Source organism: Numenius arquata, chromosome 1, assembly GCF_964106895.1.
Source record: "Numenius arquata chromosome 1, bNumArq3.hap1.1, whole genome shotgun sequence".
Classification (NCBI taxonomy): Eukaryota; Metazoa; Chordata; class Aves; order Charadriiformes; family Scolopacidae; genus Numenius; species Numenius arquata.
Window position 1 is genome coordinate 33,169,543 of NC_133576.1, and position 144,179 is coordinate 33,313,721.

The window sequence follows — 144,179 nt, forward strand, 5'->3', positions numbered from 1 at the left end:
TGACACGCAGAGGGACTACTCTGGGGCTTAAAATTAAGCAGGTGTGTAAGCGTTTGTGGAACTAGGGCTTTTTTATATTTATTGACCGACAGGTTCACTGCCCTACAGGGAGTACTTCATAAGAGTACTTGCTTGCAGTGACTTTTTTTCTTTTTGGAAAGACCACTTTTAGGTCTAGCCCTTGTTACAGCTCCACAGATTTACGCAGTGGGAAGACCTGGGAGTAGTGCCCCAAAGGGGGGACTTTGGGCAGGGTTGTATGGTCAGCCATGGTCTGAGTGAGGTCTTGCAGGCTCCAGTGAGTGACTCCTTGTGCTGTCAAAATGTGTATTGCAGGTAGTGCGTGACAGCCGCAGCTCACCCTGTGAAATGCACTCTGTCTGTGCTAGGAGAGGAGCTCTGTTACAGCTTTGAAGAGACCAACCAGAAGAGAAGTATGAGAATGGGATAGAGGAGATGATGCTGATAATCGCATGGTTTATAGGAGTCCTTTTGTGAGCGGAACTTTAGGGCTGCAACATTTGCCCCAGCTACAGCTTTGCAGAGCAGCTACAAGTTGGTGTTTCTGAAGACTGCTGGCTGGCCTGCCTGCTGGGTCTGGGGGCATCCCTTCTCCACCATAACCCCTTGTACAAAGCTCTTTTTTCTGGCTTTATGCTGATACAAGGAAGGAGGGAAACACGTCATCCTGGATTTTACACAGGATTTGCTTGTGTGATCTGTAGAAAAATCCCAGATTTCTTCTTAGGATTTCCTTTGTCTTTGGAGGGTGTTTCTTGTCCCTTCTATGGAATCAAAATTTGTCCTCTTTTAATTAACTCCAAAAAGGACACTTTGATACTATGCTCTAAGTGACATGCATTAAAAAAAAATACTGAAATTTATTGAATTTGGATGTACAGCTCCTCTTATTAATATTATACTGTTTGTCCACTGACTGCCATTGATGAAATTTATTAATCCATTCTGTTTATAAACTTCTTTCAGGTAAATAAGACTTTGTGTAAAACAGCTGTCGAAATGGATGAAGACTTTAACAATTCTTATTTATGGAAGAAGATGTATTTGTCATTGGTAAAAGTCTATAAAAATCAGAGGCCTGTGAGAAACTGTATGCTAAATAGACTTCTCTTGTGATCTGCTGTTTGATTTTTTGGCATGAGTATTTGTGTTAAATTGTACATTCACCTTGTAAAGTTCATTCTTTCCTAACTACATTATACTGCTATTATAAGTGCTCTTGTTAAAATGACACCTTTTTATTATAGGATGGTCTGCTAATATAGCTACAGTAAAAACTCGTCAACCTTTCCATTATAAATATAAATCCCTATTTTCAGGGACTTTAAACTCTGCTATAAATACTCGTTCCAAGCTAACATTTGGCATATAAAGCCTCATCCAAACACCAAAGCTATTTATTATAGAATTACTTTAGCTGTTTGAAGATAGTTTACAGCAGAAAAAGTGGAAATAGTTACATGTTGGTTTTGAGCTGATGAATTCCTGGAGTTTGAGAAACTGGGCAGGGAGAAAGGTGCTGGGGTGAGATGGCCAGGTTGTGCTTCTTGCTGATGCTGAGTTGCTCCTCTGCACTGTCTGGTTCTGCTCAGGCCAGTCTGAATTAAAGGGGCTTTTTTCCTTTGGATGTTTTTGGTTTTGGGGGCATTTTCAGCCATTGGCACAGGGTTTCTGGTGCAGTCTTCCCAAGGCACTTTTAATGTCATACTTGAAATATTACTCTTGACACCCTGACAAATTTTCCTATGAAATGGAAAGTTCTTAAGTCCCTTCTGCTCCCATAAGCTTCTCAAAAATTTGAGTCCTAGAAAGTAAGTGCGTGAGATCCTTACTGGTGAAGTTTAAAACAGGATAATCTTGGCAACAGACTAGTAAAACTGCCTACCTTACCGTGTCCTTTGGCTACATCCAGTGCTGAAATTTAACACCTCTCTGCAGATTAATACAGTTCTCTCAAATTCTGTTCAGTGGACACTGCTGCTAAGAAGCATCTGGCATGGCATCTGAAAGAAGTACTTTCAGACGTATTTCAGGTTGCTGTTTCACTATCATTTTAAACTGCCTTGGGTAGCATCTCTTGCTGAAGGGAGTTAGTTGACCCACTTGTCCTTCCTGTCCGGGGAGTTTCTGCAGTTTCTGTGTTTGTGTAGTCAGTCAGCCAGACCCAGAAGCTACTTTCACTGGAAAAAAAACCAAAAACAAAATACACATGGGTGTGGGTTGGTTTTGGCCCAGACAAGCTCCCTTCCCACCTTATCAAGTGGCCTGTGGGGGTGGTGGTCATGTTCAGCAGGGCACCATGAAGGTCAAACGGGCCCTCTCCCACCAGCAGACCTGTCTTGGCTTGGCTCAAATGCAATGATGAAACTGCAGTTAGTGATACCCAGTGACTGCTTGAAGACTTTCCAGAGAGTGACTGTCATCCTTTGCAGAGTGCTTGAAAGGATTTTCCAAAGTTTTTGTTCCCTTGGGTTGCCCACAGGGATAAACCCAGGGTCCCAGGTGTTCATAGGAAAAAGGGCTTCCAGGTGGCCCGATCGTCAGGCTGACACAGCAAATTGCAGCTTCTTTAGTTAAGGAGCAACAAAGACTTAATGATAGTGAGGCTGCCTGCATTTGACAGTACTGCACACAGCCTTGCTCGGCCAAAAATCTGTATATGCACAGATGTTCCCTCTCTGGAGGAGAGGGAAAGAGCAGGTGTTCTTGACCACTCATAGCTTGGAAATGCATGAGCTCAGAGCAGACCAACAGCAGAAAAAACCTTTAGGTTGCAAACCAAGTCAAAAGTGGGTGGGTTCTTAGACTTTGTTGCTGGGCCTGAATGTTGCAAACATTTTCTGCAAGTACTTGCTAGCGCTGGAAAGAGTGTGGAGGGGATTTCTGTGGCTGGTAAAGTCAATCTGCTCTAGCAGGAAATACTTTATTAGGCTCAAAGCTTTATTCTGAAAGCCCCAGGGATTATAAAGTGAAAAATAAAATAGAACAAGAAAAGCCCCTCTGCCTTCTCACAATTAGCTGTGAAATTTCTTGGAGGCCTCTCTTTGCCTGTGCCTGCTGAGATAGTCTCAGACATCACCTCAAGGTCTGCCCACGCCTCCAGTCTGCTGGCACTCTTCACTTGTCCAGGAGAGTGGAAGGAAGCGCTGATATTAGGGGGAGACTCTTGCTGACTGGTATGAGTCTTTATACCCTTTTAAATATACTACTTTGTTCTCTTCAGCCGCTTCTTGAAATCCCAGTATTACTTTTTCTCCCTGAAAGCTGTGTTCCCAGTCCTCTGCCTCCTGCACGCTCAGTCCCCGTGTCCATGTAGCTCCACTATTCTTCCTCTCTTGTGTTTTCCTAACGTCTTTTTTCTAACATCCGAGTTTACCAGGGCTTCCTCAGTAGAAACTGCAAAGTCCTTCTTGAGGCTGCTTCCAAGGGGGGAAAAAAAATGTCATGGTGGTTAATTCAGAATGGAATGATGTAAAAGTTGCAGGGCCTTGAATACACAGGTGTGGTGACAATTGGTGAAGTAAAGGTTATAATAAATAGATCTGGGACATTTGAAAGATTTGAGGGTTGCTTTATTTCTCACTCCCCCTTTTTTTTCCTTTCAGTTTTTGATAAAAGCTGGATATGGAAAAATAGAAGACATAAAGAAGATTTACTTTTATTTTGGAAAACGGAAACTGTAAAGCAACTGTAAAGCAATTGTTAACAAAAAACCTTTTTATGCCACCGTTGTAATTTTATTCAAAATTATGTTTTGTTTGATACTTTAGACAAGAAGGACAAAATACCTTCATGAAGGGTAAGCCAGTTCTGCATTTCAAACTTGCTGGTCTATGTACCTTTAAGATCAGTCAAGCCCGCATGGAGTTGTGTTACTTATGAGTCAGGCTTATTATGTTATTATTTGAGTTTATCCTCAAGTAAGTGAGACAGGCATTTATTCATGGACCACCCTGTTTAAGCCATTTCTTGTCTTAAAGAAACCAAACCGAAGTATTCCCACAAGTATTGAATGCACTCCGCTGCTTTGACTTCAGAAAAAGACCACCTCTGTTAAGCAGTGATTTATTTTTTTGTTGGTCTCTTGGGTGACCACTGATGGCAGATTTTCCTGTGTTTCCTATGGTAGAAGCAATATGTTCTGAAATATTTTGGTTATGTTTAAAGTATATGTATGAAAATGTGATACATGGTAAAGTTATGTATGGCAAAAAATAATATTGATATGCATATTGGATATATCAAGAGGAAATGTGGAAGATATTTTCATAAGCATATGTTCTACTTTATTTAGGAGAGGAATATTGGAGGGGATGGGAACACTTATGAAAATGTATAGAAGCCTTTCAAAGTGTGTTGAAGCAATTTTTCTGATAAATGTTTGGAAAATATCCAAAAATGTTATGGTACATAAAGGAAGCAATATGTAACTTTTTTTTTCTTAATATGTTTAATTTATCTTCATTTACTTTAGAATATATGAAAACCATATTTCATGTAAATTAAACTTATTTCCTGCTGTCTATGCACACTATTGAAATTTGGTTGATTTTGTAATGATCTTTGTTAAGTGTGTAAATACATTTCTCCACATTTAGAAATATATGTTAAATGTGTAATACATATTCTAGAGAAGAAAAGACAAGTTTCATACAGATTTTTACTAGTCTGTCTTGTGTTCAGGACAACACTTGCAGGGTAAATTCTGCTTTAAATATGCCTGCGGAAGGTACACATGTTTACGCATATACCTGCATTCCTCTATACAGGTCATAGTTATGAGCAGTATTTTCACAAATGATAATGATACTTTTTGTTTTTATAAGATCCTCAGAGAAAATTTGCTGATGAGAGAAAAATCTTCTTACTAAGCAAGGTGTTTGACACAAGAAAATAAATTTTGCTATCTCTTCAAATGTATTACTTAAAATTTCAGTTTCTTTTTTACAAACATCTAAAAGTGGACCTTCTCGATTGACAGATCAATGACAAATTTTATATGCAGTGCTAAGGACAGAAAGCTCTTCTGAGAATGATTTTTTTGACATCTCTCGCATTCAGAGAGTTTAATGATGGCAATAGAAAAGTACTTGCTCTGCTTCCTTATATTTCTAGGAATGTTCTCCCTGCTGCCATTTTGCTTTGCACTGCATATGAAATTAAATGTTAAAATGACATGGAGTTTCCCTCTGTTAAACTTGAGATTTTAATTTTTTTATAAGAGACACATATATATATATTTGTGTGTATATATGTATAAATATATATATATCTATAAAAGGACCTATAGAAAATTGCAGTGGCAACTTCCCAGAGCCTGAGGGATACATCTCATTCAATACTCACTTACACAAATGAATTCATGCCTTTCGTTAGACTCTCTTAGGTTATGACATTTAGAAGACTAAAATACACTAGCAAATGAAACAGTTAAGTTTAGGTCTATTTTCTTCTTTTCTTTTTCTTTTTCTTTTTCTTTCCCCCTCTCTCAATTTTCTCTTTCTTTGTATCTCCCATGTTTCTCCTTCGAAACTATGGCACTCTTTCTTGCTTTCTATATCTAGAATGTGCAACTGTCAAGAAGTGTTTACAGGAAAGAAACTCTAGAATTTTAGGGGTTTGGCCTTTGCACAATAACCTGATATTAGCATATAAATTCATTATTTGGAGGACTTTAAATTCAAGCAAAAATCCTTACTTCAGTTTTCAGTACTTCAAAAGATACATGTTACAGTTTCCTGGGTCGTTTTCCAGGAAGCTCCCTGTGAATTACTAAACCGCAGTTTTAGGACCCTTGATTACCTAATCTGATGGAAGTTCCTACTGAGGTTTGTTTCATCCCAAAATTGTAAACCTTCCCTGCAACTTGACATTGCTGCTGAGAATGGAGAAATGCCAGAGGTGCTCAGGAGAGGTACCTGCAAAGCCAAAATTTGCCTAGAAAGGCCAGTCTACTCTTGCCATCTACTGCCAGTGGAGTGAGAGTAAGAGTCTCCTCTGGGGATGACGCAGAAATTCTAAGATTAGCATCCTCACTTAGCTAGGATATGCCTGTCTATATTGACTACAGAAGGAAGCTTGGCAGGTTAGCACCTTGCAAGTCTTTGTGAATCCCTCCTTGTCATACTTGGAGACAAGGACTTCAATGGTTCTGAAAAACAGGTTAAAAATCAGATCATTTTCAAATGCTAAGTGTCTTATTTAACTAGTGTCTTGGGCCTTATTTTTATGCCTCCATTCCTCAAGTGATACATAAAGCTATCAAAAAAAAAGGTTTTTTTTTCCTATTTCGTCAGATGCTATTGATATATATGATATATATGAAATATATATCATATACCATATACCATATATTTCAGCTTAGTGTTTGAAGCTAAGAAACAGCTGAAGAAAATTTAATCATGATGAGTCTTATCCAATTGCAAAAATAGAAGATTTCTCTAAAGTAACAAAATATAGATCAATATTCTTGAGTGCAGGTATATCAAGTGATGATATTTCTAAAAAGGTGAGTTTTGATTATTACCATAATCAGATTCCTACAATAGTAGCAGATACACAGTACCCTTAAAAATCTGGATTTGAAGATATATTTCTTCTAAATTTTATTTGAAGGTATCTTCCACTGATTTTCATAGAATCATAGAATGGTTAGAGTTGGAATGGACCTTGAAGATCATCGAGTTCCAACCTCCCTGCCATGGGCAGGGACACCTCCACTAGAGCAGGTTGCTCGAAGTGCAAAATTTTGCTTTCATAGCTACATTTTTGATATGAAATAATTATTAAATTCTCCATTTAGCCATCTACATGATGTCATAGTGACACACTCAGCAATGTTTCAGCTTTCTTATCTAGTTGACAAGTAAGTATAGCCTTGGACCTTATTTCAGATGTGCTAAAAAAAAGAGAGTTAAATGTCCAGCGCTGGATCTCTGAGCCATTTTCCAGTGCTTCAGTTCCTGACGACTGTGTGTCACCACTTTTTCATGCAAAAGAAGAAGGTGCTCTTTAACTACAAAGGCCGCTACAACTTCCAGTTGCACCATAGACTCAGCCTGGCATAAGCATCTGACCTACTGTATTTATTAACAATGACATATCTCACAGTGAGAGGCTCATCTGAGATCTCAAAGTAATTTCTAAGTCTTCCTTCAGCATGGAGGCACTTACTGTCCTCACTGCAGTCCTTCAGGTCCTAGAAATGCCTCTGCTCCTCAGTTTCAATAACACACATCAACATTTTCATACGGTCGCCCATACTATGCATTATGCTGCCCTTTGCCATAAGCCCGAGGCATTTTCTAGCCTTGCATTCTGGCTTTTCCATAGTGCCTGAGGCATTATAAAGATCTTGATAACTCTTTTTTTTTTTTTTCTTTTTTTTTTTTTTTTTTTTTTTGCCAGAAGGGAATTCACATATACTCGTATTTGAATTGTAATTCCCTAGTGGAGAAGTGAACCCAGAGGCAGATGGGTAGAAGAGACAGAGGAAAAAATCTACAGGTAAGGGTAGAAGACAGCAAAGGGGTTGTCATACAGCTGGATGATGAAGTGACAGAGACACATTACATTTCCTATTGAGAAAATACTGCCCTTTAGAAAGTTTTGTATGTGTTTTAGAACATTTGTAACCTTACAGAATAGTCATACTATCGGAAATGCCATTTATTGTTTGCCACCTTCTCAAACTAACCATTATTCTAGTGACATTATTTGGCAGACAGATCTTGACTGATCTGCTTTGTAGTGGATCAGTGAGCCAAACCCCTCTTTTTAAGCTGCCTTACCACTGTCCAATATCTTGATTCTTTGTGTTCTTATTAAAAATGACAGCGATACTGCTATGCATTCATTATGTCAAATAAAATAATGGGAAATTATTATAGAATTTTTAATCTCTTGAGGAATTTGTATGTTTTATGAAGTCTTTTAGCACGTATGGCTCTGGAAACCTATGAGCAGGAATCACTTATGCTTTTGAAGAGCCAAACTGAAGGTTGTATATTTTTTTATAACAGGAGTAAGGATACTTAAACTGTAGATGTTGGCACAAAGTAAGTGTTCGAAAGGTTCTACTTTATAAGAGGATCAGCACTATTTAATAGCTTTATAAAAGCAGCTAACTTAGTATTCTTGTATCAGATTTTAATTTTTGTCATTACAGAATGGGGGTATTTTAGGATGGAGTAGATTTGCCAGAAATTAGTGAAGTTAGCCTATGTTTCTTAAGATATTTCCATCATATTAGTAGTTCCATGCTTTAGTACCACTTTAAAATAAAAATATAAATGTAATGTTGATTAATAGAATAAGGTGCACAAAGTATGACATGAAACAGTGAAAGTGGTTTATAAATGCTTATGAGACAGCTCGGTAACAAAAAGGGCTGATTAAAAGTTAATTAAGAGGAGTTGTTTCTCTGACACAGGAATAATCTTTTTTTCCAAACCAAAGGAATTATAAATGCAGTAAATTACTAGACTGCTTGTTAGAATGCTTGTGTTAGCAACAGAGAATTGACCTTACCTTTTGTAGCTTTTTTATTCAAATGTGAAACATTTCCTGTAATACAGTAAGCAGTTTAAAGTGGAAGTTTAAAAGAGCATACCAAGTTAAAAAAATTACATTTAATTGATTTCTTTTTGTTGCTGTTCCTCTCTAACAGTAATCAGAGAATAAATCAAAGTTACAACTGCTTGACTCTAAAAAGATCGTGAAACACTTGTTTTGAGTGGTCTGAAGTCTCACTTTCACTCCTGTTAGGTTTTAATCCATCTCTCCTCGTCAGTGGAAAGGAGTTAATTGTCAGTTAGTGTGATGGCATGATGCTACCATTTTATGGACCTTTTTATAGACGCAGGATTTGTACATGAAAAAGCTGTCTGTTACTTTTATGCAATATGACTTTGACTCCCTGTAATTGGTTCTGATGTAACTGGCTCTAGCTTTATTCTTGTTATAGGAGATACTAACTTCTACTGACTGCCTTTGCAAATTCTCATCTAATTAAAATCGTCAGGCATGTCCTTCATGGTGACCTGAATTTGTAACTTCATCAGATGTGACCATGCCAGGGTAACTATGACATACTATTGCAGTTACTTGGAGGTGTGTGAGCTGAGACCATTGGTACAAATGGTGTCTGTTTATAGGGACAGGAATGTGTTGGAGACTTAGACCTTCAGAAACCTATTTTAAAAGCTATAGGTGTAGACCAATCCTGCAGTATTGCAGAATGCTTCTTTAGGCTGAGGAGCAATGAGAGAGAGAGGAAGAGTTAAGAAATGGGAAATGAGGTTGCTTGAAGGTTTAATTTAGATGATCTGTAAAGTGACAGGAAGGTGATGAGCGAAGAGAGGAAATAGCCATATGTCACCTGTAATCTATGAGGTTTCTCTCTCTGACTCTATTCCTTAGCTGCTACAAATCAGAGTAGCACATTTTCAGTTGATAAAGTTGCAGCAATGGGATTTGGTTCTGGACCTTTTGGCAAAATGGCTTTGATGGGTTTCGTTCATCAGGAAACTTCAAATTCAGAACCAAGAAGAGACGGCTGCAGAAGAACATATGACTGATCAAATCACTCCTGGGTTTGGGTGCAAGCCCATCCAAGGCCCTGCTGTGGATTATCACTGTGGAGAATCTTTCCAGCCTCAAGTGAGTGTCCTGGTCAGCCAAACCACCTCTTTGAGTTCTTTTTGTGTTTTGGGGCTTTCTTTCCATGAAAGTGATTTAATTTTATTTCAATATATAATATGAAAAAGAGAAAGAATATTTTGAAGTTTCATAAAACACTGTTACCTTCTGACCAGCATTAGCATCAAAACAACCACTTCCTCTTGTTTCCTTGCTGGATGCTGTATGTTGTGACTGTGTCATCTTCTATGTTTCTTTTCACTTTGTACCCCATATTTGATTGTTCTGGCAATCTTTTTCACTCTATTTCTGTAACTCATCATGTGTCTTTAGTAAGAGAATGTAAGAACAGATTGATTCACCATGATCCTCTTTGACATTGCACTATCATTTTTTTTCAAGTGTCTAAAATGGACCAGGGAATTCCTTTATTCCTAAATTATTTATATGAACACAAATAGAATACAGCAGCAGTATAATCTTTCATTAATAAACCTCTTAGATACTGGCCCTGTTGCAGATTAATTCTGCTAGAGAGAAAACGTCTGTGACAGCCTAGGAATGGCAAGTACCAGAGGTACTGTTCTGGGAGATGAAGCATTCATCATGACTGATGTTTTCTAACGCCACATGTGAGTGAGGACAGGACCTTTGGAAACATCATCTACTAGAATTTTTTGTTTAAAATGTTTTCTGATAAAACTACTTTAAAACCACTTTAGCATTTTATAAATGGTAAAGAACTAAAAAATGCAGCTCAACCCTCTCTCTTTTGTTCCTTAACATTTACCATTTTGAAATGCACCATACTTTTTCATTTGTCACCTTGAAGAGGAATAGGCAATGGTGTTTGCCTCACTCTCAGACATCCACATTGCATCAGTGTATATGATCATAGAATCATAGGAGTGCACAGGTTGGAAGAGACCTTGAAAGATCCTCTACTCCACCATTTCGTGGGAAAGGGAACCTAGATGAGATTATCTAGCACCCTGTACAGTTGGACCTTGAAAACCTCCGGTGATAAGGACTCTGTCACATCCCTGGAGAGGTTGTTCCAGTGAGTGATTGTTGTTACTGTAAAAAAATTTCTTTCTTATTCAAGATAAAACCTCTACCTGTTGCTTCTTTTCTTCTCCATATGGTGCCTTGTGAAGAGAGAGCCTCCATCTTCTTTGTAGTCACTTAAACATGATCTTAAAACATGATTCTTCTTTGGAATGAAATCAGATTTCTGTAGGTACTAATTAAGTCAGTTAATCTATTATATTGTCTCCTACTAAGATATTAACTAAAGGCAAGGCTATAATTCAGATTTGATATGATTCTGCAATGATTTTTTTTCCTAGTTACAAATAAATCATCAGAAATTATATTATATTTTCAATTCAGTCTGAGCAAGAAATCTAGCAACCTCTAATTTACAGGAAAATTGCTTCCTACTATTTTGTACCTTATAAGTTCTTTGGCCCAGATCTGATGATTATATACTCCTCAATGTCATCTTTTTTTTTTTTTTTGAGGTCTTTTAGAGAGTAGAGTAAATATGTTTGTATTTCAACCTCTCCTTTCCCCTGTTCAGTTCAAAATATCTGTTATTTCTTCAAATCTGGACCCTTCAAACCCCAATGCTAAAATGTTGCATATAAAGTAATTTGTGGTTTTAAACTTTGGTTTCCACTCTCCCATATAAATGCAAATATAATGTTTTCCATTAGAATAACTCTGCCTTGTGCTTTTTTAATAGAGGCATTGGAGACCAAAAAGTATAGTAGAATCCATTTTGATAATATTGCGTCTTCTCTCTGGGCTCCAATCTAAATATTTCCATCTGTCAGATTTCTTATTTAATATTCCGAATAATGGCAGTTGGAGGAAAAAAAGGGAACAGTCATCTTTATTTCACTTTCTTTTGCCAGGCTTTGGTGGTCTTACGGTTTCTTCTTGGATTGCAGAAATGTGTGTGTGAAGATTTATAGTCTTTTCCTCTGCCAATATGTCTCCTAGAAATCCAAGGTGTCATTTGCAAATGTTCATAACCAAATATATTTTCTAATATTAAAAAATAAAAAAAAAAAATCCAGCTTTTCAATCTCAAATCTGAACTAAAGTGGAAGGAAATATATAAAAACAAGCTTGGCAATATGAAAGTAAAAACTATAGAAGATGTCTTTCTCTTTGTGGAAATGCGTGAAACGACACTTTCACTGTCTTGATATGAGCCCCAAATGCTGCTACCAGCTCTGACATTGTCTAAATGAATATGGAGCACCCAACACCTCCCAGGTTAGCCAGTAAACTGATAAATTCCTGTGGCATCTGCTGGGAAAGGGAGGGAAATTGTGATCAAGTAGTTCTGGGAAATTGAAAGGTCAAAATATCACATGAAAAAGCAATTTTCCGTTTTTAAAACTCCACTTTCTAGTGAACCTTGCTAAAGCAGCAGTTGGTGAGGATCCACCTTGTTGAACTGTTTAATAGTTTTATGTCATTCAGCCCTCTATTGCTATGAGTTAAAGATTTGATGTGTAAGTTTATAGTTGAGTAGTCTGCATCAGCTTTTTTTTGCAAAGCACATCTGGAAAAGAACAAAATATTTCTGTTCCTTTATTGTTTAATTCTAATTTTAATATCCTAAAATGTTTTCTATATTTTTAAATTATTTTGTCTCTCTGCTTTGTCAGATGTTCAAAGTGCCAAGGAAATACAATATCTAATACACAATGGAATATCAAATATCTACATATCAAAGCCTGCCCCCTCATCCAGGGTTTGCTTAGTAGTAAACGTTAAGAAAATACAGAGAAATCTCCCAGCGTGTCCTATATGAGAGTCCAAAATCCATGAACTTTGTAATGGAAAGTAAATAAATGACTGTCCTTCACTGCCAAGCTGTTAATCCATAATGTGGAGTTGGCCCCTGTTGTTGTCAACAGTGATATATAAATCATAGCAGCCAAACAAGACACAGGCTGACCCTTTACCCATTCCTTAAGCCCAGTGCAAACATTTATAATGCCTAAAACCATTTTCCCCCACTTTCTATCCCCCTCTTCACATCTCTCTCACTTGCTGGTTTCTACTGGGATAGGAAGAGTAGAAAAGTGTGTGGGAGCCTGTTTGAAGTGTTATACAAGGAATTTCAGCCCAATTTCCTAAACCAAAGAGGTCTCAGTAACTCCACACTACCCACTGTTGGTCCTTCATAACACCATGGCTCCTGCTGTTCAGGACTTCTGGAACAGAGGAAGAGGAGTATGGAGAAAGCAGCTTTGCAAACAAGAGATCACATACCCAGGAATGACACAGAACAAAAGCTATACTGGAGAGGGAAAGATAGGGGTAGAGGTGCCCTTTCAGAAAAACCCAGTGAGACCAAAATGAGAAGACCAAGGAAGGAAACTGAAAGAGTTAAGGAGAAAGAAGACTGAGGGAAATACACTAAGGCTGAGTCTTTAGTAAGACACCTGAAAGTCAAAGGAAAGAATGCTGCTGTTTTAGCTATCACTGAAAGCAGTTCCTTAATGTTACCTAAGTTTCATTTAAGTCAATGAGTAAAATATCCAGTGACTTTCATATTAGTTGGACGGGGCCCTAAGTGAAAAGGGGCATGAAATTAACTGAATTTTGTCACTTGTAAAGTTCCTGCTGAGCTCATTTCAGGATCAAAGCCTAGAAGCATAATTGTGTTGCTTGTTAAAATAATGGAACAAATATTGAGAGAAAAATAACTAAATCCAGGGCAGTAGAGCCAAGAGCAAAAAACAGCATGGATTTATAAAGAACAGATCTTGCCTTACAAACCAGGCTGCCTTTTTCTAATAGAATTACAAAGGGTCAGATTCTGCTATGTTTGTGAGGGCTGCCTTGCGCTAAAGGAACCACCAACGTCTACTCCTGGTAGCAGTTACCTATGTGAGTAGTGGTCCTAAATGATGAGCTACAATCAGCAGATGAAGGGAGAGCAGTAGATTAATACTGTGCCCCATGACATTTTACTGATCGAGGGTAAATTTCCAGATCAGTTTTGTGATGCAGGAACAAAGATGTCTGTTGGAAATTTTCAGTTTGGTTTGTGCGTAGTACTGTCAAGTGAATTAATATCCTGGGTGAAGTGGTATATTTAAAAAAAAGCAGTTACAAATGGCAAAGTACAGTTCTCTGCAAGGGGCTTAGAGCACCATGTCACTGTGACTTTATTCAATCATAATTGCAAAAGGAAGAAAAACACTTAAGGGCAATTCTCATACTGAACTATAAGACATTGGCAATTTGATAATTATGTTGTGAAAGTGAGAAACCTGAAAAGGTGTTAACAGGTACGTGGGGAAGTGGTATGTGAATGGGATTTAAGAATGCAAGAACCAAAAGAGTTGGCCTGTACTTACAAGGTGAAAAGGTTGGGGGAAATACTGATGCAAATACTCAAGAGCCACATGAAAATCCCTAATTTCACAAACTAGGCTGGTCAATAGACCACCTAACAATGAAAGTTCCAGTATCCACTCAACATGGAGAAACGTAGAAAGCTATAAAGATATGCATCAAATTGGAGGGAATTCAGAGAATGATAATGTAATCAGATCCAGGCAGAAATGTACCAGGTTTTGTGCAGTAGATAAGGGAGAGATTATCTACAGTAATATAGTTGTATCCATACCTGTCTACAAATGCTTGATGAAAGAGCAATGTAATAATCTATCAGATATATGGCATGAAATTGAGAGGGGAAAATGTAAGACACTCTGGAAGAAGTTTGACGCTGAAATGCAGTAGTTCGTTGGGTGGAACAGGTCATCTTATGCATGACAGCTGACTTGGTCTGGTATAAAGGCTGTGCATGTGACACCTCCTCTACAGGTAGCAGAGATCCCACAGCAGCGTCAGAAATCTAGTAATCCCTGATTTAGCCAGGAGGTCCTTGTATTTCTTAGTCCTTCTTTATCACTGTCTGGTGCAGCAGAAGGTTTAAGGACAGAGTTAGGCATGAAATATTCTGGTGTTAACTGTTAGCTATTGCTAGAAATTATGGGATTTTTTTTTCTCCCTGAGATCTTTTTCAGAGTTTTTAAGGATTAATAAATCCTTATTTACTCAGGTAGTCCCAGTAGGGAATCAACAAAAATATTTGCGTAATTTTTCCCATGTCAGTTCATTATTGACTCCAGAGTTTGTATTTTCTCCTTGCTCTTCAGCTGGTCTAAATTACCATCATACTTTTGAAATCAACTGTACTTAAACACCTGCCACTTCCAAGTGTCCATTATTTACCAGGGTTTTTTTGTTGCCAGTGCCAAGAAAGAAAAAGGGATCATTTGCTAGTCCCTTTGACAGCATGGAGTGGGAAAATGACAAAACCCTATGTACTATCTTATATGATCTCTAAAACTCAAGTATGGAGGGGAGGTCAGTTATTTCTAGTGTGACAAATAAGCTTCCACATGGAGTTCTTTGATAAGGCAGAACACATACTGCACAGAAAGTGAAAGAGCATGAGCCTCCATCCCCTTCATACAGCTATTGTGTCTGGCCTGCAGTACTTGGAATCAAGTGGAAAGCCAGGCTGGAGTGGAAAAAAATATCATCTACCCATGTCCTTTTTAAAGTGATGCTTTGTAGTAAATTGCTTTCTGTTTAATTTGGCTTATGCTAGCAATGCTGCACTTGGTGAGGCAGCGTGACTCCAATCATCTTCAGCGTGAGCAGGATCAGCCTATGTGTTTCATTGTTGTCGTGGAGTGGCTGGAGTGCTAGTCCTTTATGGCTAGCCCTTATGCATGCATCTAATTACCCTCACAGCCAATGGAAACTTTACCTTGGAAAAGACTGTAGCATTGCTTCTGAATGGCTTGCTTGGAACACAAATAAAAATAAAATGAAAAATAATTTTGACTGAATTTTGTTTCTGCATCTACAAAACCGGGAAGTAGCTATTATTGTTACACTTTCATAAACTGCAGCATTTTTATCTTCCTAACTACACTGAATTTTAGAAATATTACGAATCTGTAGGGTGTAAGATTGTATTTAACCAAACAATTCTTTGTGTATACAGTGTATTGTCTTGTGTTAGGATTTGGTGACTAGGATATAACCAAAATGATTGTTCAATTATTTCTTAAATTAGATCATTCAGTAGTGAGATAAACAAGCTGCCTGGCAGTATGGGTTTTGGTTGATGAGGAAGTAAGTGAATACAAGAAGAAAGCTTTGATCTTCAAGCATGTCTCTTTCCAGAGCCACAATGAAGGATTGCTGTTATATTCTAGACTAATCAGTCACACTGATTTTGTGCACAAATGTTAATGAACATACCAAAGAACCCAAACTATTCTCAGCACTGAGCAACAAAAACTCATTCTGAATTTAACTATCTAGAAAAAAAAGAATGTTGATTTGTTTCTATATAATTTGCAACCATAGCTTTGCAACAAGAGGAATGTTAAATTGTTGGAAAGCTTTCTGGAATATTAAATACTGCTATCTATACACAGCAGATATCAGAGCGTTGTCATCCCAGTTCTTCCTCAGTGAATAAAAATCTTCTCTCAGCAGCACTTTTTATTCTATCTTGTATTAGCCTTTCACACCTAACTGAATTTCATGTATCAGCTTTACAGAGCACAAAGTACTGGTCTCTGAAGGCAGTGGAAAAGCTCCCAAAAATTTCAGTCAAGTCTCAAGTAGCCTTGCAGAGTAAATGTTAGAAAATCTTTCCAGGAGTTATGTCAGCTATATATAGATCCATTGTCCATCCTCCAGCACATACATAGTGCTGGAAGAACCTCAGGGATGGTGATGGTAAGTTACAACACTGAAGACTTATGGTTACCTGTCCCTAGGTGTTTCAGATCTGCTTTGACCACTTTCTGCTTTTGCTGAGTGCATCAAGCCAGGCTCTGCATGTTGCAGGAGATGCATACAAGGTAACTGGAATACTAAATATATACTCATCTGTAAAAATAAACCAGGTGTCTCTCTTTACTGACACTTACTGGTGACCAGCATACTTATGCGGTGTTACCAGGAGGACTCACCCTGCACCTTACTCTATTGTTGCCCTGGTGGGCCAAGCCAGCAAGAATGTTCCTCCAGGAAAGATGAAGGTGAGTATATCTGGATATTTATACATATCCAAGGATCAAACTCATGGGAGTGTAGGAAAACATCCTCTACCTTACCTCAGCCCGTAAGGAAAGCAGAAAGGTGCAGCAGGAACAGGAATGTCCTCTGGGCACCAGAGTTACAATATTGTTCACAATGCATTGCCTCTGCATTGCCAGATGGCTGTACCCCCAATGATGAAGCCAAAAATAATGACCACCGCTTTTTGGATCATAGCAAGTTGTCTCAGGCAACACTTTTCAAACTCTGCAATAATGAGGTCACCTGGTCCACAGACAAAGGCCTATTTGTATTGATTTTCACTGAAGAAGAGATCCTGATGGGCTAATTCATCTATGTGCACATAGAACTGGCACAAGTATCACTCTAAGTATGAATGAAGTCTTGCAGTAAGGAGTTTAAAATTTTTGCCTGAGCCATTAATTTTTAAGTCTAATTTCAGCCCAAGCCAGTTTGAAATAGCTGCAGCATGAACTCCCCAGAATACCTTTTTATACTGGAAGTATCACCTTTACCTTAATTAAGTCATTCCTTATGGTACCAATGTAACACTTTCGACACCTTTGTCTGTGGTATCGGAGATATAATGCAACTTTTCTGTAAAATTTTACTTTTAATGCTGTGTTTCTGAATAAGAAGGTAGGTGCCATTAAGAGCATCTTTTGTGAGAATTTGAGGGAGATTTTTATAAGGAGGGAGACTATTGCCAAGATCCTTAAGCTGAGAATCTGTTCTAGCTGAGCACTGCAAAATACTAAGCAGATACTGGAAGGCAGAAGAAAGTCTTCCTCATGCTCAGAAATTGGATAATGAATCATTTTACTTGGAGAGATAGGCAAAGTCCATAGAGACTAGAGGAGCACCACACCTCTCAGCAATGGATGTGTCCTACCTGTTGAGCTTTCAGATCTTCTTCTAAAGGAAAGCTTTGCTAAGTGCTTTGGCTTTCACAAAACTGTGGAAAACTCTTCCACTATTGATTCTTGGACCAGTAGTTGCAATTGCTGTAATCACTGTGCCCAGGAAAGGGCTCTGAATTCCTCCTTAATGCCTATTTGCTATTTCCATAAAGTTCCTTAACCCGCCTTGGAGAGTAACCTCCAGATTCAAGATCACTGTTTCAGTTGGTTCTCATGACTGGGGGATGAAGCACAACTCCCCTCTTTCATTGAAAGGAGATGTAACAGAAAGTCATGGGCTTTCATTCTCAAGCAGGCGCAATTTCCCGCTCAGCACAGAGGCAGAAATGACTGGGAGAGGTTTCTTTCACAAGAGTTTGGAGGTGTCTGTGGGAATGCAGAAAAGCTATCAGAAAGCAAAACTGCATCAGGGACTAAGCTTCTGGAATTCAGTTCTGGCTGAAAAAGGCTTGAAACTGACAGTAGACATTGCCTTTTCTTATGTTTCCCTGGACTTAATAAGTGCTTTTTGAGGAAAGTGCACTGAATCAGAAAAACTTCTGACTCCACTACCACTTTTCCTCCTAACATTAGGCAGCCTCGATTTTTTTGCTGACTTTTCAGTTTAAAAAGTATCAATGTCTTTTATAGTTTAAATAGAAAATTGTTTCCCTATAGGATCTCTCCTAATTGAGCACCTGTATACAAACAAAAGGGACCTGGATTTTGTTTTAGCCTTGTAAATAAGAAGCCTGGGATGTGATCCAGCCATTCAGTGAGGGAGGCAAATAATTGACAGTCTGGTCACAGCTGGCAGCCACACCAGTAGGGTTCCAAAATACGAGGGGAGGAGGGAGAGCAAGTATAAAATAGACACTGTTTACAGGATAGGTTCTCACTAAAATAACAGCTAGTTCTTCAGCTGTAGATCTCAGAACTCTATGGCTAAAAGAAATAACTCTCTGCTGATGTACTGAATATACTGCTAACTAATTCCTGCATAATGCTTCCCTTCCAGCCAGAGCCATCTGAAAGTCAACCTTTTCTCTGTTGCAAAGGTTGCCAATTTTTACCTTCACCTAGAGGTTTGAAGATGGCAGTATCTGATCCTTACCTGAGTAAATCTTGACTTACAGTGACGGCTATTTTGATCGAATAATTTATCAATACACTCTTAAGTCTGCACAGAAGTTTAAAATTTAGAAACCTAGTGTCAAAGTGAATGTTAAAATGATAATGCCCAAGAAGTGCACAGGATCTTATAAAAGTGTGAATTGTATTTCTCTAACAGGTGTTCTGATGAGCCTCATCTTTCTCTCCTTCCATTTTCTTGAATTTGTGCACATCCTCGAGACACCCACTGTGCTGTCTGGCTAGTCAGAATGCTTCCTGAGTGGCATTAATAATGTCTGCTTTGGCACTGAATAACCTTGAAAGGTTTATGAGAGGAGTACGAAAGCATTTAGAAGCTTTTATCAGGTATAGTTGCAGGTTTTATTTTAAAGTAAATGCTTAATGTAGTTTCAGTTTCAAAGAATCTTACCAGGTGCTGGTTTTATTCAATATGCAATAGTAAAGTCTTGCAATGTCTAAACCTCTTTCAGATGTTCATAAATGGTCTTACAGAGCCTTATTGTGATTTTTAAACAAATGCATCCATTCAAAAGACAAATGTATGAGATCTGATGGTATTCAGTGGAATCAGAGAATCATAGAATGTTTCGGGTTGGAAGACCTTAGGATCATCTAGTTCCCCCTGCCTTGGGAATGTTTCAGTCTGGCTTTGTTTCGTACATAAAAAGTTTGTGTGTCTGGCCTTTTTCCCAATTTATTTTTCCTTCATCTGCTTAAGCCTAGATTATAATGTCCCTCACGTCAGTACACACCACAAACCTTTACACTGGTATGCATCTACAAGTCTCACAATTACAAGGGGAGTTAGTCTGTTGAAAATTGGTTCCAGGGATAGTAAGCAAACACCAAGCATCATTTCAGGAACAGTATCTTCCTTTGGATTTCTTCTGCTTATTTTCGTACTGAAATGAACACATTTTGCTTTTTTTAAAATTTTGCCTTGTTTTTGGTTAAAAGTCTCACCACGTTTTGGATGTATGTGGCATGGTAAGGCAAAAGATGGGGTTTCTTACTGGTCTGAAGAGTTATTAACAGTGACAGAGCTCTGTCACATTCACAAGCTAATGCAAAAAAATAAGAGAGAGCTGTGCTTTCTTCTAATCTTTCTCTCTAGCCTAATAACTTAATACATTAACTGTAAGCTGTACAGTAATTGCCACAGGTTTTGATATTTAAATATCTCATTCCTTTTCACATGAAGTTTTAGGAAGAAGTCTGAAAGTGTACAGAAGTTGTTGGATTTCAGCTTAAATGAAAGATTTAGCCTAAAATAAAGATTCATCCACAATGAAAAAAAAAATGGTTTAGTCCTTGCAAATATTGCAGAGACTAGTTACAGTAACAAAAACATAAAATAGAAAAATAGTGGGTGATGGAAAGGCCAGAATAGGGCTGTCGAATTTTAAATTTTAACATATGGACTGCTCACTCCCTGCTCTGGTTGCTAGTCATTCCCAGATGGTGTCTTTAGTGAGTGATGGTGAGGGGAAAGGAGCAGGTGGCAATGGCAATTTTTTTTTATTTTTTTACATATATCAAATTAAAATTCTGTGTTCTATATTAAAAAGAAGGAAGAGAGAAAAAAAATATGGGAAGTACAGGTATAATACAGTACAAGATAATGCATAACTTGGAATTTGAGATTGAAATTAAGGAAATCCTATTGTTACGGGCTGATGAATCAGAATCAGAGTTTGGAACCAGATCTAAAATCCCTCATAAGTGGTGGATAATAGCTTTCATGTAGGGCCTTGTTCAGCCCATAGTACAGCATGCCCCAGCAACTGCAGGAAGAAGCTGCTCACCAGAATTGAGTTATTTTCTCGTTTGGTGCACAGTGCATCAGAGCTCTCAAACACATGCTTAAGGATAGTTTTGCATACAAGTTTAAATGTGTTTGTTTGGATGGAAACCTTATGCCAAAGAGATGATGCTTGCGGTTTTTGAGTTTATGATGTCATGGATGATACTGATCTCTTTAAGCCTAAGGATATTTTTTGCAAGAGGTTTCTTTTTATGAGAAACTTCCTTTCACTTCTCTTTGTTAACTCTTTCATGTGCACCATGTCCTAGTTTACAAAGTGATTACATCTCCAGGTGCTGATTCCAGCCTTTTACTTACAGTGAGTCCAATTGCTCCTTCACATCTGGCAGCAGGGGCTCCTGCTCCACAGTACGTGTCTCCATTGTTCCTCATGTTTGTGTCCAGGTGTGTTTCTAGTTTGCAAGGTTTTCCAGAATATAAGTAACATTTCTTTATGTGATAGAATAAGCCTAAAGCTTGTTTTTATTTCCTTATCATTTTCAGTAATGATCTAGCATTTTCTCAGTCTTTCTAACCTAGCTGGTTGAGAATCGGATCTTATAATTAAAGGCAGCAAATTACCTGTGTGTCTCTGTTACAGACTTAGCTTCTTGATATGTAAACCCTAGTAAATGTATGAACCTTACCCTAGTATACTTACCTTAGTAAAAGTATGTACCTCTTTTGTTATTGTCAGAAATCCTGGATGCTATGTCTGCCTTTAATCTCCCACCTAAATCAGAGCTGAGGAGAACAGTAAGATGTTAAGGAGATCATAAAGGAAAGAGTTAAATTTCTACTAAACAATCATAACACTTAAAATGTTCTTTATTTGCTGGTCTGGACAAGACTCAATGGCACAATTAAAAAACGCTGAAATGAACCTCAGAGCTTTGTAAAATCCAGCGTTGCATAATATATCTGATGATCATTCTAAATCACTGCCATGCAGTGGGTAAAAGCTCTATCTTTTTTGAATCCAAGGCAACTTAAAGGGAGTATTGATTTTCCCTTTACTGAGAAATGAGAATCACATATTAGGAACGAAAGCTGCAGACACAATATAATGACCTTTCTCCTTGGCTTCTCTTTTCTAACACAAACAGAATCATTTTCGTTGCTAGAGTGGATATTAAACAGTAAATCTTGTAGCAATGTATTTGCAAGTGTCTGTGCTTGTTTTATCCAATTAGCATACTTATCACAAGAGCAAAAAAAATTAGTAGATATGGCTTTTAATTTCAGGAGATATCAGCTCCATCCACAAAAACATTGAAAAGTCTCCAGCTGGAGGTCTATTCCATCTGTCACAGTACTGGAGGGAGGAGGGGTACATTCTCCCTGCAATTTTAATGCTGATGCATGATTTAGAGTAAATGGGTAATTTCACTGAGGGCAGAGGACCTTGGCTGACCTCTGTTTTATTCTATGCATGTTTTTGTAGCACAGCCCCACATATACTTATCTATTAAATGGTGTTTCAGGTCACAGACATGTCAGTATTCTATTTACTGCTTTAATTACATAGAATTTAAAACAAACTTATCAATACCTGACACCTTACCTTAGGGGGAAATATCCTAACTGTGAAGCAGCATGAGAGCTATACTAAACCTACCTCAAACAAAAGCTTAAGTTTCCAACAAAGCCATTAAGGGTAGATTTTGTTTTTACACCTGCTGTGTTTCCATCTAATCACCTTTCGTGAGAGTGTTTGAAACAATGGGCTGAAGCTGCACATGCTTCCAGCTTTTTGATGTTTAGTTCCTTTCCCCCGATTTAAACTAACTGCAATTTCCCCCTGGTTTTCACTTCTTTTCAGTTAAAGTTGCTCCTGAGTCAGCAATGTGTGCATGTGTGTCTGAAATTACATCCTTGACCTCCTTTCTCTGCTCCTGGGGAAAAATATGGTGGAATTCTCATGGTGGAATATTTAAAATGCAACTCAATGCAGCCATCCATTTAGTCCAGCTGTAAGTCAGAGTTGTGGCACAGCACCAAGAGAAGAAAAAAATAGATGCATGAAACCTGGAAGCATCACAACTCATTGTGCTCCTTGCTTCTGTCTTATTTATACATTTGTAAGCAAGCTCATGTTTTTGAAAGTCCAGGAGTTGCCTGGCAATGCACATGGCTGGTAAAAAACACAGTGGATGGTAATTTGAATTAATTTGAATAAGATGAATTTGAATTCCTTGTTGGCATCTTCAGTGCTTCAGACAGCATCCCTCTTTTGTAAGAGGGGTAAATACACAGGGAGAGGCAATGTCTGGTAACTTTGAACAATTAACTTTGTTAGAATTGAAAAAAAAGGAATTAATTGTAAGCAATTTTGTTACTCTTCAGTGTGCTGAAGAGCTTTTGAGTACAATCTAGGCTTCCTATATTACAAATCTGGTCATTGGCCAGATCACAGGAGCGGTCAGTTCTGAGCAACTTCTTCTTTTGGCTTATCAAATCTTGACCATGCAGGTTCCTGTTCAGGGCAAGAAGAGTTTTCCTTTACTGGGTACTCCTGGGATAGTCAAGCAATCCAAGTGAGCTGAGGACCACCTGGGAAGTGTCTTAGCATCAATGAAGTCTTGACGCTCTTTTACAGACATTGATGTTTTCAGCTGTTAGAAATGCTTTTTCTTAGTTTTCTTAGGTCTGTGCATAATGCTCTCAGACAAAGTAACTTACAAGAAGTCAGAGATGAGAAAACTGCAGCATTCCTGGACAGTCAGGATTTTATTTAAGGCACAAATACATCTTGGTTGCAGGTCATATAGCTTTGGTGTACCTCTCAGTGGAGAGGATGGATTCACTGGTGACTTACATATAACACTGATATGTCACGTGAGCTCCACTTCACCATCTTTTGGGGTATGCAGATTTCTTTGTTACTTTTCTAGCTTATTCCATGTCATAGGTTTTATGTGACGTGACCAAAGTTTATGTTTCTAAGGTTTGTAATTTGCACAAACTGTCACGCCTAATCTTTCTAAAGCATCAGGAAAGATGCTTTCATTTCTTCATGACTGGGTGTTTGGATCTAGTATAAGGAAAATCTAAAGAATACACACAATAACCAGTAAAACATTACTAAATAAGTATGTTTTACCTCTCTGCACATTTTCTTCTAGGGCTTAGGGTATAATAGACTGGAAGGTTCACGATCCTTGATTCACTTCTTGGTGATGTTACTTGCTTTCATATAATGAAACAGCTGCATGTTTGGAAACAACATAGCAGATTAGAAATGGAAATGTGGTCACCAAACTTTGTGGAGTGTTTCATCTGTTTTGTGAAACTAGGCTTGGTAACTCTTGCTCCAGAATTGCCTTACTCTTCTTCCCTTTCCCACACAGATGAGTTTTGGTAGTTTCACTACTGAGCCCACAGATACCTGAGGTTTTTTGAGAGGGAATGCTGAGAAAAGTTGTCCAGTAGCCTAAGACAGCCACTGAGAAGGGGGAGTCGAAGGTAGCAGTAAAAGCACGTTTCAGAGTCTAAGGCTGAGAAAGCCATGGAAAGAACACCCTTAGTATGCCTAATGGGATCCAGAGAAAATTATGATTATTCTCTCAATGGAGAGAAGAATTAGGAAGGTTACCTTTACGGACAACAGTTTTTGGGAAAATATTGGGATAAGCTCCCCATGTATGGACCCTAAAAGAAAAAGGAAAAGTGTGGGGAGAGGAAACATAAGTTTAGATCACAATGATTTTAGAAAAAAGCTCCCATGGGATAGAGGTAACATGTTGAACGTGGGAGGTTGTGGGAGGTTATGGGAGAACTTGCAACAGCATCTCTAGCTAGGGGGTTGGAGTGAGAGCCAAGCTGTAAGGGGTTGGCTGATTGGAGCCAGTAGAGAGAATGAAAAAGCCTTGGGGACAGATCAACAGGGAAGGAGCAGAGCTCCTGCTGCTTGATTACCTGGGCCTACAGCACAGACACTCGAGAGGGAATTCCCCTTTGGTTTCAAGGGGAATATAGCATTACCGTGTGATCCTGGAGGGACTGGCATCCCATTTGTGTTGGAGAGGCCAATCCACCTACTTGCAGTAGAAGCTAAGGCAGTGAACACACTGCTGAAGTTGGATAAATTCAGATTAATTTTAATTTCAAGTTCAGCCATGGCTTTGGGGGGATTTTGTTGAGTTTTTTTTGTCTGTCGCCATCTGATGATTATCAGTTCTAAGCCTTAAGAATCACATTAGTTACAAATGTAATTTGTCTCTAATGATCTATTTGCGTATTTCAGTGCCTTTTAATCCTGTTACCAGTAGATTGTATCGGTTAATACAGAATGGTAAATATAAATGAGCATGGAAACTACTGTTACAGTAATCAAGATGAAAATTACAAAGAGAGCCATCATGTTTCACAGCACAAGCAGAGTGGTTGAGGTCGGGAGAAACTTGCCCACTGTCCCTAAGTAATCCACAACTAGAGAGTATGTCATTTCGGGTTTGTATCTTCATCCTTGTGCATACTATGTAGAAGAGCAAAACTTGGTATTATTATTTGGTCTTCCTCAGCATAGTAGTGCCTGTGCTCCTTTGGTGCCTGATAATTTGAACAGCTAACATCAGAAATAGTCACTTTCTAAAGCTACTTTGCAGGACAAAAACCTGTGCCTTTAACCTCAGTTGTTCTTGTTCCATTAGGCCATCCATCACTTCTTAGACCTCCCAGGAGCTAGCTCAACACCGCATCCATCAGTTACATTTCCTGTTTTAGTGTTTTCTGTCAATACAACACAATAATATCGAGGTATATTATAGGCAGTTTTACATTGCAGAGCTAACTAATATAATTCAAGATAACGAGCTCCCATTAACTGTTTGGAAAACCAAGTCTGCCTGAAGCACAGGGTATATTAGAACATATAAGACATACAGCTTTTGTCTGACAAGGGACCAATAGGAGTGAGACATACATGTTTTAGAAAGTGCAGAGCCCTTGGAATGATATAAAAGGTAGTTTTCTGCTATTTTTGGATTAGCAATGAAACAGCCCATAGTCTGCCATTACTGGATGCTTTTGAAGATTGTAGTTACATTGCCATTAACAGCATAAAATGTGGGAGTGATGGATAATTTGTTGTGGTTAAAGCTGAGTGTGGTTATGCTTACAGTAATCAAGTGAATGTCATCCATTTTGAGAAAAAGCATAACACTTAGGGTTTTTTAATTAAGGTACGAAGATGAGTGTTTGTACTTGTCATACTTTTAATAGCAGAACATGAGGTACCAGTGGATAATTTGTTACTGTTGTTAAAATTGACAACATTTACCTTAAAGGAATATTGTACACAAGCCGCCTTAACTCATTTCATTGTGAATACTTCCTAAACTGCACTACATGGTGTGTTTGTTTTTCTTTCAATCCGAGCACCTGTGAGGCCACAGAGATGGGTGACACAGGGGATCCAACAGAAGTCATAGCAAGACAAAAATTCTCTGTGAACTTATAATGAAAGATCACATCTGCTTCCAGGGGTTGAATTGAGGTTGCACCGACAATCTTGTTTTTTCTGTTTTTTCTAACTTTGAAGTCTCTGGCATAGCAATTGCAATAGCAATCCCTCTATGTAATTTTAAATGTCATTTCTTACAGTTTTCAGACCTGAAAAAAGCTAACACAAAAATGTTTATTTTTGGACTGTACTGAGCTCCACACCTGTTATCAACAAGGCAGAGATTTTTAGATTCATCACTCACAGTGCTACTACTTGAACCATCAAACTGTGTTGTACACAGAATGTGTTTTGAGATTTAACAATCCAGCTCCAGGAGAATGTGGTCTGCGGATACTTCCTGCTCTCCTTATCCTCCCTTTTGCTGCAGTTTTCCCTCTTTTACAGTTCTTGTTTCTGTCCTGTTGCTCTTTCCCTTGTCTCTTCTGCCAGTCCTGTCCCTTCTCTCGTTTGCACTTGTTCCTCCATCCCTGGTGCCCATTGGCTGTCCATAGAACCATAGAAAGGTTTGGGTTGGAAGGGACTTTCAAAGATCATCCAGTGCAGTCCCCCTGCCATGAGCAGGGATATCTTGCACTAGATCAGGTTGCTCAAAGCCCTATCCCACCTGAGAGACTGAAGCTTGCCTAAGGGAGATGGAATCGTGGCAGAATATACAAACATCACCAAAGGTAATGCATTACCCTGCCTTAAACCTCTCATTCAGATCTGCCTGCTTTGACATATCTACAAAACACTTGGTGGCAGTTGGGTGCTGTGTCTGCAGTGAGTGTCATTCAAGCGTTGTTCAGAAACATTTCACTGTTTCCCGTCTCTCCTTCACTTCATTGTATCTTCTTATTGCCTCTCATCATTAAGTTAATGATGAACTCTCTTGGGCACAAAAAGTCTCTTTCTTTCTTGCATAGTGCCTTGCAGGAGCAGCACTGCAGCAACACAGATGTTGATAGTATTTTAAAATGAATGCCACCATCACAAACATGTAAACTTAAAAGCCCAAGGATAGGAACCTCCTGAATGGAGCTCTGGAGCAGGTTATTTCCTGTCATACTACACCTCATCGCTTTCTGAAACCCACCTTCCCTAAAGTATTCACCAAAATTATCTTGCAGTCTGGACCTTCAATACCTTCAAGGGGTCTGAGGGCAGGAAGTCAGCCTGAATCACTCTCATAGTTGTTTAAGCCTGTAAAAATGCATCTACTCCCTGTTGTCTTACATGTAGTCCTCAAGCACCCATAGAAACACTGAGGATAAAAAGCTGGGTTGCTCAGATGGTTTTGTTTTCTTTCTGATTGAAAAATGTAATTGATGAAAATAGCTTTTCAGACGCAGTGGGAGTATCTGTAGATAAGTCTCAGCCTTATTTAAATTTGGTTTTGTTTTTCACTGATAGCCACATTAATAATAAATAGATTTGAAAGTTCACTTTCTATTTTCATCAAAACAAATTAAGAAGGACTAGCTTACAAAATCATTATTTTAAGTACTGTAAAATAATTGCATTTTTTAACTTTCTACGGTCATTCTCCATTGTTCTGTCTATCTTCCTTTTTACTCTGTGTTGTACTCCCTGAGGGCCAATTATATTCTGGTAAAGTTGGATAACCAATATTGTGAATAGTACCTTTTTTACTCTTGGGATTTAGTGCTATTCCTGTATCGAGCAAGCACATATGCACACACACAGAATCAATCACTGTATTTCGTGTTTTATTTTCATTGCATTAATTAGATTCAAAGCATGCTGCCAATCAGATTCCTATAATTTTTTATGGCTGTAGGTTTTGAAATCACTACATGCATTGACTTAGATGACTTAAAATACATTTGATACTTGTCACAAAACAGCAAATGCAAAGAATTAGACTTTTATTTAGTGTTGTAATTTATAAAAATTTGAGTTCTTTTAGATCAGAGTTAAGTCACACAGCATTAACACCTAGAGAAAAGTTATATATGTATCTGAAGTTCTAGGTATCTGTTGTAGTTAGGTGTTATGCCACTTACAGTTTATGTAAAAGAGCACATCTTTCCCAGATTCTTCACTCCTGTATATGCTGTGATTTCACTAGTGGACAAAGGGTATGGAGCTGGAGGGGAAAGATGAGGTTCGTTTACAAAGCAGGATTTTATCAGTGTAATTAAAGCACCTTTTGGATTTTAAAAAGCAACTTAATTTTTCTGGGATTATGTTCCATCCCAAAACTTGCATCCACCTTGGACATGGCAGGTTTGCAACTTCGTTCAAGCTTAAGGCAATATACCACTCATTTCCTCTTTTCTTGAAAGCAGGGGACAGGTGGGGGGGTGGTGGTGGTGGTGAGGGAGTTGCTTCTTTTTTGGTAACAGGTGGCTAAAGTCAATAACATTTAGATAGGCCCTCACTTGTCCAGACAATAAGTGGGTTGTGAAGATAATGAAGAAATTGTATCCAGCCATTCTGCACAAATGTGTAAGCATCAAGTTTTTTTGAATTACAGTTTTCCAGCTTCTTAAGTTTGCTTTATTTGTGAAACAAACTATTCTGGGAACAGAAATACCTTTTTTTTTTTAAAGTGTGTCTTCACATATCCTTTCTTCCCCATCATTCAGAACACTGAATCCAACAGAAAAGGAGAAAAGAACATTATCTAGGAAAAAAGCCCATAGGCCCAAATCTGTAAAACTATCCCATTCCCCCACACTTTTGCCTCTGTGCTCCAGCTTTTCTTGGGGTTGTGCTGTAGGGAGGCACCTCCGCCAGCAGCGATCCTGTGATCCGCCTGCTCGGCCGCCGAGAACAAATCCAGGCCAGCGCAGGCAGTGAACCAGTGACAGCTGCCAGTTCAGTGCAGTTTCTCTCCCTTTTTTTAATTGCTGTGACATGTTCAGAAGCACTGTGTGCCAAAGCATGTATTGCATAGAGCAATTCTTCCCAGTTCCATATGCCTTGGCGCATCTCCATCAAGAACTGAACACCTCTTGCACCGCAGCTGGATGGTTCGCATGTGGACAGGTTTGAAGAGCATTTGAAACTGGAATTACTCATGGAAAGTTCAGTGCTTCCAATCCATGCAGAAAGGACTTTCTCCTTTCTCTGATGACCTAGATGTCAGTAGTTTGTGTGGTATCAGAGCATCTTATACCACAGCATTAAGAATACAAATTTGCATTTTTTTCAAAGTATTATTCAGGTCTAAAGTGTCACCCGTGCGTATGTCAGTATAAGGTTAGATTAAAACATATAAAAACCTGGAGGAAGATTACTACTTTTACTTCATCAGTCTGTTTTCATTCTCAGTTTTTTAAGAAATGAAAAAAGGGATTAAGATTTGTGGCCAAGCATGTGGGATCCAAGGCTTTAAAAGTCTTGATTCTGTTCTGTGTGATGATGAGCAAAATTCTAATTCCTGGTGCCTAAGTAGTCATTTCTACACTCTTTGCCACCACGTGTGCCCACAAACCTTTAAATCTGTTTATGGGAATGCTAAATTTAATAGAAATATAAAAATTTTCACAGTCATCACTTGCTAAAAATTAAAAGAAAAGAAAAAAAGACTACTCCCATATAAACCGAGCAAAACACAGTTATGAACCTGTGAGGACAGAAGAGTGAACCTGCTATAGCCAGCAGGTTTGCAAACAGACGCCTCTTTTACGTGCTCTGCTATAATTTCTGCTATGTGTTTATTCTTTGCAAATTGTCTATTGAAGGAGTGAGTCTACTGGCAAGAATATCTTCAGAAATGGCTATTTCTAAGAAAATGCTGCAAAGTATTTTCAGGTAGCAAATTTTAGACTTGGAGTTTTGAGCTGAATTCTAGAGGTTGTTTTCATCCAGCCAGGAAGCAGATACTCACTGCTACTTCAGAGACATTTTCCATTATTTTGAGGATGTAATAGTCAAAGCACGCTCGCAGATTTGATGGTCTGAGAATTGTCCTTGCCTAGAAACACCCTGCTAGTGGTAAAGGAGCTTCAGTGACTTTGATCTCCCTCTTCTGTCTTCAACAAATAGCCCCCAACAAGAAAAATACTTCTGGATGTGTAGATCAGTCTCTACCTATTTAATCAAAAAAAGTCTCTGCTGCATTTTGAACTCATGTGAATACCTGGAATTATCTGCAGAAAATTTTAGATAATATATCAAAAAATCTGACATAGACCCAAGGAATGTGCTAGATTGTTCCAGCACTTTTTTACATAGCCCTTAAAATTAATTAACATTTCTAATCTTATGAATGAAATAGTTAAATATCGTTTTTAAAGCTTCTTTCCTGAGACCTTGTAAACCATGTTTCAGAGACTTTCCACATCCGAGTTATATAATCCCTGTAAATAGGGGATTTAAAAAGGAAAAGATGACAGACCTTTATCTATATGTAGAACCAATAGTGTCCATGGTAAGATAATGTTTTTCTCTTTCACTTTTCCCCCAATTTTAATCCCTAATTTCAGTCTGTTTGTTTGTTTCCAGCCACTATTTTTGTTAGTTCTTTCCATTTGCTCCAGTCTCAGTCTTAACATTTTCTATTGCCATGGCTCTGCAGGCATCAGATGGCCCCTCAAAGCTCCAAAGGCTTTGGAGATACCACATGCAGCATTACACTCAGACAGCACTGCAGTTTTTTCACCATATGTAGCAATAGAATATGCTTATATGGATTTACACAGAGGAGAGAGAGAAAATGCTTGTTGAATGTTCATAAGAGCACCAGCCCATGGAGAATGGAATGGCTGGGTGACAATGGGAGAAGCAGTTGCAGGAAACACACAGGAGCACACTGGGCTGAAGACCTATCCTCACCCACGCTCACCCCACCCCCCCCCCCCCAAAAAAAATGGAAAAGAAAAATAAGACAGTTGAGAGGGAAAAATATCGCTTCCGTTGCTTTTCAGCCTTTTGGAATTGTTCACTTGCTGTTGTTAAAGTCTCCTATAGCTTTTCTATCAGGTCTGAGGAGCGGTGTTAAGATATACAGAAGTAACTTTGCATGGTACAGGCTATTTGTATATATTCCCAGCTCCTGAGCAGCTTCATGCAGCCCAGCTGCAAGATGGCTGTGGCTTTTTGTCTCGCAGTCCTTTCCATCTTCACTAGCACAAGCAGCAGCACAAGATCAGATGTGCCAGCAGGCAGCCAGCTTAAGGCTGCGTGGCTGCAAATATCTTTCAATTACTGAGGGTAAGCTGCTTGTTGCCTGCCAAAAATTGTTACAATATATGACAAGAAAAGAACAAAGGTGTATTATAAAAAATAATCACAGAAATATGTAAAAACCTGTTTTCTAGTGGAGCATTTCAGGATGAATAGTACAATGCAATATTGCTTCGGTTTTAAATTTATTTTTTCCAGTCCTGAAGTTAGCAAACAACATTTACCGGTATGAAATGAAAACCCTGAGACTTAAGCTAGCACAATGTTAGTTGGGATTTAGATTTATGTTTTTCAAGCCTGTCCTGAGGTGGTCTGTGTCCAAGTTTTCTATTAAACAAATGGCAAAAGTTCACCGGGGTCTCAGTATTCTGAGAATTCATTTTGGTCCATCTTCGGCCCTACTTGATTTTATTTCTATTTTCAGATGAACACAATAAGTCTATACAGCTGATAGAGTCAGGCTACATTTATTATCGGTCTCAGTTATCAGTTCACAGCAGGGACAGCTCAGTGGTCGCTGGCTGAAACATAAGCCTCGTGTATGGGTTTTCTTTCTCCTTTTTTTCTCTCTAGCTCAAAGGAAAATCAAACTGTGCCTCTTTCTAACTCATTCCTCCCTAGGCCAGTTGCAGATTTTACTGTGCTTCTGCCTGCCAAAGGTGATGATGGAAGTTAAAGGTGGCTTCTCTCACAGTAGATGTTGGTCCCATGCCCGTTCAAAAACTTTGTAGGGTTTCTGCCAGGGTATGAGTAATCAGCCTCTATCTTGATTAAGTACTTGGTTAGGTTTAAAAGTGCTGCCTATCGAAATCCTCTTTTCTGAAATCATAGTGTACCAATGAGATATGGTACCCTTTTTATTCCCAGACCTGCGCTACTCTCAGATACTGAACAGCTGGTATATTTTCTCTCTGAAATGGGTGAAGTGTTTTCTTCATTTACAAAATTGTAAAAGCCTTTGACTGCTAGGATGAAATGGGATGTACAAGTAAAGCACACTGTAAAAGTAACAAAGAGAGAGCGCCTTTTATGTTGTCTTTAAACCCAAGGCTTCCTTGTGTGCTCTGAACCTGCAAGTGCTATTGATTGGGAGATCAAGGTGCTGAGTCCGCCTGTGATTAAGCACTTTGTATTTACTGGCATCCCACCGGCTAATCAATTCTCCCTACCCTCCACATTCATTCCTATTGCCCATTAGGGCTATTACACTTCACAGGCTCATGTCATCATTTAAATAATAGCCAGTCCAGTCTGTGGACTGTCCTAAATATGTGATGACTTTGGTAACCAGAAAGCACCACCTTAGCACAGAAGAAAAATCCAATAGCATTCCCTAATACTTCAATTGCTTAAAATTAGAAAGGTTAAAAGTTTAGGTCACAATTCCGTTCTTGAAGCGTTCTCATACATTATTGCCGAATACACATGTATACACACTGGATTCAGTCTTGGGTTTTGCCCTAAATACTGATTTTTCTTATTTATCAGTCTCTGTCCTCACTTCAAGAGAAAATAGAAGTGGCTACATTACAATGCAATTTCAAAATAGGGGATACTGAGGAAGTTGCAACTTGCAACGTACCAGTAGGATTTAATCCCGTATGAGACCTAGCATCTATGCTTTTCAAAGCAGAGCTCCCTGCTCCTAGAGTATCTGGCAGCTGGCCAATTCAGATACTCAGAAATATCTGAGAAAAGGGTAATCTCTGAGTGTACTTGTTCTTTGCTCATTTAGGGTTTGAACAGGAGGCCAGGCATGTATTGCTCATTTACGAGTGACAAGTGGTGGACAAGGAGATGGCTTCAAGAAAAGGCCATACAGAAGAAAGGCGTGTGGCTTATTCATTGGTAAACATGGGTAGCTGCCATAAGAGCAACCACAAACCTGCTTCCTCCTCTACCTCTGCTGGAGCCTGGGAAAAGTGGGTATCCTTCTGGTACCGTAGGTCAGGGCATGGAGGGCTACTTCAGTTACAGAGGCAGGGAGGAACAGCAATTCCCAGTAAGACAGCAAGCCTGTCTGTTCTAGGTTAATCGATTTTATTCTTGGCCTCAGGACAACAATTTTTGCTACTTTAGTGAAAAGCCTTGAACTGGGAACAGAGGTTTGGTTCTTTCTATATAGCAGTCTTTCACTGTTGAAGTCAGTCAGAGATGAGATATGCAGCTGAGCTCTAATCACCATTGAAGCTCAAGGCAGAAAAGGGTGGCAACTTGGCAGAAAAGCAACCACTAATTTGCCAATACTAGATCTGAAATTAAGAGCTACATAGCTAGATGATACCTTGTACTTAGTTGAATGGGCAGATCAGTGGGATGAGACGTGGTGAAGCTCTGTGATAGGTTTCTTGTAGTGTTTTTCACACAGATTCTTTTGAGGACAGTAAAAAATTGCGTAGTGCAGTTATTTGGTGGACTGAACCTTAATAACACAGGATATAAGACTGGATATTTATTTTTCCTGGGTTTGGTGTGTGGGACAGATACAAACTATTCTGATTTTACAGTGGAGTTGTAAATCAATCTTTGTTTCTGACACCACCTAGTAGGAGAGTTACAGCATAAGTTCAGAAGTGAGGGAGTGGGGCATTTCATGGCATCTGTTTTACCTAAGTATTTCACATACCTGTGTTGGCCACCAGTCTAGCATATGACTGATCATATGTGGGGTGCCTGTTAAGGTAGAAGCTACTGAATATATTTTTCAGTTTATGCATGGTTTATGCATAAAATACTACTAGTGCCCTTTGCAATGATGTGCAAAACAAGTACTTACCATTTGTTCTGCTCTGTCACACATGGTTTCTATAATCTGTTCAAAATGAATCTCTTCCTTTTTAGTGCATCCCTAATGTCTGAGTGCTTCCAAGTCAAAGTCCAAATATTCTTCAAACATAAGTCAAGTGTCATTCATATAAAGAGTTGCTTGTTGCCTTTTGGGATATTTAAGTACTAGCCTAAAAAAGATACATTTGTCTTTTTAACATATAGAAATAAATACGAGTAGCATAGCTTTTCTTTTTCTCTTTATGGAACTGAATTTATTAAGCACTTGACCATGACACGTGTATGTGTAGGCTGCAGGTGGACATTTAATTTTGAAGCAATGCCTAAGAAAACATGGTCAGACAGCTCCCCCTGCAAAAGGGTGTGGTGAACAAATTATTTCCTCCAAGGACTAAAAAAATGTATGCTCCTGAAATGGACCTCAGAACAGCCAGTAAAAATTGGATGAGCATTTCTCTGTCCAAAAAGTCTTTCTCATAGCCAAGTCATGCTCTCCATTGAACTATAGGTAGCAGATGGCTCTGGAAATAAACATATTGGGCAGAATGCCACAGGGCATTATTAAGATCTTCAGCCCACAAAAGAATTCGCATGAATTATTTTTCCCTACTCAGGCCATATAAACTACAGTGTATGGGACGAGACATGAGGAAAATGAGCTTAAAATTCTGAGGCCTTTAGATAAATAGAAGACATTGTCTTTAGGAAAATAGGTGGTGGAAAACAGGTTTTATGTCATCCAGTTGATTCAGAGTGTCATACTTCAAAAAAATATTGAAACAACTCTTTAAGATGCTTTATTGTATTTAAGTACATTGTCAAAAAGCAAAATGATTGAATAAAGTCTGATTTTTAAATTACTTTTTTTACTAAGTGCCTTATTGTATGGTGAGGAAGCCCTTATAAAGTATAATGTGACTATACTTTGGGTATGTTAATTTGATGCTGAGCTTCAACTTACCATCAGAATCCATCCAGAAAGTCTTAGAATCATCTCTGAGTTCAAGTCCATCAGGTCAGGCTTGATCTGGCTCACCAGCTTGACCAATTGTTTGCTGTATAGATCAACCTAGATAGCCTAACTGACTTAGACCATGTGGCCCTCCATTTTCAGTCTCCTTTTTAAAAGACTTTTATTTATTTCACTAAGATTTCATTTTATTGATTAAAAATTTTGTGATTTTGTCTTTGTAAAAGTCCTGCTGAAGCTCTGATGGAGGAGAGCTCTTGTATCACCCTCTTGTTAGCAGATAGTTGAAGAAAATGGTTCTGGTTTCTTCTAAATTGTGCAGGGAACAGATCCCACCTTCATGCCTTTCGTTGTCAAGGTCACATATTAGTTCCTGTTCACATCTACATGTAGTTAAGCTTATCTGGCAGCATTTTTACTTCTTTTATTTTCCCAATAACGTCGGAGAAATTGCTGTTGGTCTTACACTCTCTACTACAGCTTAGACAAAGATCTATTTTATGACTTCGCAATTCTATTCTTTTTCAATCAGAATTAATAATACTGTCCAGTATTATTAGCAAAAATAAGGAACCAAAAAAACCCCAAAACAAACAAACAAACAAAATCCCAAACAAAAAATGTAAACACTGTAAGAAGCAAGACATCAAATTTAGAAAGAAACCATGTGCTCATATGGTAGTGACTGCTTCTCTCAACTCTGGCTGTGACTCACTGTACTGTGGGAAACTCTGCACTTCTACTGAGTAGTATTTTCTCAGAACAAGTTCTTGCACTCAGTCCTATGCCAATAGATTGAAAGTAGTGTCTAAAGTAAAATCTCCAATAAGACATAATCTTATTATTTTATTTTTTATGATATTTAAAACCTGCAAGCTTTTAGCTAAAAACTTGAAGTTCTGCCTAACTTCAAAAAAATCTGTTCAGATCTCTTCAAACTATTTAGGGATTTTTTGAAGCCTCCATCTCAATCAAGGTATTTATGCTGTGGAGCATATGGTCTTACAACTAATGTCTGAAACGTTGGAACGACGAGACAGAGGAAAATTATGTGAAAATACAATTGAAATTCTTAAGTGTTTTTTGCCTGAAGCCAAGGATCAGAACAGGAATAGACAGTCATGTTGCAGAATAGAGAACTCCAGTGTCTGCAGCTTAGTATAGAAATATCAAAGGTTTTGCAATTAAAACCAGGCGTTTTTGTGAAGTTAGCACCATACGTGAGGAATTGTTGAGGGAAAAAAACAACTTCATCCTGAAGAAGAGCCTCCAAAAAGCAAGGAAAACTATACAAAGAAAGCTCTGAAACAATGATCATTAATGCAAAATAATCAGACTCAAGTTGAAGGAAAAAGGCAGAAAGCTGAGACAAAACATAGGGGGTCATAGCACTGCAAAAGTATTGCAAAAAGAAAAAGAAGGGAGGGACACACACAACAGTGAAAAATGCATATGTATGGGTTCCCCCTGTGAAAAACAGCTCCATTTTCTGTCTTAATACTGTAGCTAACTCAAGAGCATACTTCTCTAAGAGTTCATAAAAGTAGACACAGAAATGTCATTTGTTGCTGGGCAGTGGAGTAACTCAGACTATGGATTTATTTGATTGCATTTGCATTTTGAGAGAAGGCCCTGTCTAGCGTTCCACCTGATTAAAAAAGTATGTCAAAGAAGTAAACACCTAAAAATAAAGCTGATCCCCCTGCTGGAGTCCCCCAAGCACAGAATTTCATTGATTCTAGTGGAGATTCTGCAAAAAAAGAATGGAAAGCATGCAGAAAAGAGGGAGACAACTGGAAGGATCACCAGTTGCATAGGGAGGGCTCATTGCAATCAAGCTTTATCTGATGTACTAGATGCAACTACAAACACCTCAGCAAAATAGGTCTCCTGGTATAAATATTTATCTGTATAGGCATTGTGCCCTTTCCTTCAAAGCACAAAGTCTCTAACTCAGGGGTGTGCAATTCATATGCATTACCCTTCATTCATCACCCTGCCTAAAGGCACAGTCTGGGTGCAGGGGGTATTATGGCAATGCTGATATTAAATAAGGATAAAATTTCCTTCAAATACTTTATCTGCAATATCTTTTTCCTGGGAATAAGCAGAAAGTTCTGTGCAAGAAAAAATTTGACCAAGTCAGATTCAACAGTTGCTGCATTAAGAACACTAAATTAATATAGTGCTTGAGCAACATAGATCACTTTGTCAACCTCCTCCTGCCTAGGTCCTCTCCCACAGTCTTGCTGTCAGTCGCTGCAATCTGTACGGCCCTTCCCATAGTGTAAGACTTGGGATTTCTCCAGGTATGTTGATTTTAAGATCTCTGATCTTTTTAATTCAGATGTTTCAGAATTTTGTTTTACTCTGCAAACACTACAGAACTTGTCTGTATTGTAAGGCTGGCTCTTCTTAGCATTAAGAGAGTTCACTAGGATTGAGGGTGTAATTACAGCGAAGGAAAGGTATTTGGATTACTCTTGGTTATAAACTGGCTTGTGCACCAAAGCCTGGTGGGAATCTACAGCCTGACACTTGTGTAATACAGATTGGTAACTGGGAATATGGGTGCTTCTGTTATGGATTTTGTTCTGTTTGGTATGTGTCAGACAGTAGAATAATACATGTCAAACCCCATTTCATAAGCATAACTTTGTACTGGGAAAAAGTTTGGATCAGAAGTTTCTAATGCAGATATCCATTTTGGATATATTAAATTGAAAACCCTAAAATCCAAAGCCTCCAAAGGCAGATAGATGTGGTGACTATTAGGTTTAGAAGTGGAGTCAAGCTGAGAAGCCTGTGCATGGAAATGTAATTTGTATCCCCCTCAAAGGAGTGTAGAGCCTTCTGCCATGGCCACTTCAGGGGGCTGGGCTGATGAAGGCAGCTCCAGCCCTACTGGAAGTATCAAAGAAGATCTTTGCCAAGTAATCCTGTCCGTCCTTCCTTTCTGATCACCACTGACTGACTACTGCATGTTTACTCTGGTCCTCTGTCATTTTCTTCTTCCAAAGAGGCTGACGTGTTTTCTTTCTTCCACATCTTAATTTCTGGTAAATAATCTGAGTGGGACCCTAATTCAGGTTCACAGTTTTACCATCTAGAGAGGCCTGCTTTCTCCTCACTGACTCCATGGGTAATTGAGGAAGCCTAGCCACTGTAACTGAAGGTTAGCCAAAGTCCAATTTCACTGCAGAATTACCAGACACAGGTATCCCGTACCCTGAGTGAGGGGAAAAAATGTGAAACTGGCTAAAATATCCTAAGATTCTTGTAAAAGGTATTCACCATCTGCTGCCTGTTTCTGGTGAATCACCTCAGTGAACAGGTTTGGTTCAAAATTCAACCATAAATATTCAGGAAAAAAATAGCATCTTTTTCTTTTGCACTTGGAAAGAGCACTTCCTATTTTCTCTCTGAAGGTGTGGAGAGGTCTTGTTCTAGACTTTTCTGTAGAGGATTAGTATCTTCTTTACCCATAGTCCCTTTCTATGCTCTTTGGAACTCTCCTCTATTTTTATCAGTTGCTCACAGTCCTGTGTTCCAGCTCTTTCCCATATTTCCTTCCATCTCCTGCATGTTTTTGCTGTAGAGGAATACACAATGTGGGGAAAGCTTTATCAGTGTAGATCACTAGTATCTGTACCCATGCTGTTGTTTTTCCACTGTAAGAATACAGTTCTAAAATTGTGCAGGAGACCACTCTATTACATCTGAAATTTTTGAACTCATGTAAGCAGGTAATTTAGAATGAAAAACTGACAAATTAAAGTAACCAGAACTGACTTAATTGTAACTCGGGGAAGTAGTCCACCTGAACCCTCCAAATATCATAGAAATCCTTGAATATACCATTAAGTGGATTTCTGCTATTCCATTGTTTTCTCAGTTTCCTTGTTGCCACTATTTTCCTCTTGTCTCTTGTATATGTAATATTCTTTGTGGTTCAAAAGTTGCTTTTACAAATATTTGCAGGCTTTGATGTTTTGTACTTGACAGATTAATAACCTCAAACTGTTTAGTGGCCTCCTGTTTCTTTAAAAGGTCTCATCAGATGAAATTTAATACACAAGATATGTTATAGGCTTGAGAACACAGAAAAATAAGTACCATTGGAGGAACTGGTTTGCATTAATTATCTATGAATCCAGGAACCAGGTAGTTAAAATATTTTTTCTGTTTTCTTTATTTTCTCTTTTTTTTTTATCTTTTCTTACCCATAGAAACCAGGTTGACTGCGGAGAACTCTGTGCTTTCACTGGATATTGCAGGACAGACACTTTGCACACCTCTGTTTTGTCCTTGTGGACACCACCGTAAGACTCAGTTTGCGATGAAATTGGCCACCTGGGTATTCCTGAGGAGGTATTACCATTAGTACGATGCTCTGAGCTTCACTGTACCCATCTTCATTTGGGACCGTGTTCAGTGCTGAAGTTGGAAAAGTGCATGAATGCTGAGATATAGAGACCCTGGCAAGTGGTTGTCATCAAAAGGCATGCTGACCTCAGGGTGCTAGTCTAGGCACAAAATACAAGCTCACAGACAAGTTCTGGAGGTATCACAGTGAGGAGGGTATTATACCAGTTGGAGCACGTGGTACAGTGCAGACCTTTGGTGTGACATACCTGGGCTCGGGCCAACTGAGCTGGCTCTGAAGTCACAGCGTGCTGCATGGGCTATTCGCTCTCTACCGTGTAAGTTTACACTTTGAAAAGACGAGGCAGAAGTGAGAGGGAAGAAGTCCCCTGGCTAAGGACAGACAACAGAAGACATTTTGATTCGGGAAGATCTTCCAACTGCAGAGGCTTTTGGAGGAGCAAAGGCTGCAGCACACATCTCAAAACTTGTAGGCTGGGCATTTCCATGTGCTAATATGCAGAGACAAGTCCTTTTGCTCACTGGGGACAAACCAGAGAGCAGTCAGTGTGTCTTAGTGGCACCCTGCTGCAGTAGAAGGGGAACATAGCATACATTAACCTAGGCAGGATGGTTGTAGCTCTGCTTGCTCCTCAGCAATGTGACAGCAACAAAAGGGTTTTGTTGTATAATAGACAAGCAGAATGCAACTTCTGCAAAGTCAGGCAAATTCTTCTCATTTCTTGTGAGTAGGAGGCAATCTGTGCAGGGAAGATACCTTTGCTTATGCTGTTGTTTTCAAACACTCAAAAACAAAACACAAACAAGGTATTACTGCAAGTCCCAGCCCAAGCAATATATGTCAGCAATCATAGCACTTCAGAGAACTCCATTTTCTGTCACCTACCACCAGTTAATAGACTTTCCTTTGAAAAGCAAACAACACAGTGTTTTGTGAAAATAGGAGCAACACAGGCAGGTAAAATAAACTCTGAACTTCAGTGGGTGCTGCTTGAAGCCGCACCTGGTGCTTAGTGTCAGCTCTGGGACTAGTTCAGTCTGGAAGAAAAAAGGTTTAAAAAAGATGTGAAGACAGTCCTCAAATATGTCAAAAGGTCACTGCAAATAGGGAAAGAATAAATTGTTCTCCAGAACCACTGGGGAAAGGACAAAAAAATAATGGGTTAAAGTTGCAGCAGAGAGGCTAATAAGGTGACTGCTGGGGGGGCTGTTGAATCATCACGGCTGCGGGTGCCCATGAGCAGCATCAGCAGACATCCCCCAGCAGCAGTGGGGCAGAACAGCCCCTCCTCAGAGGGGAAATGCGGACCTCCCAAAGACCCCTGTCTACTCTTTGCTTCAATTTCACTTGGTAGGAGTGAAGCACAGAGCCTAAATTCAGTTGCAAAGTTCTTTTGAAATATGTACACATCTAAGAATCTTATTATTCATAGATGGTGGTGAATAGTGAGGAAAAATAATGCCATTTTCCTTGAGATGTCAGTTCTAAAACATTGTTAAATTGTGTAATGAGGCTTTATTTAGGACAGCACTTAAGCAGTATTTTCTTCTATGATCCTAATGGTATTAAAATGTTTTATTTCGATTTTAGTTCAAAATAGCACTCTGAAAACTCAGAGTCCCAAGACAGTTTCTCTGCTGTGATTGAATATGGCATTCAACTTAGTGCATAAAACCCATTTGCTATATTACGAGAGAAGTTTGAAAATATACTCCAGAATCTCTACCTCTATCCACCTCTTGCATACTCCAGTGGTTGACTTGTAATTTGTTTTTTACTATGGCAGTATACATCACAGAATCACAGAATCTTCATGGTTGGAAGGGATCATTGAGTCCAACCACAAAAAAAAAAAAAAAAAAAAACACAACACCACACACCACACCCACACACCCACAAACAGACACAACCTAACAATCTCGGCCACTAGAGCATGCCCTGAAGTGCCATGTCTACACGTTTCTTAAATACCTCCAGTGATGGCGACTCCACCACCTCCCTGGGCAGGCTGTTCCAGTGTCTGACCACTCTCTCAGTAAAGTAATTCTTCCTAATATCTAATCTAAACCTCCCCTGCCGCAACTTCAGACCATTTCCTTTGGTCCTGTCATTATTCACTTGGGAGAAGAGGCCAACACCCACCTCTCTACACCCTCCTTTCAGGTAGTTGTAGAGGGCAATGAGGTCTCCCCTCAGCCTCCTCTTCTCCAAACTAAACATGCCCGGTTCCCTCAGCCTCTCCTCATATGACTTGTTCTCCAGACCCCTCACCAGCTTGGTGGCTCTCCTCTGGACATGCTCCAGAAGCTCAGTGTCCTTCCTGTAGTGAGGGCCCCAGAACCGAACACAGTACTCGAGGTGAGGCCCCACCAGCGCCGAGTACAGAGGCACCATCACTTCCCTACTCCTGCTGGCCACGCTATTCCTGATGCAGGCCAGGGCAGTTCCATCATATGGAACTAACCTGTTGCTCCGAGCATGAGCTTTGATTCTCTATATTTCTCCCTTTCATTGTTTTGTAACACAGCTAAAGCTGTTAAATCAGGCTTATGGTATCAGTGTTGCTGATGGTGCTAGACATGAAGGAACAAAGGGCAAGGATACATCTGGATGGTAGGGTAGTTAGGGGCATCTCTAAGCTTAGGGTGGCTGCATCCCTGCTGGATCAGGGATAGCTCAAGCAGGAGCCTTGCTCAGACGTCTAGTTTCTCAGAGGAGTGGAGCCAGACAGTTTGCTCTGACAAAAGCCAGACTGCGAGGCACCGAGAGGGCCACATAGCTGGCTGAGGACATTAGCCATATTGTAAGCGTTAGTCCTGAGCTAGCATAACAATACAGATATAGTACATGCTTTTCACTATTTAGGAAGATTTCTGTGCCTGCTAAACATCTGTCACTATCCATTTTCTGACTTAGCATTAAATATTGCTGTAAAATAATTCAGTTTAAACAGTATTCTAAAAGATGAACTTTTAACAAAACACAGGAGGGGTTATATTAAAAGACATACCAAAGGCCTTTAAAAGGTAGGTAGAGGTTTAGGATAGCAAAAGCGTATTATTTTGTGCCAGGAGGTCAGCTATGTGGTTGCTAATTTGGAGCAAAAGATCAGTAAAGTATCCGATTTAGGAAACACAGATTTATGGCATTATGGATTGGCTTTGTGTCCTGAAAATGTTTTGTTAACTTGTAAAAGAAAGAGTCTCTTTAGGAAAATATCTGATTTGGGAAGCTATAGAAAAATATTCCACTGTTATGAGTTTATACACATGAATCAAGTTAAACGTATCCTTTAGTCTCTTTCTCAGTCAGGACTCACAGCCTTTTGATTTCTGTAAAGGAATATAAAGATGTAAAGGAAAAAAAAAAAGAATAGATACTCCAAAAAAGCATCTGTTATCATTTATACCAATTGATGATGTACTCCAATTAGGTTCATTAAGCCCTGACAAAGCTGAAGTCAAGGTAGCATTACACTGTGGTGAATTTGGCTTAATTGACCTAGACAAAAAGCTTCTGAGTATGTGATTCATAATTAGCATCTGACTGCATAACTGTCTTTCCTTTTCCTAAAGACTAATAAGTATTTTGATCCCATTTATGGCCTCTTATTTTGAAGACTGTGTCTATCACAGTTGTACAATAAGGCATAACACTTATTCATTTCATTTCATTTCATGCATTTGTGTATATTTATGGGAGATTTATTTATGGGTTTATTCCACATTACGTGGAATCTTCCATATATGTGCTTTGTCATGTTGTGCATGAAGTGCATCTTCATTATCCATTATAGGAGTGCAGCAAGAGAGTATCGAGACACAAGGACAGGAGAAGATAAGGAAGTGAGAGCAGAAATGGTTACATTTCAGGAGAGCTTGTGCAAAGTTATGAGATGCCAATGCACCATGTTTCATTAGAATAAGAAAACTTACACTGCAGGAAGATCAGTTTTTTTCTTAGGTCACAAACTGGAAGACTTAGTTCAGGAAACGTCTAAGCAGTATTAAGTTATGCCCCTTGTGTTGGTGGATTGTAACTTTATTTACAGATTGCATAGAAATCATGCTATTCAATATTTCAGTTCTTGTGGATTATTTTTTTCTTATTATTTAGTGGACTGCTAATTTCTCATTTATTATTCAATTTATTGCTTCACTTGGCTTGTCTAGACGTGCAAAATTGCATTCAGATTCCCCCAAACTGGGGATCGATAGCCCATAACTTGCCCTACATATGCCCAGTTTTCCCTGTATGTGGCCTCTTTGAGGGCTTTGAATCTTTGCCTAGGATCTGTGGATCTCCAAGAGCCTGACTGCTCTGAGCAGGCTGCAAAGATGTCACAACTCTGGATGTGTCCACAGCACTTGTGCAGACCACCAAAGAAGCACGTACAGGCAAAGTTCAGGATGTACTGGCCTTACAGAACATGTGCTGAAATGGTGGTCTGTGCATGCACTCAGAATCTCCTGGGCTCTAGAAGCTTTTGACTTAATTGAACATGTGCTATAGGCCTGACTTTTCTCAGAAACAGGTTATCTATATTTCATGTGTGCAATTGCTCTGAGGTATCCCAGATGCATTGATTTCCCTGCCTTTGCATTATCTGGACAGAAATCCTGGACAGAAATATGGGAATCCTGTCTTTAATATGAGCAGCACTAGGGAAACAGGAAATGAGTGTGACACTGTATTAGCATGCAGTATATTTACACTAAATTGGCTGTTGTAATCGTGGTTGAAGTCATTATTCTTGTACTGGCTGGGTACTCTATGCATGATAATGTTATTTTAATTCTGCAGGTTATATCAGCTTGCTTTTTTTCCCCACTTTCCAGCTGTGAGATGTGTTGCAGTGTGATTGTCAGGCCAGTCCCAGCTTTCTGTCCCTCCAAAGTAAGAAATTATTGAACGTATGTCCCCTTTTCACCTTCTAGGTGCCAGGCTGCTGGTGCTATGCAAGGTGAAAGAGAGCATAAATAGGAAATATCATTTGTACTTCCTTATTAATACTGTATCTCTGCTATCATTTCTCACCTCCTTTGTTACTGTAAGTGCTGTGCAGAATCTCATTAGTGGTCATGCTTTCTGGTTTCTGTTCTCTGTTTTAAATCTGTTTCTCATTTTCTGGCTGTTAGTTTTTGCTTGAGGGTTGTTTTAATTTATGGTATTGTCATTTTGACTCCTATTTGTGGTGCAAGATGACGGTCTATGTGCATTTCTTAGAGTTCTTGTAGCTTTTCACATTCATGTAATTCTTTCTTTCAAGGACTCCCAAGTTCATGTTATTTTGCATAATGTCATTGTTGTCTGGATAAAAATTATTGCACTTTTAAGCATCAGTAAAGATGATTATAATCTGATTTAAAGTATTTTGAGGCTTGCATTTTAGATGGAATTTTGCTGGCTTTTTCCATGCCAGCAAGTGAGCAATTAGACAACTGCACAGACGTTACTGAGGATCTTTCAAGAACATTTCATTGCAATACAGGGCAGTGCTCTTGTAGTAAGAGATCAGAACGCTTAGGTCCAGCTGGGACAAAGGAAGTCAATGGCTGAGGGTGCTCTTTTGCATGGCATCAAGAAATACAGTGTTTTCCATAAAGTAAGAGAAACTATTTTAAGAAATTAGCCCATACTTTCTTTTTGGCTCTTGGAATCATAACTGAGTAGCAGCCATCTTCTGTTTAAAAAGAACTATATTTGAGGGCTGCCTATCTGTAACATTAAAGAAATCACAAATTCCTTTTCCCAAGCACAGAAGTGTCTTGAAGTCATGAGGTCTTATGAAATGTTGGGATGGGGAAAAAGTATTCCTTGTTTGGCTTCCCTGCCTTTGGGACTTATATTCACATGATCATATTTTACTCCATAACCACATGGGATGAATGTATACTCCAGTTTAATGATGTGAATACACAGTTTTAAAAGCTCTGGATGTAAGAAAGGTTGCAATATTTTTAAGACTTCAATAATTAGGTGATGCTGGCATCTCTGGCATTTTTTTTTTTCTCTTCTTCATGGATTTAAAAAAATTTTGTTTCTGTCCTGGATTTAGAGAGTGCAGTTGATGAACTTAGTATTTTCTAGTACATGTCTGTTTCTCTTGACCGTTTTCTTAGACAGACAAAAAGCTTTCAGGATTTACATCCCAGATATACTTCCAAAGAAAAACATCTCAAATCAGCCACTTCAGGTGACAATTTTGATGGCAATACAGGTAAAATCCAAAACTTGCCTCATGAGTAACCTGAGGAGATGTAGATTAATACTAGAAGTACTCTTTTAAGGTTGATGTCTGGAATCATGCAAAAGTGTACACATTTAAGTAAGGTTAATATGACCCTCAGCTTTGAGGATGTTCATACGTGTTCAGATGAGGTAATGCTAGGTTTTCTGAGTGCTTCTGAACATCAGGCTCTTTTAACTTGGGCCTTAACTTTAAACACTCTTGCTGAGAAATATGACTTCTTTTTATCAGTCCAGGGCATAGATACTTTTTTGGGTGTTGCTTTGGGCTAGTGAGCATGAATAAGAGAATCTTGCATTGCTTTTGAAAGCAATAAAATCATCACTTTAGCTTTTATATACTTATTAAATATTTCCTCCATGTTGATGTTCTTTCCTACCTGTCCTAATTTTTTCTCAAGTCCAATATCTTCCATCTTAAAGAATTAATTCCTTGGTTATCCACTTTGTTCTGATCTTCTGTTCCTTTCACTTGAGCATAAAATCTCAACAATAAAATATTTTGCTCCTTTATCCTGCATGAGGCCAGCAGAGGGCAAGGGGGAGCACAGGAGGTATACACTAGTCCCTCCTTGTTTCAGGGCAGAAACTTGAACCTGACAGTCAGAAATTACCAGTGGGGAAGCAACAGGCCTATAGTTCAATTCTCTGTACAGTATTAGTAGTGTAAATGATGGAAAAATACATGTGTGATAGAGATGTGTTCCTATTCAGTGTGATCTTCTCCGTCCCAGAACACCTATTCTGGAGAAACCCCAGGGCAGGCTTAGGCTGTTGAGTCACAAGTGCAAATGAATTCTCCAGGGAGATGAATTGCGGAAGCGTAGCAGGCAGTTTTTCAGAGGCTAGTGGCTCGTCCAAAATTTGATGGAATTTTATGAAGGAGACAAAAACATACTATTCCTCCAATACCTTCTAAGCTCATGCTCCAAAACACGAGTTTGTCAGAGCCACCAAAGAAAAGGCTGCCAGAAATTTTAATATGAGCAAAATGAAATTGTGTAACCACTAATCTTCTCAGAAAAGGGAGCGAAGGGGTTGAGGGGTGTGTGTGTGTGTGTTGTGTGTGGTCTTGTGTTTGGTTGGTTTTTTTCCCTGGAGTTTGCTCCCCCTAACTTTTCCACAGAACAAACAAATAAATAAAAGTCTTAAGACTGAATGCCAACATGGGAAGCTGATTGCTTAAAGACAGTCATGAATGGGAAAACAGCTTATGTAATAAGCAGTATCTCTTTTCCTTGGCAATAGTGAAAGAAGCTGCTCTGTATATAGCTATGTTTTTATCTATTTTACTCCATCTGATGAAGATGCTGGGCGAAATCGTGGTCTCCCTGATATCAGTGGAAATTTGATATCGAAGCAGGGTTCCATTCTCTATTTAGATAGGTTGCTATTTCATATCTAAATGTTGGTTATAGAAACTGATGTCACTTATTAAAAACTCAGTGTCAAAGGTATCTAAGAAGAAAGGCACAGATGAACAGTGAACACTAACAACAAACATCAACTTGTTAGAATCAAAAATCTAAATATTTTACATCAAAAAAGCCTAGGCTGTGTTGACAGATCATGGTAGCTAGGCAGCTCCTCAAACAAAACAAGGCAAGTTGAATTGTGTTAACAATTTTACACCAAAGAAATTTGCAAAACATTGAGACCTCAGTCTTCTTTTTATTTCAGTGGCTGCTGACTTTGGGTATCTCACATACTCAGGCCAATGCCACCCAGTTAAGCAATCCTCTATTTGCATTAATCAATAGATTCATAAATAAGGATGAGACAGAGCAATATTTGAAATTATGAAACCCATGAGAATACAGGTACAAAGGCATGAACTTCTTTAATTAAAAAAAAGGGGGGGAGGAATGGGACTCCATTGCTGACTCTTCTGAATTACACAGCTAAGAAAATTTGCTGCATGAGGTGGCAAGCCATAGTGAAAGGTTCTAATCAGGAATCCTGGAAACCCTCAATGCTGGAGTCATCTGTGGAGTGACTTGGGCAGTCTGACAGCAGGAGCTCAGGCACAGAAAGGGCAGATTTGTTCCAGAAGTCATGAAAGAGTTCTTAGGGAATGACAGAGTGAGTGACCAAAGAAAATATTCAGTTCATATGTGCCCTTCAGAGGGTTGTTTCTCCTCCTGGCTGGAAATGTTTTATTGCAGGTATCTGGCAATTCTGCTGTAATGACAATGATAGAGCGCTAAAGTGAAAAAACATTAAAGGGATGACAGACTAAAAAAACTTGAGCAGGACTACAAGTTAAAAAGCAGTTAGAAGGGAAGAAATAATCCCAAGAAAGATGATTTTCAAAGTCCATTAAAAATTCTGATATTAAACTGTCAGCAACAGAATTCAGATTCATTTCTGCTGTGGGCACTCTCAAAGAGCAAAGTCTGACCTCTTCTTTTTTTTTTTTTTTTTTTGAACTACTGAGCATTTGCTTCTCCTGCTGACTTTAAATAGAAGCTTTGGGGACTCCATGCTGCTAAGAATGAGGCCTATGATCATTAGCTGAAGGACCTGATCATAAAAGGGATTCTTATCTGAGTCTTAGGGCCGCTTTGCATGGGGCTTTTCTTGGAAGAGAAAGAAAATAGATGAGAAAAAAGACAGTCCAGATACTAAATTTTTACTACTTAATCAGTCTCTGACCAGACCTGATGGTTTCCACGACCATCTTTCTGATCACTTCTTTCCATCTTTTCTCGTCTTCTCCACCTGAGAAACATTCTATATCTCACCCTTTTTGTTCTCTTCCTCACTTCCTTGTCTTTTTTACCACTGTATTTCCCATGTATTTCACTTACCATCTCTCTGATAAGTATTCTACTGTTTCCCTATGCCTTGCTGCGCCTCTGCCAAGGATAAAAGGGAGGGAAAAATTCCTAACAAAACTCCACATACCCTGGGAACTACAATTATGCTTGCTGCCATTGCATTGCTAAATGATCTAGACACAGGATTGGGGGAATCCAACCTTGCATCTATCATGTTAATGTTGATTTGAAGCATGCTGGAGAGGTGCATCTACTGCTAAATGTTTACGTGCTGCCTGTCACAAAGAGAGTCACACACTTGGTTGGTTGTTCATTAGCTGCTATCACAACAATCATAATTAATGCCGTGATGAATCAGTTGACCATAATTTTTTGGCTTGTGTAGCTTGCAAAGATGAGCGCATTCAAAATTCACAAAATGAATTATTAAATTGGTCCGTGATTACTTTGAATTTGTAATTTCTGTCTAAGACATGAAGATTTAAATAACCCATTTAGTCATCGTTGTTACATATTAATTCACTGTTTGGTTAGACTCTAGGCAGGCTACCATGTTAGGGTCATTTTAACTACTGTTTTCATTAACGATTATTATATCTGCTCCTGGAGTGCATGCAAATGAAGTTTAGTATGAATTTGTCAGAATTATCTTAACTTCATTCCATTTGTCAGGCATAGAGGGTTTGTGTCTAGTTCATTGTTTTGGGAAAGCTGTTCTGCACTTGTCTCTTTAATTTCATTTTGCATGCAGGGCTGGTGGTTTCTGCACTAGAGCCCATGCTTCCCATGGGGGTTTTGTCTGCTCGTGAAAATTGCCTCTGATGATAACACTGCACTTCAAGGCCTGCGTGTGTATTCCTTTGTGTCATTATGTACTACCCATGCATGTACCCTACATTACTATGTCCCTTTAAGAAAATAGTGTTATTTATTAGGACAATAAATAGTCTAAAATTCACCATGTAAGTTGAGGGGCAGAAAATGTTCTCTCTCCAGAGAATGCCAGTCTGCACAGAAAGCAGAGTTGATGTAGAAGTAAGCAAATCTCAATGGATTTTTTTTATTCCTTTTTACATAAATACATGATAAAGAGAAACATTAATTAGGCAACACAGTTGTTCCTTGTAGCTACATAAAGATACTAGAAATCATTAAACATGATCTTTTGTTTTATTGTAGCTGGTTTACTGATTAATAAGCTATAAAAAGGCTGGTGATAGCACAGTGACGCTTGGCCTGTGATGTTAGTGTGTGTGCTTCCTCCTCTTCCTCCTCATTGCGGGGTTCATGGAATAGAAGAAAAACATTGACTTTTACCCTGGTTATAGTGTTCCAGGAACTTTTCCTTCTCTTTCCCTCGCTCCATCTCCTGACGAAAAATGTTAACACTAAGGCAAAGAGGGCATTATAGTGGCAGAAATGTCAATGCATCTGACTTCTTAGTGACAGACCTCAAATGCTATATCTTTCTTTCAGGCTTTTACAATCAGCAACTTCACTGATGTTTCTCCTAGTTTGTTTATACAGATTTTAGTTAAAGCAGAATGACAAATTCCCCCATATGTTTGTCACTCAACATTGAGAAAGAGAAGTGAAAAACAATCCAGAAGCTTTTGATAGAATAAGACAACAGGGGATGTGAGTTTGAAGAAAGCCAGCAAAGCATCAGGGAAAGCAAGTAAGCATATCTCTGTTTTTCAGGGATTTCATTCATTTCCTGGTCTGCCTTGCAATGGAGGATTTCTGCTACCTGGGCAGGACCCATACAGAAAGGAAACAGGGGGTCTTCCCTCCATGCACACTCTCTTCAGGGATTCTGATCCCATCACAACTCTTCTGGTATACTCCAGAAACAAACCTGGATTTTTTTTCCCATAAGATGATTTAAAAATTCTACTGAACGGCTTGATTAATCTTGATGTAAATTATGTAGCAACTGACTTACAGCTGTTATTACTAAAGTTAAGAGACTCAAACCAGCTTCCTTATTTTGCTTTAAGATAGCCAAGTTTTAAAACAATAAATGTTTTAGGAGTTCATAGTAGACCAGGTCAAAAGAAGTGTTATGCTCTCAACAAAATTGAAGTGCTTCTATTGTAGTCTCCCATTAAGGTTGTATTTCCCTCCTGATATCACTTTCACAGAGTCATACATTAAGAAAGTATTCTCCAGGAGTAGGAACTCCATTTCCTTCTGAAGTGCAATACGTTTGAAAGCTACGTGATCCAATCCAAAATCATAGAATTGTCTAGGTCGGAAGGGACCTTTAAGATCATCGAGTCCAACCATCAACCTAACACTGACAAAACCACCACTAAACCAGGTCTACCCGTCTTTTAAATACCTCCAGAGATGGCGATTCCACCACTGCCCTGGACAGCCTGTTCCAATGCTTGAAAACCCTTTCTGTGAAGAATTTTATTTCCTAATATCCAATCTAAACCTCTGCTGGTGTATCTTGAGGTCATTTCCTTTCCTCCTATCACTTACATGTAAGCAACTCTATTTTGAAACAAATTATGTCAAAATTTCTTGTTGTTCAGTTTTAAGACTTGAAAAATCTTGTGAACAATACCATAAGTAGTCTCATAGAGACACAGTTTCAATCTCATAGAGTGTCAGACTGAAGCTTGATAGTTTTTTTGGTTTGGTTTCTTTATTATCAGTAGAAAGTGAGAATTGCTTCATCTTTAAAAAAATGAAGCAAATAGCAGGTGTACACTGTTGCCTCTTTCTTGACTGGAAAACATCAACAGTTCACACACACATTTTGGCTTGACTGTTTAAAGGAACAGTTTAAAAAATCTGAAGAACAGGAATTGAATCTACAGTGAAATTCAGTGATATTTAGTTATCTGCCTTTGACAAGTCTTCTTATAGTTCTACTATGTTAGAAGGACAGATTTTTATTTTTTTTTCCTAGAAGGAAAAACAACAACACAAATACAAACACTGTGTAAAAAGCTTTCCTAACAAAATTGCTGCCAGTTAATCTCTTTCCAACCATTCAATTTCCAACCTTCCTACAGGCTAAAACAAGGAAAAAAAAAGTCTTGAAACACAGACAAATGTTAGCAAATGGAGGCTGTTCCAGTGTAAAAATAAGATTAATTTCACCTAACTCTAGGCAAGTAGAAATACTTCTAATGGGTTAGTTTGGGTATGCTCTTGCTATAATGAATGAAGAAAAGCAGCTCCTGGACAATTCACCACACCACCTTGAGCTATGTCTGCATGGGCAAGCCATGCAAGAGCAGCTTGTCCTGAGGACACAGCACAAACACGATGCCATTTGGAGAAGAATGTATGGAGAAGATGTATGGAGAAGAGTTAGCTAGGGACTAGCCTGAGCCTGGCCAAGAACCAGTTGGCAGTTGAGTGCATTAGATGCACACCTGGAAAGCAATTTCCAGCTGTGTTTCATCAGGTTGCACTGTCTGTGGCTGCTCCATAAGGTCAACCAAGGGTGCAACAGGAGCAGCTTCTCAAGCGCGTTCCTGACATTGTGCTAACGTGGGGTAAATTCACCCCACAGGTACTTTTCTGTTTCCATTTTAAAACATTCCTAGGAAGGTATCTTAAACTTGATGTCTAGGTTGTAGTTAGTCAAAATTAGTTGTAAAATGAATCCTTGAAGTATGGAAGCCATTCTCTAACATCATTGATACTGAAGAACTTAATCTTCTCTGCAAGCATTTCTTGAATCTAAAGAACAGAAAATGCTTCAGAAATTGCCATTTCTCCCTCTTTCAATTTCAGAACAAAGAGAGGAAGAGAAATTACTTTGCCACTTCCAGTAAAATCAACATTCAAAAAATAAATAATTTTTTGCTTTTATTCATCAGATTCTGAGGGTACATGTAATCTGTGACCCAGATTTTTAAAAATTCTCCTGTAGATTACTGTATTTCATTAAGGACTCTTCACGGCAGGGATTACTGAACATTATTTTCCCCATAGTGGATACCTTCTATATAAGGAAGTTCCAGTGGGAATGTCTTCCCTTTTGTGCAAAATACTTCCCATCTGCAATAGTGCTGCTTCTCTGAACCTGTTACTGATTGTGTGACAGCCTTGTGGTATTTACAGGTGTTTGTGTAAGGAAGCTGCACGCTGAACATATGCTTCAACTCTTTTGTTAACACACTGTATGAGCAAAAGATCTATAAAGGAGAGTGATCTCCTTGCAATCATCTGCATTTCTGCAGAGCTGCAGGAAGGGATATCTGGGCAAGCAGCAGTCCTTAAGCCAGCTCCAAAAGCATGTCAGTGATACGTTATTTTAAATATGCTCCCGTACTGTAAGGCATAGAACTGTTTAGGCTCTTGCACTATGTGTGGTGGTGTATTCTCTTACACTTTCTGTCTCTGTTTCTTTAATTCTCATCACAGCTGTCAAGGGAGTTAGGGGATTTTTACAACTTTAAAAGTCTATGACTTTACATTTGGAAATGAGCATGTGAAGGACTGCCAAATGAATAGCAAAAGGACAAATCCAGCAGCAAAATCCTCTGCTCAAAATGTTGACTGAGCCCTGCAACAAGCTGCAAAGTTTGGTTCTGTCCGAGGGCACAGGGACCAGCAGCAGAGAGAAAGCACAGATCATCCGATTTTCACTGAGGACACAATTCCTGGAAGAAGCCTTAGAGAAGTTTTCATGTTCTCTGAGTTTAAAAATGGATTTATACAACACAATAACAAGACTCAGTGTTCAAAGTTCAGCTCTCACTGGGTATACCTGCAGTTTTTGGAACAGTAGAGGATTTAATTTTTCTTCTTTCTGTGCAATAAGTAGCAAGGTTATTTTGATTTTATAATTCTTATTGTGGCTTTTTTATTTTACTGTATTTCCTTATTGAATCTCAGACATAAAAATTAACTTTTCTAAAAATTATTGAGATGAATTTTCAGTCTTACAAACCAGAGATCTGAGACATTTATGCTAAAGGTTTCTCTTTGTCACCTTTCTTCTCTAGGAAATCCTTGTCTCCGTGGCAGAAAAGCTCTGTAATATGTTTTGTACAGAACAGAGATTTTACTTCAACTTCTTCATTCTTTTTAGTTTCTTCCTTTCTCCTTTTCTCTTTTTCCCAGTGCTACAAAATTTTTAAATGCCTAAGAAACCAGAAAAGCCTCTCAAGCCAAGAAGTACACTTAATGCAAAAAGCAAAACAAAACAGTGAAGGAAAATGCTCTATAAATGACCCTGCTCAATGCTGCTCAGTAGACGGGAAGTTTAGAGAGTGAAGACACATTTTAAGCATTTAGAGTAAATTTGACATCCTAATCCCTGAACTATAAAACATTTGTATTTGCTAAAATACAGTAGATACAGAGAAATGAAAAAAAGAAAAGAAAAAAAAAAAAAAAAAGCCTGCGGGACCAGCAAATCATTAATGCATTCTGCAGAATTGGGATATAAACCTTTTCTTTCACTTCATATCAGCCTACACAGCCTGAAGGTTCATTGTCTCCTCTTGCTTTCATATTCAGGTACATTTCATTTCACGTTAAAAGTGATGCATTCGATATTTACAGACTAAATCAAGATTTTAGCCCCAGTCTTTTTTCAGCTGTGTTTAACTTTCTTAAGCCTCGCTGTGCACACTGAAATCATGAATGCAAACTCTTAGGAAAGCTATTTTGACAGTTTTCTCTAATAAGCTCTAATCTGAAAACGTGGGTTTGTCATGGGAAAGAAGCTCTAGAAGAGTAAAACTGGGCTCGATTTGTACCTGTAACTGAAACCTAGCTGATTCAGTATTTCAATTGTGAGGATTACAGTTAAACCTACACCTTCTGACTTTCCATGTCAAGTTGCATTAAAGTCAATGCTGTGCCTGTTGTGCTTGCTCAATATAAATGCTTATAACTTTAAACATCACTATCATATTTGCTTCATATGTAAACCACTCGCTTTTTAATCTCAGACTGATATTGTTCCAAAATATTTTCAAATCAGTTCTGAGGAGCATCAAGGTTTTTCAGAACACATATTAAATGCAGCAAGGAACTGGTTGCTCTCCTTTAAGACAGGCATGCAGAGAGGTCTGTTTGAAAGAAACTGTTCAGAGACAGCTTGTGAGAAAAAAAAAAAAAAAAAAAACCAAAACACAAAACCTGCCTGAATGCCTTCGGCTTGATAAATGAAGAGGAAAGGGTTGTATCTAGGCTAGGATTGTGGGAGAAGGTGTGGCCTTTTTCTCTTTAGGAAAAGGGCAGATGTAAGAAATTCCCAAAGTAGTTTCCTGCAAGAAACGAGGAAAATCCTCCAAATCTGCTTCCTTTCTTGGCCTTCTCTTTATTTTACTTTTGCAGGTATGTCCCTAATGAAAGGTAAAATCTTTGAGACAAATCAGTTCTTTTTTACGTAAGCTGGGAGTTTGAATTAAATTCCAGATTTCAACAGAAAGATGTATTCACTGTTAAAGGTTAAATCCTTTCTCACAAATTTTTTTTTTTTTAATAAAGCCCTTTTTGTTGTACAGGCACCCACTGGAATTTTGTGTGTGTTTGTTTTTAGACAATGGATGTCCACAAATCAGCAATAACTTATTTTATATTTATTGAGCTATGAAAGCTTCTTTGCAGTGTAGTTGATGTTCTTTATATTTGGAATTTTCCACCGTTGCACAAATGCAGATTTACTTTCTGGGATATCTTTCTGTCATTAAGGTTTCTGCCAGTGGTCATGCAAATTTATCATATCTGTAGGTTTCCCAAAATCTTTGCTTTCTTGATGCTTGGAATGTCTCTGATGTCAAAACCACTGCAGCAACCGCAAGCGGTGTGTGCTTCTGAAGTCACCTTCTGTTTTGGTGCATTGGCTCTGACAGATTTGGACCTCTTAAGTATGTGAAATAGTCCATGCTACTGGAAGATGGGAAGTAAGGTAATAGCTTACGAGTTTTATGTGGGCACAAGAAAGTTTTTCTAGAACTGATATATACACAAATTTTTTTATGAGGAACAAAATTTTGTGGTCCCAGTGGTGTCAGAGAAGAGAATTTTAAAGCAAAGATGCTCCCAGCTCAATCCCCTTTGACTTAGTAATGTATCTGAACATCAATGTTGAACAATAGCATGAATTGCCTGGTAACATCCATGCCTGGGATTATTTTTAGATTGATGAGAGATGGTTTGAATTACAGAAACTGAATCTTAGAGTGGCCTTTAATAAGCAAAAATGTCAGTGGGTTTGCTAGCCAGGATTTTGGTTTGGACTGTTACAAAGAGAGGCCATTTCTGAGTCCTGTTATTAAATTCCTACTTTCCCAAACACTGAAGAAGATGCTTTTGGAGCCAAAACTCGCTCCCTGTCCTGGAGCAGTTGTTGCCATGGGCCTGGGTCTGCATGCAGGCTTTATTCCAGGGGGTCTCCGGGGAGTTTGGCAGCTCTCAGGAGCCCCTAAGCAAGTGGGAGTGGGTGATAAGTTCCTTTGCTCCAGCTGCTTCCCGGAGCTGAAAGACTTCACCTTCCCTTTCACAGGGAATGGGAAACTCCTGGGAGAGAGGCAGGGCTATGAAAATCTGCAGTTCTTTGTTCCTCGGTTTTCTGCGGTGCATCGAACGCTTTGCATGGCACACGGTGCCAGCAGGCCTGGCCAGGGTCAGTCTAATACCACCATTCAGGTGCAACAAGCCTTGAGGGTTGAGGCAAAGAAAGTGTGACCCACAGATCACTGATCAAAAATCAACTTTGAAGGCTTATCCTCAGTTTTCAAAACCGGAAGATACTTCAGAAATGATGACAAAACACGCTGCTGGAAAAAATTACATAAAACCTGAAACACAAAAGCTCATTTTAAAAAGCTTTTTGTATTTTCCAGAACAATTTGCATTGAAATAGCTCCTCCTTTTAAAAAAGTAAAAGTTATTTTTAACCTGTGTTTCTATCTGTTATTTTCATTCTCTTTTTATTCTGGTGTTCTCAGCAAATAAACATTCACTGTACTCTGTCCGGACCTTTTTTATTCAACTTTTCCTTATTACACTCTCAGATCAACCAATAGAACAGAAAATATAAACATCCTGTGAATGCTTCAGCACCAGGTTAATTCAAACTCCCTCATTGCAGGTTGGACTCACCCGGATGACAGTGCACTCAAATGGAGAAGGAGAGCTCACTCCTGTCTGCAGGCTCCACTGTCACTGGTAACAGAAGACAGAAACATCTTCAACCATTGCAGCTATTTGCTGATAGCTGTGTGTCTGTGGCCTCTTGAGTCATGGGGAAAGGATTAATGAGCATCAGGGAGATAGCTTATGGTGAGGAAAGGACCACACGTCTGTTACTGTGGGACTCTGGGAAGCTTAATTTCCCAACTGCTAGAAGAGTTACTGCAGAGCTGTTCATTTTTTAGCTAGTCCCCAGTGAAACCAAATTCCCCCTTCATCTGCCATACGGTGTTACAAGCCCAACCTGTACGATTCAGGGGTTTTCTCTGCATGAATTGTTAAGAGATTTCTCCCTTATGATTCAGATTTTATTTGGGCTTTTATAATTGCCAGTGATTTGAGCTCACTCCCCTGTAGCTCCTTCTGTAAAGAATAATCAATACAGTGAAATGTTTCATTTGTAACACATTACTTATTCTTGAGGTTTATTCTTGCTTACACTTTTGCGTGATGTGGATGATTACAAGACAGACATGGTAAAATCTTTAAACTTAATGAAGCACCAGCATTTTCATTTAAGCTGGTTACATAGTAAAAATAGAGATTTTAAAGGCATTAAAATCTCAGTTTGGTTTATAACATTAAAAATAAATATATCACATTCTCTTCCTTTGGTTCATGATCCTGTCTGTTGCGAAGAAACCCTTTCTCAGGTGGCTTTGAACCTTCTCAGCATTCTCATCTGTAGCTATAATACCTTGTCGAGCCATAGGATACTGGTACTGTGTTTCTGGAGTTTATGTTCCTTGCTGAAGGTGTTGAAACCATTGTGCAGATACATAGCTAATTCATTGATCTTTCAAAGTATTATGCTTTCTTCTTCAATATTTCGCATCTCATTTTTTTAAGTGTAGTATTTAAAGCGCTACGTAGTGAAAATCCGTGCACAAGTCAGAGGCAATCATGACGTACTTCAATGTGATCTGGACCCTCCCTTTTTGTGGCTTGGGTTTGTGCCATAAACAAATACGCCTCTTCATATCCCCAAGCGCGTGCCTTCCATCAAGCTGTCTGTAGACTTCAACCTGCCAGTCCATTTCTTTGCTGTGAACCAAAATGTTTGGTGGTTTTTTTTTTTTCTTTCTCTTTTCCATGCTTCAAATGCAGCATGTTTCAGGATAGCTGCAGTGACAAAAGGAACAACCAGACTGACAGACGGAATGGTTTATTTTAAATATTGTTTCATAGAATTTAAGTGCAGCACATTCAAACTGGTAGCTCTTGATTCAGTCTCAGAAAGAGACTATGCTCAATGCTGCATTCTTAACTGCATATGGAATACTATATAAATGTAACCTATAAACACATAAATACATACGTATTTACGTAAATGTATAGTGTTTATTTATTCAGAAAGCACGTCCATAGAGTGTATAATACCATCATTGCTTCAATCATCATTTTTTATCAATTGTAACATCTGATAAACATTGTAAAGTTCATCACATATTAAACTCGAAATACCTCTGAGAGAATATTTATGAATTGTCAAGCTAGAGTTTGTTTTTCAAATTAGTGAACTTCAGATCAGTTCCAAAAGAAACCAGTCATGGAGGAAAAGCTCTCCACTAAGAAAAATTAAATCAGCCAGGAACTGGATGATAATTTTAGAAGAAAAATAAATCTGACCATCACAGTATGAAGTTGCCTTATTAACTCTGTTTGTGCTCTTTTTCCTTTTTCTTTCTCCATTGTCCCAATAGGTGTCTTTTTGTCTAGTATTTTATACTTTAATAAGGATGTACATTTATATTGCCATATTTGTGATGGAAACATATGCTCATCTAGCCCTATTTGCATGTGAAGATTAATATTTGTATATTTTGTATTTGTTAATATTGGGTCATACCCTCAGCAGGTGGGAAATGACATGGCTCCATTGACTTCTGTAGAGCTGTGTCAGGTGATGATTTATTCCGTTGTTTCATCTCACCTGGGTTTTGAGTACTTCCAATCACATACCAATCTGTGAACATGTTTTTCAAAAGTACAAACAAAAGAATCAATATCTTTCTTAAAATAAAGATTTCTGAATACACCAAAGAAATCTCAGGACTGTAATCCCTAATATTCTCTGCTCCTGAAAACTTTAAATTATACAACTTTGCTGTGCAGCATGACAGTTCTTTGTTTGAAAGGCTAAGGCAGTCTTTAAAATGTGCTTAGCTTGCCATACTTCATTTTTGTTTTCAGAGAGCTAATGTTGATAAAGAAAAGAAAGAAAAGTGTAGAACAAAGTTAGTTTGGATTTCCTGTGACCTTACGGTGTTTGATGAAAGTGTCTATCATTTTAAAATTGAGTAACAGGCAAATATTTTGGAGCTGCTCTTACAGTTATATACAATACTAGGAAAAGGTCAAAATTTTATGAAATTTAGCCATGAAAGTCTTACTTCCTTCACTTATAAAAGGTTGTTCCATGGGTAATTCAGTATGTACAAACATTCAAATTGAAAAACAGCTGAGGTTTTAAAACTAAGACTTCCTCTTGAGTGAATAGCTAAAGAATATTGTTTACAGGATGGAAAAATTGCTTTACCTGAGCAGTAGGCTGAGGCATTGACTCAGCCACAAAAACATACCTGCAACCAATCTTTGCAAGAAGCTCTAGATATTCTGGCTCAGCGAATTACTTAAAGACTTCTGTCATGAAAGTTAAATCCAGATGAACAATGTCTCAAAGCTTTTCAGAGCAAGGGAAAGAAAGATGGAAGTGGAGCAGAATCTGACTCAGCATTTTGTATTTTCTCTACCAACCAAACATTTTGATAGAGTCAACAGTTCTTCTGTCACATTCTATACAGGAATTTATCTCTTTATCCATTAAAAGAAAAACATTTGGCAAATACTTTTCTTCTTTAGCAGGGTGGAAATGTTTTGCTGTACTTCCTCGCTATTGCTTCTTTTTGCTGAAGTATGTGTTAATATTACACTTTACTTGATTATCTATTCACTATTCCTCAATAGGATTTTCTAAGAGAGAAACATAGTTGAGGCAGGAACATACATGAGCAGAAGACCAGTTCCAACCCCCACCTCAGAGCAGGGCCAGCCAAAGAAGGTTGGCCAGGTATGCGTCCAGTCCAGTTGCGTCCAGTTGGATATCTCTAGGGCAACCTCTACCAGTGTTTGACCACCCTCATTGTAAAAGTGTTTTCTTACTTTTATATTTTCCTGTATTTCAGTTTATGCCCATTGCTTCTTCTCAGTGGAGCCCAGTGACAGAACAAGAGTCTTGCTCCATCTTCTTTACTCCCCCCATCAGGTATTTATATACATTGATAAGATTTCCCTGAGCTTTTTCCACTCCAGGCTGAAGACTCCATTTCCTCAACCTCCCTTTGTATGACAGATGGTCCAGTTCCTTAATCACTTTTGTGCTTTTGTGGTCCTTTAGCAGTCTTGCTCTAGTATGTCCCTGTTTCTTGTACTAGGGAGCCCAACACTAGACCCAACACTCCAGAAGTGTCTTTCCAGAGCTGAGTAGAGGAGAAGGATAACCTCCCTCAACCTGTTGGTAACACTTTCCCTAACGCAGGCCAGGAGGCTGTTGACTGCCTTTGCTTCCCACCAAGAACACAAGATCCTTTTTCAAAAATCTGCTCTTCAGCTGGGTAACCCTTAATGTGTACTGGTGCCTGGTGTTACTCCTCCCTAGGTGCAGGACTTTACACTTCTCTTGTTGAACTGTCACTTCTTCACGGTGAGGGTGACAGAGCCCTGGAACAGGCTGCCCAGGGAGGTTGTGGAATCCCCTTCTTTGGAGATTTTCAAGACCCGCCTGGATGCAGTCCTGAGTAGCATTCTCTAAGCAATCCTGCTTCAGCAGGGGAGTTGGACTAGATGATCTATATGGTCCCTTCCAACTCTAAAAAAAAAAAATCAGTGAAATTCAGTGAAGTTCAGTGAAAACTGCATGAAGTTCCTGTCAGCCTATTTCTCCAGTCCATCAAGGTCCCTCTGACAGGCTACACAACCCTGTGGTCTACCAACAACTCATCCCAGTTTTGTATCACCTGCAGACTGGCTGCAGATGCACTCTGTCCCATCAGATAGGTCTTTAATGAAGATGTTAAAAAGTATTGACCCCAGTATTGGCCCGTGGAGTACATTTCTAAGGACTGGCCTTCAACGAAACTTTTTGCCACTGATCATAGCCTCTTACGTCTGGCAGTTCAGCCAGTTTTCAATCCACCTCACTGTCCACTTATCTAGTCATACTTCATCACCCATACTTCGTTTACCTATAAGGATGTTGTGGAAGATAGGGTCAAAAGGTTTGCCAAAGTCAGGATAAACAACATTCACCACTCTACCCTCATCCATCAAGTCAGTAATTTCACAATAGAAGGTCAGTCAGGCATGATTTCTGCTTCTGACTGCTCCCAGTCACCTTCTTGACTTACATATATATTTAGAAATGGTTTCTGGGATTATTTGCCCTATCACCTTCCCAGTGACTGAGGTGAGGTTCTCTGGACGCTCCATCTGGCTCTTCTTGAAGATACAGGTAACATCTGTTTTTTTCTAGTCCTCAGGAACTTCCACTAGTTGCCACAACCTTTCATAGATGATTGACAGTGGCCTCAGTGACATGGGCCAGCTCCCTCAGCAGTCGTGGGTGCATCTCATCTGGTCACGGGGATTTGTGTACATCCAGGTTGTTTAAACATTTCCTAAACTGATCCTCCCCCAAGGGTAAGTCTTCCCTGCTCCAGACTTTCCCAGAGGTCTCAGGGCCCTGGGATTTCTGAAAGCAAATTTTAGCAGTAGAGACTGAGGTGAAGAAGGCATTGTCAGTATGTAACTCAGCCTAATTCATACCTATTATCATGTCCCCTACCCCATTCAGCAATGGGCCCACATTTTGCCTGGTGATCCTTTTGCTGCTGAAGTATCTGTGAGAGCCCTTCTTGTTGCCCTTTGGATCCCTTTCCAGATTCCAGTCCAGATGGGTTTTGGATTTCCTAAACTCATCCTGGCATGGTCATACAGTATATCCATATTCCTCATATGGAAACCTGACCTTGTTTCCACCTCTTGATGCTTCCTTTTTATGTTGGAGTTTTGTCAGAAGCTCCTTGTTAATCCATACAGGCCTCCTGCTACCTTTGCTTGGCTTTGTGCGTGTGGGGATGGACCATTCTTGAGCTCAGAGGCAATCCTTGAAACTCAACCAGTTTTGCTCCTTCGCTCCTCTTCTCTTCAGGACCATATCCCATGGCATACTTTGAAGCTGGTCCCTGAACAGACCAACAACTGCTCTCCTGAAGTCCAGGGTTGTAACCCTGATTTTTGCCCTACTTGCTCCTCTGAAGATCCTGAACTCTGGCATCTCATGGTCACTGCAGCCAAGGTTGCCTCCAACCTTCACATTCCAGACCTAGTTTGCAAGTATGAGGCCCAATAGAGCACCTCCACTCATGAGCTCCTCAACCACCTATGTCAGGAAGTGATCCTCAACACACTGCAGAAGGCTTCTGGATTGCTTGTGCTGTGCTGTGCTGCCCTTTCACTGTTTTGAAATTGTTTTAGATTATGTGCTTCAGTTAACTAGACTTATTAAAATAACTGAAAGGCTTAAAATATTAAAAAATAATTGAAGATTAAATCAATAATGAGAAACCACTAACCTTTGATCTCTTAAGTGAGAAAGTAGGATATAAATCTGACCCGTCTGTGTGCCAGAATATGTTTAAGTTTTTTTGAAAATAATTGTAATGGCATTTTTGGCTTCTAAAACCATGAGAGTGAATCCTTTTGGGCCAACATTATAATGCTTCTGGAATTTGTTTTTTATAAATTATGTCAGGGCAGGAGATGATTGTGAATGGGGAGGAAGTGGTTTCACAGAAGCAGTCGGGGAGCAATAAGAAATCTTGGCCAGTTGTTGAAGGCTAAACCACAGAAGCAGGTCATGGGTGGGCCAGCTCTCTGCTCTCCACGGTCGTCACAGGGAAGCAATGATCCCCATTTCAGGTAGTTCCCACCCATTCTCTCACTAAGTCCACAAAAGCCAGATTCCCAAGGAGTGTAACAGAAGACCTCGGGATTAGGACAAGACAAGCAGGGAAATAGTGGCCTCTTCAGTCTTGCCTTTTCCAAGACTGAGAGAGGTCACTGACCAGTCTGTACTAAACTTTCTGATATTCGATTTTACTTTTTTAGTGTTATTGAGACAGAACCATCTGTGGTAGCTCTGAACTAATTTTGATGGAGATTCTGCTTATAGCAGGACAGCTATTCTGGAAAAACACACAGTGACCTGCAAGAGAGACACAGTTTACTTTCTATTTATGTGAATTGAAAACCTTTGTGTGAAGTGCTACAATAATTCATTTGCAGATCTAAGAACTGATGTTAAAAGACCCTTGGTTTTAGTTTATGTAGCAGGTTTCTTTATAACACATTGACAAATAATTTTCCATTTAGTGTCAGAGTTGTATTTCAATTTGGGAAGATACTGTTGAGAATAGAAAGTAAGATTTTAAGTGGGTATATTTTTATATAAAAACGGTGGTAAACTAACAGTTTCAGTGCAGAACAAAAAAAGTGCTAGGGATTTTGTAAGGAGATAAGTCCATGAACAACTTTTTTGTTTTGTTTTGTTTTGCTAGAGATGTTACCAAAACCAACAACAGAATGTGTTGGAAAAACCTTGTAAAATCATTTAGTCGATTTCTCAAAACCCTGCCAGTGCAGGATTATTCCTCAGAGCACATTCTCCACAGTCTTGTCAAAGCTCGACTACTCAAGCAATGGGTTTCCATCACTTATCTTGGAAGATATTTCTACAGTCTAATAGAATTCATTATTAGGAAATTTTTCTAAATGTTTCTTCAGTCAGTTTTAACCCATTTATTTTACTGACATGCTACTGGGTCACCATAACCAGCCTGTCTTGCTAGTTTTCCAGTCTTCAGTTATTTGTAGATGACCAAAGCACCCTTTCTTTCCTTCTAGTCTTTGCTGGGCTTAAGTAGCGTGCCAGTGTTAAGGTACTTTCTTCTTTCACTATTATTTTCAGGATTGTTTCTGCAGTCATTTTCATTGCTTTGCTATGAATTACGTCCAGTTTGTGACTTTCTTTGATATCCTAGTTTTTTTCCTTCCTATTTCTATGCGTGTCTCATTTCCCCTAAAAGGGACTAGTATCAGATTTCAATTACAGCAACAAGTATTTCTGATTAGCTCAGTCAACTTTTCTCTATCCTGCTGAAGAGGGCTGTTAAGACATCTATAATATGTTCTGAAAGACTGAAACAGGTTGGCATTTCACTTACAAAATGTTCTATGCTCTTGGCAGAAATAAGGGTTATTATTAAAAATAAAATGTCATTTACTATTTTACATTTTGTGATTTCATATTTCAAGTGCTTTAACTATTTGCTGTTGTAGGAGACATTAAAACTATTAATAAAACCTTCTTGCTAGCTGGATGTAAAATGTTGTCTCCTCACTTCCTTATCTGCTGATGGTGTGCATCCAGTCGCACCAGGGGACCCTTCCATGCTTTTTGTCAGGCCCATATTAATTTCTTAATAATTTGTTTCTTTGTTTTATAATATGGTGCAATAGACATATTCTCAGTAGATGCATCCAAAGACGTTCTTTGAAGGGTGGCTCAGCTTTTCTCAGATAGCTGCCGTTCAAAAGGCCTTTTAGGGGTACTAAAAATGAACCCCAGTGGATTCAGAATTCAGCAGCCACTTTAGCCACTGTAGAGAAGCTGTATGAATTACAGTTTCAAACAGTTCTCTCATTCATCCCTTAGAAATTATATTTATGTGGCATCTCTTTGTCCTGTCACTCCTCTTTCAGCCACCATCTCGACATCTGCTGACTGGTTCCTCAGCACCTCTCATGTGGAAGGTATTTGGTTGCTTTGTAAGAAGCTGTGAAAACAAAATTAACCAGAAGATATCTCAAGTTTAAAATAAAAATACGTTTTGTTTTTGAGTCCTTAGGTGTCAAACATAATAACAATTTGAATTCCTGCAACTTTCAGATACAATGTACAATGGAGTGCATAATTCCCTGTGTAGTTAATTCATTATTGACTTTTAAAAATATAAATATAGGTTTTTTATTTTTGGTGGAGACAAAGATAGAATGACAGAGCCTTATTTTCTGCATATGCTATCGTGTTAATCAGGTAGATGCACTCTAATGCTTACAGACATTTTTGTTTTATTGTAAAGGGCTGCGCTGAAAACAGAGGAGTCAAACAAAGGAGAAACAGTGGCAAGCCACATCTCAACAAAATGCAAAGAAATAACACTTGAATGAACAGCATTTGGGTGGAGAATGTAATCAATACTGTTTCATCTAATACTTAAAAACATTGCCGTGTGGTGATTACCAGCAAAGCTCAAGAGTCATTGAGAAGGAAAACCCGCTCAGTTATCTAATTTATGAACTAGGCTTTGCAATCCATAGCGACAATGCTTTCCATATACTGCACCTTCCTTTTGTTTCTGACTGCTACCTGTCCTTTCATAAGTGTTAAAGCCCCGTTAACTTCATGTGTATTTCTTCCTTATGGACTCCTGCAAAGGGGAACAGCGTGGTTGTGAATAGGAGATGATCTGCTAATAGGGTTTGTGAAGATGTCTTGCTATTGAAATATGAGACTTAGTCTGAAAAACATTAAGAGGCTATTTTCTAGTCCTTTCTCTCACCATGACTATTTGCCATGTTCAATAAGTTTCTGTGTATATGCTTATTCTTAAATGTTTCAACCAAGGGAGCTTCTAACAGTTTCCTTGAAGGAGTTTGCTATAATGCAGTGACCTTCAGGTGCTCATTCTTAATTTTATTTCATTCTACTTTACAAGTTCCTTTTGAAGTCCTCGTTACTCCCTTTTCTCTTTTGTCTTTCTGTTATTATTTAAATGTACATTGTTGTTGTTTTTTAATCCTTGTCCTACCTTATTCTCATTTCCTAACTCTGTGTTGGTTCGTGATGTAGAGGAGCACACAATTGACTGTTTCAGTCTTGCTTCATTACAAGGCTTGAAGGGAAGGTAGAATAGCATTAGTCCCACCTACACTTAGACTGTACTTTTTCTACACTGAAGCGCAGATCTTACTTTCCATGCTTAGGAGTTTACACTATCGTGCTACCCCTCAGCACTAATTCTGATCCTTCATCTAGACCTTTTTACCTGCAGACAGTTCTGTGGACCTCAAGAGGGGTTTCTGGAGGCATGAGGAGTGGTTCCTAAGGATATAGCTGCAGACTCAGAACCCCGACTGTAAGGTTTTTTGGGCCATGTCTTTCATTTAACTCAAGTATTAAGCACACAAACAGTGCTTTACAAACAGAAATAAAATGTTGTGAATCCTTAATCAGAACTGCAAATCACAGCTTTTAAATGTGTTCATACGGAAATGCTAGGACCCTTTCCACAGTAATTTAAATCTCTTACATCCTCACTAGTTTTAACAGAAATAGGCAAGAGTAGGGTAAGAATAAAACAGGTTGGAATTTGTCTCCAGAGAAAAAAGTCCAACTCCGGCAGTTGGGGTTACACTATAAAACACTTGTTCTGTTAAGACTGACAGACTTACTGAAGAGTTACATTGTACAAATTACAAACAGGAAGAGATGCTAGAAATATAAGTAGTTTTTCACAAGTGTCAACTGACAAAGCCGCTGAAATGTGTCAAACTGAAGAATAGGTGAAAAAAAGAGCATCCATGGTTTGACAAAGTACTTGACTAATTGTCAAAGGTGGAAGCAATTTCAGTTACTGCTTATTATCACGATATGGATGATTTTCATAGATACTAAAAGCCCAGAGCAAATCCTGTTTTTATTAAACACTCTGCAAACTTTTAGAAAGACGCTGAAAGTATAAGCCTCGCCAATTGTGTATAATTGCCGGAAAGCAAAAAATATGTCCCTGGCCTATTTACAATCATGTCATGAGATCACCTAGGCTTGCAGTACATTCACTTTGATAATTTGGACTCAGTGAATCTTCCTAAGTCTACTGTTTACTCTACTGGAGTAATAATATTTCCACAGATTTCTTTAGTGTTTACCACTTCCATTAACCTCAATGACAGCAGGCATGCTGACTCTTTTCTTATGGATTTACATGGATTTGTATCACTTTTTACCTCCTGTAGGTAAGTAGAATTGGAGAATTATCATCTCCAATGTCATAACAGTATGTTATGCGACTATGATCTTTAATTTATTCTCTTATTTATCAGTTATTCTGAATTATCTTACCCCCTCCTCTCCCCAGATTCTGAAAAAGAACTCCCTTAAAAGCAGCAAGCTACTGGACTGTGTAGCTCCCAGAAACTTTAAAACAAGTGATTGAAGTATTATTAACTTGTGAAGATACGTGGGTGATGTGGAAGGAAATTATCCTGGGATCTATATCCTAGTGAACATGCTATTTTAAGGGAGTTATGAATGACAAGGTGTCACAGTATTTGCGCTATTCAAGGAGAAACAGTAGTGGTTTGACTTCAGTCTCATTGTCTCTAATTTCTTATGCAAGGAAGCATAGTTTTACCTGATGTTTTCAGTTCTTTTAAAATTATTTTTCTCATGTAATTCAACACCTCTCTTTTTTGTCCCACTGCTATATTTGAATTATTGTATCTGACACAGTTCCTTATATCCCAGCTCAGCCTTCAGTTACACAGCACAGAACCTGGTGAATTCAATGGGAGTTGCACTTGGATATTTGAGAGTGGGTTTGGGGCCTTTAGCCTTAACACAAATAAAAATGTTATAAATTATTTTAAAATTATATTAACAAAGACTAGCGTTTTCCCAGTGCAGTTTATTCAATTTGTTCTGTATCAATCATTATTTTTTTTCAGGAAATGTTTACATGTGAAGTTACATCTTGTATCTGATTACCTGAATTGTAAATAGGAAAGATAACTGGTTTGGAATTAGGTAGCAGAGACTAACAGTGCCTTTAGGAATTCAATCAAATTTATGCTTTTGTATGCGGAGACCAATTTAGCTTTAAAATTTGTGGTACATGTAATAAATCTAATTAAATTTTCAAAGACCCCATTGTTTAGCATGTGTATTATAAATATAGCATAAGCTATTTCTTCCTCTACCTATAAAAAAAAGTAAATTATTCATGCTACCTGTATTCAGTGACCGTTAAATGAACCTTCCCAAAGCAAAATGACCTGCTACAGCACAAATAATAGCAGTCCATTACTAGTCTGTGTGCACAACTGTCTAAATTAATCTTTCAAAGCTGTAATTACAGGTAATGTTACATTTAATTTGTCTTTAGTAGATGATTTGTTGGTAAATATGACATTTTGACCAGTCTGAGAAAAATCCTTAAATTAGAGCTTTCTCATATTAGAGAATCAACAGACTTATGTGATCTTTGTATGTTTTGGGCCTGATTCTCAGAGCAATTCTGTGGCCCTCACCTCTCATATGTAGCATCTGTTAAGCTACTGTCATTAGATTGTTCTTTTGTTTTTCATTATACACAATACATTTAATACATTCCCAGAGTTCAAATAATTTTCCCCTGCACACTACTTAACTCCTTAAAAGATATTTTAATCACTTAATTTCTTCAATTTTCTCAATAAGTTCTTGAAAAAAAAACTCAAATACAATCCCTCCCATGTTTACTTTCTCTACAGGACAAAAGGAAGTTTGGTTGTTTCATTTTTTTGTCTTTAATGTATGTGAAAAAACCTCAAATACTATGGACCTTTGATGACTGACTGGAAGCCTCGGATGGAGGGAAAATATTTCGCTACAAAACTTAGATCTGATTCTGTTTCAGCTCCTTTCAGAGAAAATGCAAATTATTTTGATGTGCTGACAAAAAACTACATTAGGTCACATAAAATTGGAACATCAGCTACTATAATTTCACGCTTTTACTCATGCAACCATCTCTCATATTCACGTTTCAACCATTCAACATGATGCGTACACCCTCAAGGCTACAAGATGTGAGCAGGCTGTGTTCATGTATCTGCCTCCTCGCTTTCCAGTACTAATGCATCACAATTTTTTAGCATATGTGCATGTCTCTTTCTCTCATCTCCTTCTTCACTATAGACCTTCATCCTTAACTTTAAACAGATGACTTTGTTTGACTTTGACTTCCCAATACAGAGCCTGGAAGCTAAACACATATAATCACCATATTATTTTGGGGGAAGTCTTTATACTATGTCAATGAAATGGGTGTAGTGATTCCTAACCAGATTGTAGAGATATTGTCAGTTTACTCTTTATACCTTTTGAGAGCTCTGGAGGAAACACGATTGCAGATTTTTGTATTTTATCACCTGTGGTATTTTGAGATCTGACTGGTAGCAGGCGGCATCCTCACTTCCAGCTGCTAAAGTACAAATAAAGACAACTTTTCCAAGTAGCTGCAGTTTCATTTCAAGTATACAGTGAATCACATTTGGAAAAAGTCACAGTTTGGAGAAGAATTGACCTGCAAGGTAATCCTCCTTATAAGTACAGAACAGTATAATAAAGCTCACATTATGCATGCTAAGTGCTAAGCATTATTATTCTGTAGCCTGCTTTGCTTCTGCTACAGCAACGAATCAGCTCTATAGTCTGCAACACCATCTTCAAACCATAGTGAGATAACTGACTGTTTTTCAGTTCAACACTAAAAAGCATCGCTGTTGACTTCTATGTCTTTTCAGTTATACCATCTTTCCTAGCACACTTGAATGTGCAAGTTTGTAAATTGTTATTTACCTATCTTACTCTCGGTAAAGTTCCAGGACTGCTTCCCAGTCTGGCAATTATGCATTTTATTATAATTTTATGATATCTAATTTTAAAGGACAATTTTTTTTTTTGAAACCTTAAGATATGAAAGCATTACATGCACTTAGAAGACCACTGATCTGTATCCTGTTGTTGAATTATTAGAGAATACTGGCTGAAGGACAGCTTAACCAGAAACCTACCTACCTGCTTGTACTCATGGTGTCAACCTCCTGTTGATATCCAGTTCAATATTATGTAGTGTTGGTTATTTTTTTCATCTGATTAGGAGACAAGTAGATTCACTTCCCTCCCCTTTCCTTTTGGCTAAAGCTTTTGTAGTCTGCGGGTTGCCTAAGTTGACACAGACCACATGGAAAAAGTACACAGCATTAAATTCCTTAAACAGTGGAGACTGACAAGCGTAACTGAAATGAATGAAATAGATGGATCCATCAGAAGTTATTAAGGGAGAATTATTCTGTCTTATTTGTCTTCCTTCCTCCCCTGAATATTAATATGCTTTTTTAAATGGCAGGAAAAGCAATGCAGAAAGCATAAGAATCAATCCACAAGTCAAAGCAAAACAGCCAAGGTATCTACAGGTTTCTGGGATCTGGCAAAAGATCCAAGAGTTTCTACAGGCTTCTGGGGTCTGAACGGGTGCCTGGAGGATTTTGTACTAATATGTTTGGAAAAGACTCAAGTCACATAGGTGGCCCAATGAGTGTGAGCCATATTGAGTGCATTATAAATCCTTGTGCTCAGTCTCAGTTTTTGGTTTCTTTTATCCTGTAGGCTTTCAAGGATCTAATAAATGCTGCAGATTGACTGCTGTTTGAGAATTCAGTATAGGTGTTTCGGTCTGCCATTAAAACAAACGAGCTGAATGAAGGCTGGGCAGATCTGGCCAATGTTAGTATACTTGCTAACTTTTTTTTTTTTTTGGACAGTTAAGTACAATCAAGGAACAGCTAATTTAGTAAAATTGTCAGTAGCAGCGTGACTGTCCTTATCACAAGCCATCTGTGTAGCCCATATATCATTTGGTCATAAAACACACAAAGGAGTGGCTTGTATTGTAGATGTTATCCCTACTGATGGGATGCCAAGATATGAAAAAAAAAATATATGTAGTAGGTCTCTGGGTCCTTGATACTAGATTTTAAAACCCACAGGCAATTCAAAGAGCCCTCTGAGAGCAGGGAATTTTTTTTTTCTTAGGATATCTATTACATTTTGGGTTTCTGTAGCTGTAGAGCTACCCAAGGAATTATAAAGTGTAGCCAAAGGACCTAGTAAGTCAAAATTATCATGGGAGTGCTGTCACAATTCGTTATTATCTGTTGTATAAAGTGCAGGTGGTGACTTATTCCACTGCTGGAAAGTCTTGCTTAAATCTCAAAATACAGACCTGTGTCTTTCAAGCCATCAGCATTTGACCCATTTGACCCATTTGACTCCCATTAAGAGAAGTCAGAGTGGCAAACCTGAGCTGCCTTCCCTGAGTATCCAAAATCAGCACTCTAAGGTCTGTTCAGGCATCCAGGTGGCTCTATTTGCAGACATGCTGAACACCAAGCAGCCTTTCATGGTCAGCTTTGGACCAGGTTGTAGTACAGAGCTTTGATTCAGAAATTGTCAGCTGAGCAGAAGTCAGCACAGGCCACTGATGGTTTTGTCTTCCAGCCCGGTGCTCCAGAAGGATCAATGGGTCATGCAGATGGCTGGCCAAAACTGCAGCTGCTGAAACACTGTAGATCCTTGATCTTGGACCAACAGAGCTGTTCTGGTGTTCCTTGAGGAGCTGAGCCTGTTGGGAGGTGAAACTCTGTAATACAAAGGAACTGGTAGTTACAAAAAAAAAAGATTACTACCAGAACACCTATTGATGAAAGACTGTAACAGGGATACTGGCAGTTTTTGGAAAGCGTTCCCAGTTGTGTTTTTAATAACATTGGCCTACAGAATGAGAATGTGTACTCTGCTGAGTTGTAATAACACTTAGGAATGTACTAGCCCACAAACTGAGCATCGTAAAACTGTTGTTTTCACATTTTCCTAATAAAATGCTATGGCATTGTAAATCTGTTTTTATTTTATTTGTAATGGCAGAAATGTGTTTATCATAAAATCAAATCCTCTTTCAAAATGTAGGCCATAGGACAGTGATATAATTCATCCTGTTCAAGATCATGGTTTGCATCACTCCAATCCGAACAAAAAAAATCAATATACTACTTAAAATCTTTTACTTTCAAAATGCATCATAAAATTCAATGCACGTTCAGGTCTGTGCTGACACTGCAGTTTGTGGCAAGGTGAATCAGAAACATATAAAGCAGTTAAATGACAACATGTGGAGTAAAGCACAACTATCTCGAATATTTGTGACAGGGGCCAGGTGTGAAATGGCAAACAGAACCAATAGGTCATGGTATAATTAAATGTGTTCAAGTTTCAGCTTATCAAACTTTCCTTTCATCCAAAGTGCCAAACACCCAGGTAGCTATTAATTAAGTTTAAAATTATGCTTCAGTCTACAAATCATAAGGTTGTAATAATTGAGTTCCTTCAAAAAAGGCCATTCTATTGCACTCTTTTGTGGCAGAAGTATGTACAAGCACTGTATCTTTACAGCAATATAAATGTGTATGAATTTGCAATGAAGAAATTCGTGTGATTAGTTGTATAAGAGCAGTTTTCACTGGTTCTGTTGTGTCATTTCACACTCATGTAGAATATTCAGCAATAAAGCATACCAAATTGGGAAAGAACTACAAACTCACTGTGAATTGCTCTTTTATAAATGGTGACAAAATAGCTTTTTAGAAGATAATGGGACTCACTGTCATATGCAAATAGAAGGTACCTTCGAACTATTATTTTCTCATTCTCTAGTCCTCCTGTGTGGTGCCAGAAGTAGAAAGTGTAGGGGTTTGTGGATATAATGTTAATAGTGAGTGGGGAGTACTGTAATTGTAACAAAATAGAGCCATAAATATCTGTATTAATAGAACATTTTGATCTGTGCACTTGATTTTTCACTTGAGAGAGCAACAGTTTCATCTTATTTCACTTGAGGGGGCTGGTCCCTTCATAATGAGTACCCACTACACTATGAAACATTGAATACCAACACCAAGTAAATGCTTCCATGGCTCTGCCATTCCTTTCTGGGAACCACCTAAACCAAGTTGAATGGAGAGCTGGAAGTGGGAGAATCATCCCAAAGACAAGAGAAAAAGACTAAACACACTTGAGGAGATCAGAAAAGGAGCATGTTTAACTAGTCTCTGAGCTGAGTCAGCCTCTCCTGTTTTCATTATCTTCTATTCATCTCATATAGCTCTGCCAGGAAGATTACACTACGGGATTTTTTTCTTGAATGAGAGGGGCTCTGATGAGATTGTCTCAATCCGCTTAAGAAGCCAAGCATACAAAATATGATTTAGGATACAAACTGAAATGTGTTATTGATACAAAATTTATGATAAAATTACATTACAGCAGCTCAATCTGAAAGAATCTGTGTTTCGCCTCTGTATAAAACATATTGTACTAGACACCTAGTGGGGATACGTTTTCATAGCTCATTCACTTTCACAGAGCTACACAAATCTACACTAGGTGAGGATCTTGCCTAATAAAGATTTACTTCATAACACTCCAGCAAGAGATTTAATAAAGGATTAAATGTGTATTTTTCTCTATTACTGCTTATATTGCAATGTCTGTGTGTTCTTAAGATATCTATAGACAATGGAAATAGAGGTTATGCATTGATCAGTACTAGAAAGGGGAAAAAGGGAAAAAATCAAGTTAGACAATGTCAATCAAGGTAGTAGCTGCAGCTTTGAGAAATAAGACATGTTTCAAGGGAGGTCAAAATGGTGAGAAAGGCTTGTGAACATCCATGACCTCTAAATCTCTGGGATTGCTTATTCCAAACCATCTTTAAAATAGGGCATTTCACTGTTAAAATGCTCTAAGCAGAGGATTCAGTCAAACAGAAAGATAATACTTGGGTTGAAGAAGATTGCTAAAGAATAAATTCAAAATTTGTTGTAAAAGTGGCTGAAATTATATCCTTCAAAGTCTAACTTTCCTTTTTTAAAATTCTCTAGTTCTCAGGTTATGAAATTATCCTGAGGACATTTCAGAAGTGCACAAATCCACCTCTCTAACTCAATCAGTCTGATATACAGAAGTTATTCATTATTCAGTGGAAGTTATTGGAGGTCTGCCGAGGGTAAATTCAGGCAACTTCTTGGGAATAGACTACGCATGTGGGTGCTTAAAATAAACAGTTTCAGAAAAAAAAACTACAACAAATATCTATACCTACTTGGTCAGTCAACTAGTCTGCTTAAATTGCAATATACTTCCAACATGTCCCTGGATGTGCTGCAGATTTGGACCTCTCATCATGCACTTGAGTAGCTTAGCAAGAATTTAAAAAGATGACATATCATAGGGGATATAATTCAGCTAGGGAATTTAGCCTATAGAGAAACAGAGTCCTGAGATATCGGAACTGCTGTTCCCAGGAAATACATCAAGGCACTTCCAAGTCAATTTTAAAGTTTGCAAACAAATATTTTCTTTATTCAGCTTCCAGTTAAAAAAGAAAAAAATCACATTTTAAAGCAGAAATATTTTAGGTAAACCAATTTTATTCAGTTAAAACTGCTTGTGTCATAAAGACCATTTCCTAGTCTGCTCTAGTGATTGGTGAACCTGATGCAATGAGATGAATTCTCCGTTCAGTGGCAAAGAATTACAATGGAAGAAAGTGATAGACTTACCTGTTTAAAAGAAAAGTCTGTAGAATGGACAGAGAGAAGACCCTTTGTTTCCCTTTTGCAGAGCTTGAAAGGAGAAATGAACTCATATTTATCACATACTCGATATCTGGAGTTCGATGAGAAAGACAGAGATCCTTTTGACAATGAAAAACATCATGGCAGTTTAAATCCCAGTAGCGCTGACAAAGTATGATCATATTTAACATCTAATATAGCATGTTGCTTTGAGTGACAGAAAAGCAGAGATGGTTGACAAGCAAAAATAATGGTTCAGTTTTAGTAACTGTTAGTTGAACAAACTGTAAGGAATCCAGAAATTAAAGGTTAAATTGAAGGGAGGAGTTGACTACAAAAACAGGTTAGCAAGAAGATGGGTGAGTCTACATGTCAGAGTAAAGACAACTGCAGATGTTCTAATAACAATTGGAATGCCTAAGTAGATACATGTTTAAAAATTCAACCAGTTTACCTGGTTCTGCATGTCTGCTAGGAAAGGCATTGGGCAGGCAACCTTCTGCATTGATTCTCTGAAGTACTTCATGGATTCTCCTCTCTCTGGTGACCAGCGACAGGACACAAGGAAATGGTATGAAGCTGCGTCAGGCGATGTTCAGATTGGACATTAGGAAAAGTTTCTTCACCAAGAGGGTGGTCAGTCACTGGAACAGGATCCCCAGGGAAGTGTCATGGCACCAAGCCTGTCAGAGTTCGAGAAGTGTCTGGATGACAGTCTTAGACATATGGTTTACTTTTAGGTAGTCCTGCAAGGAGCAGGGAGTTGAACTTGATGAGCCTTGTGGGTCTCTTCCAATTCAAGATATTCTATGATTCTATGTTTCTGTGATTTTATAGCTCACATGCATGCTTCAGTATATTGATGCTTCTTCTAAATTGACATCTCTTCTTCTTTTTTACCTCTCTGTGTACTCAAATCTAAATTTTTTTCTTCCTGAAAAATTAATTGCAAAGTTTTGTGACTGTGGCTAAACAGAAGTCTGCCAGCTGTTAAAGGTCTCTCCTTGATTTAATATTCATGTTTTTCTGTGCCCCACACAAAAGCTCTTTCCCATCTCATCATCTGTTGAATGAATGGGAAAGCCCTTTCTTCTGGAACATCCATGAGAAATTCCTCAGTGAAATTGATTCAGACCATCTGCAAACACCTCAACAGCCCTTATGTTTTCTATCCATTGTAAGATTCCCTTATGATGACAGCCGCTACAGACTCTATCATAGAGAACTCTAAGTGTGAAAAGCCACACAGGACACCTCTCCACAGTCTTTCAGTCTCTTCTTCAGCAGTATATACACCATTATTTTGAAAACGCTGCCTTGGCTTCTCCTCATGGGTCTATCATTGGATTGAATGCTTTGACCATGTTCATTCATTCTTGTCCCTCGGGAAAGCTTATAATAGTATGTCTGCTATTACTTACAGTTTTGGGGAACAAGGTTCATTGCTCTGATTTCCATGGGACAACTGTCCTGTTGTCCTGTGCTGCTGGATGCAACCAGTTCCCCATCCATTACAGAATCTCCAGAGACTACCGCAGTATAAATAATATATAGATTCTGTGAAGAAAAGCAATAAAACAGTTTTCTGAGAAGGAAGGATAGAACATCTGCCAATAAAGTGTTTCATTGTCATACTAGGTAAATTTCAATGAATACAATTCAAATGACAGGAGTTTAACTAAGCTAAAACTGATATTGCACAGAAGAGTGCTGGCCTCAAAGTTTGTACATCTGTTTTAAACTTATCTTTATTTATGGTTTGGGAAACAACCTTTTACAAGTCTGATGTGGTGTGATTTTATATTTTTAAGGAAATATGGCTGAGGAGTGTGTTTGTGCTTAATGTACACAGCCCTTAATATATGGTCAGTGTTGTAGAAATAATAGAAAGGTGTTAGAAACCCTGCACTTTCTTTAACGTGCATTATACAGTGCTATGGCAGTCTAAACTGTAAAAAAAAAAAAAAAACATTTGGAATGATTCTCAAATGCTGTGTTTTATTTTGGGCTAAAACAGAGAATTTTGAAATGAAATATGTCTGTGATCCAACATTCCTCAAATTAGGAAAGGAAGGAAGGAAGGAAGGAAGGAAGGAAGGAAGGAAGGAAGGAAGGAAGGAAGGAAGGAAGGAAGGAAGGGAGGGAACAGCCTGCTAGTCCTGAAGTAAAGACTTTTTGCAAGATGGGATCATTAACAAAGAGGACGAAAAAGGCTTATACCTAAAGAAAACGTTTGATAATTTTAAAATATGAGCAAGCACTAACTAAACAAGGGTTTAAAAATTAAGTGTTCTGATATGGAAAGGAGGCTGATAGTAATCAATTTTTAGTTGAAAAAAATATAATAGAGTACCTTGTAGATCAGGAAATCTTTTTTTTTTTTAATTCCTTCCCAGGGATAGTCTGAGGTTCAGAATTTTGAAAGCATTCAGTAAAGAAATCTAAACAGTAAAGACAGCTGTAAACAAAGTTTTTGAAAAGGGAGGAAAATCCAAACTGTAGATGGATCCACATCACAGACATTCTCTCTAGTCTTATGGGTCTGAATTGCTTCATTCAAGAATATGCCCTGAATGGTGGTTTTCAGATTTTAAAAACGTAGATCATACCGTAGGAGGCTAATTACATCTCACTTTTTGTTTAATACTCTGCTGAATTTTCATCATGTCTGTAAACTATGCAGTCCTACCATTGGCTAACTTCCCATTCCTACCTTCGTCATCTTAGTATCATTTTTTCCTATCCTTTATTTAGACTTGATTCAAAGTACACTTTGATACATGTAGGCAAATAGTTATATTCATAAAGCTCGTGGGGAAAGTTCAATTGAACTAGTGTTCATACTAGAGTGTTAGGGTTTAACTATTTAAGTTTTTTGAAATGGAACGGACTATGACTAAAAGCCAACCTTTATTGCTCTGTTAAGAGCAACAATTTCCATATGCCAGGGAGAATTCCAAGTGCAAAAGCTCATGAACTCAAGAGTTCAGCCTGAGTTTTGTGATGGTGCTCCTTTCTCCCTTGGGTTCAAGAGGAATTGAACCATTGGACTCCATATCTTCTTCAACTATTTAGAGTGGAAGGCTCAAAACATGATTCTGGTTTTCCTGCTTTTGATCTAGCTTCTCTATATACATTTTAATTTCTTTAGGTTACAGTCTGTTTAAAGGAGGGGAAATCTGGGTTGTACTTTTTCAAATTTCGTTAGCTGATACTTCATTGCTATAATGGAACATGACTCACAGCACATTTCAGCCAACAGTTTTAACTATATGCATGAAAGTCTTCTTTAAGCACACATCGTGTCCATTATGTCTTTCAGTGTCTTCTCTGCTCTCCCTATTATTTTTTCTTTATAGTTTACAAATAGAAGAAATAAAAGAAGATAAGAACATTGCAAACATTTTGTGCAAGATTTTATATCAGCTTCTGCTCATTGCCAGCCAATGTCGACCTTTTCCTAAGCACAAATTGCTTTATAACTCAAATCATGAAGAAACACGCAATGTAAATACACTAGAAAATCTGGAGAAAAAAACCTGTTATTAGAGCTTCCCTTCATATTGTAAACACATACTGAGAAAAACAATTTTACCTACTTCAGTGAGGCAACTTAAATTAATAGATAATAATCAAATTGTTTAAAAATACGGACCTTTTCCAACAAAGTTTATTATTTTTAACATAACTTTCCACAAATCAGCAAAAGGTGTAAATAATGAAGCTGAATAATTTGGCATCTCACAGAAACGCAGAAACTTTTTAAGAAAAGCAGAAAAATAGGGCTCTGAGGTCTTAGAATTTCTCCATTTCTTCACAAACTGTAATATAAGCTGATGGTCGTGATTTATCTATTTGTTTTCATTTTGTTCTCTGTCCTGATTGTGATTTCTTAGTCTTCTGCTTTACTAAGTCACTGGAAAACTTATTTTGGAGAATTGTTTGCTTGTAGTTTGATTTTGAACAGCTTACAGTGTTTGATAAGACCTTTTGTTTTAAAAGAGTCCCATGAGATGAATCTCCATACTGATTAGATAAGAATGACTCATAAAAATTTATTTTAATAGAATCATAGAATAATTTAGGTTGGAAGAATCCTCTGTAAGTCACATGGCCCCACCTCTTACTCAAAGCTTTTTATGCGCAAACACTCCTGATCACAAGTGTTTCCATGACTATACATTTAAAACTATTTTATAAACATGTCTGCAATACACTCCTGGTCATAACATATGTGCTGATGCACATATTGGTAGTATCAAAGTTCAAATGCTATAATTTAAACAATCAGATAAAAGTTTATGGAAACTATCTTTTTATATCTGCTTAGCTCTAGTAACAGTCTTATTTTTCTTCTCTAAAATGTGTAACCTTTTCATTTAAAAAAACTAGTTCAGGAGGGTGAGATTTGTGTCAGAAGAGTATAATTATTTTTGCTTGAAAAGTGAGATTAAAAATGTATCAAAATATGGAAAGGTTATGCTGACCTGAGCAGTAATAAGTACATAACAACTGATTAGTTCATTTGTGGTTATGCTCCATTTAACTGTTTTCTGCTTGAACCAGCTTTGAAGAACTGCACGAACATGAAAATTCCTAAGATGGTCATTCACTTAGCTTGCTGTGTTTTCTCCATTTTGTGTGTGTTCTTGTGCCCCTTTGCCCTCATTTTAGTTCACTGCTCTCTGACTTCTGGTTTTCACGCCTTTTTGCTTGCACTGCTAGGAATACAGGAGGGAATGAGAGAAAAGAATGATTACCTTTAAAAGAATTCCCTGTTTGGTGTTTCTTTTTTACTCCCATTTTGTTCAATGAGTTTATTTTCAATGAAGAAGTTGATTGGCAGGTTGATTGAAGAAACCTAAATTTGCAATGCACAGGAGGTAATCAAATGCCATTTTCAACCCACCAAGAATTTTAACCTTCAGGAGAGCACATTTGTAGAAAGTTAGTATTACCAGTATAAAAAAGCCAAGGAATTTCTATATAAAGAAACCTGTAGAAAGGTTCAAAAAACATCATTTTTTTATATATTCATATTTGAGAACTTTTGGATATTTATTTTAGTTTTTTATCTCAAACAGTCTCAAGATGGTTGATAAACCTCTTAATTCACTCAGTAACCATTTTAATTTTTACATTTTAAAATCATTATTTTAAAAAAATGAGAGCATTTTTTAAAAAATTAGAAGCTTGATGCTATAGGCAATATGGGAAAATCCCCTTGCTTTAGACGAAGACAATAATTTGACAAATTATTTCAAGTTACCATTGTTAATATTCAGTATCAGCATTAGTTTTTTGGGCTTCATGTCTAGAAGTTACCTAGGCTTAAGATTTTTCAAACCAAAAGGTTTCTGAGTTGAAAGCTCTTCTCAAACTTAATGAATTGTATTTAGTTGCTTTAGTTTTGGTAATTTCAGTTGAGCCACTGAACCCTGAGTGGAAGATGATTGTCTGTCACAATATTTTTTCCAAAAAAAAGATAGTCATAAAACTCATGAAACTCCTGGTAATTTCATGAAAAAAACTCCCAAATCATTAATCATATCTTATTTTACTGACTTTTTTCTGTCAGCTCTAGTCTATTTGGTGTAACTTCCTGAGCACATGATTGCACATCAGCCTATTGTATGATTACTTTTCTTTATTTGTTCTACAATAGGGCCCAAAAGACCTGAGAGCAGAACCACTTTGTCATAAGAGGTGTATGACCCCATATAAGACACAACCTCCACCAAAAGAGCTTTTACTGTAAGTGATAGAGGCAGGCCGAGGAAATATTTTTATCCCCCGTTTTACTTATGAAGAATGGAGTAGAGGGAGATTAAGTGATTTGGCCAAACTCCCCGGGAAATCTGAGTCCAGAAGTCCTCAGCTTTAACCCACAAGACATCTTTTCTCTGCTAGGAAACAGATGTTAAATTGGATGTTAATTTTGCCATGAAACCTTTTTTAGGAACTCCTAAAAGCAAATAGCCTCCAAGAATGATTACTTAGCAAGCTACCAGCTCTGCAGTCTTGCATCTCAGAAGTAATTCATTCCATCTTTGCTGGCAGGCTTTAAAAGGCCTTTTGTTTTCACTCACTGATTAGTATAACAATCTATTTTGAAAGATATGTGGGCTGATAGGAGGTATCATTTATTTGTTTCAATGGTAGCTTTTTGCAACAGAATGTATGAAGCTTTTAAGTGTTGTGGGTTGAAGCCTCTGATGTCAAAGATAAACGTTAGGTTTATAAATACAGATCCTCTAAAGTATTGTAAGTACTGTAATCAGTAACAGAAATTCGCATCATTCACTCGCCTCCCTTAAAGTGCTGAAGGTTTTCCCTTTTAAAAACCACAGACACATATATTATCAACCAATATTAACAACTGAGCCAAAAAATGTAATGCGAGTTAATTATATAATTGTGTATTGCATTATATAAAGTTCCCGTTTAATGCTAGACTGCAGCACATTATGGGTTAACTTAGAACACTACTTGGCCTTCCTCCCCTCCTCTTTTCTGCAATTCAAATCAGTCTTCTGGAAAATTGGCCTCAGTGCCAGTGACGTGCTGATGAACTTACGAGATCGCAAGAATATCCTACCAGATTTCATTCTTTTGTTGTAGAATTGTTTCCATCTGGGGCCTAGATATAAACTTGGAAAATGTAAAGGCTCTTCCCTCTCACCCTGCCTGACTTCAAAACATTGGCAAATAACCTTCCTTGTCAATGCAGTACAGATTGGATTAAAACATTGGAGTAGATTATATTTCTGTGGGTGTAGGAATTAGTGGCATTTATTGAAAGTTTAATGTACTGCCTAACAATCCAAGAAGTAAATATATACTTTAAAATCAAGTGAAAATTAACATTGAACATAACAGAATACGAGAGAATAGTAGATTCTGGAAAGAAATATTAATCACATGGGGCCAGATCTGCTAAAGAGCACAGTTACACACATTTGCAAGTGCTTCATCTGTGTGCAAAGTCTCAGTGTGTGAGCATAACTACCTGGCTTAAATCCACATAGATGTTTTACTAAACTGCAGTACCTAAGCTGGGAACATAATCACTATTATGTCTTCTACACTCAGCGAAGGCAACTGTGATTATATATCTAAATCTGTACTTCATGCAAAATTAAATTTGTTTTCATTTATTTGCAGCCTGTTACTCTATGTCACTATGTCAAGTTATTGGCTACTAAGCCTATACTGGGGAACTAAGCAAAAAAAGCATAGGAGACATACTTAGTTTGCTGGACGTATGGTGGAAGAGGGGAGTAAATTATTCCTGTGTTTTCCATGTGCTGCTTGGCTTGTATTTTCTGGTGTGTACAGCAAACTTTAAGAGCTCATTACTTGATACCATTATCAAGTGTCTCCAGCCTTTGTGCTAGATATTTGTACACAAACTTGTGTGTGTGTGTGTTTCTGTGCCTTCACTATTGTTAGCGCACCAAGAAACATTCTTATGACATTTGCAATAAAACCTGAATTAATACTGAGAGGCCTTTCACGATATTAACTGGAATTTAAAACATGCTGGCGTAGGTACTCTGAGCTAATAGCCTTTCTTATTTTCTCCATGTCTCAGCAGCAGTAACTCTGGAAGTTATGATCTGTATTTGGCAAAAAACAGTTTTCCTGTTTTTTGGTTTTGTTTTGTTTTTTAATATGTATAATCTATCTGAATAGTCTCCCCAGTACTCACATCGTTGCTAAACGAAAAGGTTATCTCTGCATTCCTGACTGGCAGATATTTGTTATGCTCCCTTTGTCAGTAGCACTGGTAGGTTCATGACCAAAGAAGTCTGCCAAAAATGAACACAAAAACTCATTCGAGCATACTGACATCTAGTTTCATTAGTGTCCATAACTTATAAGCAAGCGCTCCACAGGTGAAGAACAGCTGTGACAGGACCCTTTTCAGAAACACCAGTGATGTTGTCTGCATTATCAAATATATGTGCTCCCTGTGTGGGGAATCACCTTCCAGCTGGTCTGGTCCCACAAATTAAAAGTCAACCACAGCTGCAGTGCACTAGGTGCATATCTAGTTCATCATTTTCAAGAATATATATATATATGTCCATTGCCTGTTGATGTAGTAATGCGGCTGATGGCCTCAACCGTGCTATAAGGTACCTCTAATGTTTTCCAAAGTATAGTTCCAAGAAACTGTTTGTTGTCTCTGCTGTTAGTTGTCTACACTTTTCCTTCCAGATGTAATGGCTGTTCCATCTTTTATCTACCCCAAATATTATTTACTTTGCCTTTGTATGCCTTGAATGGGAAATAATATCTAAGTGAGAGGTATGGGGTCTTTGTTTTTCCAAAGGATGCCTTCCAGAACCTTCATCATGCTTTGAAAAATAAGAGGTATCAGTTTTCTTCCTAAATTTTTTTTTTCCAATTTATTTACTGATACAGTAAAACTCATATTCCCTCAGTATGGATAACCTTATAGCTCTGAGTTTTATTCATGTATTCCTTCCTTCCTTCCTTCCTTCCTTCCTTCCTTCCTTCCTTCCTTCTTTCCTTCCTTCCTTCCCCTTCCTCCCAGGCTAGATTTGTTATTTGTTGATTTTGGCACTAGCACAGCTAGTCCTGCTTAGTAACTATCTCATTGGCTTTTATAATGATAAAATTGAGTCTCGTTCATCTTCTGCTAGAGGGTTCTCCGTTGGCCTTACGGAGGGTGCCTCTGGCTTGCAATACTGTTGTTATCCTCTGTGTCAATGCTATGCAATCACAGCTGGGCCTGATATTAACCACAAGGTAATATAGTTCATTACATATGTCACTGCATTGACTTACAGTGTTTGGCAAGACATGGACTGCTCAGAGTGGGTTGTCATGGACTTTGCCTTTTGAGTACTGTATGAATCACGGAGTCACAGGATAATTTGGGTTGGAAGGGACCTCTGGAAGCCACCTGATCCAACCTGCTACTCAAAGCAGGGTCTTTTAATACAGGTTATTTTTCTGGAGAAGGTGGCTTTTTTTGCTCAACAGTTTGAGCTTTGTTGGGATTTTTCCCCTCCAGAGTTCACTTCTGAAGGTTTGAGATCCCCGTAATGAACCCACTCCTAGGATTTTGGTGAATTTAGGCACACAAAGCTTTAAGTCTGACTCTTCGTTTGTAAATCAAACAGAATCTTTTCTGTGCCTTCCTCTTTTTCTAAGAAAAAGAATATTTGTTTTCTAAGAAAAATAATATCTTTTAAACATAGAAAGTTCCATCTAAACATGAGGAGGAACTTCTTTACTTTGAGAGTGTCAGAGCACTGGAACAGGCTGCCCAGAGAGGTTGTGGAGTCTCCATCCCTGGAGACATTCAAAACCCACCTGGATGTGTTCCTGTGCAACCTGCTCTAGGTGGACCTGCTTTGGCAGGGGGGTTGGACTAAATGATCTCCAGAGGTCCCTTCCAACCCCATATCATTCGTGGTTCTGTGTGATTCTGTACTGTGCAACCCTGAGAAGGATTTGGCTCTCACTTCTCAGAAGAAAAAGCAGGTTGTGATTTTTCCATTGTGCAGAACACCAGCTGGTAGAGACCTAGACAAATCCCACAAAACAAATGGCAAAAACTGGAGCACTTCCTATTTTCTTGGTGTTGTCTCCATAACTAAACCAGCCCATGCTGTTGTTTTGGTATTCAACAACAGGAACCTTCCAGTAAGGAAGTGAGGAGAGGCGGGGAGAGGGTCTCATCCTCACTGGCTTTGGTGAAGCTGGAATTTCACCTACAGAAGTGATTACCCAGGTTTGCATCATTTGAGATCCTGTGGAAGACTGTTTTGCAAACAGTGGTTGACAGTCCCTGTAGGATGGTCCTCAAGTAATCTTAAATTACACTAGGCCATACTGGAGAAAGTTATAAAGCAGTCTTCCACATTACAGACAAGACAGTTCCCTCAGAGCTGAAATTAGACATCTGGGTTTTATTGTACTAGCAGCAGCAACGCCCACGAACAACACAGTTACCAGTGGGGAATTCTTCTTTCTTATGAACATGCTTACTGTTCCTCATGTGCCTCTCAAGACTGCATCAAAAGGTTATAGTCTTTTCATTTGAAGAAACACTTTTCTCTCTCTAGATGAAAGTTTGAAGTTTCAGTAGAAATTAGATGATTACCCTGTATCACGTAGATTATTTTGTATTTTGTCAAAATTAGAATGGAAGAAAAATACATATTCAACCTAAAACTTAGACTGAGGTACAGTTAATATCATTTTTAAGAGGTGGCATCTATAGAAACACTTTTACTTTACAATTCCATAGAAACATTTTTACTTTACAATTCCAATGCATTTCATTTATCTCAACCACAGCGGTGGAACAAACACAGAGTTAAGAAGTCTGTAAGGAAGCCAACAAGTATTTGCCATGACATTCCTGTTTAACTTTTTCTGTTAATATGAAATTATAAATGCGTGTTATTGTAACTGCTTGGAATCCTGAAACTTTACAATCTCAGCTGTGCAGTGGATTTAGCTCATATTAAAAACAGTATCACAAGTAGCTCTTTTATCCCCTTATGTAATACTTTAAAAAGGTTTACAATATTACCTACACAAGCATATGCAGTTATTTGGGATTTTTTATGCATTAAAGCATTAGGCAAAAGAAGTATCTTTTTCTATGTGGAACACAAGCTAACAGAAATTATATTTTGTCCACAAGTTCCTGTCAAATTTGCATAAATTTTTTCACTGTATTTCCAGTATTAAGCTGTTAATGAAACATAGAGTGCTGGAGTGCAGCTTATACATATGCAACATATACATATGTCCTGGAGACTAAGGGCAGCAAATTTCAAAAACATCTTAGAATGCGATGCAGGACTTGGGTGCTTTAGAGCCTACACTACTTCTGCAAATTAAAGCTATTTCTCTATGTTAATTTTAAAACTTTTGAAAAAGTTCTTTTCAGGACTAAAATGTGAGAATCAAATAAGCATTTCCCTAACTATTGAATTAGTAATTACTTCTACAGCATCCATACCCTGGAATCAGTGTAATACACAAGTCAATAAATCAAAGCTGCTGCCCACACTTATAGACAACAGGATATTTGACATGTTGAATCATTGACTTGTTGGAAAGATTTTCTTCTAGTAAAAAGAAGACATACTTTTTCTGTTCAGAATTCAGAGCTTTTTGAAAACTGCAGCTGAGATTTTTTTTTAAGTGCACTGATATTTTTTAAATTAGGCTTTAAAGTAAGAAATAATTGAAAACTCTGTAAAACTTACTCAAAATAAATCTGGAGAGAAATAGGAATAGGTTCCAGAAATTCATGCTATTTCTAGTCATCTGTTATAAATTTCCTGGGTCTAGCTCAAATGAAAACTGAAATAACACAGACATTAATCTGATCTAAAAAGGATATACTAAAAATTTTGCAAGATGCATTCTCAGAAAACTACCAGACCAGTTTTTCTGAGACCAAATAGCTTCTGAAGATACAAATAGGCATCCATTAGTGTGAATGCTTCCCTGAAGCAAAACCCTGAATACATCAAAAGTTGTCTACTCTGCGTTTCTATTTACAGGACACTTGCACCATTAAGCATTTCAAACCTCAATGAGGAAGGATTCATCCACATTCTCTTCAGCAGAATGCGAAGAGATTTCCCATTACTTGTGCTATAGATTTTACATAATCTATTGTTGCTTTGTCAAAGTAATTATTAGGAGCACATGCCTGGGAGGAACTATGTGGGTTATTAAATGCAGTTCCTGTAATCATACTCTATTATCTCCTTCAGGAACTACTTGTTAGAAGTAGCTAGTTCTTTGCTCATCACTATTCTGATTGAAAGATCATTTCAAAGCCTTCAACTTTGTAGGCTAGGAACCTTCTATTTTCCAGGCTAGCTTGGTTTGAGGAGACTTTTTTATTTTGATGTTCTCATTTAGATTGAATAGCTCAAATATACTTTGACTTGCCTACATATAGACAGCGTTCATTAACCTTCCTAGCCTTGCTAGGAAGCAAGCCAAGCATGTACAGGGTTACCTATGCAGCCTTTTGCAGACAGACCCAAGGTTGCTCTGCTTCTCTTCCGAGCTGGCCGAGGGTGAGGTGGCTTTGAAGTCAAAGCAGTGAAGCTGCATGAAGCTGCTCTGTGCCAGGGTTTGTAAGCCCTGCCAAGAGCCTGGCTGCATAAGCTCTGACACGGTGCTGCACTCCTGTGGCTTTTGGTTAGGATTTAGTGTGCATCCAGTCAGCCTGGCGGGGGGGAGGGGGAGAGTAGAGAGATCTTGGGACCATCTATGAAAGACAGGGAGAAGTGTGGTATACATACATGTATGTCAGACATATGTCGAGCTCAGAAACGTACCTCTTCTAAGGTCTCCATTCCCTAATCTTTCTGATAGTCCTTCACTGTACCTGTTCCATTTTGCATTATTCTCTTGCAATTGTATGCCATACACAGCATTAATGGTCTTCATAATCATATTTCAGTGTTACAGGTTTATTACTTTTAGCCATGATGTTGCATTGCAATGTCATTGCATTATAAAAATTCATACCCCTACTTTGAGAACAGAGATGTGATTGGATCAGTGGAGCTCCACATATTAGTGGGAAATATGAAAAAGTTTTGCTAGTGGATCCAGGAACAAGTAAAGTTTCTAAAAGCAATTTCTTGTCTAATCTATGGGATAAATGGTAAATACCATCACGTCCCTGGGCAGCTACTAGAAAAAACCTAAGGAATTTCTACACATTTATTCAAAATATCATTGGGAATCTTAAATCCAGATTGGAAAGCCCCAAATATTATGAAAAAGTATATGAAAGTGTTACACTACTAAAAGTAACTGACCAATCTGCAGCTAATACAGCATCTTTCATGCTAGTATTTTAATGCTAACTCAAAGTACAGACCACTTTGATTTAGTACCTAATTTGATTTTTACCTGGCTCTGTGTCTTGGAAATGAGAAGGGGACAAAATCTTGTTATTAGTAAGAAATAGCTCTTAAAGATAAAGTACTGCCAGCTCTTAGACACCTATAACTCCTTTCTATTGGATACTACTCCACTTTTTTTTTTACGTTGATGGGAGTTTTGCCACATTTTTCAGTGGAAACAGAATTGAGCCCATGGTCAAGCAGTCACACATCCGCAGAAAGCATAAATATTCTCTGGGGAATCTCAAGTGCTATGACTCTCTGTTAAATCCTCATGTGAGTACAAAAGAAATCCAGAAAAATATCACAAAGTATTTTATCCGTTAAAACTGATTTATCTATGACTAGTGACTCTTCAAGCTTGCCTTTAATATGCTATGCTTTGAAACTTAACATACTGCATATATTTAGTACTTTGTTTCTGAATTTTCACTGAATTTCACTGAATTTTTTAGAGTTGGAAGGGGCCATAAAGATCATCTAGTCCAACTCCCCTGCCGAAGCAGGATTGCCCAGAGCATGTCAGAGCATGCTACTCAGGACTGCATCCAGGCGGGTCTTGAAAATCTCCAGAGATGGGGACTCCACAACCTCCCTGGGCAGCCTGTTCCAGGGCTCCGTCACCCTCACCGTGAAGAAGTTTCTTCTCATATTTGAGTGGAACCTCCTATGTTCCAACTTGTGCCCGTTGCCCCTTGTCTTCTCACTGGCAACCACTGAAAAGAGTCTGGCTCCCTCCTCCTTCAACCCACCCTTCAGATACTTATAAGCATTGATAAGGTCTCCCCTCAGCCTTCTCTTCTCCAGGCTAAAGAGTCCCAGCTCTCTCAGCCTTTCTTCATAAGGCAGATGCTCCAATCCTTGAATCATCCTCGTTGCCCTTCGCTGGACTCTTTCCAGTAGTTCCCTATCCCTCTTGAATTGGGGAGCCCAGAACTGGATGCAGTATCCCAGTTGTGGCCTCACCAGTGCAGAGTAGAGGGGGAGAATGACTTCCCTCGACCTACTAGCCACGCTCTTCCCTATGCAGCCCAGGATTCCATTGGCCTTCCTGGCCACAAGAGCACACTGCTTGCTCATTGTCATTTTTCTGTCTACCAGGACCCCCAGATCTTTCTCTTCAGAACTTGACTCCAGCAGGTCCACGCCTAACCTATATTGGTGCCTAACATTCTTCTTCCCCAGGTGCAGGACCCTACACTTTTCCCTGTTGAACCTCATGAGGTTCTTCCTTGCCAAGCTCTCCAGCCTGTCCAGGTCTCGCTGGATGGCAGCACGGCCCTCCGGGGTGTCAGCCACCCCTCCCAGTTTGGTGTCATCAGCAAACTTGCTGAGGATACACTCGGTCCCCTCGACCAGGTCGCTGATGAATATGTTGAACAGATTTCTCTGATTTTTATGTCTAAACCTTTAGAATAAAATAGAATAAAAAATCTTAGAATACTTGATTATGCTGAAGTTATATTGCAGTTTATTATATGGAAAGCTGTAAATCGTGGACTTCTGATGATGATTTACATGCTAATTAGGTACAGTGATTTGGAAACTGCCCTTTGGTACTGAATTACATAAGAAACTTCATATTTCAGAACACATACAAAGGCTATTAAAAGCAATGAAAATCAGACAAGACAATTTTTCTTATTCCTTGGAGAAGTGACAAATTACTTGAATCAAAAATGTATAATAATCTACAAATTTTTTTATTTTAAAATTTAGTACACAATGTAAAAAATATTTACGCAGATGGCTCACATTCCAGTTCTGTTGGCAAGGTTTCTTTAAAGGTGGAAATCAGCACATGAGTTCCAAGAAATAGATTGGCTCTTTATTTTGATTCATGAAAATGGAAAGCAAGTTTTGTTTGGGCAAGCGCGCTCTGTTAACTTTAATTAAGCTATATGTTCTTAAATCTTCATTGTGATCACTATCCTGGGTGATGGGCAATAGAAACTGACATATTTCCAATTAAACCAATCATAGGAAGAAGCTAAATCATGGCCCACATTTAGCTAGATCAAGACACACAAGAGTGGAAGACAAGTATTTAAGCAGCAGGCCATTAATTTATTAATTAAATTCTGCGGGTAGCCATCCATTCACCCTTTTCCACCAGATGTTCATCTGGGTCCACTGTGTGTTTGCTGGGCTCCTGTTCTTGATCTACTAACTCAAGGTAGACTCTCTTCATATTCATCACTAGAACTTGGCTGATGTCTGACTAATGGAGACCCATGCAAGGGAGGAAGAACACTGAGACAAGGGAAATATCTGCTCTGGGAAAGGTTCAGGTTTCCCTTCTCCTCTCAAGCATTAGGTCTCATTTGACATTTGGGCTGCCCCTTTCAGTCTTCGCCTCTTCTGAACACAGTCGCAGACTGGGAAAAATAATTTCCGTTATGTTCTATTGTTTCTTTGAACTCTTACTTTTCACTGACCTGTACCTTCATAAGAAAGGTGGAAAACCTCTGCCACTTTGACTCACCTGGATTCACATCTTACCTAATTTTATAGCAGGAAATTGCTTAGAAAAAAGGGACTGTGGTGCACAATGTTTCCTGGAAGCCAGATTAGATACTAGATTTTAAGTGATATAAATCACACTAACCCATGTGAAGTAGAGAAAACTATTTTCTACATTTATATGAATGTTTCTCCAAACACGGCATTGTCAAATAAGCCCGTTTCAGTTTCCTGGCTGCCTACATCCAAAGGTTTGTTCCACATTTCCGCACTCTAGGAAGACATGAGAAACTTAGGTTAAATCCTTCTTAGTTCTCCAAGAACAGAAGAGAGGCTGTAACTTTCTTTGCTTCTATGTTCGCAGGACAATATGATGGGATAATCCTAGTATTATAACTTGCTGTAGCTTTCATGCATCTCCCACCTGTGCCTAAAGTTGAATGATTCAGAACTAGATTTGAACAATGCAGTTCATGTGGAAATTCAAAAGTAGTTGTACTTCACCAACAAGTAGGCTGAGTCTCTGTGGCTGAAAACTTATCAGGAGCTCTGGATACTTTACATAAATTTACATATCTTTATCTTTTCTCTTGATTACTGTAATACATTTGAGTCAGGCAACTCTACAATTGGACATGTCAGGTAAAATATAGCATCTGTATATTTACAGTCCATCACAATAGATCATTTAGCATTTTATTTGGCATACATTTACTATTTGATGTTCTCTTATCCTTCATCTATTTTAGACCATAAATTAGTCATATTACAGCACATAAGCTTTGTCAGTTCAGAACAGTTATTCTTCTGAACCTGAAAGGTGCATATAAGTATACACTGTTTCTGCACCCCAAACAGTATGCAGGTCAGTTGTTTAATGCTGTGCCTGACAGATGATTTCCTCATGATCCACTATCCCCTACACCAGGAAATATGACTGTGGGTGGTATAACTACACATGGAGTCACTGGGAGTTTCTTAAAATTCAGACTACAGCATTTAACTTTCCATAGCAAGAATCTAAACTACAAGTAGGGACAAACTGTCCCTGCATTGGACTTTACCTGCTGATTTTTGAAAGGGTCTGGACACTGAGATTGGGGCCATCTAGAAAAAGCCCATCTTAGAAATATTTCCCTCCCATAAGCTTTTTCGCATGATCCATGAACCGTTTAGGGAAAAAAATAAGACCCTGGCAGATATGGTGCTGGAATCCCCTGCAAACCACACAATCTGGTTATTTTCTCTATTTGCAAGAAAGAAAAGGCTGGACACATGGTAGGTCAATGTGGCCTTGTTTATGTGATGGGACACTATTTCAGAATTTGAGTAAAATGTCTTGTTTCATGGTTTCCCACAGGACAAAATTATACTTTGAGAGCCGATTTGTTCTTCTGAATACATCTAGGTTGTCAGGTCTAGGTGGTCATGGAAATGTTATGTTTTTATATATGAAAAAATCCTAAAACAACTCTGGATAAAGAGAGGTCCATCAAAGCTTATGTACCTGATTATACATTATGAGGATGGGATTATGAAAAATGTCACTACAGTGCATCTTGCTGCTCCAGCAAGGCATGATCTTAGCACAGGACCAGTTGTGCTCTTGGTGAGGTCTTGATGTGCCCTTTACCTGCTGCTCTTACCACACTGCTGACCCTGAAGTTTTCAGGTCCTAGGAACATGTGGTTTGTGTAATAAAGATTTAGGATCACACTGCAAGCTGCTGGAGTACCCATATTGGATATTGATTAGCATTTCCAACAGGGAGTATTGGAGGTGAATTCCTATGCTTTTCTTTCCTGGGTTGGGTGAAGAAATGTGTGTAGTGTCTCTTTTTATCATATTGCCCGTAGACTGTGTCTCAGGTGCTGCTCAGAAAAACAGTGCCACTGAGCATGTGTATGCCACACTTGTATCAGGGCTGGTACCCTGATATTCAGTGACACTACTATTTGATGGACTTCTTTGATTTGCTTTAAATTTATTTGCCATAAATTTCAAGATTGACCCTTCCCTCTTGGTGTTAAATTAAGACAGTTCTGGTCCTGATGTTTGGGAGGGATGAATGGCTGGAGAAAATTGTAATTGGAATAAAAAAGTAGCTAAAGAGTTGCTTGTAGAAAAGTGTGCTTCCTTTCCAGATTCATTACATTTTCGGATTAGCATATCTCATTTCAACTGTGATGAATCTCCCAAATGTGTAAAGGTTTATAGTTGTTTATTAGAGATGTTTTCAGTCAAGCCTTTTCTGATTATTATTTGTGTAAGAATTATGTAACTGGGTCACTTTGCCATCCGTAAAGCGCTAGTCATCTAAATAACATTTTGCAACAATCTGCTAGTTTTTGAGATTAAATGTATATTGACTGTAATAGAAGTTCAAACCTGAGTTAAGCCCATCGGGAACTGGTTCTTTACTATTGTGATGCAAAGAAGTAGAAACAGAAAAATGTGGCATTCTGATTCTATACTGCTCTTTTGAAACAAAATACAGTTTGTCACATCCAGGCCAGGTATAAAGTTGAAGCAAAGCTGTGTGAAAAGGGAATTCATTCTCATCATTCATACAGAAAACCTGGGGGAAAAAGAAAAGATAATACAATGTTAATCAAATGTGTTTTAATCATGTCGATATATATACGTGTGTGTATATATATATGAATGTATTGTATATATACACCTATATTGGTATGCATGTAAAAATTGATCAGGAGCTGTTGGGAGCAGGCATAAACTTTCCATCATACCACTTTGTAATATCTAGGAATTGAATGAAGCCTCCCAGGTCGACAAAACAAGGACATATAAGAGTATTTAATTAGCAGGATGACAGCAGCTGTAGGAACTTCTCATGGGATTATGCACAAGCTTTTCTCCTTTGGCATTCTAGTGGTTTTGTCCACTTATGAAACTGAAGAAATTCCTGCTAAAGAGGCTTTTGTGATCTTGGTGAGTAAATTATACCAGGTGAAACTATTGAACCTTCTTCTAATCAGAGTAAGTTACTACAGTCTGGTAGCAGAGAGTACTTAGAGTGCATTGGGATTTCCTCCCTCCATACCTTCTGCAGTATGAAAAAATACTTTCCCTTTTAGTGTATTTATCATGTTTTCATTGTTTAGTTTGTCATTAAAATAATTTTACTGACAGAATTTTCTTTGGTGTTTAGGTCAAGCAGGCCAAATTTGTAGTTAGATTCCTAGACAGTGATTCTTATTTTTAAGTGACCTATATGACTGGATAAACAAAATGTAGCAAGATAAACTTGTCAGCAAGTTTTCAGCAACCTGAGTACAATCTGTTAAATAATAAATGGTACGGATACATTTAGGAAGTGTTATACCACAGCATCTTTCCCTTTCTCTTTTCCTTTCCCTTTTTTTCCAGTACACAATAGCAGTTTGTCAGTTTGATGCATCTAAATGAACTGTCCCAGTTCATCAGGGCCTGTTGCCACCACAGGGGTTATATAGCTACCTAAAACCAAAGGAGGGCACACCAGGAGAGAATCTCTTGGGTTTAAAATGACTCAGAAGTAAATGCTGTCCTTAGTATTGCATCTGACGTTAACAACAGCCAATGGCACAGAGTAGCATTTTGCTTCTTAGCTCTGAGATTGTTTTGAACTGTTTTGTCAGCCAAAGCCTACAAGACCCCAGCTCTCATCAGATGTACATCAAAGCCCTCACCAGAGACCAGACAGACAGAAAAGAGGAGTTGGCCTCCCTTCTTGCTGATACTTGCTGCTGCAAGCCCTCTGGCTGACGGGTAGGGATTACCGCTGCAGAACGGACACCTGGATGGTGTCAAGGTCTTCTGCTATTGCAGCTGAAGTTTGGCAAACCTGGCACCAGGGAAGGGAAGATTTGTTTGGTTTGTAGATTTGCTTGCTGGTGCTTTATGCTTGTACATGCATGAGAATTAGTCAGAAAGGAAGAAATCAGCAATTCTTACTGATAGAGGAGCACCTCGGGCTGACCTTTTTGTCTGCTTTTGAGGCTTTGGAATCATGCAAATAGAAATACCGATCTCCTTAAAAAACTGTGTGAACCTCTCCCCTGGTTCTCCTCTCCCAAAATAGTGTTTGCCTGGCCGGGGAGGACATGTTTATAGGAGGTCCTTGCACGGCAGATAAGTAGTCTAGCAATCCCTTCATCAGCCTAACTCTGCATGGCTAGGAAAAAGAGTCTGCCTGGATGTTGGCTGAGTGTGCCTGGCTGCCTTTATAGTCTTCTGGTGCCATACGCTGCGTGCAGAAATTGGGACGGCACTAGCTGTTGTCAGAGAGCCAAGCAGGCAGCCAAGGTGCAGCAGGGGGAAGGGGGTGTTCTCTAAGTCGTACTTGGCTAAAGCTCAGGCTTGAACTCTGCATCTGTACAAGCTAATGAGTAGAAATCTGAAAACAGATGACACACACCCTGCAGAGCACTATAAAATACATGATTTGCAAAAGAAGATTTTCTAATATTGTATGTTAGAAGGGTACTCAGTGAGATTAGGATCTCAGAAAGCTGTGTGCTAAATGTACCTATAATGACATATTACTGCCTCCTCAGGCAGTTATTTGCTAGATAGACAAGGCATGCAAAGGCAGCCTTTTATCCTTGTTTAGGAAATGAGGTGATCAAATAGTTTCCTCCAGAGTCTTTAAGAACTGAACTCAACTCAGCTCAAACATCTGAATGCAGTTCCTTGACTGTAAGGTCATCTTTCCTTTCCTCTCCCCTCCTAGACTTTTATTACAGAGAGCACAATCACAAAATTTATCAGTCTTTACATTTTGGTGTAAATGCTCCTACAACTGTAACCAGAGCAGTTGCTTGATGCAGTACAGCCTATTTTTGCAAAAAGGTTCCAAACTTGGTCTCTGCTGCAAGCAGTTTTGTTGTGGTGTGTGAAGCTGCAGCATTCATATGATTATACTGGCAGGAAGGAGAGGGAGGGAGTGAGCCTCCCTGCTGCAGCTGGAACTGAAATCATTTATTCATGGTAACACTTTTAGAGCTGATAAAACTCATTGTCATGCACACATTGGAAAAGAGAGGGTTTTAAAAAATCAGGAAATACTCAGAAAGCAAGATTGTTAAAGGCTGTATAATCCCACAATTTTTGGGCAGATTCTCAGCCTTGGGACTTGGCAATAAATAGAGTTATAGTGTGCTTCACTCAGCTGAATCACAAAATTCTATCATTTCTTTTTTTTTTAAGAGGTACACTTGGCTGAAGTATTAACTTTGTAACAGATTGCATAATGTCCCTTTTTTTTAATGAAGTACTTTAAAATCCGTTAATTACTGAACTGCTTATATTTATGCTTCCAGATTCAATGATTACAGGACTGAGGGATCCATTTTTAAAAGAGATGGTCCCAAGTTAACTACAAATACATGTACAGTTAACTTTGCCTAATGAGGTACAGCCACCAAATTTTCAACAAATCCAAACAGGATGCTTTTTAACCTGTTACAGTACAGGTCCTCTTTATAAAGCTGTTATAGTACTTATTTGTACAAAATCTATTTTATTTTGTGCATAGTATGAATCAGTTTCATTCTATTGAAACTGTAGAAAACCAGGTTTTTCTGGATTCCAAAGACGGTGAAAAAGTGTCAATGTTTGAGTAGGCATTACCTCTTCACACTGAAATGACTTCTTTTGCACATATGTTACAAATAATACCCATTCTATATATATGCTATAAATGCATCCAAATGTTCAGCAGTAGTTTTATGTGTGTGAATGAGCCAGGGAATGCATGATTAGCAAGCAATTGTGAGGTGCTGTGAGAATACCTAGTTTGTAAAATGTATACCTCAACATAGTTGCCAAAAAGCCACAGATGATCATTTTTAAAGTGTTTTCAAGTATTTATGGGTCTTTAGGGGTCCTATAAAGACCATTCACTTTCCAGAAAACAGACCAATGTAATCTGAAGAAAAAATTATTTTTCTGGCCACCCAGCTGCACCAACAACTAGGTGAGATATATTGATATCACTTGCATGGAGATAAGTCAAAGAGTGGTTTTCTTGGTAGGCGAAGCTTGCAATTTTCTAGTGGAGTATATCAAAATCCAAATTTGGTACTGGAAAGTTACATTTGTTTTGCAGTCCTTTAGTCACTGAGGTCACACAAACTGTTTCACAGCCTTCCTTGAAGTAGAGATAAACGACTTCAGTTTCCAAGTCTCTTGAGCCCCCTTAGCTTTCTCCAAATGAAGTCAAACATCTATACGTCTCTAATACAAGTAAAACCTACTATGAATCAACAGTGCCTATTTCACAGAGAATACCTGCATCTGAAAATAGCATACTACAAGTTATACATAATGTTTTTCAGAATTGTTAGTGTGGGAATACACTTTCGTACTAGTTATGAAAATAACTAGAATGACCCATTTTCTTTGGTTTTAAAAGCTGCAAGTAAACACTATGTTTCTGAGTCAGTCTGAAAGGAGAATAACAGTTATTTTATTGTTTGAAATGAAATTTAAAGAAGTTTTAAAGTGCTCAGAGCTGCAAATCTGGTAAACAGCTTTCTTGTCCATCATGCGCAATAAAAAGTATATGCACTTGTATATATGGATGGAGAAACCTAAACAACAACAAAGTACTTAACTGGCCATCTGCCATTTTTCTGACTGCATACTATGATATCACTGCAGTTTACTGTCCCATACTGATTTTCTTCATAAATCACCAAAAATATTAAATTTCCACTTCCAGGAAATTTTTTTCTCCTTCTTTTTAATAAGTTGTTCCAGTAATTTATACACAGATTTAACTTTTCAGTGGCATGGTATCAACTGAATTTTGTTTAGTTTTGTAAACAAAGCAAAAAGTAATTTCTTCCTGTATCCTGGGAAAATAAGTGAGAGACAGACTGTTCAGTTATCCGGTTCCACATCAAGGTAAATTTACCTGTGTCCAGATTATCTTCATGTACTAGTCTGTCTTTATATACTCAGTCGTTCATTTCATAGTACCAAATTTAAGCACAAGGTACATTTCTATATGACTATTTTGAAGGTTTTGGCTCTTTCTGTTCCACATTTTATTCAGGTAAAAAACATATTTGTCAGTAAATTTGATATTATTGGTGCACACCATTCCTTCTACAGTGCTTTATAACTGTGTGGTGACTTAACCTTGCTATACAAATGGGGAGCTGAGACAAAGCGAAACAGAGGGCCCGGTCATGCTGAACGGGAGAATGTGAGAAGGATTTGTCCAAGCTAGTGCTGACCCAGGTGGGTTGTTCCTCCTGCTTCAGGGTTGTATGGTACAAACTTGTCTGACCCCAAACCCAGCCCATGGTGCAACAGCTGTGTTGGCATGTGCTGGCAAGCTATCGATTCCCAGAGCTAGCACCAGCGCTGCTAACGCACACCACTCAGCCACCCTCCAGGACATGGTGTTGTCACGTCCTGCGTGATCTGCCATCAATCCTGTGAGAAGTCTGTCGGAAAGTCAGCGATTTGAGTCCAGGCAATTTGAGTTCCTCTGACCATGCACTGACAGCAAGACCATCTTTTCCTTCCTTTTATGTTGGGCTTAAACATCTACCTTTCTTTAGTGAGAATTTTTATTTCTGTACTGAGATAAGCACATTCTATCTGAATCACAGAAAATGCATGTCATTGATTTTGCTGTCTGATCTCATTTCTGTTGACCTCTATACCTCAAAGGTCTACTCACATTCATTTCTCTGAAAGCTCTTTTTGTTGTTTTAGCAAATTTATTGCTTTTTCCACCCATACTTTTAGACAAATTGGAGCACCATGAGTGCATGTATAAAAAGTATTCCTTTGCTCAGCTAAAGAATAAATATTAATATGAGCCCTGATATGTAAGAAATTCATTCTGAATTTAAGGAAATATCACAGATAAAGTAATAGAGTCAAAGAAAATTTTCTAACACATAAGAGCAAACACATGGCCTGTCTCATAGTAAGCAATTCCGCAATCAGTAAATATGGCACTAATATTTATATTTTGCTAAGGTTTGAATTGCAGTCCCAAAGCCTCCTCATCGTGAACCCTGACAGGTCTAAATGTAAACACCTGGGCTGAGTCCTTGAGTGAGACTTGTCCTGAGCTGTTTCTTGATATACACATAGTCTAGAGCTTCTTCATTGAAGTAAAAATTTGTACTGAGTTATACCTGCTCATCACTAGTATATCTCTTTGCTTTCAAGAGAATCACAAAACAATAAATAAAAATTAAATGTAGGGATTAAGGTGCTTGCTTTGAAATATATGAAAACTCCAAAACAAGCTGTGATTGGAACGTGGGGGGAAAGCATGAGCAGCACTGCCTATGCTCATCCTACATACAGGATATATTTCTTCATTTTTACTCAAACAACTGCCTGTGTGTCTATTCCCAGCAATATAAGGTGACTATACAAAAAAAAAAAAAGAAAAAAAAAACATAAAACAACCCAAAACAACAACAAAAAAAAACCTGCAGAAATGCAGAAATTTAGCTGCTTTGTGTGGAAGGTAATTTTTCTAATCACTATGGCAGATGAAATTATCAAATTATAAATTTCTACACAATTATATAGGTTTTGAGGGGGGGGAATAAGCATTTGGACAAAACTTACAACAACCATCAGAAAATGTGAAATAACTGATTAGGTATGATAAAGATGCAGCCTGAACATTTTCAGACAACTTGATATTATATTTTGCAATATTTTTCCTCAAACACTGCTGAAGTATGCATTTTCTTCTTAGGAAAATAAAACAGAGAAAAAAGACAAAAATTGTTTTTACATCTCAATTCAAAAAAATAAAAAGGGCCTCCATTATTGTCCACATGCTGCCACTTAACATGGATTTTTTCTATCATTTCCATGCTCATAAGATGCCATTTTAGTAAGTTTTATTGATGTTGTATTCTAGATAATTTTACATGGAATTTGCATTGTAAAGAAAGGACATATTTTTTTTTTTTTTTTAAAGAGAGCTGAATGTATTAAAAGACTAAAATAATTATGTCCTATGGGGTTTTTTTCAGCCTAACACTTTTAGATAAAGTTTCAAGTCTGCTTATCTTGGAAGAGCTGGGGAAGGAGAAGCTGAAGTCTGTCCGCTCCTAGCAGTTGCTTCAGTCTTCCAAAGGAAAGCAACAACATGGGGCTGATTTCTTTCATTACCCTTCTAGTGCTCGCCTCACATCAGTGCCAGATTTTAACCAGCTGTGCAGGTCTTTGCAGGGACACAAAAGGGAATGTCACAAAGCCTCCTCTGGACCTGTCTGCATGAATCCATACAGAGTTACTCATCTTGTTGCCTCCCCAAAAATCCCTTGTACTTACATCGTGCTTTCTTTCCTTCAGGGAGAGCAGCATGATCACCTCTGTGTAAGCCATGGATAGGAGCAAACTGCATCTCACACGTGTGGTACAGCTCACAAAAGCGGAGACCTTGCAGCTCTCAGGCCTCAGCGTAACAGCAATTTCCTTGTTCTATTTGCAATCCAGACTGTAGGCACCTGAAGAAGGTGCTAACCCCAAACATGTTCCAGAACAAAGGTCCCAGTCTCTGATCACGTGTGAAAAGCCTGCGTGTGCATGGAGTTGGGTGATGTTTAACAGCAACACTAGAAGTAGGAGCAAGGTAAGGAAAAGAAATTTGCCATCGGGGAAGATGGGTGCCAAGGGGTTTGCATGATATGGTTGCCAGTGATAGCAGGGACAGAATTGAATGACCGAGGAGGTCTCTTTCAATCTTGTACTCTCATGTAAGTGTCAAATGCAAATAGATTTCGGCGAGTGTTAGAGACTGTTATATTTGTTCTTACTGTGTCTGTCACATCAGGCCTACCACGAGGTCAGTCGCTCCTGTTCTATGTATTGCATGGTGCTTCACAGGTCACATATCGCAACAGACTGCTGAGCCTAAAGGTTTATATAGAGACTCCAAAACTGAAAACTACTTCCCTTTAAAATCTCACACTAAGTTTGACCATAGTCGAAAACTGGAAACTGTGCTGCAAAAGAAGAAATAAGTCACAAACAGCAAACAGAAACACATATCTAAGTGTACTTAAAATTCCAGGAACACATTGTAGCTGCGTTCAAGACTGATTAAAAGGGGAAGCAACTCTGAAATTTTGCCAGCTATTTTCCAGCATGAATGACTCCCTTTCTGTCTCACACAGAGAACACACTGAGAAGCTGTGCTGCATACTGCAGCAATCTCCTATTTCAGCACGAAGCAACTGTCAGAGATAAGGCAAGAGATATGTAATATTATAACCATTATTTATTCTAGATTAATGAAAGGGGAAAATAGCCCTTTTAGTTGCAGCTTGCATGCAGAAAAACATTCATCTTAGAGAGCCCAGACTGTCTATTGTATTCACAATATATTAGCAGTTAGCTGATCTATCAGCTGAGATGAATTATTGCATTGGCTTACAGTGATATCAGTTTTCATTATAAGGCAGTCATCCAAGTCTTTTCCTATTCTGTTTGCACATCCTTATTTCTTTGCTTTTCCTTTACCCTTCAGGTCCTCTCTGGCCAGGAAGTTAGTAGGATGAATATGGGGTTTTTAGTGTTTGAAATGCATGAAGAAGTAGAAGAAGAAATTAATCAAGGAAATGGTTTTCCAGGGAATTTGTTTATTTTGTACCACACCTTGGTTTTGGAAGCATGTCTTTTTTTAATAGACCAAACTTCCTTCTCCTTAGACTAAAGCATGTTACAACTTGGGTAGCCAGGGGCAGAAAGAAGGGTTGAGGGGAATGTTGGTGGTTGGTTTTCGGTTGTTCTCTGTTTGTTGTCATTGTTTGGGGGTTGGTTTTCTGCTTTGTTTTTTGTTCTTTGGTTGGATTTTTTACTCCCTGTTACACAGCAGTGAATCTACTGGTTAAATTAAGGAGAGTCGCAGGGAGAAATTTGCAACCCTGGGTTGATATTGTTCAGGATTTCAGGACAAAAGAGAATAAAGGTGGAGGAAGGTAAGAATGGCAGGCTATATTTTCACTGTCTAGTAAAGATGGCTCAGAAGATGCCCTCAAGAACAGAGTTTCTAGCCTTTGGCATTGCAAACCTGCCAAGCATGGCTTTGGACACAGCCAGAGCAAAGCCATTGGATCCCACAGGACCTTCATGCTCAAGTTTAGTCCAATATCTTAGCAGCTGTCCTCCATGATGTCCCGGAGGCTTCTCTTTCTGCCTCCAAAGCTTCAGGCTTTGGGACAGGAAAGCATGGTGTGGAAGGAAGGGGGGTTCATATATTTACTTAACAATATTTTCATGTTAAATTGGCAATACCATTTGACTGAAAACAGTAGCAGTTCCTCCTGTTGTAGTATAGTCTCAACACGTGGGCAACATCTGTACTCATGTTTAGTAATGATGGTTGGACTCTTGAAGGTACACAGCCCTGAGGCAGCAGTTTTCTCTGCATGGCATCCCCCTTCAGGTTCCCTCAGCTACCCAGGGGTTTCTGTGTGGCTACCAAGTACAACCATGGAGTCCACGGTATGATCAGAATGCTCTTCGGTATGACAGAGAGAGGCTAAGTCTTTAAAAAGTAAGTATGCACGTATTTATACATACATACACACACTCGTATGTGCATGTGTATTTTGCAAGAGGAATTTCAGCAGGTTTTTTCTTTACTTAAGGGATTTGTTCCTCTCCTCTGTCCTCCCCCCACTCCCTTTAGAAATCACTGTTGCTCACTGATGGCTTGCATGCTTCAGGCTGTATTGTATGATTCTGGGGCAGGGTTTCTTGCACCTTGCCTATGTTTGAAGAGGAAGCAGCAGGCACCACTTCAAGTCTAAATAATGACAATAATCATTTCCAGCAGACAAACGATCTCTTCCTGGCTGGCTATAGTCTGACTCTTCAGCCAATGTAACTGGCAGCCCTGATATTTCCTCTGAGCCTGGCACAGAGTTAAGATGCTTGGTAGTGTTCTAGATGCCAATTTATCAATTTATTCCTTAAAGCAGTCTGATTTTGTTGCATGTGAAAATATATACTTATCTATTAAAGGAAATACAAGTAGAATAAACCAGGAAATATTAAAACACAGCATGATGCAGTGAGATATGGTGTTTCTTAAACAGTAGCAGTAATCTTAATAAAATGCAGATGCAATCATGTTGAGGGAGCAGTGTGGTAATAAAAAGTGAGGAAAGGAGCAAGGTGCATAAAAAGAAGGGGAGTCCTCGGGTGGAAGAATGTCTTTGAATTTAGCAAAGACATAATGTGGCGCCTGTTACAATTGCACAGCTTTGCTTTTAAAATGTAAAGTCAGTGGGTGGGCTTCTTTCATGCCTGGTGTAACTCCATCGAAGTCAGTGGAATTATACCCATTCTAAATGTAGCTCTGCACAAGCAATATAATAAACTGTAAATGCCAATAAAGTTGGATGGACATGATTAAAAAAAAAAAAGCATTCATGAGCATTTCCTTAAATGTATTTGAAGCTCATGGCCCTTTTTGTTCATTCACAGTAATCATATTTTGGTCATGGAAAACAAATATCTAACAAATGCTTATTCTTACATGTTTTGTAGCTTTCCTAGAAATCTATTTGGTTTCTGTCTTACGGCCTAGAAAAATGTCAGTCTTCCTGCTGGGGAGCTGAAACAATAGCATGTGACACAAGAAATCAGTTCCCACACACCTCCAGCCTTTTATTCTCTCTTTGTACAGTATCTACCACAATGAGAAATCTGCTGCATGACATAAGGGTTGTGTCTGTTACAGATAACAACAATGAGAGTAAAAGAGAAAGACAAGTTCTTTAAACGTAAGGCATTTAAAGAATAATGTAATCTCAGGCACAGTCAACGTGGGTTCACAAAGGGAAAGTCCTGTGTAACTAATTTGGTGTCCTTCTGTGATATGGTCACCCACCTAGTGGACGAAGGAAAGGTGGGGGATGTAGTTTTTTTGGATTTTAGTAGGTTTTTGATACTGTCCCTCACAGCATCCTTCTGGACAATTTGTCCAACTGTGGGATGAGTGGGTTCATGGTGCACTGGGCAAAGAACTGGCTGAAGGGCAGAGCTCAAAGGGTTGTAGTGTATTGGGCTGCATCTGGCTGGCAGTGGTGTTCCTCAGGGAGCAGTTCTTTACCAAGAGGGTGGTCAAACACTGGAACAGGCTTCCTAGAGAGGTGATCAATGGCAGTGTTTAAGAGGCATTTGGACAATGCCCTTAACATACTTTAACTTTTGATCAGACCTGAATTGCCCAGGCAGTTGGACTAGGTGATTGTTGTAGGTCCCTTCCAACTGAAATAGTCTATACATGAGCAGTATAAACATTTCCTAACTGTGTTTAAAAACAGTGCTTATCAATAACTGAAACAAGTGTGCAATGTAGAATAATTGCAAAAATGTAAGAATCATTTGACAGCAGTGAGAGATGGAGGGAAAATATTTTACATAGCATTTTACAGGTGAATGCATGTCATTATTGTGAGAAAAAAGAGAGGTACTTCATTATGTGTATCCTGTAGCATTAATTACCACTAAAAGAAAAAATGAGGGTACCACTTTTGAAGCTTGATGTGATAATCAGTTAAAACATTCTCCAAACATACATGTAATTTTTCTATTTCTTAAGTTGTGTTTCTGATTTGATGTATATTTTCATGCTCCTCTATTTTTTAAATACTTTTCTGGTCTAATGGAATTTTAGTAGCCCATTCACTATCTAGACTTAATATAGTTAGGCTTCAAGGTTATCTGAAACTAGACCTTGGTTGTTCTGCTCAGGTACTTGGCAATCCATTTTTGGTTTTCAAACATTTGTAAAGTATTGCTGGAATCTTGTTACTTGGCTGTGCATCCTCTTCACCTTTTAGTGGAGATAACAATCAGGGATTTGTGAGGTAGTTATGGTGTTACAGGAATACACACATAAAAAATATATAGATAAATAAAAGAGTTTCCATCCCAAGACAGCCTGTGACACCTTCTTTAGTGTGGCAAAAAGAAGGCTTAGGGGTGGTTACTAGCAGTCTGTGACTCCTTTAAAAGCAGGTACATAGATGATGGACCCAAACTCTTTTTGATAGTGGCAGAATAGCAAGAAAAGAAAATACAAATTCTGGCTTGGGAGGTTCAAAACAGACATTAGGAAAATCCGCTTCACTGGGAGACTGGTGCTGCCATGGAACAGTTTACCCCAGAACCCTGCGAAATCCCCATCCTTGGAGATTTACAAAACTCAGCTAGACAAAGCCATGGATGACCTGATCTAGTGCTGGCAATAGTCTTGTTTGGAGCAGTGGTTGGGACTAAACGACCCCTGGAGGTACCTTCCAGCCAATGCTATGATTCTATCATTCTAGTATCTTTTCATTTTGGTTTGGGGTTTTCTGTTTGTTTCTTCTTCTCTGGGTTCCTTTGGCTGACTTTAGGCCCTAATGAGTCCTTTTCCACACCCTGCTCTTAAAATGCTATGGCTTAACATTTCTGAAGTACTTTGAACTATCTGGAAAACTGACCGCAGAATGAAACAAAATGTTTCCCTGCTCATTGACTCATCCTGTGTCTGTAAGAATTTCTCACAAATATCAACTGGACAAAAATACAAACCAGAAGACCTAAATGGAGAGCCTCAGTAGACACTATCTTCAGCTGTACAGGATTTTACATGTTCTGTGTAAGACACCAAAAATCTCAAGTAATGTTTTTTATTTTATTCTGGAAGAGAGACAGAAAGGAGAGAGAAAAGGGTGATAATGCAAACCAAACTCTGAAATGTCTTCCAAAGATATTAAATTTAACACTGATATATAATAAAGAAACAGTCAGATGGTTCATATATATGGACCCTTATTTATAAGAGATCTGAATCAGGTTTTGGATGGGGCATATGGATTTGACTTTCTAGGGGCACAAGAAATAGGCATTTCAGTGGAATCCTGTAGTTGTCCCTTTTTTACATATGCAGGTCATGATGTATTATAGTTTTAGAAGAAATGCAGGCACATGTACTTGTCTTTATTTTGCTTGTGTAAATGATATAAAATTAAGTCTTCCTCAAACACATCCATATGTGCAATTCATGTTTTACAGGATGTGTACTACTGTTATTCTCTTGAAATATTCCTAGGAGGAAATATAGTACTCTGAATAACACTGCTGTTTTCATTTATTATGAAGCAAGAGGCTTTTCTTGAAAAGGAACTTCCTTTTAAATATAGATCCCTAATTGTCTGAGATAGTCCTAATGGAACTCACTTTTAATTACCCACCAGCCCCTTTAGCTTTGAGGACAGCACTACTGTTACCTAGCTCAAATTTATGAAAAGGTGAATAAACCAAGAGGCGAGGATTCTCTTCAGGAAACCAAGAGCCTCTGTGGTCTTGCTTAATGTTCCTCCTTAGCCAACTGTATCTGCTTTTACTGAGGCTCTGCTGAATCTTCTTTGTTGCTCTTCTTATATTTACTGTCTTTGTTTTGTTTTTTCCTCCTTTTCAAATGACTAATATGTTTGGGTGTCTTTTTCGTGCGCTCATTTCTTTTTTTTTTTGCTGGGAATGGTTCAGTTTTCGCGCTTTTCTCTGTCCAATGAGCAGTCTTTTGGAACTGCTTAATCCAATGTAGGTCAGCCAGACTTCAGCTTCTCTCATATTTTTCAGACTGGATGTTACTGCCACATTTCTACAGACTAGAAGATTTAAAAATAGGCTTCCTATGCCTTCAGGCTTCAATCCTATAAAGGTGATGTCTTTTCCTCACTCTTACCAAAATCGAGGTGGTGTAATGGAATTCGGCATCATGTAGGATCAGGCATCTACATAAACAGTCAAATCCTTTAAAAATACCATTAACACTCAGATTTAAGATGAGTGTAAGGTTCTATAATTAGGGGAGAGGATGCATAGATTCAATACATTCCTTTTAGTTTCCAATCCCAAACTCTCTGCTTCATGCAGCACAGGATGCAACACAGAACAGGCTAACAGGGTCTTCTGATATTCTGATTTTCTCTGTAGCCTCAGATGAGGTATATTCACCTATGCCATCTAGTATTCTAGCCATTCTTCTGATTTGTAACTTCTCTCCACTCAGATCTTTGCTCACGTAAAACCTAGGAAAATCAACAGTGACAATTAGCATCTTTCCTTGCTCTGAGCATGAGTTCATCATTGCTGGAAATTAAGAACTTTATATTTTCCATTTGTATATCTGTTTTTTCTTGGTTTTCTCATAACAATGGCGTTTATAATTATGCTCATTTCTAAGTTTTAATATGGTAGTATATTCTGACAAAATATAGCCACTAGACCCAGGAAAATCTGGTCTGTGACTACTTAGCCCGCTCAGATTACTAATGATGTGAAGCAACAACCTCAAATCCTCTTGGCTTTTTGTATGCTACTGAGCATAACTGTAGGAACTCACATTGGTCTACAAAGTAAGAATTTGGATAATGCAAAAGAATAAGAATTTGGGTGACATAAAAGATCTCTGATTGGGATCTGGCTGGGAAACAGAAAATTAGATTTACATGTTAACATGAAGAACATATACCTATGTCTCTAGAAATGGCTTCTCCACCTGATTTTCTTGGGCAACAGCCAAGGAAAAAAATGTCTGCCTCGATTGCTGTTGGAGTGGGGGGAAGTTTAAAGGACCAGGAGGGAAAGCGGAAGGTGAAAAGGAATTATTAGTTCATTGGCAAAATTAATCCTTTGTCTATAGGGTTAACAAGCAAATGTTTTTTCACTGATACACTGTATACTGCACTCACACCCTGAAATGGATAGAAGTGTACACTGTTGTTATCTAAAAAAAATTAAAAAGGAAGGTCTGATAACAGTCAAAATAGTCAACAGTGACTGAAATACAATGTAATACATGCAGTATATGGCAAATATTATCATTGTGTTATCAATCACTCACAAAAATATAATAAAAAACCCACACACCCCAAAATCAAACATTGACCTTATGATTACACATGGATCTGAATCAAAATCATCAGTTAGAATGCTCCAGATCTTTGGGGAAGTTCAACATGGATTTAAAGTTTGTGGTTTCCTGCTGTCTCTATAAAGACACTCAGCCAAAGTTTTGGTTTCAGGCACTCTTGAACAGTTTTAAATAAGTCTTTTAGGCATTTATTATATGGCATAAAGAAACAAACAATAAGAAAGACATATTTTAGATTTCATTTAATTTTTAACTCCACTGGCTTTTCTGAAAGACTCCAAGAAGGTATAGGTCGACTTAGTGGAGCCTCTTTTATACATGTAGAAGTGATATTTTGGTGTTCAGGTTTGTTTGAAAATTGAGAATCCTTTTAGTGGTGCCAATCTATCCAAAGAGGACTGAAAATTGGGTCAAATATTTGGTTACTCCAGGTGTCTGTCTTCAAGACATCAGATGAATGGCCAGACATGAAAATGCCCCTCTTATAATATCAGCACTTTTCTTCTTCTTTTAAAAATATTTCTATTTCTACCCTGTCTCCCTTCACCCCACTACTCCCAAGGAAAGTCAATAAGATTCTCTGACTGCTTTTGCAGAGGATAAACATGACTTCCTCCAAGTACAGTGAAAGATGATAAAAGTTTTGTTGCCCCAGCTATGAGGAGCTCAGGGCAGGTTGCATTAGGGTTGCTCTTACCAAAGGAAAAGGTGTGAAGGAAAAGTGTAGTGATGTAACAGTGTTCTGAGGAGAGCCCTGGAGAGCCAGATTTGCTGCCCATTTAGCACTTAGTGAGATGAGAGGGATAGTGAAATTGTTACTGCCCATAGGACTACTGCCATCCCACACCATGGCTGCTGCTACTTATGCTTAGCAGCATGTCTCTGGCAATAAGGCTGGTCATTCTGCCACTCCCTGAAGTCTGTTGCCCTAGAAATTCCTTACTTTAGTCTGCCTAATGCCTTACCTTCCTGGCAAGACAAGAGCCTGCCAACAGTGGATTTGCTGAAAGAGTGCTTTAAAGGCACAGGGAAATGTGTGCTCGTACAACTGGTGGAGTTCCCAATACATGCATTTCTCCACTTGCCTGGGTGGAGCTGGGTAAGTCTGGCAACTTGACGATTTCCATCACCAGTAGCTTTGCTTTATTGGTAGCAAAAGTGCTTTGAATAAATCATTATGCTCCTACACGGAAAGGCATTGACCCAACCTCCTGGCTCTTTAGAGCTGTTGCCGGCAAAGGTTGTGCATGATTTCCTGCAAGCCCCGTGTTGTGCTGAAACACTGACTAGCTGCATAATAATCTATGTAAATTATGAAACTCAACGGTGACCATTTTTCCTCTAAAACTACTGCAAAGGCCCATAATTTCTCCTCTCTTGTTTTTTCTCATATTTACTGTAACATTATAACTTCATCTAATAACTCTGTAACCCTTTGGCAAACCTCACTTTTCTGCTCATTCTCTGGATTGGCATGCCTGTTTGACTCACTGTCCACCTCTCAGATGCATGTTTCGGAGTCTTTACCAGGTTTTATTTGAAGACAGGGCTGCTTAAAAGACAGACTCAAGATCCAAGTCCTCTTACATCTCTTACACTGCAATAGGAGATCTATCCTTTTCAAAGTCCCTTGAAGAGCAGCTAGAGTGGAATACCAGTTTCCAGCTTTGAGACTAGAAAGCTGGGGGTTCTTGATCAACAGATCTCAGTAAAATCACCAGCAGAACTTAGTTAAAAAATAAAAAAAATATTGACAAGCTGTGTTGTAGAGCCATCAAAACCCAATGCAAATGCAAAAGTGTCTGAATCTGTGTATTTTGGCATCTCAACCTGAAAATCAAATTGTAGTATGAAAGTGATATTTTTGGATGTCCTGTCTTCCAGATGACATCTTTGCCATGTACTCACAACATGCTCTAGCTCTGTGATACCCGTGCAGTACTCTGAATGCAGTTCCCTAAACTGGCAAAATTAATTGGAGGCGTATTTCCTGCTAGAGGAATGTCCTGGTTGTATCGAAGATTGTATCCTAGGGGGGTTGCTGATTTGCCATTTAGTGAGGAAGGTGGCAACATGGGTGGGTTTTTTTTTCAAATGTCTCCAGACAACAAGCTGTGCTGCTTACAGATTTTTGGGCTACCAGTGTTGATATGACCTGAGGAGCTTCTCAACACAAGCTCCAGATTGGAGCCCCCCACCATCATGGGCAGCCCTCCAAGCTCATGACTGATTAATTGAAAGGGTACTTTGACCATGCTGCCTCTTCTCTAAGCAAAGCTCTTACACCGCAATACAGTACAGGAAGGGAAAAGTATAAATTAGCAGAACCCTTCCTAGGCTTCTTGAGGGACAACTCTGGCCCACTAAGCCTGTCTCATAGCTGCTCTTTCGCTTAATGGAAGGGAACTATCTATGTTTTGTGTCTGTGAGGTTTTTTTAGTTTAGGGAGATATTGACACTCCAAAAGGCACTCATCTCAAATTGCAAGATTTCTACATATGAGCTAGTCCCCTAGGCTTCCTTTGCTATTCAGCAGAGAGGAAGACATTTCCTCTCATCCTAAGGCAAATATCTATGGTGGGTTCATTGAAGTGTGCTTATTTCTCTCCATTCAGTACATAGGGGACTTCAGATATCTGCACTGTAGGTGTATAATATTAGGTGAGGTGAATCCTTCCTGCATGTCTAAGCAATGCTTTGAGACAGTACAGTGTTATTTTTCAAGACAACCTTCATGTTAATGGTTACATTACTGTAGGGTTCAGCTACTTACAGCTATATTCTTAAATCCTTTCTGCCCCCTTTTTATATTTCATATTGAAGCCACGTTTAAAGATCTGCCAGTCTCTTGGGGGAACATGTATCTTGTTGATGATGGACCAATAAACGTATATTCCATATTGGCAACACTAGGAGTCCATGAGCTTTGTGCTGAGAGGGAGATATCACAGCATTCACCTCGTGGCAATTTAAAGTGATTACCTGTAGGCTGAAAATTATTGTGTCATTATTCCCTTGAAATAGAATGAACTCTTCTTAAAATCACAGGTAATCTGTTTTTAAGGATCTGCAAGTAACAAAAAGCTGACAAAGTGAAATTCCCTCCCCCCTTCCCCAGATTCACCTTTGTTAAATCTTTGGATCTCTGTTACTTTCCTGATTATGTGGCTTATTTAAAAATGCCCTACTGTGTTATCTGTTTTTTTCAGATATCAATAGGTGTGCTTGAGCATCCTTGGGGTTTAAATAGGTTTGAATAATGGAGAAATCAGTCTGATGTAAAAGCAAAAGAAGCTTACATTTATGGTAGTAGCAATAATGATGGTACAACATCACACAATGGCTCCTGGAAGAAGACAAATGTCAAAACAGCATGAAAAACTCCTCTTGCACACTGTTAAGCCTGCCCAGAATTCTCACAGAATAACATACACAATCATTTTGACGAATTCAAAGCTAATATCCATGTCATTCCCTTCACAAAGACGTCTGGTTTCAGACAGGAACTAATTGTACTGTCTTGTTTAAAAATAGAGAAATCATCTTTTGTTTTAGCAGATTTCCTCTACGGTATTTTGCTGTTATTGCCTGAAAACATGCTGTGTATAAAATGGTTGCGTGAAAGGGTTAGCAATCGGAGACAGTAGTGGACATTGTTGAGGATATAACAGCACATTTGGTTGCCTAAGAGAAGGGTGTGGATGATGATATCTGGAGAGCTAGCACACCTCAGTGGAAACTGTGTGTACTACAATGAACTACATTTTTTCATTAAATAAATTTGTTCCCAGTGGTGCCTTAACATAGTCTTGCATTTTGCCTAGTTTCTGTATGATGTATTTGTTCTGCTTTGGTTATGTTGTTGTTGTTTTTAACATCCCATGATTTCCACAATTCTCTATTTTCATGATAAGTGGAATTAGGAAAAAAGATCTCTTTTAATTGAATTGGAAGAGTGTCTTTAGGAGGGTAACGTATAAAGCAATAGCACGGGTCTTTCTGCACAACTTGCACTTCATTCAGTAATCTTTCAAAAGAAATCACTTTCCCCAGAGTAGTGAAAGTAGTTACAGATTTAATTTGGCAGAGCTGCCCAGCCGCTAACACTCCAGATGAATTCAGTGAGAACTGTGGATGGCTACCATTTCTGTGACTCAGGCCTTGAGTTTATTGGAAATAGAAGTAAGCCCTGACAGCCTGCTCATACTGCTACTATGGACACTGTGCTTCGCAAGGCTGCAACCTCCGTATTCTCCTCTGCTGGTTCCAGGAAAGATTTTTTAATGAAATGGAATGGAAAGGTGCACACCAAATAACCATGTGAACTAGGAGAAAATCCCGTTCCTGACCAAAAACACTGTTGCTTAAAAAGTATGTTAAATAGAGTATGGGCTTTATGTGCTATCACCTTACACTAGATTATAAAAAAATGGGGGGGTGAAGGGGGAGAAGCACATCTGCACTGTGTTATGGATAGATGCTGTAATAATAGTAATAATAATAATAATAATAATAATAATAATAATAATGGCTTTCAGTATAAATGGAAAGTTATCTCTCCCTTCTAGTTTTCACAGTGAACAGGGCAAAGAATCAACATGTAAAAAGATAATTATTTTTTTTCCTTAGAGGTTCATGCACACAATAATTATATGGATAGGGGCTTTGCTGGCAAATGTTTATCCTTTTATTTTTTTCATCTGATCACTTTCCTCTGCTGTGCATCTGGTTTTCAGTTCAATCTCAGCCTTGGTTAAGAATGCTATGCTATTACCTTCTCATGGTAATATGTTCTATGAAGTCCTGAATGACTGTGGGTTTAGTTCACTTCCCAGTGAAATCCCTCAGAAGTCTCCAGACTCCCCTTCCCAAAAATCCTACCATGTGACTTAGCCCATTGTATACAGAGACTTAATGGGTATAATGGATGAATATTTTTATTGTCTTACCTTTAAAATTCTAATCTGCCAGTTAAGGTGTAAAAATCCATTGGCAAGGTATTTGAGGGAATCTTGTACAGCTGCTCCTGGACCTGTTCTGGAGAGAAACATGGGGCTGTGGCACGTGGCAGTGATACTGGAGTACACATCTCATGGAGGTTCAGAAAAATCTTGTCTCCTAAGTTACCTAGGTACTTTTGAAACTTCAAATTGTATTTTGTCAATAGGGCACAATCTAATCTCTGATGTGGGTTTTTTATTATTGGCTTTTTCCTTGTTTTAAAGAAACTGATTCATTATCTAAGTCCTTTTTCTGATGCCCCCCCTCCTCCCCAAGGACAGTGAGACCAGGAATAGTAGGGAATCCAGACAGACAATGAGATACAGAATGATGTGTGAAATATAGATCATCTGTAGCACAATATGTAGGATCATTAGGTCAAATGTCTTTGCTTCCTCTAAAGTTTCAAAATCTATTATTGAGAAACAGAGCCAGTATCTTTCTCCCCTGTTTTCTATAGTACAAATCATTATATTTTTCCTTCCAATTTAATCACCTTTAAGACAATTCCGACTTCGAAATCATGAATACATTGCAACAGAGCGGGTACACTGGATCATAAATATGGCAACAGTAAAGCCAAATAGGTCTGCAGTTTCTTCATTCTATAAATGAGGCCAAAAAAGAGAGATACGGTTTTTTAATACCTCTTCCTTCTTGATTTTTGAGACATCCATAAATGCCCCTTTGGAGAAAAGCTGAAGAATGTGGAAGGTGTGAGTTTACTAAACATACTGCATAAAATACATGTAGTTTTCAGTACTGATTCCCAAAACTCGGAATAAAACATGGCCAATTTCTTCCTGTCACCCAATTGTTCTCCTCAGTACAATGACTACTTGACTGGTTCATGTAGTAATAATTATTGACAAAGGGACAAAGCATGGAGCAGTCAGATTTTGCCCCACTGTTAGTTCCCATAATTTGGAGCTGTGCCGTCTTTGAAACAGTAAAAGATATCCATAATAGATGTGATTTCTAAGATCTTCTGTAGGAGTTCTTTTCAAAAGCTGTATTGTTTCCATGGATGCCGCCGTATAATCTAATTATTCCTGATGGGTTGCCTATTGTACCACAGGATTCTTCAAAGGAAAGGAAAACAGCAAGGTAGATCATTTGAGCAAAAATCTTTTATTTGTTTAGGACAATGTTTCACAAAAGCTCTATCTGGGAAGGAAAGGAAATCTCTTCTGAGCCTCCTTTCTTTCAGAACTCAAGTTGCTATAATCATATAAAGCGGCTCTGTATACTGTATGTTTTATCCTTTCCTTTCATTGGATGATAGAAGATATTTCAGCCCCATGTTGGGGTGGGGTTTTTTCCCACTGAAAAATTAAATCATTTATATTGTAAGATCTACTGTAGACAACCAGGGTAAAGCAACCCCAAGCAGTCAGAGAATACATGCCAGGCCCAACACCTGCAGCTTGTCAAAGGAATTACTCCGCTCAACTCAGTTGGAATCTTTTTGTGATAAGATATACAGTGGTGCAAAGGAGTTGATATTTACATCCACCTCATTAAAGTGAATCAGTTTCCTATTATCACAGAGTCCCAAGTTCCCAGACTGTATGATGAATCTCACTTGGTCTGTGTTGTGTGCAACTGCACTGTTTGTGACCTTGGCCATTGTGCTAACCAGTCCCATTACACGTGCTGTTTCTCAGGACACCTTTGCACTGGCATAACTAGGCTCCAGCCAGCTTTTCCCAGTAAAGGGCCTGAAACTGTACTTCATCATGTCAAACAACAATCTCCTGAGCACATAAGCGTGCTCTCTTCTTGCTGTGAATGCATTAATAAATGAATGCTTCTCTTACATGCACCACCTTCCAAGCTACCATATTGTAAGGAGAAGATAGTTGTGTGGGAAACTAATGAGTGGATGAAAAACTCCTCAGACATATCAAGTGGAAAAAGACAGAAGCTCCGAAGTGTTTCTCACCATCATCCACTCACCTCTTAGAGCTATTGCCATGGTACTAATATTTTGCACAGATAGCTTCTGTGTTTTGGAGTTTTGCCATCCTTTAATGTATATGTGAAAAGATTTTTCACTATTTAAGTGCAATTGTCATTGTGTATAGTCTACAAATAAGCCAAAGCTATACGGATTTTGCTTTACATTGCTTTTCAACAGCAGTTACTGTTTACAAAAATGACCTGTGTTACTCCTATATTATCATTATTCCTCTACGAGTCAATAGTTCTGCCGAAGCGCTACCCAACCTTGTTTCCTTATGTGACATCTATCCTTAACAGCTGATGATAGTTTGCGTTAACAGATGGTATTCAGCCAATAAACTTTTGCTTTTAGGTAAAGGCAGATCAGCTCTGTTTCCTCCAATGGTTACCAACAGAGAATTCAGAGCTCTAGTTCTTAAAGCTGTTCAGGATCCAGAAGCAGCTGCAGCAGAGACAAACTCACAGCCTGTGGTGCTCCCTAGGGAAGGACACTCTGAGCAACACAGAGGTGCACTCCTGGAGGAGGGAGGGAAACAAGTGACGAGCAGAACCAAAGCTGCATACACCTTGGAAGAACTAATGGAAGTACTTTGAAATCCGTGGTCAATGGAGCTGAAGGGAAAGCCAGCTTTTTTGTTCTACCCAGCCCCAAGAGAAGGTGAAATTCTGTACCCCTTTCCTTCCTTCTTGATTTTCTACTATTTGTTCATCTGAGACACAAGCTAACAGCATTCTACTACTTACACATGTCCACTTTGCATCTGGTTCCTCCCAAACAAACCAGGTTCTTCATTCAAATTAGAGATAAATTCTTTTTTTGAAATTAAGTGGTTGGATTTTACTTTGGCTAGGGTTTTATTAATTGCGGGGGTGAAAAAGTCCTGATGCAGTGAAAAATAAGATTTGCATTCAGCCCTGACAGTGGTACAATGTGTGGGGCTGAGCACCAGAGTCCACATCCTTTGAAGGTCTCTCTCCCTTGTTCATCATTCTTTCCTGTAGTTCAGCCAGTCTCATTTTGTGTGAAGCCACATGAAAAGGAAGAGAAGATGCCCCTCCAGCTAGTACTTGTTATCATGGAGGGATTTGATTCAGACAGCGGAGAACCAGGACAACAGAACAACGCACCCAAGCTGAATTTGTTTCCAAGCAAATGGGCTACCTTTTACAGCTAAGTCTTCTTCCAGCATATGGATGTCTTATGCACATATTGAAGCAATGGAGACTGAAGGTAGCAAATACCTGGAACAGCATAACCGTAGAGCTGAATCCAATACAACGAAAAACTTCTAAGCATTGTATCTAAACTTTATTTATCTGTATTGGAGCACCATTTTTGGTTTGTAAAGCTGAGGAACTTACAAAGTAATAGTACAAAAAATACTGCAATATTAAATATTGTTTTCCGAGTACCAGGAAATGTTATACCTCTTTCAAGGAGGGACAAAATTATGACTTGCTATCAAAGTCCAGAGTAGCTGAAATCTGAAAAAACTCATTTTAGCATAAGTATTTAAAAGGAACTGCACACATCCTCTCAAGGCATAGTTTGCCCTTGATAATCCAAAGTAGCAGGAGATGCAGAAACAAAAAAAAAGATGTTCTCAGGCTGATGCTGTTGGATAAGGCATGACGTACTCATAAAGCATGGAATACTGTCATGGCATATATGCATATTTTGGTTTCAAGTTTTCCAAAGGGAAAGTTTTCCTACAGCAGTATTTTCTTTAGTTTTAAAAGCTATTTTTTCTTTTCTTTCTTTTTCAAACAAGCACACTCATACATGGCTGTGTTGAAGAGGTACAGTATGATTGGGGAAAGATGCTTGGAAATGCTTTGTAAAAGTTGCTTGAAAATTTTGGAAAGTCTTCACCATAGCATGTGCAGTAAACAGTAAAATCATGCTGCTGTGTGGTATAAACATTTTAAAAAGACAGTGGAGTATCCTGTAGAAGATACCTGTGGCTATTTAGGTTGAGAGCAATAGGACATTCTAAATCCTTTAATCGTATTACGAATCTAAATATGTTAGGATTTGGTGATTTTTATTTGTCTCCATGTAAAAAGAAATGTTTTCATTTGGTGAATTTTCTCTTACTCAAAATAACCTTGACTTCCCATTACTATTAAAGCTGAAAAGAGTAAGATGACGGACACTATTTCCCTACTGTCAACTGACACAGAAAATAGGGTGCCTTGGATAAAGGTGTTTTTTTATCACACACTGTTCATGTGGCCTCTGACATAACTTATGTCTTAATTAGGTAGAACCATGGAGTTATTTAGGTTGGAAGGAATCTCTGTAGAACTTGAAGCCCAACCCTGTTTAAAGTAGGGTTAATGTCAAAGATAAGCCAGGTTGCTCTGAGCTTGCTTTTCCCAGTTGGGTTTTATGTATCTCCACAGTTGGTGATTCCACAGCCTCCATAAGCACCTGTACCAGTGCCTGACCCACTGTCATTGTGAATATTTTTTTTCATTATAGCTAACCTCAGTTTTCCATGCTTCAGCTAGTATCTGTTGTGCTTTATCTGGGCACTTCTGAGGATACTTTAGTTCAGTCTTTATCCATTAGGTATCTAGAGAGACCAATTAGATCTCCTACTTGGCCTTCTCTGAGTTGAACAAATACTGTTCTTTCAGCCCTTTCCTCATACATCATGTACAACTAGATAACTTTATGGAAATAGAGGAAAAAAAGGTGAGAAACTGAAAAGCACAGGAGGAAGGAAGAGAGATGGAGCAGGAGAAAGGTTTAGAGAAAAAAAGTGATAGGAAGACTGACTTGATGTTGGCAGAAGATGAGAAAAGGTGCTGAGGGAATCCTGAAGCAGCTAAAAAGATGAGAGGAAAAGGAGGACATGAAGTTGAAAATGTAATATGCAGAAGAGGTCTTAGAATTTGAAGAGCTGTAGAGGTGAGAAACGGGTAGGAAATGGCAGCTCCTCTGCTATTGTAGAACAGGGCAAGGGATGTGCCTTCTGAAAACGATGCCTCTGTATATGAACTGAGAGATGCATTTTGACCAAGAAACTCATTCTTGCCTTGGGAAGAGGGGGATGAAGAAAGGTTTTTCTAAAATTTATTTTTTTTTTTGTAAAATTTCTACATTTTACACCCTCTGTTTTTCATTCTTTACCCAGCTGAAAATTCATGTCTTACAAAAAAATAAATTTAAAGCTGAAGAATACAAAAGTTGAGCTACAAAAGGTATTTTTGTAATAATGTAATATAATATAGATTCTTTTGTATCTTCTTTAGATGCACTGTCCTTCACATACCTTTGTGAGGAAAGGAAATATAGCTATTCTTGGTATTTGACCTTGAACAGTAGATTCAAGCCCATTAGTTCTTAAGTTACGTTGCTCCATGATGATACTTCTATTGCTCAACAATACATGTAGGAATATCAAATACACTCTGCCATTAGACAAATGGCATGGAAAATGTTGGGCTATTTTTTGAGCCCAAATCCGACTCACCACTGAAAGCACTCCTTGTCTTTCCATTTAGCTGCTCTAGAGTTACTATTTGGAACTATTTACTAATTATATTATCCCATTATTTTATTTTTAACTTTCACTATTAACTCGGAATGTTTTAACGAGGCAAAAGTGCTTACGGTCATCTGAGAAAATCAATGTAGTTTTATAGAAGAGTATTTTTATTTCTCACTTTGTCTACCAATTTTTTTTTTCTGTTTTTTTTTTTTTCACTCCTTCTCTGCCTCCTTTATTCTTAGAACAAATCTTTCACCACAGAAATGTCATTGCTGTGATTTCCAAAGAGTACTTTGATATGTAAATGGTTGTCCCCACTGGTGTGGATGCACAACAGTACCAACCACACCATAAAGTGTCAAAAATAATGATTAGCTAAATTCTTAACTGTTTCCATTAATTTGGTATGTTCAGCACTGTCTTATTCAGGAGAACAAAGAAATGTTGAGGGGAACCACTGAAAAGAAAATTGTATCACTCCCTGTGAAACTATTTGATCAAAAGATTGTTATGGCCATCTCTGAAATTACTGCTGGATGACTACTGAGAATGGGTTCTGTATGTTGGATACTGTCCAGACCTTTACCAGTGTTGACATAGTTTGCAAATTCTTGCTAATGTTACAGTTACTTTGATAGTGAGCATCAAAGCATAATGTAATCCTTTAAGCTAAACCAAGTATATAAAAATCATTAACAAACAATATCTTGTTCTGTGCCAAACCACACAATTGGTGATGCAAATATATTTTCTTTGCTCATTCTTGTTCTTCCTTTAGTTGAGCCAATATTTGAAGCAGACTTCCTTCGTGCAGATGGCTGGGATAAATAAAGCCAATCCACTGATGTGCAGCACTCAGTCTGCTGGATGGACAAGGAATACATGCTTCCTTTCTGCAATGTTTTGGGGCTTTTTTTTTAATTTCCCATTTGGATTTCCTTGCATTCTGCGTTTTGTACTGATGTACAGTGTTTAATACACTGTGGTGGACTGGTCCCGGCCAGCAGCCAAACTCTCACCCAGCCGCTTGCTCCCTTCCCTTGGTGGGACAGGGGAGAAGATAGGAAGAACAGGAGTGACAAAGCTGATGGGTCAAGATGAAGACGGGAGGATCACTCCCTGCTTATTATCATGGGCCAGACAGACTCATCTTGGGGAAATTCCCAATGAAATGCTAATTAATTGACAAATAGATATTTAATTACTGATTCTGATAGTGGGAAACAAAGACAATGAAAAGACCCATTTACACACTTGGGGAAAAGGCCTTTCCTCCCCCTTTCCCAGCCTGAACCTCCCCCCGGGCACCTCTCCTTCCTGCTGGTCAAGGTCAGGTTCAACTCAGTCCCGGGGCAGGCTGGGGCTGCAGCCAGGCCATGGCCGCTCCTCCCTCCGCTCCTTCCTCCTCACTTGGGGGCACCTGGAGCACCCCCTCCTCTCCTCTCTCTCTCCCCGGCCTGTTTCTTACACTTTTCCCCTCAGCCCTGGCTGCTGGGCAGCGATTTGCCCTTTCTGACACAGGCTTTCCCCGAGGCGCCGCCATGGTGGCTGCGGGGCTCAGCTGTGCCCTGCGGTGGGTGGGTTGGAGCCGGCTGGAACCGGCTGTGTCCGGCTTGGGGCAGCCCCGGCCGCTCCACACAGAGGCCGCCCGGCAGCACCCCCTGACAGCCCGGCCTGGGCACCCCCACCCTGTACACAAAGCAAAAATAAATTAAGTTTTTTGTATCCACACAATACCAGCCTAGTCCACAGTGGTGAGAGAATCAACTGGTGAGAGCTGACGAAAGGTGGCTTTTAAAGCAGAGCACCCGTGGCTTCCAACCATGGTACTCACCTGTAAGATGGCTGACTGGGGCCTCTGTCATGAGGAAGAGCAATGCCAACACTCACAGCACACACCTTCCACCTGCTCGGACATGAATGTACCCTCCAGCTCCGTACACCAACTCTGGAGGTCAGAGACCTCCTGTTTTCTGGGGGACAAAGGAGACAAAGGAGAAACACGGGCCGAGGAGGCTAACAGTCCTCAATACCGAAGTTTGGGATCCCATAATTAGGTGCCATCTGCAGGCAGCCACTGGAGGTGTCTTCTGGAGGTGTCAGCTGCCAGGGAGGAAAAAGAGACACAGAGGCTGTGGTATGTAGCAGTGTTTTGCAGCTGTCCTGGTTTGAGGTAAAACAGAACAAATTTTCTCTCTCCTCACCTTGGAGACAGAGGTAGGGGAGAGCCTCTGTTGTTCATCTCAGTGGCCAGTCCAGCCCAAACCACAACAGCTGCCTTTTCTCTACAGCTGCTTTCAGATACTTACCTGGATTTTAGGATTAATTTTAACAAAATGCAGGAGGAACAAAAAAATCACAGATTTAAAGAAGGGAAGAGCAGGTTAAAGAATATTTTGATTAATTAAATATATTAAAGTTAGCAGAGACTGATGAAATTTACTCAAGTAATTTGGAAAGTAGCCAAAATCATTTCTGAATCACCTTTAGAGATTTCCTAGTGGACTGGGGAAGCATAGCCATGGCACATGAATTGAAATACGGGAACAGCGGGACCTGGCAAATTATTGAGAATGCATCCTTGTTAGGATAGTCGGGGGAAAAAGTGCGGTTAGCTCTCAAACTGAGGGAATCTGTCAGAGGATGGCAACTGTTTGATCTTGCATCAAGTCTTGGTTGACAAAAGAGAAAGAATCCATAAAATCAGTAGGGGAGGCACTGCAATTTTAGAGAAAGTGATGAGAATTCAAAAGTTATCTCAAATCAAGATGAAATTCACTCAGAAGGGCTGGGATGGAGACACCAAATACATATGTACAAACAGAAAATAAGCATGTAGCGGAAGAGCGCAAAGATTTGAAGTCACAGCTTTGATGTGAGTTGGCCACCCAATTCTTTCCCCAAACACCTCATCCTAAGATATCCCTGTCAGTAGATCCTATGTCAAGTAAGAAGGTGGTGATGATCAGCATCTGTTTGTTATAGCTAAGTATGAAGCACTGTTCTCAGTATGGCACATTATGAATGTGGCATGAATACGACAAAAAAATATAGCACAGGAAAAAAAACTGTCATCAGAGACAATTTTCACTTTTATACTTTTATTTAATTATTAATTTAGTATTTTATTTTATTTTATTTGTAATTACCACAGTGTTTGAATTGTCGCTTTATTTGGATAAATTATTGAATCTTGCTAGATCACCAAAAATAATTCTGTTCAAGCAACCCAGCATTACTCTGCTCCGGAGTCAAGAGCTGACTCACAGCCAGCCAGAGCCTCACTCCCCAGCCAGCCAACTTGATCATCTTCCCTGGCCAGCCAGCCAGAGCAGCTTGCCCCAGCCAGGTAGACAGAGCCTGTTTCCCCAACCAGCCAGAGCTGCTCATCCCCAGCCAAAGACTCTCAAACCCAGTCAGCCAGCTAGAGACAGCTTCCTCAGCCAGCCACCCAGAGACTCTTTCCCCAGCCAGCCTACCGGACCATCTTACCTGTTCAGCCAGCCAGAGCCACTCAGCCCTGGCCAGCCCACCAGAGCCCACCCCTTTTTGCCCAACCAGCCAGCTGGAGCAGCTCAACCCAGACAGCCAGCCAAAGCCTCTTTCCCTGGCCAGCCAGACCACCTTACCCATCCAGACAACCAGAGATGCTCAACCCTGGCTGACCAGGCAAAGACTCTCAACTCCAGCCAACTAGCTGTAGTATCTTTCTCCAGCCAGCCACCCAGAGACACTGAACTCCAGCCCGCCAAGCCAAAGCATCTACCCCAGTCAGCCAGTCAGATACTTTCACCCCAGCCGGCCAGCCAGATTATCTTGCTCAGCCACCCAGCCAGACCAGCTTGCCCTGGCCAGCCATCTGGAACATCTACCCTGTCCAGCCAGTCAGAGCCTCTTTCTCACGCTAGCCAGCCAGAGCAGTGTTTTGCACAGCACAGGATTATTGTGGGAAACCATGTCACAAACCCTACTAAAATCTATGTAGACAACATCTTTTGCTCTTACCTTCTCCAACGACTCATTAAGCACTGAAGACAATCAGATTGGTCAAGCATCATTTAATCTTAATGAATTCCTATTGACTATTCTTGCTTATTGTGTTCTCACTCATTTGCCCAGAAATAGCTTCCAAGATTTGTTTCGTCATTTTCCCAGCAACTGAACTAAGGCTGACAAGTCTGTAGGTCCTCAAATCGTTCTTCTTCCATTTTTATGTGTAGATGTAATATGCACCATTCTCCTGGAATGTGGACTTCCCCGGTCTCTGATACGAGGGAGTCTGCTCTCCCAAGCCCCAGGGTCTGCACTCCGCTGTTGCCTTCCCCATGCCCCCCAGGATCTTGAGCTCCCACTATGTCATGGTCTATAAAGCCATTCAGATCCCTGACTAGTTCTTCCAGAAGTTTTATCACCCCATATCATCCCATCACAAGCCGCTAGCACTCGTGCTGCACAGTTACTTGTGTACCTTAGAGCTGCACATAGCGAGCACTTAGTATTGTTATAACCTTTCTCTGAAGCTGCTGAGGCAGTAATTCCCAAAGCCTCTGCAATACTTCCCGTTCAGTTTTCTCATGCCATTATTTTCATACTGCTGTTCTCACGCACCTGTAAACCCCAACGGTGCTGTTATGGGAAGATTTCATGGGAAGTAACAACTATGGGCCAGGGGGATGGGACACAACAACAGGGACAAAACCTCTCTTTCATTATTTTGTTTTGTACATTTCAGTTTATGTTCACAAAACCCAGCCACATTGTGTAACAGAGTAGGTAAGTTATTTAATTATTATTTATTTTTTCATTATTTTATCAGTATTTCATTCCTTATTTAATTCATTATAAATCATTATGTGGATTATAATTTAATTCATATAATTTAATTCATTATAAATCATTAGGTTTTCAACTTAATTTTTATGATCATCATTACTTAATTATTCTTTTCCAATAATGTACACTATTGAAGCTTAAGAACCAATGTACAGTACTTGCACCTGCTTACCATATTCCTGTCAGCACTAGCAGTGTCATAAACAACCAAGAGGGAGATTAAATGAGTCCTTATAAAAAGGATACAGTGCTCAAAGGATACAGGAGTCACGTCATCCTGGCAGATCCCCTCTGGGGTGGTCTCTGGCACCCTGAGGACCAAGCCCTGCAGCAGGTTGCCATGGCGTCACGCTGTCTCAGGAGTCCTGCACAGATAGAGGCAGAGATTTGAGGCTCCTTCATGTCTCCTGCTCCCTCAGCATCCTCCCCAGGCACTGGCTGCACAGAAAAATGGTTAAGTGGGGTTTAACAGATAAATAAACGCTGCCAGAATGGCCAGAAAAAGTGATGGGATGAAATAAAATAAAAATAAAACACACGCAGAGAAGCTACTTCCCAGAGGAACAAAACGGCCCCGGCAAGCAGCCACGGGTGCGTGCCAGGCCCATGGCAGCTCCCCACCACTGGTGCTGGGTTCAAGATCCCCAGCAGCGCCTCACCCCGGCCAGCAGCACAGCACGGGGTGTCAGTGGGCAGCTCTGGCAGCGCTGGAGAGTGACCTCCTGCCAAACCAGACATGGCTCTGCTGTCCCCCACTGCGTAGCCTCAGGTGCAGCTCCCGTCATAGGGCTGGTGTTTCGGTGTGAGAGGAAGGACAGGAACAACAGCTGTTTCTCTCCTGCAGAGTTTTCCTGCTCTTCATTTTCCATCATGGTGAAAATAACTTCTGGTAGTTAAAAACTGCATGCATGGGTGTTCCCCCCAGCAAACGAAGAGACTATTAAACGCCTAGTTAATGGACGATGCTGTGCCTGGTGAAGGTATTTCTGTTCTGAAAGAGAACAAGCTCAGCTCACAGAAATACAGCCATGGCCGTGTGGGCTTCTAAATGGGCCGATCGTGTCCACCCCCACAGCAGGGCTAGTTGACAAGGATGGCATGCCACATACACACCGCATACATTGCAGACTGATTCATTCAAGGTGATTTGGCTTGGTGCTAGCTCAGGGGTCTCAATTTCTGCTGTGCAGTATGGCCATGCCATTGTCTGCCTCTATCCAACCATCTGTTCTGAAAGATGCACCCACCTCGAAAACAATCCACCTCGTGGGCTTCACTTGCATTACGCCTGAGCGGATCTTTCCCCGCGCCCTGTTTGGTCTCCTCCTGTGACTGCTGACTGAGGACTTTACTCTCTTATAAGATAGAGATCTGATTAAGACACATACACATGCAGACTTCTTGACTTCTGCTTAGATAAGCTAATGTCTGTCCTGTTTTGAGGTAAAACAGAACTAAGTTTCTGTTCAGTAATCTTAGTTTTCAGTTAAGCCTCTTCTAACTAACTGAACTCTCTGAAATTAACAGCATATTTTTCAGACACTGTCCACTCCCAGAGTGATAAGACCTGATTGTTTATAATTTATGCCAAGGAATGGTATGCAGAGAGGGTCTTGCTTATTCTTATTGCTATAACAACCGAGGTCAGCTAACTTCATTATTTGCCCTGTTGGAGGGTCAGAAGCAGAAGAGCGTAGAGGGGTTGAACCTGCGGGGAGGAGGGGACAGGACAGGTGACCCAAAACTGACCAACAGGGTATTCCACCCCATCTGCATCATGTTCAGTATAAAAGTATAAAGTATAAAAGGGTCAGTTTCTTTATTCAATGGCTGATGTCCGAGGTAGGACTCTGTCCATGCTGCCTTTGATCTTGATCCATGCATTCCTGAATCCAGTTCCTGAGTTCAGCTCCCATCTGTCACTGCGTAGAGTCTGGAACTTTCTCAGTGCCTGCTGATGACATGATTGTCATCCTGGGAGCTTTAGACAGGTTGTATATATTGTATATATTTCATTATTTTCTTTTTATTATTTTATTAATATTTCATTAAAGGAGTTTAGTTTCTTTTAAATTCATATGTAACTTTCTTCCTCCTCTCCCTTCAGGGAGAGGTAGGGGAGAGCATCTGTCGTTTTTCTCAGTGGCCAGTCCAGTCCAAACCACAACAATGTCACATAGTGTTTTATCTTCCTTTATGTTCTTGGTGCTACTCAAAGGAAATAACGAAAGTGGTGACAGTTTACACCAGCTGGCGATGCAAACCAGTTTTCTTACTGCTGTTCAGTAACTAGACCCTGTTAACTGCAGCTGCCTATTATCCTTCATTCACTGTTAAATTCACTCTTTGATCTTCTGTATTTCACATGTTTCTTGGATAATCACTTCTTCAGTTTATTCACTCAGTTTTAATTCCCATACAGATTAAACTCTGTATTAGTCCGTGGTCTCCCTGATTTCTGTATCACTCCTCTGCTCTTTGAACTACCATGTTACACACACATTACAGTATGGATTGGCAAACAGGATCCTTGTTGCCAAATAGACATAAATCATTCTAGTAACTAATGCTTTTTTTTTTTTTTTCAAGGTGCTTAACTATTTAGGGTATCTCAGTTTTCCAATACCCTGCTTGAAGCTCCTTTAGGTATTTGTACCTCCCCGTTGCAAATCAGGCTACTTCCTTTTTCTTTAACTGTCCACAAGAAATAGAAATGTCATTTTTGCAGCATCCTCACCCTGCAATAACCAAAGTTTGCAGCTCGTCGGTTGATGACCATCAGAATTTGAAAAGTGCAACCAGCAAACGTTTACTTTAGATCTTTTGATCTGCTTCTCAACTGGCTGAAGCAGCCCAGTGAGCTGTTCTGCCCTGCTCAGTGTGGCCTCTCCTGTCTTACAGATTTGTGCTTCTCAGTTGCCAGCCTCTGATCCCCAGCCTTAATCCTGATCCTGCCTCCTCCTTGCTAAACCCCAGCCACCCAATCCTCACTCTGTTTCTGCTGCCATACTCGGACTCCTCATCCCCAGCTCCTGCCTCCTGCAGTCCCAGGCACAGCTCAGAGGGGTAAAAGTAGTGTCTTGCCCTTCAATTACCTGGTTTCCTCAGGATCCTTTTGTCCCAGACCTTTGGCTCTGTACAACTGGTCTTCTCTGATGTATATATCTCATATATTTGTCCCATATATGACAGGACATATATGTCTTATTATCCAAGAGCTTTCTCTCTTTGCAGTTGTTCTAAATAATGGTCTTTCACAAAGGGCATTTGAGCTGCTTAATACCTCTGTACCTAGAGAAGCAAAACTGCAAGACCTTAACAAAAGATCAAGGTGTGATAGATAACCAGGAGAAAGCAATCTAGGGTGCAGTCTGAAAGTGGGAGACTATTGCAAGATGCTGAATGCATTTATACATCTGACACCTATTGAAGATGCCCTTGGAAAAGGCAAAGAATCACTGCCGAAGTTGAACCTATATGAATCACTATTCTGGGTGCCTCATGTTGCCCACTGTGGTGCCAAGAACGTAGTCATGTCTCTAACATCTCATCTACCATAGATGTTTTATGCCATTTTGTTGTTATAAGGCCTCCTGTACACCATTAAACACACATATACACAGACATACATTCAGGTGGGTCAGACGAGGCCACGAGGTGAATGAAGCAGCTAGAAATCTATGTGACCACATCTTACATCCATTCTTCATGTTGCATGCTTGTGTCATTGTCCCTTTATCAGATGGCAGAATGGGGTTGCAGCCTTTACATTAAATCACAGACAGCACATGCCACAAGTGTTAAGGTATATTGGTAAAGATGTGGCCACAGCACATGGTTGCAGCTTTGGAGAAAAATACATAGTCTACAGTTACAGCATGCTGTCACAGCTTTTCTCTGGTTTTGGGACCCATGGATCAGGGTGTAAGTAGAAAACCTTCCTGGTGTCCTGGGAATGCGCCAATTGTTCTGTACTCAACAATACTGTACTGTTGAACTCTCTTGTTGCAGGCAGAGCAGGCGGGTAAATAATAGAGACCTGATGACCCTGGAAATTATGTAAATCTGCATCCAGTGGGACTGACCTTCGGTGTGGAGTGTAAAGGAGGCAACGTCACGAAGCTTCTTATTAGACTTGTTTCAAATACGGAAATGTCCACGTCCTCCAGGGGAGCAATCCACTGGGAAATAATATATTTCTTATGGCCTCTCAGGCACTGTGCAGCAGACATGGCGGTGCAACCCACCCCCCCCGGCTTAGGCCACTTGGTGCTTGACATGATTTCCCCCCACCTGGGCCACACAATAACCCAACATAAAACAGGAAAGAATGTGAAGAGCAATGGACCAGAACGTTATGGCAACTCCTTAGTGCACCTCGTTGCCGTGTCCCTTATCTCTTGGAAACAGGATCTATAGTCGATCACCCCCTGAGGGTATCTGGATCGTGGCCCAAAGAGGAGGGATGATACCAGAACTTCAAGATCTAGCAAGTTCTGGGCTTGTGCAACTGGTGGAAAGTACCAGAATATCCCATTGTCTGAGTTGGCCTAGAGTGGAAGAGTTCCTGACAAAAATAAATTATCTCAGACTCTATAAATAACAACTCTGGTGAGACACTTGGAGCTCTCCTGGATTGCAGGGGGCTGTGACCAGCATGTCCCCTGAGTTGGGACGCTGCTCAGGTGAACACTTCAAAGATTAAAGGGTCAGGGTAAGTCAATCCTCTTGAATCTCAATTATCTCCCATTAAGGAATGCCAATGCATTGTAAGCATTTACTCTAAACGAAAGAAGAGGGAAATTTTAACTATAGGCTAGCTTTTCTTTCTTCCACCTCTGGTCCTATTTGTGTGCTTCTCATATGCACATTAGCTTTTACGAGTGTGGGTGTTCATATATTTTACTGGATCCAAATATTTTCTATCTGTTTGTGTATGTGAGGAGTCACCCGCTCCAAAGGGACCTTGGTCCTAGCAGTAAAAGACTCAAGTTGTGTGTGTTTGTGCGATTTCTTGAATGGTGTATGTTTATACATTTTGGTGTTTATACAACTATATTGATTTAGGATACCTTACAGTAAGTTAGTGTGAATCCTGTCATTTTCAAATCTGTAATTAAGTTGCCATTCAATTATTTTGCTAAATCACCTTGTAAATCTTTAAATTGGTTAATGATTAAGTACTGCTAAACGTTTAACCTCTTGATTTACCTCAAATTATGAATGAATTTTGAATTGCTGCTAAATCATAACCATGTCAAATATTTTCATCTGTGACAAGACCTCTGTCATCCCACCTTGAAGCCACTGCTAAGCTTTAATGTGTGTGGTCAGAAGCTGTTTCATCACTGCTTTGGGGGATAACTGACTTGATTCTTCACTGCATCCTTTCTTTTGTGGATGATGGGTGTAAAATATTAATGGATGGGAGAGGGAACAGTGAATAGCTATTTGGTTCCATTTACATGCCCCATGCCTGAGAATGTCTGAACTATGAAGAACAAGGGCCAATGAGCCAGGTCTTGTCCGCATGTTACACACTCGGCACTCCTACAGTGGTTTAATAATCCAGCTATCATGAAAATAGAATGAGTTGGGGATAGAAGAAAAATACAGTAGATGGGGGTGTTGCAGAACTCAGAGGCATTGGTTGAAGGGAAACTGTTACCAGTTTTGCTGGGAGAAATGTTATTTGATCAATGCCACTGCCTTGGAGGGAGAGATGTGATAAGGGGATCAGAAACATATCTTGGAAAAGTATGCCTGCTTTCCTTCTGTTTCTGATAAGCAGTGCCTGTTCTGTTTTTTATATTAATATCACACCTGCTATACTGACGGGTCATAAATTTCTTCACTTACGTTGTTCTTGCATTGAAATATATCCACCTTGAAAACACTTTGTCCAGGCTTCAGAATTTGACCAGGGAAAACATTTGGAGATACAACCTAACATGCAGAACACAGATCACAGATCTCTTATTCAAAGACAGATGGAAGTAATTACTTAAAAAAACAAGAGTTCAGGAAGTGTTCAGTTTAAAGACTATAGTTGTCCTGAAAAAGCAGAAAGCATACTGGATTAAACAGTAATAAAATGATTATTCTTTGATGTTATTTTAGCAGACAGAAGGTGGCAATTTCTTAGTTATTTTTTTGTGTTAGTTTGCTGAGATTTTCCGAAAGCTTTCCTGATATGCTTTTGGTAAAATTTTCATTTAAGAACATAAGGAGTTACCATATTGGATCAGACTTGTGATCCATCTGGTCTGGTAGCCTGTCTACAATAGTAACTAGTACCAGACATGTCAGAAGAAGGTGCAAAAACTACACAGTTGACAGAGGTCATTTCATGTCTTCCCTAATAGTCAGGGCACAGTAAATGGATTTTTAAACCCTTACAGTATTTTGTCTGCATTAACTGTTATATTTCTGGATACCTTTATTATCGCTGCAAATGGTCAGTCCTTTCAAGTGCTACTAAATCCTTCCAGTGTTTGGCTTCCAGTGTTTCACAGCCCAGCAATACTGGAAAAATTATTTTCTTTCTTAATTTTACATTTGCAGCCACCTATTTTCATTAACCGATGATTTTATCAGTCAGTGTCTTTTATCAGTCAGTGTCTCACTGCACCATTTAATGTCTTATAACAATGGATTCCTTATCTTCCTTTTGTACCCCAGGTATTGCTTCATGTTCATTTCTTGCACTCATCCTCTTTTTACCTTTCTAGAGTAGAAAAGCCCAGTCCTTTCTGTCCCTTTTGGTATGAGACTTTTCCCTGCCTCTGATAATTATCATCCTCCTTTGAATTTACTCTAGCAGACTGCAGCAGGAAGCCCATTTGATATAAAATGCAGCATGGGGAAAAGACAGGAGCAGAGGGGTCACCTGAGAGTATGAGGCTTTGTTTTGCAGGAGGAGGTTGGGGAAGAAGAATAGGACATGAGCTCAGCTCTGTCCTGCAGAAAATGGAAGAAAGAAGTCATAGGTGAGCTGGAGAACCGTCTCCAAGAGGGTATCCTAACCGCTACCACCCTGTCATCTGCCCTGGCTGGAAACACTGATGACCCAAATGATTTCAGAAATGCAGAACTCTTCCAGCAGTACTGACCAATGACTGAAAAGAAAATATAAATATCATCTCATTAATGAGAGAGCCTGAAAACCAACATCTCGTATTTGAGGCCGTTCAGAATGAGCAAGTTCTGAACCTTATTCTTGACTGCACTTACTGCTGTGTGTTTCTTGAGCTACTTTCTGACCAGGAGGGATTAATTCTTAAATTCAAAACTCTTAAACAAATCCCATCATTGAGAGTAAAAAACCAAATCTCAAGAAATCTCCAGAAATCTCCAGAAATACAAATCATTGTATTTCTGCCAGCTGAGATAAACTCTTACAAGAATCACTTCCAAGCTGCTGTCATTACCACTGCTCAGCACTCAAGTACGGAAAGTAACTTTAAGCACTGTCAGAAGGCTGTGCATAAAAGAGGTGCCATTGTGAAACCTGTTCGGAAGGCAAATTTTCATCTCTCTCTCCATTTCTTCTTAAACTGAAGAGTGAGACTACATTTTTCAAGAAAGACTCAGTGTTTCCCTATGGGACTGATTTTTTGGCATGAAGATGTAGGAAATGTTTGCTGCTTTTGTTTTCATAAAAAGTTTTCGCAAGTGTAACCAAAGGACTGTGGTAACATTAACTGAGCAAATCAGTTACAAAGCACAGAAAAGAAAGGATTCCGTTTTTATGTGTATTTACTCGTTCAGAAGTAAAACAACACAAGTAAACGAAGATCCACAAAATATTCATTCTTTCATTCATTCATACAGAGGAAGGACTGTACAATGAGTAAAGGACACTGGAGAGCAGAAAGACCGAGGAGGGTTATCTGTTGAATCCTTTCTTCTGACAGTACAATTCTAAATTGTTGTTATTTTTAATTGTTGGTTTTAATACATGCTAGCTAATTCCAATACAGCATAGGGAAAGTTACAGATCTGCTTCAATTAGTGCATATGAACAGTACAGCTGATATGTCTACATTCAGGTTTTAGCATTAAACTGTTAAAAATTCCAGCTTAAATCTACCTTAGCTGTTGGGAGGCTACCGAGATGCAGAGCTTTGCAGGATCTAGGAAGGCTAGTAACACTGATATAGATAAAATCCATCATAAGGGCTTATAGTATGACTAGACATTTGGGTTATAAAAGGCATCAAACCTAAGGATTTCAAGCCTTTTTGAAAAGACTTGTTTGTTTCTGAAGCAAAATTTGAAGTTGAATAAAAATTTAGTTTGCTTTTATTCTTTTGCAAAAGTTTCAATTTAACAACACTGAAAACCTTGTCTTTATTAATTCCCTATTTTCCTCCTATTTATTTCTATAGTATAGATTTTGCAAGTCGAAATATTTTTTTTTAAAATGTAATAGTGTGTAGTTGATCATTTACTGATGCAAAATTATAAATGAAGCTCAGTTTTATTATTGTTTTAATAACTGATAAGACTTGTTTTGCCATTGCTTGCTGATCGGTCTAATCAGTTATCTGCAATTTAGTTAGCACTTTAATGTACAGTTCCTTAAAACAAAAACATGAAGAAACAATACTGAAATAATGCAAAATGTAATGTGTTGGAGGACTGTCACCAATACTAGATGTCTGCGTTTGTAGGTATTAGAAAGTAAGAAAAGAGGAGTGGGAGCCTGTGTGCATGTGAGAGAGGATGATGCCTAAACCACTGCACACACACCTTACGTGTATACAGGTGACAGAGGAGACATCATTTGAAAAATCAGCTACAAGATTGCAAAGACAAGTTAGGAAATATCAGAATCAGAGCTACTACCGCAACCTTAATTTGGTGCTTCAGTACTAGGAAAGTTGCATGGTGTTCATTTATGCAATCACCAGGGTTTTGTTTGCCTGTTTTAGGACTTGGCCTTGTTCAGTTCACAGACTACCTGGGACTGGCCAAATTCACTGCTATTTGAGATTTTGCTTCCTCTTGTTAAGTATCCGATACAAGACCTTCATTATGGACTCTTTTAAAACTCTCTCCTAAAGCACAAAGTAATGTTAATTTATGGCTGCTTTTTTCAATGCACTAGTCTTTCCATCTGTTAGCGTTCACAGTAATTTTTTCAATCTTATTTTTACAATACCTCTCCAAGCCAAGAGGCAGAGGAGGCTTATGTCCATTTTGGAGGTGGTGAACCGAGTCACTGAGAGATGAAGGTTTCCATCAATTTTGGAAGCCCCTAAGACTTTATTTTACAGGGTATTTAACATTATGTAGCACATGTACCTAGATTTCAGCTTTCACTGACTTTATTTATACCGCTATGTGCTCTTTGTTTCTGCAGGTGAGATTTCAAGATGTCAAAGAGACAGACAAGAAACAAGAAAAACACAACTAGTGTGAAAAACTGAAAATACTAAGGAAAAATGAATTTTCTTGTTTAAAATAGTTTCCTACTCTCGCTCTGAACTTCCCTACACGAAAATATTCCCACTCAAATGCCCGGGAACAAACTCATGTAACAGGACGTGCTGGACAACTTGAATAATACAGAGCATTTCGTGCCCTCGTTGTAACATACGTTCATTAGTATCAGCATTCATGACAGGTTGCTGCACTCAGGGGATGCTGCTGCAGTGTCAGGGATTTTGCTAGGTGGAAGGTACTGAATACAAAAGGTTAATTTTACTAATTAGTAGATGATAGATTAGGCCTGTGAATAGCTGCAGAGAACATCAATATGAACATTGAAGAATGTCCCCAGGGCGATTTAATCTAATTCAGGAGTCAGAGTAATAGCTGAAGAAAGGAAACCCTGGCACCAAAATGAAGCAAAAGTCAATGAACTAGAGACAGTGGAACTAAGGTCTGATGGGTTGTTTTGGTCCAGAGATTTACAGTGATTGAACCATGGGCAGCAACAGATAATAGACTAGGGGATTTTAAAATATTAAACCAAAATATACCACAGGACAAATCTATGAGGAAATGCCACTAGATTTTGATGAAAAGCCCATGCATAATTAGGTTATGTAGTATATTGTATAGATTGTCTCTGGAGCACCATCCTGTCTGCCTTCAATCTCTGTTTTGTTCTACACTAATGGAGTCTGGTTGGATTTTGTTTTCATCAATCCAATTGGTATTGTGCCTTAATTTTGGCTTTCCTGCCATTGATCTTATTGCCTTTGCATCACACAAAACATCTTTTTCAGGTTGAAGCCCAATGGCATAAAGTAAATGTGCCACTGCAGGGACTTTTCAGACTGGTAGAACCTCAGATTTGTCACTGCATACAAAGGATCAAGAATACCCTCAAGTGAGTTATTATTTGAAGGAGTTGTCTCTCCTGAAATTAATTAATATTAATTTAAATATTTCAAAATACCAATTCAAATAATTTGCTGCAAGGAGAGGGAAATTAAACTTTTTATTTTATCAAAGGATTTCATTGGGTTTTATGTAAATGATGTTTTTGTTCAGGAAAATGTTACTTTTCTGTCTATTTCAATAAATTAATATTTTTCAATATTGACTATTTTTTAAAGGTTCCAGATGTAAGGCTACGATTTTTAATAAGCATTTTTTCTGTCCCCTTCTGCCTCTCTTTTAGTTTAATGTCCTTTCTTTCCCACTATTAATTCTTCTCTTTTTCTATTTTCTCTGTATTTGGGGGTTTTGGGGCACAGAAATTATGTATTAATTCTAATAAATTTGTGGCAAATATTTTGTGTTCTTTAAACATGCTGGATTAGAATTTAATCCCATAGAAACTAATGACAAAAATCTCTAACACTGGTGATTGGTAATCTGCAAGCTGGGGAAAAAAAACACCACCACCACCACCACCAAAAGAGTTCTAAAGAAATGGCCCACATTTATATGCACTTTAGCACTAAAACAGTTTTCCGGTTTTTCTTGTCTATCTGCTAGCCAGTAATTCCTCATCTTTCAATATCTTCCATAATTCCTAACTTCCTCTGTCCCATAATGAATCCATCTGGAGAAGAGATGTTTTATCAAACCTATGCCTATGGAAAGACATAAATGTTCTCATACAGATTTTGATGTTACTACAATAAAGATGGATGACCGATAATGGACTTCTGTATTACCATTTTCAGCTGGAAGTACTTACCACAGTGGTATTAAAAACTGTTCACAACTTGAAGAAATAAAACTTCTGAGGAGTAAAAGTTCCAATTGTTTTGCACTTCCGATGAAAAAAAGAATTCCCATTTTTGGGGGGTATTTTTTAAACTAATGAATTAAACCTAATACCAACTTCTTAGATAACCCAAGTATAGGTGTACACATATATACATACACACTCATGCATATACATATGTAATTTATATATCTAGAAATTCAGAGAGAATAATAATTACAGAGTTAAAGGTCTGAAAGTACAACTGACAGTGCTTGGCTATACAACTCTGACTAGCAATTATATATTATATTTATGTAGCAAACTACTACCTACTGCATCTGAGGATAAGTTTGCATGCAAGACCAATGCATAACTGAATATTGAACTGTACACAAAAAAATTGTCATGATTCCAGGCAAAGGGAGATGGCTGATTTTTAATGGAATGAGAAGAACAACATCATTACAGTAAGTGAGATCTGTTAGCATTAAATTTCATCCTTCCTCTTTCTTGTTTGTATGCCGTTTTTTTAAAGAATTGATGAAAGATTCTCCCTATTACATGATTTATTGGAAGGAATGAATCAAATCCTACTATTGAAGCATGATGCACACAAGCATGGTACATAAAACCTTAACTTGGTGAGGGCCGTTTTGAATTTCGACAATAATCTCCACAAGGCAGCGACATCCTTCTCTAAAGTCATGTACAGATTCTGATTTATTGTGTTGGCTTTCACAATCACAGTGTTCCTTTTCTGCACCAGGTTTCTCACCCCTTTTTTCCTCCTGAAAAAAAATGCCCTTTTCACTGTCATTTCAGTGAGCATTAGAACCAACTTTGAGAAAGTGGCACGTCTGCTGCTCCCTATTGTAAAAAGACGCCCAGACCCTTCTGTCCTTCTGCGACAACACAACACACAGGAAGATGCAGTTACCAGGTTGGGTTTGTTTTCTTTTCAGTTACCTCCGGCAACCTTTGCCTCCCCTATGAAGACAGGATTAGAACCACTGGTTCATGATACTGTATCAGAAATCATACAATCATAGAATGGTTTGGGTTGGAAGGGACATTAAAGATCATTGAGTTCCAACCCCCCTGCCATGGGCAGTGACACAATCCACTACAGCTGGTTGCTCAAAGCCCCATCCAACCTGGCCTTGAACACCTCCAGAGATGGGGCCTCCACAACTTCTCTGGGCAACCTGTTCCAGTGCCTCACCACCCTCAGAGGGAAAAATTTCTTCCTGATATTTAATCTAAATCTATGTTCTTCCAGTTTAAAACTGTTACCCCTCGTTCTATCACTACATGCCCTTGTGAAAAGTCCCTCTCCAGCCTTCCTGTAGGCCCCCTTCAGATACTGGAAAGCTGCTATAAGGTGTCCCTGGAGCCTTCTCTTCTCGAGGCTGAACAACCCCAACTCTCTCAGCCTGTCTTCATAGGAGAGGTGCTCCAGCACTCTGATCATCAAATGCCACCTACTTTCTCCTCCTGAAGTCAGCACATAGTTAATGCTAACAGGACAGGACACAAGTGAACTGATTCAGGAAGGTGCCTTGTAAGATGGGACTTCTGCATTTACTAGTTTCACTCAGGTTTGGAGAAACCCTTTTTCCATTTCTGGAGGGCTGTGCTATTTGCTGGCTATTTTACTGTCAAAAAAATGAAATCATATGAAAGTCAATAAATGACAGGCTTTTACTCCAAAAAGCCTAGCATTAGCTGTTCTGCTGGATGCCGGAGCAGCTGTGCCTTCAGTAAGCCCAGAGCTCTGGGGAGCCATGAGGGCGGGAGCAGCCTCTCCCAAAACTGGAAATCAGGCTTCCCGTGTTTGCATAAAGGCTTGGGTATTAACTCAGTTATGTAAAGCTGGCATTTATCAGAAGGATTTACTTTTTTTCTCACGTATTAGTCCATTGTAAGTAAAGAAATAATCTTCAGAAGACGTTGATGAGTGCCATTTCCTAGACACTTTGCCTCCATTGGGTGGGTAGGGGCCACCCTATGGTGGCCAGGGGACGCACTAGCGGTCCTGCCGCTCATGCTCACACCCCACTGGACCCAAAACGTCTCACCGGGCCTCACTGGCGTTCCCCGCCGCGCTGCTCCATCGGGCAGCGGGTACCGTCCCGGGCGCTGCCACAAACCCCAAGGTCCACAAGCCGCCTGAAGGGGACGACGCCCGTTACCGCCCGCTCCATTCCACAACGTCTCCCGGCGCTCCGCGGCGGCTCCCCCGCTCACGAACCGCCGCTGGGGGGCGCTGCTGACACCCGGAGGACACCCGCGGTGAAACCCCGGCACGGCCCCGGGCAGCCCACCCCCGCCCCTCGCTGCCCGCCCCGCCTCCGCGCTGCCCACCCACCCCACCCCCCCCCCGCGGCCTACCGGCGTTCCGCCCGCCCTGGCTGCGCGCGGCCGCGGGGGGGCGCCCTGGACCCCGCCTCGCCCTGGCCCCTCCCTTCGAGCCCCGCTCGCCCCGGGGCGTCGGTGCCGGTGGCGGCCGGCGCCAGCGGAGCGGCGGGCGGAGGGGGTGCTGCGGGGATACCGCGGGGATACCGCGGCGGCCGGAAATAGGGGCAGCCCGCCGCACCTCTCCGGGCTGCCGGCCTCCCCGTTACGTGCTGCTTATGACGTCATGAAACGCCTTTGTTTGCCTTTCTCACGCTGCGTGCGTGCAGGCGCGTGTCTTGAGGGGTATTGCGTTTCCTTCCGGCGGCTCCGGTGCGCGCCTGAGGGCACTCGGAACGCTTGGTGTAACTTGTGTTTGGCTCCGAGGCTGGCTGCCGCTGTTTCAAAGCTTGGAAGGTATTGGCCTGCTGAAAGGGGAAACGGGCACAAGCTTGAATATATGAAGTTCCACCTAAACACGAGGAGGAACTTCTTCACTTTGAGGGTGGCAGAGCGCTGGACCAGGCTGCCCGGAGAGGTGGTGGAGTCTCCTTCTCTGGAGACATTCAAAACCCGCCTGGACGTGTTCCTGTGTAACCTGCTCTAGGTGGACCTGCTTTGGCAGGGGGGTTGGACTAGATGATCTCCAGAGGTCCCTTCCAACCCCATATCATTCTGTGATTCCGTGAAAGTTTCCCCTTTTTTCGAGGCCGCGAACCGATGTACTTTAAATAGGTAGAATCGCAGAATTGCAGGGCTTGGAAGGGACCTTCGGAGATCGTCTAGTCCAACCCCCCTGCCAAAGCGGGTTCACCTAGAGCAGGCGGGACAGGAACTGAGTAGCAGTCCTGAGTAGTATTCTCTAAGCAATCCTGCTTCAGCAGGGGAGTTGGACTAGATGATCTATATGGTCCCTTCCAACTCTAAAAAAAATTCAGTGAAATTCAGTGAACACATCCAGGCAGGTTTTGAATGTCTCCAGGGTGTATTTTAGAATACACTGTCTCCAGAATGTGCGTTAGAAGGTAGAATCTCTCACTAAGCAAGAGCAAAGAGCTGTAGAAAGGTTACAGGGCCTTGTGAAACAGGACACACCGTATAAACAATGCATGCCTTGCTAATGAGTATACCCTTGAAGAAGAACAGAAGGCTGATAACGAGGGAACATCCCTCAGCGGGAGGTGCCGAAACCGGCTGAAAACCGGACAGCTGCAGGAAAAAGCGTAAAGTCACCAAAGATCTGCAGTAACTTGGGGAAAAGTAAAGGCGGCAGTGGGAGATCGCAACCACCCACTCAGAGACCGAACAGAACTACCTCCCCGCACACTGTAGTGGAGCATGTACACATCAATTAAAGGACATTGTAGGTTTAAATGAAAGTGAGAGACTGTACTAACCAATAGAAATTGTTAAGATAAGGTACTAACCAATAATTATAATTAAGGGTGTGTATTTCTGTGTTTTGAACCATATAAATATTCCAAGGAGTTTGGAGGCCGGCGTGCTAGCTTTGTGTATTACCACCTAGCCCCCTATCTCTGCAGAAATGATTTAAATAAATACCTCTACTCTGTGTGTATGTTGGCGTCTTGTACACCGGGTAAACGACCCTGCCTTGGGACAACAGAACTGCTGTACTACAACTTCTACCTGCAGACTTGCTCCTGCTTTTCCCAGAGAGACATTCATTAGCCCAGCCCGTTACCGGCATTAAGGGGACATTCTGTAAAGGGGGATACTGGCTCTGAGGTTGCAGCTGCAGTGCCTGTGAGAAGGAGCAGGCTTCCTGGCTGCCTCGGGAACAGCAGCCATCGTGGCCTTGGGCAGTTTCTCAGACTTCCTATCTCCATAAAGCTGCCTCAGTTTAAATTCAAAGCGGCTCTGACTTCAGTGGGTAATTTCAATTTGGGATCTGCAGTGTTCAGACTAGATCGTTGAGTCAGACAAGTACAATCGCCTCACGTAGGCACGATCACAAAAAAAATTATGTGTATGCAGTTGGCCTTGATAGTCACAGCCAAATGATTTGCGATATGCCTTTGGTGTCACTCTAGCCTTACAGCTTTTGGCTTGACTATCTAAGCAAATTAGGGTTAAGTGATAGGGCTATGTGCTTATGTATGTGTACGTATAAACATCTGTCTGTTCCACCTTAATTCTGCCTGCCTAATTCTGGCCAATTCAGGTAATAGGTCAGAGATGTTGAAGTTAAGCATTTTAGGCATGTTTTGCGGAGATAGTCTCTCATAGAAGGAGGCTGTACTAGTCTACAGCTCAGGAAAAGCCTGCAGCTGCCACCTCTAGACTCTTATTACACAGCAGAGAAGCCACACCTTGCAACGTTAATCCGTAGAAAACCAGGCTGCATTGGTTCTCCTGCTCTCATAAATATTATTTGGGGTTTTTTCCTACTTTCCATCACTGGGAGAAATCAAAGACTTGAAGAGAAGAATCTCGTCAGAAGCAAGGGCACTGCATCTTTTCTGGCTGCCTCCAGATCAGAAGCCAATATCTGACTCTAGACACAACCTAGACTAAGCAGGGCAGGAGAGAGGTTAGCTCAGAAACATAGGAGAAAATAAACAGCAGGAAAATATGTCATATCTTGCCAATTGTCAAAGACTGCCATGTCTGGGCCTGGAAAAGTGATAGAGCTCAGAGAGCTGGTCATTGGAAAAGGCTCCCCACACTTAGATGGATCGTGTATTAAAAATGCTTAGTTCTCTCTATGGCTGTAAAGCTCTGATTATACTTTCTATGTTTAGGCATTGTGCTCAGTTGCAGCCATCTCTCTTCTGTCCTATGTGACAACACCTTGAAAGACTTAGAAAACTAAAGATTTGAGATTAAAGAAATGAAAGATTAAATATTTTAATATTAAGATTAAAGAAAACTAGATGTAAAGAATATATTAAAATATGAAAAAAAAATAGAAGCTCTCAAAACACCAAATTGTTTTTCATGACTGTGTTTAGGCAAGACAGAGCACTGTCCAAGCAGCTAGGCACAAGGATAATTTGAAGAGTTCTTAACTGAGTTGAAATTTCTTCTTCAAACACAACCTTAAGCCCAGGTTTAAGTGAAAGTCAGCAACACTTACCCTGCTATATCCTTTGAAAATTCAGGCCCTGGGCAATGTGGCTTTTAGACCTTTTCAGAGAGAGGAATCAGCTCTACTCTGCTGCAGGGCAAAGGGAAGATCTCCTTTTCCGGGTCCCAGGGAGAAGGCAGATCCCATTCTCTGGGTTGGGGAATGATCTGTTGTGAGCGAGTTCACTCTGTGCTGTTAAGGGACATGCCAAGTTCTATGAGGTGCTTTGGGAATTGTGGTCTAATACGTAGTGCACTAATTCCTAGTGAGTTTTTGTTATTATGATTTTCACTCTGTGTTTAGTAGGGTTTGCAAGGAATAACTTCCCAGTAGCCTTGTAATTTAAGACTTTTCTGTAGTAGAACATCCATGCTATAGAGCAGCGGCTGCCAGCAGCGATGACAGCTACAGAGCCTGCCTCATATTAACTTCGATTTGATGCCACCGTTATCGCTGCTGTCTGCTGCTGCAGGATGGCTTTTGGGTTTTAGTCAGATTTCATACAGAGACAAGGCTTGTGCAGCCGCACTGTCACCACACTGTCATCACCGCCTTTTTAAACCCTTTAAGCTGTAACATAGAAATGTCACAGGTAAAGTTGCATCTTACAGATCTTGTCCCCCACAGTTTTCTTGAAAACTGGTGAGCAGGTAGTGCTTTTATTGCTCAGTGAAGTTCAGCTGTTACTCTTTCTGGCATACCTCTCAGGCAGTTGACTGAGTAGAATGCCTTGACTTTGAAGCAGCCACAGTGTATGGTGTGTCTTACGCAGCCATCCTGTAAAACAATTGGAATAGGAATATTACAAGAGAGCTACAGAAGGCTTGAGAGCTGAGTGTAGCATGACACCTTAGGCAACACAGGAGGGAGCTAAGTGTCTTGGTTGACTTAGGAGAGTGCAGAAGAAAACGAAATAAAGAGATGGTTTGGGGGGAAAAAAAAAAAAGAGAGAACCTGGGAATATTGCAGCATTTCCTGTATGGGACAAGAAGAGGAAATCAATATACTACCACAGAAGATCTGGAAAACATAGGACAAAAATCTGGAAGAAGGCAGGCTTTCTCTCTCCTGCTACTCGTAGAACTACTGTCTCGTACAGATCCCCCATAACAGTGTCAGTGGGGCCCTTATGAATACTGTGGAGACACCTCATCAATCACCAAAGAACAGACGATTACCTCCTGTAAAGGAAATCAGTAGAGTATATCTCAGATGAGTGGGAGTGTCCTTGGAAGCTAGACATAGACAGTCTTAATAGATATTTGGATGCTATGGATTTTATGCAAATGCTCTACTTCCTTCTTTGTGTTATTTTTGCTTAAACTGCCAGCATTACTGTGACAGTTACTGCAGAAAGAATTGCTGTTCTGCTTGAGGAACGGCAAAGTACAAGGGTATGGGTGTTCTACAGATACCTTCTGGTAGGAACCCCTTTTTGGTTTCCACCTCATCAGGTGGCTCAGTGCCAGCATGCTCTGACCACTAAACGCAGGCATTTGAAATGGAGCAAAGGAGGTAATGTGGCTCCTCATGGGGATTCCTGAAGAAGCACTTCTTACCTGGGTTTTTGCAAGTGCTGGAGCATAAACATCAGAGTGGTATCTGATGGAGAAACAGGGCTAACTAGTCCATGCTGCTTCTGAGATCTGAACTAATACAGTGACATGACACTGCCCTGCATCGTGTAGACACACCTCCCTGTATGGGATTAAACTGGATCTGCCTGACACATCACCATATTCCACTGTGTGGACTTGTTCGAAGAGATATGCAGGAATTTTCCTTTAGCCTAATAAATAGTATGGCAGAATGATCACTGCCTCTGTGGTGGGTTGACCCTGGCTGGGTGCCAGGTGCCCACCAAAGCTGCTCTATCACTCGCCCTCAGCTGGACAGGGGGAGAGAAAGTATAACAAAAGGCTCCTGGCTCAAGATAAGGACAAGGAGAGATCACTCAGCAATTACCATCACAGGCAAAACAGGCTCGACTTGGGGAAATTAATTTAATTTATTAGCAATCCAATCAGAGTAGGGTAATGAGAAATAAAAACTAAATCTTAAATGAGGGTTGGGGTCAGTTCATCATGCATTGTCTTTGCTGCTCCTTCCTCCTCATGGAGAGGAGGACTCACACTCTTCTCCTGCCTTCGCGTGGGGTCTGTCCCACAGGAGACAGTCCTCCAGAAACTTCTCCAACGTAAGTCCTTCGAAGGGATGCAGTCCTTCAGGAACAGACTGCTCCAGCATGGGTCCCCCGTGGGGTCACAAGTCCTGTCAGCAAACCTTCTCCACCATGGGCTTCTCTCTCCATGGGTCTATGGGTTCTGCCAGGAGCCTGCTCCAGCGTGGGCTTCCCACAGGGTCACTGCCTCCTTTGGACACATCCACCTGCCCCAGCATGGGGTCCTCTATGGGCTGCAGGTGGATATCTGCTCCACCGTTAACCTCCACAGGCTACAGGGGGACAGCCTGTCTCACCATGGTCTCCGGGGTCTCCATGGTCTCCATGGTCTATGGGGGAACCTCTGCTCTGCCACCTGGAGCACCTTCTCCCCCTCCTTCTTCACTGACCTTGGTGTATGCAGAGTTGTTTCACATATTCTCACTCCTCTCTCTGGCTGCAAATGCGCCTTTTTTTTTTTTCCCTCCCTTCTTAAACAGAGGTGCTATCACTGTTACTGATGAGCTCAGCCTTGGCCAGCAGCAGGTCCATCTTGGAGCTGGCTGGCATTAACTCTATTGGACGCAGGGGAAGCTTCTAGCGCCTTCTTACAGAAGCCACCCCTGTAGCCCACCCTCTACCAAAACCCTGCCATGAAAACCCAATACACACAGGGAATGCTCAAAATGATTTGAAAACAGTCTTAATTGGGATGTGCTGATACAGCCTTGATGCTCCATGAGTATAGCTTCAGGTCAAAGCGAGCTCAAGGTCTTACAGCAGTACAGCACAGAGGGAGGTTGTGTGGGGGTGGCAGAGGTGGGTGCTCCGGAGTTGTCGTTGCTGCTGCTGGCGGAAGGAGGGGAGATACAGGGGATGGCACTGCTGCTGTAGAGAGGGCCCTTTACCTCTGCTGCCACCACATGCCCCTTCTTACCCTGCAGCGGCAAGAGCGACCAGGCTTAGATAAGGTAGCCATTGGGCCATGCTTTATGCACTATCCCCATCTATCTGTTCCTAAGCAGCTCTCTGCTTTGCTTCTGCCAAGAGCCAGCTCTGTTTCTCATAGATAGAATGATGTTTTTTACAAAGGTTGGATTTAGCAAGGTTCCTGCCTTTACGAAAGATTATAGAAAAAGAGAAGAAAAGCTGAGAGAAAGCAGGTAAAATCAGCAAGAGACACTGCCTCTCAGTATATAATGCCTGTATCTCTGTTCAGCCTCACTTGTCCAGTCCGCCACGTATAGGCAATTTCCACTACTCCAGCTGTTCCTTTACTCCTGTGAAAGGATATCAAGGCCATAGGGTTCACGGCAGGCTTTGCAGTCCTGTAGCCATGGCACAGCAGGATCAGATAGGGGCAAATCCAGAAGTGTGCTCAGACACTGTGATTTTCCATTTAAGACTCTCTCTTTGAAACCCATGGATGTTGCAGGGTTTTTTATCTCTCACAGATTAGCCCTATAAATTCCTTTCCTTTCAGTCCAGCTATTCCCTTACGTGAAATGGAAAAGCAAAGTAAGTGTCCTGTTTTGAGACAGAGCAACACCAATTTTCTTTTCAGTAATTTTAAAAGTTGTCTCTTCCAATCGACTGTACTCTGTGAAATTAACGGTATGTTTTTCAGACAGTGTCAGCTTCTAGCAGTGATAATGTCTGATGTTTATAGTTAATACCAAGATATGGTATTCAGAGAGGCTCTTGCTTACACTTATTCCCATAACAGCCAAGGTCAGCTAACTGCTGTGTGCCAGGTTGGAGGGTCAGAAGCAGAAAAGCGTAGATGGATCACACCTCCAGGGAGGAGCAGACAGAGCAGGTGGCCCAAAACTGAAAAACGGGGTATTCCATCCCATCTGCATCATGCTTGGTGTAAAGCTAAGGGATCAAGGCTGAGGGAGCTGGGGTTGTCCAGCCTGGTGAAGAGGAGGCTCCAGGGAGACCTCATAGCAGCCTCCCAGTACCTGAGGGGGGCCTAGAGGAAGGCTGGGGAGAGTCTGTTTACAAAGGCCTGCAGTGACAGGACGAGGGGCAATGGTTTTAAGTTGGAGAAGGGGAGATTTAGATTGGATACTAGGAAAAAATTCTTTACCATGAGGGTGGTGGAACACTGGAACAGGTTGCCCAGGGAGGTGGTTGAGGCCCCTTCCCTTGAGATATTCAAGGTGAGGCTCGACGAAGCCCTGGACAACCTGGTCTAGTTGGGGGTGCCTCTGCTGACTGCAGGAAGGTCGGACTAGATGACCTTTGGAGGTCCCTTCCGGCCTGGACCAATCTATGAATCTATGAATCAAGTTTTTCTTCTTCGATGGCTGGCATCTGAGGAGGACTCTGTCTGTTCTTCTGCCTTTGATCCTGAGCTGTGCGTTCCTGAATCCAGTTCCCATCTGCTGCTGAGTCCAGTCCCAGTGCTGGCGAGTGATGTGATCATCATCCTGGGAGTTCAATATTTTTTTCGTATGTACTTGTATATATTTAATTATTTTTTTATTAATATTATTATCTTCTCCTTGTATTGTTAATATTACATTAAAACTGGTTTTTTGGTTTTTTTTCAACCCATAAATTCTCTCTTCCCCTTCTGGGAAGGGACAAGGGTTAATAGAAAACATTTGGCCTTCATTTAGTGGTCAGCCCAGCCTAAACCTTGATAGTAAGACATTAAGTGGCAAGAGAGGCAGATCACAAACTCTACCTGATAGCAGTTCTCGGGCACAGGTCAGTCTAGCATGTCGATGTCCAACTTTCCCCACCGGTCATCACCATACCACTCAAGCAGTATCACTTGGCTTGTTCTGTTGATAATATGTGCCAGTATATCCCATATTGTTCATGAGTTCATATCTGAGGAGTAGAGTAAGTCGGCACCTGAGGGCTTCCCATTTCATGCTAGTCACAGTCTTGGCAAAGGCTGGTCCTTTTAGGCATCTTCTATGTATGTGCTTTTGTGCAGCAGTAAAAGCACAAAAAGTTAATATTTTTGTGCATCTTGAACGCTGGTGCTGACAAAGGGGCGCACGTAAGGAAGCTTGTGGGGAAGAGGACTTTGCACAGTGGTTTTATATGTTCATAAAGCGCTCTGAAATCCTCAGAGATAAAGCACTGCGCTCCTCAGCCTGAATCGCCATAGTGCAGAAAGTTGTATTTCTAACGGTTTTCTGCCTAATGAATAAGACATAAGATGTGACCATGTGGTTTTTTTACTATTAAAATCGTAATTAAAGGCAAAGAAGCAGGTTTTGGATCTGGGTTTGCAATAGTTTGTGAAAGCAAGCCAAAGGTACTGTGACAAGGCTGGGACCGTCTAAGGACATGTCAGAGTTAGTGCTCTGTTGCACACCAGGGTCTCCTAGAATTTCAAGTCAAACGTTGGGAGCGAGTTAGGAATCCCCCAGCCCTATTGATGTAACGGTAGGCAGGAGCGTGGAAATCTAGCTTGTAATTGGGAAAGCCACCAGCGGAGGTCAGTGTCTCACAGAGACAGACTCTCCCCTTCCCTGCTGCAAAGCCAGAGCCCGCTGCGGGCATTACCTGCTTTGGGGGAAAACGGGTGCGTGTGGCTCCGACCTACCTGTTTCTCCCC